The 144179-nt window shown below is 47.5% G+C and overlaps 1 long non-coding RNA gene across 1 annotated transcript; it reads left to right on the forward strand.

Moving 5' to 3' along the window:
- The first annotated feature begins 16079 nt into the window (after positions 1 to 16079).
- On the forward strand, positions 16080 to 120419 carry LOC146058711 (uncharacterized). The gene is made up of 3 exons (XR_014469910.1): positions 16080 to 16250; positions 66429 to 66524; positions 119791 to 120419. It is a non-coding gene; the product is annotated as an uncharacterized LOC146058711 (long non-coding RNA).
- The last annotated feature ends 23760 nt before the right edge of the window (positions 120420 to 144179 follow it).

Here is a 144179-nt window from a genome sequence, read left to right on the forward strand (position 1 = left end):
CTTATGTGGCAAATATGTAATGGGCATTACGGTTTGTTATATAGTATGTAATGGGCATCATGATGTGTGGCACAATGTGTAATGGGCATTATGGTGTGTGGCCTAATGTGTAATTGGCATTACGGCGTGTGGCATTACGTGTAATGGGTATTACGGAGTTTGCTAAAATGTGTAATGGGCATTACCGTGTATGGTCTAAAGTGTAATACCACACCCCTTTTTGTGATGCCACGCCTCCTTTCCATGGGGCCACGCCCCTTTTTGCCGCGCGACTACGCCGCGCAAAGGCCCCACTGCTTTTATGTCTAGTTCTGGGACCACCCATTACCATAATTCTAGATTCGCCTATGCCTATGCGGGGAGGTATTGGGTAATTCAGTACTTGAAAAGGATCTAGGAGTCCAAGTAGACAACAAACTGGGGTGCAGTGCCCAATGTAATATAGCAACAAAAAAGCCCAACAAAATTCTAGCATGTATTTAAAGGGGCATGGAAACTAGGGACTCAAAAGTAACTATGCCACTGTACAAAGCATTGGTTATACCTCACCTCGAATGTGGAGTACAATTCTTGGCCCCACACTATAAAAAGGACATCATAGAATTGGAAAAAATCCAAAGAAGAGCAACAGAGCTAATTAGGGGAATGGAGAATTTAAGCTATGAGGAGAGATTTTGTTAATCTAGAAGAAAAAATGTATTTCCGGTCAGAGCAGTCAAACTTTGGAATTCTCTTCCTGGAGAAGTGGTGTCGGCAGACACAATAAATACGTTCAAAATAAGGTTGGATAAGCATTTATTGGTTAAAAACATCCATGGGTACAACTAAGAAACATAATCTGTCTTTAAAAATATCAGAACATAATGTACAACCAGGGATAGCTATTATAAACCTAGGTTGAACTAGATGGACGCAAGTCTTTATTGAGCCTTATCTACTATGTAACTAAGGGCCTTATTCTAGTTCACTCTTTGAGGCAAATTCCTTCTTAGCTGGACAAAACCATGTGCACTGCAGGGGGCGGATGTAACATGTGCAGAGAGAATTAGATTTGGGTGAGTTATTTTGTTTCTGTGCAGGGACAATACTGGCTGCTTCATATATGCAATATACTGTAGATCTCACTTTGAAGAAAAACCCCACCCATTCTCTCTGCACATGTTACATCTGCTCCACCTGCAGTGCACATGGTTTTGTCCAGCTAAGAAGGATTTTGCCTCTAAGAGTGAACTAGAATAAGACCCTATGTAACTATTTATGATACTCATTTCTCCTATTCTATATACAGCCCTAAATATCTTGGAAGAGAAACGAGAAAAATCACTTAAATAATGTTCTTGAACTCTTGCCATAACTGTTATTGCCTAGTTGTAGTTCATTATGTGGGTATAATGCATGAACTTTTCTCATTGTTTTTACGTAGTTAATAGGCAGGAATGTATGATCTCAATTAAAATAAATAAATAAAATTATTCTCTAAATTGTTATTTTTTTTAACCGACTGGAGAACTTTCCAGAACCACTTGAGATTCCAGTAGATCACATTATTTTCAGCAGTATTGGATTCAATGTGACTTGGACATAGTAGCAATTCTGTGAATTACAGTGCATGGAGGGGGTGGGGGTTATGCTGACCCAGGTCTAACTTGCAATTATGTTAGAAGTTTCTGTGTATTTAATGGGGGGGTGGGGGTGGTGTGGCTGCAGATGTAATGTTGGGAGGGGTGGGTGCTGTGGTGTATGTAATGCGGGGGGGCGCTCACCCGCTGGATCCAGATGCCGGGCGGAGGGGGGCGGAGCTTCTGCAGCTGGGCAGAGGGGGAGCGGGTGCCGCCGCACTTGAAGGCCCATGGGAGGTGCTGTCACGCATGCGCAGCAGCCCTCCCACGGCCATTTTGGATTTGGGCAAAGCGCCCAGTTAGTCCAGGGGGGAGCGCGGCCAGCCCGTTTTTAATGAGTTTTGGGCCGGCCCACCGGGAAATGGCCAGGTTTCCCGGCGGGCTAATCAGCCCCTCTCTTGATCACATCATTGGGCTTGCAGTAGTCAATGACCTTATGCAGGTTTGGATTTCCCACTATATCCTAGCAAAGGGCTTTGAGGGGTTAGTCAGAAACTCTAAGGGAGGAATTAAATAGTTTTGTTTGTGCCAGTGATTACCCATGCCCAAATGCACTTAGTTCAGTTTTGTAAAGCAGCTAAACCCATGCCAAGTGCTGGGCATGTTATTTTTGGGCACCCAAAATCCAGACTTGCATATTACTGCTTGCCACCCCAGGAGTATATGTGTGTGTGTGTTTTATGTAAGAGTGGGGTGAGCTGGGGGATAAAGCTGTTTACATTAAATAAAGGGGGAGCTGGCAGAACATCCATGGTACTTACCTATGTGGCAAGTGATGCAGGCCATGGTATATGGTAGTAATGGACTGGACACTCTTGGACACTTTTTGAAACATTGCCTTTCAGTTAGAATGCATGGTAATGCATAATTGCCTACCCTCCTAGAATGGCTTAGAGTCTACAGAAAATTGGATGCCATCCTGGTTCCCCAGAAAGGTTGTCAAGTTACCTGCATCCCACAAGACCCCCCACATCCTCCTCAGTCACCAACTTGCAGAGTGAGCGAACCAAGGGGAACCCGCTTTGTGGTGGAGCCAAACCTTCTGCCACACAACCATCCAATTGGCCCACATTCCTGTCGGCCATGCCCTCTGAATATGACCAGAAAAGTAAGTAGGGCAGTGATTTTCAACCATTTTATCTTGCGGTACACTAGATAAGATTTTCAAATTGCCAAGGTGCACCATGAGATCCCCACAGGGCAAAACACATTGGCCCCCACGGGAAAAAAAAAAAACCTATTGTCCCCCATATAAATAACAATCACACTGGTCCCCACAGGTAACAAAAAAAAAATACATTGGCCCTTTACATGAAAAGAAGACACCAGTAAATAACTGGTGGTGGCTGTAAACTGGTATGGGAATCTCTAGATCCGGGGCACACTTGAGAACAGCTCAAGGCACACTAGTGTTAAGCTACGCTAAGAGCAGATCCATCTTGTGTTGGTGGTCTAATTTGGGACCACCCATTACCATATTTCTAGATTCGCCTATGCCTGTTAGGTAAAGTAAGGAACCAACATCCTATCTAGATGGTGCTCACCAGTGTATGTTCTCCAACAGAATCTAATATTCAGATGCATACCTCCCAATTGTCCCACTTTTCCTGAGAACGTTCCATTTTTTGGGACATTCCCGCTCCCTGCCCGGGGCTGGCAGTGTCCCGCGGTGGGGGCAGTTGGGAGTCCCCCCTGTCACCCATGAATAGACACATGCGCGCAGCGTCTATTCCTGCAGGCCGAGGGGCGCGGCTAGCAGCTCATAGAGACCGCTAGCTATACCCCTACAGTAGCGAATGGCCATGCAGGAATAGGCCACGCCCCCTTGCTGTTAGGCCACACACCCAAAAGAGACCCTCTTTGTTGAAGTCCAATGTTGGGAGGTATGCAAATGTCTGTGTCTGCTGCACAGGAATCCCGATCACTAACCCAGAAGAGGAGAACATCCAAACAAGTATAGCTGTACCTGTAGTGATCTCTCTGCGGCCCACCTGAAAGCTGGTGAGATATTCGGTGGATTATCTCATTTTTTTTTTCTAGATGGGGAACAATGCATACATTCAGGCCTGCTTGTTGAGCAGCGACTTCGGCCCCATCTCCTGGTGGGGGACTACGCACGGGCATAGCTGTTAATGAGCATGTACAGACCCCCGAAGCGAGCGCCTTCAGCAAAATTTTAAATCCCCCGGGGTGGAGTTAACCTGCTCGCTATGCTCCGAAAAAAATGCAGCCTAGCGAGCAGGTCTGAATTCGGCCCTTAATGCGGACCCCCCCAAAAAATTAAGTTTTTCGGTCTGAAATGTAGACAAATAAAAAGTAATCTAATTGCAGACCAGATTATCTGTAGACCTTCAGTCCACTTGATAACCTGCGGGAGATATTGATGCTTTTGATTTTATAATTTCACAAAGTAAATCAGATTGCGATATGCCATTTGGATGCTCGCAGGAAGCCACAGGACTCGAGAGCTTTGGGGGTGATTTACTATGGTCAAATGGCAAACAGGAAATTACATTAAATGAAAAGATGGTTAGAAGTGAGATGAAGCTAGAATTCTGTGTCCCGGGGGCCTGGCATTCAGTGGCAAAGAGAGTTTAATGTGGGCGACTTCAAAGCAAAATGTAGTCAGTGCTACAAATCTCAGTGTGTGAGTAATTAAAAACTAAAATGCCAATTACACAGGTGCCGCTATCTGCATCCACAGTTGTTTCAGCAGTTGGACCAAAAGTTATTCTAACTTTTAGAAATGGAACCTAATGTACGAGCATGAGGGAAGTCAGTCTCCAAAGTCTCCAAATGCTATTTGTTTCACCCGGATACACTAGGTTGACCCTATGAAGGTCAAAATGGCTAAGGTTGACGGGGACAGAGGTCGACACAAGCATTAAGTCGACATGTGCCAACAGGCAGTATTTCATACCCTACCATCCACTAGGGCAGCGGTGGGGAACCTCCGTCCTGCAGGCCATATACGGCCCCCCGGAGCCGGGCTTTGCAGACCGCCCACCCACCCGTGGGCTGTACAGCGAGTCAAGTACAGGGGGTACAGGGGGGGTCGCCTGCGGTGCTGCAAGGGCTTGCACTGACCCTGCACATACATACTGATGCTTACATTTCTTGAGCCGGTAGGTAGCCCGGGGCTCCAGAGTCCGGGGTCCGAGTCTCCAGGATCCGTAGAAATCCATTTGAGGACCTGTGGAAGAAAATTCTACTCACCAAGGTCCTCCGGCAACGATCACGTCCTCTTCTGTCCGCCGTAGTTCGGGTCTTCAGAAAAAAAAAACCGCAAGTGTCCCGGTACCCTCGCACTGACGGGAGAGACGCTGAAGTTTCATCTTCAGCACCTCTCCTCTGAATGATTCTATTGGCCACCTAGCGGCCAATCAGGAGCCACATTTCTCGGCTCCTGATTGGCCGGGCTCCTCATTGGAAGGGCTTTTCAGGCGCGACTGCAGATAGAGACACTGCCGTTAACTGTGGTCACCTCATAATCCTCCCCTGTCTGTGTTTCTGGGAGATTTTTCATTCTAAAAAAATGAAATTGCACCTTTTTGCATGTTGTTTTGCTTTATGTATATGCTTTTATGCGTGAGGTATATTTGCAAATTATCTTTCCCATTTTTTCTATGGATTTGACCTCTTTTTATTAAGTAGTTCACTATATACTGTCGCTGCACCAGATGTATGGTTCTAATCAGTCAGACAAGTCCTCGGAGTGGTTCTCTGGCGGATTAAGGCAGAGAAATAATTGACGCAATGTAACAATCATTTGACTATTATACTTTTTATTGATGCAAATCTCTTTCCTAATTGTCTGATAATTCCTGATTTAGTCAGGATTGATTAACTAGAATCGTCACATCTAATGTCGCCTACTGTAGGATAGATGGCTATTTAAAGTCATTTAAAGTCACCTTGAAGGTCTCTGCCTAGAACAAACCAACACGTCCCAGTCCTTGGCGGCCTCTCCGTTATATTCAACATCTCAGGAAAAATAAAAAATCGATTAAAATCGAGTTTGTGTTTTAGGGGCTAAAATGCTCATTTACAGACAATATTGATATCTAAATGTTAGTAAATATGGGTCCCTGCAACCCATACATCCAATACAAATCAATGCAAATGTTCCTGTTGTAAATGTACCTCCTCATCTGCAATGGGCCTGATTCAGCCCTCTTCGCTAGACTGCATATGTTTGAATATATAAACGCCACACCTGAATGGGAGAAAAATAATTTGATGGTCGCTCACCGTGGAATGATTTCTCCACTGTTCCCTAAGAAATGTTAGGCTGGACCTATGTTTTCATCACCCCCTATCTGACGAATTTGGGACGGGCACTGACGTCATGTGACTTCAGCTGCCTATCCCAAGTAGACATTGACACGCCTGCATCTGCAGAGGTATATGCCCAGCGGTTTTATGGACACACCCATTAAACGCTGGGTGCTCTCTTCCCGCCTTTCCCTGGAGCAAACAGTCCAGCGGGTGTATAAATCGCCGAAGCCGTGTGCTCCCGGGGTTTGAACATGCGCATGCTACGGGCAGGTCAGAATTGGCCCCAGTGATTATTGGATCAAGAGTGGAGCTGCAGCCAAAATAACCTCTAGGGGTTTTTAGAAGTGAGAGATGTTGATTATAGCAACCAATTACATTGTAGCTATTATACTCTGGAAGGTGCTAAATAAATGATCAGAAGATATGACTGGTTGCCATAGGCAACATCTCTCACTCACACGTAAGTAAATTTCCCCCTTGTATGAAGCAATCGGCTCTGTTTGTCCCAATAGCCAATAACCCACCAGTCACAGTGGTTCCGTTCTACGGTGTCTAGATAAACAGTCAGTAGATCTACTCCAATTAGGTAGATAGGGTCAAAAGGTTGACATAAACAAGATCTACATGCAATAGGTCGGCAGAGTAAAAATGTCGACAGGGTCGGAATGTCGACATAAAATGGGCTAACAGCATGATATATGACTAATGGTGTCTATCACGCTATCCAATTAGAACCCAATTTATTTTTTAACACATGAGATATGGGATAACTTCCCGGACCCATGTGTTGTCTCGGATCCGCAGGCTGCTAATGGGGATCATGCTTCAGGTGATTGAGACATTTGAAGCATAATCCGCACTAAGTACTGAGTTATTGGGGCCTAATTGGATCGCCCCGGGCAAATACACAGCTAATTGGATATCACCCTTACAGGAAATAAGATCTTAAACTAAACGCACAGAGAAATGCCATATTATAAGTACATATCACACTAGACTGGGTAGGGCAGATGACTGGGGCATGGGTAGGGGAACTTCCAGCAGTAAGCGAGAGTTGCGGGTGGGAACGACTTCTGTACTCTGTGTGTCCAGTGTATGGATGAGCAGACAGAGATGCTGAAGAGGTGATGATGCCATGGAAACAATGCATGGATGACATGGAATGGGCTAAGGAAAAACCAGAGAGAAGCGGGCTCTATAAAAGCTTACTAAGTAGAAGGGAACAACAGTTGGTGGTAGAACTGGGAAATATAAATGAATTAGTTTTTATATTTAAGAATAGGGCTTGTATGTTTTAAAAAAAAAAAAGGTACATTTAAAATTTGGGAGGCTGATCAAAAGATTAACTGGTCAAGGGAGTTCCAAAGTCTTGGAGGCAAGCATGAGAGGAAGTGAGTGGGGAGAAGCATTGATCAGAGGAGGAACAGAGATTGCAGGAGGTTGGGTGGACATAGACATGGGCGAAAATGTAGGGAAAAGTAGAGTGATTTAAAGCTTTTAAGGAAGGCTAAGGAGTTTGAACTTGATTCTGATCTGGACAAAGAAAGGGCTGGATTCTAATGATGGGATGGAAGCTGTAGGATTCAGAATTTACCTTAATGTGGGGCATGTAGGAGGGAGCAAATCCGTTGATGTCACTAATTTGTGGGACAGAAGGTAAGATGATGCTATCAACAGCTAGAGAGAGAGAGGGGGGAGAGAGAAAGGGGACCCTGAAGTGGGGAAAATATAACATTTATTTGTGGCTATGTTGAGTTGTGGCAAATGCTTCCGAGATCAGGAAAGAGCCTGGGTATGGACAGATCGCAAAGTGTGGCCAACAAAAAGAATACTATATGTGGGGCCCGCTTTGGTGCAGTGCTGCGAAGTGGACAACATAGTAGCTGACCGGGCCCCTCCAACCAGCCTGTGTGCCAGTAAACTCACTGAACACCTGGTTCTAGGACATTAGTGAGAATATGGAAGGCAGACCATTGGAGGCGCAAGTGAGGACAGAGGGAGAGAGAGAGGTCAGAAGTTGGGAGATAAATTTTTAACATCAGTAGCGTATAGGAAACCTACGGAGCTGATGAGATTTTCAAAGGCAGTGAGGTACCGGGAAAAGAGAGGTCGCTCATTATCTCATGATTTTACTTCCCTTCGATTGAAGGCTAGACTTAAGCCCTGTATACATGCAACGATTTTTCCCGATTTTCGATTTAATTTTGCTTATAAAAGCAAAATCGAATCGAATCCTAAACGAAATCGAATGGTTTTTGTGTCCCTTTCGATCTGCATTCGTTTCGATGTGCGCTCCCATTTTCACAAAATCAAACAGAAAAATCAACTGTGCAGCCAAGGAAATATCGAATTCGATCTAGTAAATCGAATGTGTACAATGTACCATGAATGAATATCGAATTTGATATCGAATTCGATATCTAATGCAAAAGTACAGATCTAATGCCAAATCGAATGGAAAGATCTAATGCCAGATCTAATAAAAAAACTAATCTAACATTGAATCAAAAGCAAATCGATGTGTGTACAGGGCTTTACTTTTACTTCGGCCGGAGAATGGCAGAATTTGGAGTGGGCGCTGATGTCATGTGACATGTCATGTGACGCCCCAAGTACGCCTGCGAGCGAGTCTGAATCGCACCTATTGTGTCCATGTGAAAATGGTGGTGCTGAGCAACTCTGAAACCATTCGTGTCCTGAGTCTGTGACAGAATATTATAAGTCATCTATAAAGTACCTCTGTGCTACAAAAATATTTTTAGGGCTAGAATTTGCTGCTCCACTCATTCCCCCTGCAACCCCGTCATTGGACAGGTCTATTGGACAGCTCCCATACTAAGCTCTATTTCTCTGTCTTTAAAACTCTGAACACTGAGTTATTTATATAGATACCCAATCCGTCTACTGAACAGACACTCAATGCCCTGAGGCTACTGTGAAACTTGAGGACAGGCTGTAAATGCAGCTTGCATACACTCTACCGTCACTGCCCATCAGTGCCCATTTTTTATAGGGCATCATCAAATGCTACAAGATAGCGATGTTCAACGTGAGGTTACCGACTTTTTAATGACCAATAAATAGCACGTCTGTGCAGATGCTCTCAGGTTATAAGACCCGCATTTGTTGTAAACGGAAAATGGATCTAGTATTTTTACTGAAAACATTCCACAACACTTTATTTAATTTCTGTGCATGTTTTTTCGCACCAGGTTCCGTTGCCTAGTTGTGATATATTTTGTAGCTGGGAATTTAGAGCAGCTGCTGCCTAATAACATTTAAGATATCCATATGGTCCATTCTTGCAATAATGCAGACTTCGTAATCACAATAAAACATGACTCAATTATCAGATTGGAAGGAGTGTTGTTTTGACATTCCTATGACTGAGTACATCGCTGAGGATATACAGAAAGAGATGCAATTTATTCTTCAAAAACAATGCCTGTTGCCATTACAGGTGCAGGTGATTACATTATTTTCATTTTGGAATCAAGTGCTATTACAGTCAACCCAGTCCACACAACCCTCTGGAGACTGGCCCCATCCTTACACATGGGCCGCTACCCCTGGTGGGCCCTTTATGCCCCAGTAAACTGAGCATTGTTGATTGATTGCTGCACCTGAGTGAGACATGCTCAGCTCTCACTGATTGAGGCACCTGTGAGAATCCAGTTCTTTGTGCTGCCTATAAAAGACAGACGGCCAGAGTATAGGTCCACTAACCATCTCCAGCATCCCGAGTGCTTTGTCTGACATCCTGTGGTTCCAGTGTATGATTGCAGCTATCCTAATGACCATTCTCCCATTGGCTCCCAGTGTACTGCACCCGTGGTTTCCAGTGTATGATTCCGGCCATTCTCCTGACTATTCTCCTACTTGATCCTCCTGTACCTTGTCCAGTGACTTCCAGTGTATGACTTCGGCTATCCTAGTGACTATTCTGCTGTCGGGTCCTTACGTACTGCATCCTTGATATCTCGTGTATGACCTTGGCTAGTTCTGTGACCATTCTCCTGCCAGCTTCTGGTATACTGCTTACTGTGACGTCCCATGCATGACCCGGCTTGTACCTGACTTTTCCATGTTTGCTCCCATGTACCAGTTCCTGACTTCTAGTGTTGACCCGGCTATGACAACCATGAGATTGCCTGAGTTCACCCTGTCGGACTACCAGCGGTTACCAGCACTATGTGGGGAATCTGGTCAGGGGACCGCGACCGGCGTGTTCATAGCAGCGAAGCCCATATGCCAATTGGAGGGGTCACTGGCGAAAACCTGGTGAAAACCTATGACATAGGTCAAGATCCCGCACCTCTGCATCAGGTCAAGTCAATTCCCTAGCTTGGTATTAGCTATTCTGAATCGGAGATCGTGACACCTTGTAAATGATTGAGTCCGAGTTTGGCTGGCATTCCGCATGGCCACCAAACTCAGGCGTGATTGCATCAGTCCCCAGGTTTCTTTAGGGGCTGTTACAGGGGCATTTTAAGAGAGCAGAGGACCCACGTGTAGTCTCCACTACGGGCTCCCTCCTGTCTGACTGCAAGTAAACTCTGGCATTATGCCAGAGTCTACTGCGCATGCGTAGGTCTCCGGGAACATGGTGCCTGTGCTTTGGGGACATATGCAGTGCGCATGTGCAAACTCGGAAATGGCCGTGGCGGATATTTTTCCAGTGATTTTTGCCACCGCTGGACATCAGAGGGTTAAGTGGCCCTAACCCAGGAAGCAGTGTGATACACAAAATAATGAGCGGTTGGATAGATCATGGTCACCTGCATTACACCAATATATGCCGGAGTGTGGATAAGCTCAGATATCTACATTCAAGGTGGAGCAGAGGAGGTGGTTAGGCGGAGTTATCATAACGTATAGGTGGTGTGTCCATCAGGCTTTGGGGAGTTTTAGGTTTGTCCCCGCCCCCAGTATCCCATTGGACCAGCTACACATTGGTTGTATTGGTCTGGCCTACCAAGTTACTGGATAGCTGCATTGCATGTTTTATGGGTGTGGTATAGGGTTCCGACAGTCGGGATCCTGACAGTCATTAGCCTGACATCGGAATCCCGACTCACTTGTGGGCTCGCTGTGCTCGCCCCATAAGGGAGAATAGAAAACTGAGTTAAGTATCTACACGTAGTTATATTGGAACATTATGAAGCCTTTATGGTGCCGCGGTCACACACAGTTCAGAAAATTGTTGTTTTTAAACATTGTTTCCCTGCTCCAGCATCTATGCAGCATAGCCCGCACAGCCTGCCTGCCTACACAGAGAACCCAACGTCAGCACTCCCAGACAATGAAAGGTGAAAAGAGATAATGCAGCCGTATAGAGAAAAGGCGTATTCCGCATTGCCGTTCTATTGTAGCCACCAGAACATAGGCTCTGCGTTGTTGTTGTTGTAGGAGAACAGTATGGATCATGAAGTCGTCAGTAATTAACCAAGCGTTCCACCGGGTGACTTCCGGGGAGAACCAGAAGTTGCCCGGCACTCAGTCTAAAATCAAATAACTCATATTGAAGAGTATATGGAGTATAATGTTAATCTGAAGAACCGCTATCTATGCAGCGGAACATTAATATTCAATGTGCTAGTGTCAGTGCCGGTGCAAGGCACCGGAGCGCCCCAGGTGAGTCGGGGTGGGGGCGCCTGTCCTGCGGCGCTGTGTATTTAAAGCTGGCGGCGGTGGCAGAGAGGGGTCCCTGCAGTCAACGAGCGCTATCCGCTGGGCTATGCGGAAGCGCTTCTGTTGTGAAAACACTGTCCGCACGGCGCACGCTGATTGGCTGAATCTCAGCCAATCAGCGTGCGGACAGTGTTTTCACAACAGAAACGCTTCCGCATAGCCTGGCGGATAGCTCTCGTTATTTCTTTTTGACTGCAGGGACCCCCGCTGCCTCCGCCGCCAGCTTTAAATACACAGCGCCGCAGGACAGGTACCCCTGCGGCACGGGGGGCAAAATGCCGCCCTCCAGTGGCCGGCGCCCTAGGCAAATGCCTAGATTTGCCTAGTGGTGGCGCCGGCCCTGGCTAGTGTCCAACTCAAGGTTGATCTCATCTATTAGATCTGGGCGTCTGTTTATAAATATAATTTGACTCCCCTCCCCACATTTGGGCTCGGACGTAGTAGTATTAAATTTATTTAATTGTATTAATTTTCTGAGCATACAGTTTTTGACTGCCTGCTGCTTATCTGCTCCAACCCACAGTTATAGTCACAGTAGGGTTATGGGCCCTACACACTAAGCAACATTCAGGCATATTCTGAGCGATTTTACTAAATCACTCTGAAAATGCGTGAAAGCGCATGTTAACAGGGCCGCCACAAGAACTGTTGGGGCCCGGGACTGACCTACAGTCCGGGCCCCCAGCGGCACAGTGCTACAACCCCCGCACGTGTGCAGTACACCCCCTGTGTGTGCGCTCCTCCCCTGCCCCCACCAGTGCCTACCAGCACCCTGCCTCCCCATTACAATTACGTACCTTCACGCGGCATCGCCCTTCGGCTTCTTCAGCCTCCACCGTCGGTCAGGTCTGGAGCGCACACTGCAGCCTGCAGAGTGCCGAGCCCCTCTGTGTCCTAGGCTGGACACTCTGCAGGCTGCATTGTGCGTGCCTGGCTGGCAGTGGGGGGCCGCCGGAGGCAGTGTGTGGGTGCTGGGGGGGGGGGGATTTGGCACCGCTGTGGGTGTATGTGGGTGATGCGTGGCAAGCGCAGCGAGCATGCGAGGGGCGACGTTACGCGTCCTCTGACCTTTTTCATACCCCCACCATCCACGTCGGCGTGGAGTTGATTTTAGATAGTGTGGCGAGCGCACCGAGTCCGAAGTGTGGTGAGCGCACGCGGAATACATGTAAAGTTATGTGCGGCCCCTCGCGGGGCTCGCTGTGCTCGCCACGCTTCGGGCTCGTTGGCTTGCTATGCTTGCCACACTATATAACATCAACTCCACGCCGACGTGGATAGTGGGGGTATGAAAAGGTCGGAGGACGCGTACCGCCGCCCCTCGCAGGCTCGCTATGCTCGCCACACTTCGGGTTGGCGTTGATAGTGGGGGTGGCGTGGGGGGTGCATTTAACATTGTTAGCACCCATTAGGGTGCTAATACAATTTAAAATCATATAAGGGGGCCATTTAACATTGAAAAAACCCATTAGGGTGCTTATACAATTTTAAATCGCATTGCATCGCATCGCATCGCATGCGGGCAGTGGTGTAAGTTCGCCCCAGTTGCCCGGAGGCAAGATAAATATTGGTTTCCCCCCCCCCCCACACACACACCTTATTTAAATATATGTATAAGTGTGTAAGCATTTATGTATGCATGTGTGTAAGTAGTATGTATGTATGTGTGTATGTATGTAAGTATGTATGTGTGTATGCATGTATGTATGTATGTATGTATGTATGTATGCGTGTGTGTATGTTATGTATGTATGTATGTATGGGTGTTATGTTTAAAATAGAGAGTGTGATGTCTATGGTCCTACTAGGAGGGGAAGTCAGCCACACAAGCAAAATGGAAGGCTTTCAATAAATGATTTTAAATTTGCAGGGGAGGAGAGGTACCCCCTTGTGAGCAGGAGCCCGGCGGCAGATGACTCCATTGTTTCCCAGAGTTCTGCCTCTGAATGCGATGCGATACAATGGATACAATGCCATACGACTGAATATCGGGGGCGCCGTGCTAGGAAACAAGTACCATCATTTTTGTGTTATTTATGGATTGGATATCTGGGAAGCAGGATAATCGGTGCAAGGTAATTTCTCCCTTTATTTGTGGACTTTTGAACCTATTCCAGGACAATCCTTTGTTTATCCATCTGTACACCACATACTTAGAGCATAACTCTCAACATTTGGACTGATTCTGTGCATGCGCACGGCACAACCATTAATCCCCCGTGCGAACGCGCAGGGGATTAATGGATTACAATCAGGGCCATTGGCTACCTGGGACTCAAAACAGGAAACACCTGTGATTAGTCTATTGCAATGCTACCAGCTCTTTACCAGGATAGGCTCTTTTTTTGTTACATTCACATAAAAAAATGTGTATTGTGACAATTATGCCGCATAAAGCTAGATAACACCTTTTTTTTCCTGTAATCAGTATTTTGTAATAAGATTTACAATACAGTTTATTTCATTGCGATTTAACTTTATTTGAGCCAATCCGTTAAATTTGATTAAAATTCAAACAAACCATCCGTCGTGTAGCGAGTTCAGCTGGAACAACAATACAACCCAAGTAAAAATGATGTCATTTGTACAATCTGCTACTTTTTTGTAGTAACTATGGAAACGATCAAAATTCTGATGTTTTGCTCATTGTAATTGGAAATCATTACCCTTCGGTTCGTATCAAATAATCCCTTTTAAATAAGTCCGCAAAATAATAAGTGTTCCTGTTTTTTTTTATTTCGTTATAGCCATCATTAACTGTTCATATAACCAATGATTAATCTGGCAAACACAAAAGAAACGAAAAATGTAATTAAGACTGGCAGTTGGACTAAGAGCGGCCCATTATTTCTGTAACAAATTGACCAGGTCATACTGTTTTCATGAATGTAGTGTGTTTAGTGGGTTTCCATTCGCATTAGCGGAGCTTGAGAGATTTTAGTGGAAATAATGCGAACATTAAATTCACAAAACCATTCCCTGGAGCTCCAGTGAACGAGCCCGCTGTGCCAACGCCAAGTCCTGTGCACTTCACTGCTACCTCATTAGTGCCAGCAAATGGCAGCCGATTACTCAGTACGTGCCCTGACCTTTCATGAAACAAGTACCAGTCAGCGGAGAAACGTTTTCATGCATCCAAACCGACAGCGCTTGTTGTTCACTAGTTGTTCATACTGCGAATAGTATTTACCAAACTTTTGGGGCTGATTCAGACCTGCATATATTCGCTGCCTAGAGAGCAGGTAAATCCCACCCCACCAAACGCACGCGCCCTCCCGCCGCGCAAATCCCTATGCGAGCGGATGAGTATGCGTACGGAGAAAAATCTGATGGATAAAAGTAAGTCTATTCTAACTTTTATCCTGGACAGAGGTGGCTTAATTGGGGGCGGGCACTGATGTCATGTGACATCAAATCTCCCACCTCAAGCAAGCATGATACATTTGCATGCACAGGGGAATGCCAAGCATTTGTATGGGTGCTGAGTGGTTCCATGCACCCGCCCTCTCCACCATCCTTCTTGAGCGAACGCCCGGGCTAGTGTGAAACTCACCAAAGGCGTTCGCTCCAGGGAGTTTGCAAATGGGCATATTCCTGCATGCGCAAAATCCAAACATTGGCTGGGGTAGCAAAATTGCCAGGGTTAAGAAACCCCTGGCAATGTGCATGAAACCACGGCAATGAGCTTTTAGTTAAAACAATTATCAATTATATGGGGGTGCCAGAATTTTTTCTTTTGGCAAGAGGGTGCAAAATTTCTAGTTACGCCCCTATACCTTCCCTCCCTAAATGTGCACTCTGAATACCGCACACAGAGAATACCACACACAGTGGCTGGAGTGCTTTATGGTGATGCAGGAGAAGGTACTCATACACTGTTGTGGGTCTTGTAGCCTCCATGGTGATGGACAAATGCCTATCGCAGAGGCCAGGAAATCTCTGTGCAAGGACGGAGCTCCCTGCCTCCCCCCTCTTCTCCTGAATGGGAGCGATGCACCTCAATTTTCACAGACCCCCCCCACGTGGGACCGCATTATGGGGCTAACTCAAGTTGGATCATTAAAATGAGATGTTGCCCAGACTGAAAGAAAAACTCCTCATGCAAATTGCAAATGCTTCACAGATCGCAATCTGTTCACAGATCCATTCGCAAATCCTGGAACATCGAAGAGCTTTGCCGTCTACACAAATGTAAGTAGGTCTGAGGCTGTCACTAATCTGTGACTGAGAATTGGTGAGCCCACCAGGCACTGCATTGGGGGGGGATGCTGTCGGGGCCAGGTAGCGGGGGTCCGGGGACAGGCAGCAGGGTCCGGGGACGGGCGTATCTCCAGCTGGAAGCAAGCTATGCTATTTGCCCCGCGGGAAACAGATTTTGGAAAGACTCGCCGGACGCTGATTGGCTGAATTCTCTCAGCCAATCAGCATCCGGCAAGTCTTTTCAAAATCAGCAGCGCTTCCCGCCGCCAGGCAAATAGCGTAGCTTGCTACAAGTGAAAGCCGCCGCAGCGCTGCCCGTCCCTGGACCCCGCTGCCCGGACCGGAACCCCCGCTGCCCGTCCTCGGACCGGCTGCCCGTCCCTGGACCCCACTGCCCGGACCGGAACCCCCGCTGCCCGTCCTCGGACCCGCTGCCCGTCCCCGGACCCCACTGCACAACAGGTATGTGGGCGCAGGGTTCCCTCAGCCTCCGGCGCCAGGGGCAAAGCAGTCATTTGGTACCCCCCCCCAAGTCAAGGGGGGGGGACCAAATGACTGCCTTGCCCCGGTCGCCGGAAACCCTTAATAATTCCTGGGCACGTCTGTGTTTTTTCAGACACATGCAGAAAATGCCATGTTTCCGCCCCCCAAATGCCCCTGTGCATGGCTGCGAATGGCTTTGCAGCCTTGTGAAGAGGGGGAAATCCACTGACCATCAAATGGACTCCCCCCGCCCCCCCTGCCCCCATGCCAAGCATCTGCGTAAGCAGGGCCGGATTATTAATGGGGCAGATGGAACTGGAGCTCCAGGCCGCCGCATAAAAATAGGCCTATCATCATGACAGGATGATAGACACCAGACAGACTCCCGTTGGCCATAAATCATATCATATTAAAATTGCTTCTCTATTTTCCACACAGCAATTGGCATCGCCTCCACCTCCACTCACTTTAGGCCCTTAATCCAGCCCTGTGCGTAAGTCAATACTTACTCGGCACTGCGATGGCCATGGGGAGATAGAGGCCGCTGCTGACATCAGCGGATCTCCCTTCCAAAGGTCGGGCCCATCTGCGTTTTTGTGCAGCACTTCCAGAAAACGCTGGAGTGCCGCCCGCAGGCGCCAGCCTACTGTCAATCAGCCAGCGTATTGCCTGCGATCACAGGCCGTCGCTGGCTGTAGCTGCACGGAGGGCTCGGGCATGTGCATAATGCACGGCCCAAAAATCGCCAGGGCTGTGAATTTGCGGCCCTGTGATCAGCTCCTAAGGCCCAAAGTCTTCTGAAGAAATAATTTTTGTATTCACACAACAGAAAAACGACGAATAGTGACACTGGAAGGCGACCAGCCAAAAATGTCATACCCTCCAACTGTACCTTTTTGGCAGGTACTGTACTGTTTTTCTTTAATAGCCCGTACTTTTTTTTTGAGTCTCCAACTGCCCACTGTAAATTAAAGGCAATGGGCTGTGGCCACATCCCATTTACCCGGCCACGCCCATTTTCTGAATTTGTGTAAGTTTTTGCTCTTCAGATGTTCAAATGTTCCAAAATCCATTCCGTACGAACGTGAAAAAAAAGTCTCCGCTAGGTGTTAATAAATACAAATGTATATAATGTTTAGTTGTAGTGCACCCATCCATAATACAGTGTCAGCTCATTGCGCTGCATTCAGTCACGTCATTTTTTTGTTAAATATTTTATCTAACGATATAACCCCTATGCTTCCATATTTATAGAGTTTAGGCTAAACTCATCTATTTTTTGAAAGATTAAAACACAGTGTAGGCTACAAACTTTATATCCTAAACTCTCGTCTAATAAAACACCTCTGTATTTATAGCACTGGAGGGAAACTCATTTTCTTCCTGAAAGATAAAAACCGTGTAGGTCACGACCTTGTGATATTTATGCAAATGTCATCGCTGCTAACGGGAACAAAGAAATTTATGCCCCATGTTCACAGCTCCTGTCTCTACCAGCGCTGTGCGCTGTATCAGCAACACCCTGACCGCTTTAGTCAGACAAGTAAAGATACCAATAAATAAATTCAACACAACACAAACAGTTGCATTAGGTAAAAGCAAGATACATTGTTTTGGAATTTACTTATTTTTTATTTTTTTTGCAGAGGGAATGTGGAATAGATTGCTTTTGCCTAAAACAATGACAATTTTTGATAGCGATTATCTAAATACTTTATAGCCCAACATTTCCACAGCGGCTTCGCTGTGGAGCTTTTGAAACTCAAAAACACACAATAAAACAATATGAACTGCATCTTGTAATGTATGGACGGGAACAAGCTGTAGAAAATGTGGTGCCTTGTCATACTTATTAATTATCCATAAATTAGCTTAATTGTTTACAAGGCGGAACCCGCCTTGTAAATATTCTCTGACGGTACTGAGCAGGGTGGAAAGAGTCAAATCTGCAATGTCCTTTCTGCCTTCTCATATATTTTAATGGAAACTTTTATTTCAAAAATGTTACGTGTTTTAACCTTATGTTTTTCTTAAATTACTCATAAAGTGGTGTCAAGTGGTACGAGCCTGAGTAGAACCACTGGGTGTGATCCAGTCCGCATATGCAAACCCCTTGAGCGGGTGCCTGGTGGTGTCAGTAAAACACCTACCCAGAGAACAGTGGGTGGAGTCAGGAACGGGCGGTTACTGATAGCAAGAGGGAGTCCCCTATTGGTCCAGGACGTGAGACACAAGAAAAATTAGCGACCACTTGGCCCAGGCAGTGGGGCGCATCAGATTTTACCATTTTGCTTTCCCAAGCCCAATCAGATTTAGATTTAGCATAAACTATAACTCAGAGAATAACCATAACTCGATTTTCAATTGCATTCATAGATAGTATTTTATTTGCATGCATGGTAAATAATGGCTGCTTCTGCATGTAACCCACAAATACTGGACAGCTTTACCGTACCTCCCAACTGTTCCAGTTTAACAGAACGGTGAGGCTTATTGGGATGCAGTCATTTGGTCTACAGCATGATGGTCGGCAGTCATTAGGTCGACACCATTGGTCGACATGGGAAAATGTGGAAATGGGTTAAGGTCAACATGGGACAAGGTCGACATGGTTCTAGGTCGAAATGTCATTAGTTCGACAGTGTCTAGGTCGACAGTCATAAGATCGACATGGGGTTTTCACTGTTTTTTGAGCCGACATGTGCTGACAGGCGGTATTTCATGCCCTACCATGCACTAGGGCGTGGTGGGAGAATAAAATAGTATAGCGAGGCCCCGCGCGAGTGCAGGGAGCGATGTGAGGGGATGCGGTGCACTTTAAACTGTGTCCATGTCGATGGTGTTGACATTCAGGTAAAAAAACAGTGAAAAACCCCATGTCGACCTTTTGACTGTCGACCTAGACATTATCGAACTAATGACCTGTCGAACTAACGGCCTGTCGAACTAATGACCTTTTGACCTAGAACCATGTCGACCTTTTCCCATGTCGACCTAGACTCATGTCGACCTTTCCCATATCGACCTAATGGTGTTAACCTTATGACTGTCGACCATCATGCTGTAGACCAAATGATCCCAAGCCGGCTTATTGGGAGCTGTTGCTGTGAGCCCACAGCATGTGCTCAAATGAACTCTCAATGGAATCCATACAGGCTATCCCTATGCTGAAAACCCCCAAACAATTCCTTGAGAGATAAACTGGCCAAATAAACAATTTGGTACAAAAAAAAAAGAATGCTCTGGTGAGCTTGGCGGCAACACATAAAGGCCTGGACGTTTATGGAAGACAACATGAATGATTGTAGCATCCTTTCCATGTCCACTAGTGCACCACCAATGTGAACCAGTCTTTTGGACACCTGACTCCAGCCAATCCGCAGCCCTTATAATTAGAGAGCTGGCTGGTTGTCATGATATGTCGCTCTTAGCCAGCATTGTGTTGCTCAAGCCTGTGTTCTAGTGTTCTAACACTCCTTTCTCACCAGTACCAGTCCATTTCTCATTATCACCGATTTCAGTCCGGTTCCCAATCACACCAGTACCAGTCCGGTTCTTAGTGTCACTGTTTTCAGTACGGTTCTCAGCATCTCTAGTTCAAATCTGGTTCTCCGTATCACCAGAACATCTGACGGAATGACGGGAGTCCGTCACAGTGACTCCCACAGACCTCCATCAAGGAGACTCCGCTCAGCGCTGACGACCTTTTTTCTTTTAATTATAACAATAATACATACACTCCCATTACAAAAAAAAAATCACGTTACTAAAAAACCGCACATGTCTAAAATAAATCGTGTTACTAAAAATTGCCAGAAATCGCAAATGATATCTGACTTTGTCTAATAATTCATAGCATATAACATGGGCAAATTTTGGGACAAATCGGTGCAATTGTTTAGCTGTCTAAAAATATCGCACCCTATTACATTTTGCTCCATATCTCAATATGGATTAAGAATAAGATGACCAGAACAGGACATCACCTCTCTGCAATGAGTTTGCAGTATTAGTTCATTGTGATAGAAGTTACAATAATTTAGTTTATATGTGTTATTTCATAGCTAATGAATAATCCTTTTGGGATTTATTATTTAAATTGAATTAATTACACCCACTACATTTAAATAAATGCAAAATGCTACCTGACAATCTTTCCTAAATTGACGGATCATTACTAAAATCATAAATGAATTCATTCCCCAAAAATTAGGTCATTGCTACAAAGTCATCAACTGAGATTTGATTTCTTTAAAGATAATGGAGTGGAAATGTTTTGTTCTATAAAAGATTGTTTGCTTAACCTTTAAATGAGTAAAAGAAAATTCCTATTAAATAGAGGCTTGACACAAATCATGTAAATGAGTGTAAAGGCAACCATACACTATCCTCCTTATTCAGATCTGATCGCAGTGCAAATTTGTTCTCAAAATGGGCAAAACCATGTGCACTGCAGGGGGGGGGGGGCAGATGTAACATGTGCAGAGAGAGTTAGATTTGGTTGGGTTGTGTTGAAACTGAAATATAAATTGCAATGTAACAGTAATGCAACCAGTATTTATCCTGCACAGAAACAAAATAACTCACACAAATCTAACTCTCTCTATACATGTTACATCTGCGAATAAGGGCCTATGTGATTTGGGCCCGATTTTCCCTGATTCTGGCAAATCGGGACTAGAAATCGCGTGGAATCAGCCCCAATCGCATGTGTAAGACATCCGATCCGATGAGCGGGACTGTACGCATCGGACCGGATTCGGAGGTCGGACATGCAGTAAGATAAATTGAACGTGCAGCCGTCATGTCGCACAGCTGGCACAGCCAGGCGACAGCCAGTGTGACCCTATTACTCCTGGACAAATGATAGGGTGCATACACACTGGGGGTTATTTGTTCATTTTGCCGGCCCGCCAGAGTAAAACAGATGGAGCAGTGCCATTCATCCAGATTAGGACGCTCATGCATCTCATTTGCGGTGAACGGCTCTGTGGCTCCATCTGTACAGTACAGTACAATACAAGCTCTGGAAAATAGGCTGTGTAATGTACAGTGGTCAGGTGGAGCACTGAGTCCCCTAAGCAAATCAATTCATAACAATAGCGTACTGCAGTTCCCATAGCTGATGCAGCATACAGTAAGCATAACTGATGGCATGGAATCACTCTTTAAATTGATTTAAGAGCATGGGTTGTGGCTATCACCAGGTATCGTAGGCTACTGGATAAGTGTACTGCTCTCCATGCTTGGAGACACGGGTTCCATTTTTAACATGGGAGTTTTTCTGTTTTTTTTTATTGAAACATTTACGAAACTTATATCTAATATAACTATGCACACACAAAAAAACCTGTTTCCATAAATAACTTTCCTTCCATCTCAAGATCCACAGCATACTGTAGTACTGCTTGAAGACCTGGGTTCAATTTTTTTTTTTACTGGGGGGACTGCTGTACAGTACTGTAAGTCATTCATTGCACTGTTGCATAAGCATTCAGTAACTACTGCATTGTACTACATACTGTATGTTACAATACTGTAGGAACCAGTGTAGTGTAATGAGACACTTACACAAGTGTAACCTATGCCATTGCTAACTCCCTAGTTGTGGGTTCCCATGAAGCCCTGGCTGGCACCCGGTAGCCATTTTGTTAACCCCCTCAAGTCTGTAACCTACAGTATGGATCTACAGTTATCTTTGCTGCTTTCGCACTGCAGCCACCCGTCTCTGCGCAACCTTTCACACACATGCACGTCCCATTCTTGGCGAATGTACTGTATACTCGCTCACTTATCCCCATAGCCTGTTAGAAATAGCGTAATGAGACACACGTCTATGCAATAGTATTTTTGGATAAAAATGTCTATCTAACATAATGAACATTATAGTATTGTACAAGTAGTTCTTGCCCTACAGTGCATTTTAATGGACACTTCACGCACGCTCAATGTGAGTTCTTTCCCTATAGCTTGGCATTCAACACCTAACGCCTGCGCAGTGATGATTGCACTCATCCGGTAATGCCCTAAGCCAAACACCAAGCCATACACCAAATGCCAAACTGCAACTAATTGCGCTGCTGTACAACTAGGTGCGCTGTGGCAAGTTGGAGGGACAAACGCCACAGGCAGGCTAGATGAGAGTGGATACATCTGTAGTGGAACACTCTTTTTCTTCTGTGCATTTTTAATTCACCTCTGAAGGAAACATTTCCCTATTCCTATACTGATGATGAATTAAAGGATATCCCTGGAAATATATCACATCACTGAAATTTGAGCTAATGGTGTGTTTTGCAGAGTTCAAGCATAATGTGACCCAAATGACTGGTGATTAAATTCATATGAGGTGCAGATACATCAGCAAAAGTCATTTGTGAAATGATTTTCAAAATGTATTTAATAACCTGCCTCTGTATTTTCTAAAAAAAGATGCCAAATGTTTGTGTACCCCCTAGGACCTTGTGAAATTGTCAGTGGATATTGCAGTATTGTGCGTTCATTTCAAGAAGTCAAATGAGTATATTAAATGACCGTATGTTAGCTTAGGAAAATAAATTAAAGTTATTTTCATTGTGAAAGCTGTTTTTACAGGGAGGCCAATCCCGGGAATTACATGGGTATGAGCAGGGGCGTAACTATAGCACCGCAGCCCCCGCCACCGCGGGGGGGGGGGGGGGGGGGGGGGGAGGGGGGGAGGGGGGGGGGGGGGGGCGCTGTGCATGTGGGGGCGCCGGGGGCTGCGGTGCTATAGTTAAACCCCACCTCAATCCCCCGCAGACGTACCTATCGTGCTGGTCCCGGCGGCTCCGTTCTTCTGCTGAGGACCACTACAAAATGGCCGCCCCCATATAGCACACTGTTCTCTGAAACTGTCTGCTGTATGGGGGCGGCCATTTTCTGGTGGTCCTCAGCAGAAGAACGGAGCCGCCGGGACCAGCGCGATAGGTAAGGCTGTGGGGGATTGAGGGGGGGTTTGCATGGGCGGCGGGGTAGGGGTGCTCGGCGGGGCGGCGACAGGGGGGGGGGGCGCCCCCCCTAACGGCGGGGGGGCGCCCAAAACGTAGCTACGCCACTGGGTATGAGCAGGGTCAATCAACCCCGTAAATTCCTGGGTCTCAGTCTGAGATCCCCATTTACACCATACAATTCCTGATATGCATTTACACTGATCGGAGGTCTGGAGTTTGGTGTATTTAAAGTGGAAGCTTTGTTTTTTTTGTTCATGACAAACATAATCCCAAAATTTTACCCTCTATTGTGAGTGCCATAATTACAATCTGAATAGTGTGGAGGGTTAGGATCTTGAGATTTGTCTTAAGGAGGCTGTATTAATTGAGGAGAGCATTGGTATCAAGGAGGCTGTCTGAATTGAAGAGAGTGTTGGCCTTGAGGAGCCTTTGGAATGGAGGAGAGTGTTGGTTTAAAGGAGGCTGTTGGAATTGATGAAAATGTTGGCACCGAGGAGCGTGTTGGAATTGAGGAGATTGTTCACCTTGATGAGGCTGCTGGGATTGAGGAGAGTGTTGGCCTCGAGGAGCCTGCTGTAATTGAGGAGATTGTTGACCTTCATGAGGCTGCTGGGATTGAGGAGAGTGTTGGCCTTGAGGAGGCTGTTGTTACTGAGGAGGGTATTGGACATGAGGTAATGGAACGAAGGAGAGTGTGGGCCTATTAGAGGCTGTTGGAACTGAGGAGAGTGTGGGCTTTGAAGACCCTTTTGGAATTAAGAGTGCTGACCTTGAGGAGGGTGTTGGATTCGAGAGTTTGTTGGTCTTGAGGAGCCTGATGTAATTTAATTTTGGGGTTGTGGAGAGTTGAGCTTGAGGGGTATATGCATGTTTGCATGAAAACAAATCTGCCTTAGGAATGGGATATGCCTCTCATGAATTCTCTCTTGCATAGACATCTTGTAAGGCTTGTTCATTTTGGAAGAATTGCATTGCGGCAACCATTTCACTAAGCTTTTCACAGAGGATGTTGGACATGGAGCGCGTATGGATTGTCCAACTGTAGACATTTTCTTTTTTTTTTGGCAGTAACTAGAAAAAGGACAATACATTAGCACACCTGAACATACTGCACTTAAATAAAATAGCAGCAATGTTAGCTGATCTGTGTTTGAGGCCCCCTCACTCCTGAACACTGGGCCAGATATGGATTTCAGGATAGCATTCGTTTCTTACTGTTGGACTGTTACTTCATTGGCATTTACTTTAGTTTTGGGAATCCTCAAAAATTGGATGCAATGAAGATGATGCATCTTGACCTTTTTCTGGAGATTGCATTATAGACACTCCACTCTACCTGGCCTGCACTATTTCTCTTGTTATCATGGACTTCTGTAAATAGCTTTTTTTAGCACTCTGTTGGCAGTGATGTATTTATAATGGGTGAAATGTGCGCGATGCACACAGGTCCCTGAGTTCCAGGAGGGGCCACAGTCCCACGATGAAGGCAATGGTGCTGGCAGAATCACCCAAAAAATGGCAGCCACACCATTTTTCGTAGGCCTATGCATGCGCAATAGCGTCTGAGCCCTCTAGTGCTCAGACTCTATTGCACTGCAGCCGGGGGAGAGGAGTGGTACAAAAGGAGGGGGCTGCATATGGGCCTCCTCCTCTCTTAAAGCACCCCTGTTTGTTAGGTTATTGGAACCCATTGGCTAGCCAAGAGTATCGCTAGGTTGTTAGTTGGCAGCGTTCCATAACAGTGCCGGTCAATTGTTGTTTGATTTCCTCCTCATATTTCACTGCATGGAGTTCGCATACCTCTTTGTCACTCCAGTGATACATGCTCACTCCTGATTTGTCTGCCCACTGATTCTGATGAAGGTGTTGGCCTACTGTTGTTGCTGGCATTTGAGGTGCTCCCCAATCATGTGGTCCATGTCATCTGTAGACACACCAAATAGCCAATGAGAAAGTTCTCTTTAAAACTGTGTTGTGTTTACACTAGAGGCAGGCGTTCCACCTGGAAAAAACTGTGGTACAGAGCAGGGTCATGAACCTGGGACCTGTGTAGTCTCTCTTCACACATAAAACCTGGGTTTTTACTGCATATATGAAAGGAGTATTATCTAGAGTATAATTGACAAGAGGTGTTTTTAGTACAGTCTTCATTTATGTGAGACCACATTCATTGATTCGCTGTCTGTGCAAGTATATTAAATGTGATTAAGCTAGGAATGATCAGGTTCTGTTCCTAGAGACCGAAAGCCCCCCAAACTTACCTGATCCGAGGCCGGCTCAACAAAGGCTCGATCCTGTGCGCCATTTACCGAAAGCAAAACAAAGTCGAATGTCATCATCCCGCTGTCGGATTCTCACGAGACTCTGTCTTGATAAAAGGCCCGGTGATCGGTGCCATCTTCATCCCGGCTGTGGATTTCGGACATCATTTATGTGTCCGTTCTGTCGGCTGCAGTGGAGGGAACTGCTAAGGGGCTATGGGGGACTACTGTGAGGGGCTACTAAGTGGGAACTACTGTGAGGGGCTGCTGTGATGGACTACTTCTGCAGAGCTGCCCAGTGTGCCATGTCAGTTCAAGGTGCTGCCCAGTGTGCCATGTCAGTTCAAGGTGCTGCCCAGTGTGCCACATCAGTTCGGGGTGCTGCCAATTGTGCCATATCAGTTCAGGGTTGCTGCTTAGTGTGCCATATCAGACTAGGGGTGCTGCTCAGTGTACCATATAATTCCATGGGGGTTGCCATGTGTACGATATAATTCCAGGGGTCATGCCATGTGTGCAGTATAATTTCAGGGGTGCTGCCATGTGTGCTTTATAATTCCAGGGGTGCTGTCATGTGTGCTGTATAATTCCAGGGGTGCTGCCGTGTGTGCTGTATAATTCCAGGGGTGTTGCCATGTGAGCCGTAAAAGTTCCGGAGTAGTGTCTTGTGTGCTGTATAATTCCAGGGGTGCTGCCAAGTGTACTGTATAATTACAGGGATGTTGCTAAGTGTGCTGTATTAGTCTAGGAGTGCTACTAAGTGTGCCTTATCAGTCCAGGGGTGCTGCTAGGTGTGCTGTATTAGTCCATTGTTTGTGCTGTATTAGTCCAGGGGTGCTGCTAAGTGTGCCTTATCAGTCCAGGGGTGCTGCTAAGTGTGCTGTATCTGTGGCCAGGCTGGGGTGCCACATATCAGTCCATGGGTGCTGCTAAGTGTGCTGTATCAGTCCAGGGGTGCTGCTAAGTGTGCTGTATTAGTCTAGGGGTGCTGCTAAGTGTGCCGTTATTAGTCCATTGTTTGTGCCGCCCACTTCTGAGGCTGGTGTCAGTTGGTTCAGTATAAACCACTTCTCCCTGTTGCACACAGGTTATCAACGATCACATTGATGTCGGTCAGTCAGTAGAGTTGAGCGATGTATACACTAGACAATTCGCTTCACCGCAAATATCATTATCTCGGATGAACAACCTAGTGCAGGCATGTCCAAACTGTGGCCCTCCAGCTGTTGTGAAACTACAAGTCCCATAATGCCTTGCCACAGTTTTGCTCGTAGGGAATGCTAAAACTATTGCAAGGCATGCTGGGATGTGTAGTTTCACAACAGCTGGAGGGACGTAGTTTGGACCTTCCTGACCTAGTGCATACACGCTAAACAATATTGTTAACAATATCGTCCAATGACATCACCTCCCCCACCTCCCCTTCCAGCTGCCCTTCCAGTTGTTGTCCATATAGGGAACCGAGCTGCATTTTAAAACGACAGCAGATATCAGTAACGTCCTGAGGTCGTGCTGTAACTATATACATATATTGTCGTGCTATCACTGCATGCTGCGATTCAGAGGCAACAGTTCTGCCTCCAACAACTGATGTCTGTTATAGCAGCTGTAAAACCTACGATGCCAACAATAAATCTGTATTTACTCAGGGATATTTCAATCCATTCCCAGAGTCCGTTATATGCATACAGTGTATCTGAATGTCATATACAGAGTATCAGGTAGCAGAGAATCTGACAGATGAACCCTGGGTTCCGTGGGACACTGCAGACCAACTTATCTGTCTTCCAGGTCTGGCGTTTGGTGACCGTGGAATAGAGAACATCATCCGTTATTCTCAGACGTTTCCCTGATTCATTGATCCCTGGCTCATTGTTATCACACTATTACAGGTGCATTCAGGAGGACGGCTTCCTGTGACAAACTGACCGCCTGAGAGAGAGACAAGCAGCACAACTGAAAACGTACTTTATTCTGCCTGAACCCAGTACACACACTTTCCTGTCGGGATACGGTCACTAGGTCTACAAGCATTAGGTCAACCAGTGGCGTAACTATAGCTCCGCAGCCCCCGCGGTGGCGGGGGAAGGGGGGGGCGCAGAGAAATTGGGGGCGCCGCCGGGGGGCTGCGGGGCTATAGTTACCCGCGGTCTGCGTCTCGCCTGGCTCTCTGTCGGGACCTTCCAGACGTCACGGTCCCGGCCGGCTCCTGCTGCAATGAAAACTGACAATTAGAAAATGGCTGCCCCCATACTGCAGACAGTTTTCTGTCTGCAGTATGGGGGCAGCCATTTTCTAAGAGTCCGTTTTCATTGTAGCAGCAGGAGCCGGCCGGGACCGTGACGTCTGGAAGGTCCCGACAGAGAGCCGGGCGAGACGACGCAGACCGCGGGTAAGAAGGGGGGGGGGGGGGGGGGCAGGTTAGGTGGGGGGCGCAGAATAAACGTGCGGCGGGGGGGCGCTGAATAGTTAGTTACGCCCCTGAGGTCAACAATACTAGGTCGACAAAGAAATAAGGATTAAAAAGGGTTGAGTTTACCTGAAGGGTAAAAAAGGGGCAGACTAGATGGGCCAAATGGTTCTTATCTGCCGTCAAATTCTATGTTTCTATGTTTCTATGACATGCATGAAGGTCAACATGGGTTAGGTCGACAGGGTCATTATGTCGACATGGGGAAGGTCAACAGTGAAAAGGTCGACGTGGAGATTTTCACTTTTTTTTAAACCGACATGTGCCGACAGGCGATATTTCATGCCCTACCATCCACTGGGGCATGGCGGGAGAATAAAATAGTGTGCCGAGCATAGCGAGCCATGCAAGGGGACGCGGTGTTACGTTTCAGTGTCCGTGTCGACTGTGTTGAAATTTGGGACAAAAAAGATGAAAAACCCCATGTCGACCTTTTGACTGTCGATCTAATGCTTGTGTCGATCTAATGCTTGTGTTGAACTAATGACCCCGTCCACCTACCCCACGCTGACCTTCATGCATGATGACCTAGGGTATCAACCTAATGCTTGTTGACCTAGCTCATCCTATGATCCATACCCTTCCTGTCCTAGGGGTAAATTTACCAAAGCTTCTAAAAGAGATGTTGCCAATAGCAACCAATCAGATCCTGTCTATCATTTCCTAGGATGCAATAGAGAAATGATAGAATCTGATTGGTTGCTACTGGCAACATCATTTCTTGTAATTTTTTTGAAGCTTTAGTTAATTCACTCCTTAGTATGGAAGTCATATGAATGAGAAAAGGCCCTTCCTGTTCCTACCCTATGGGCCTGATTAAAACCTGGTAGCAAGGCTGCAATTTTTGTAGATGAACAAAATCATGCTGCACTGCAGTTGGGGCAGATGCGACATGTGCAGAGAGTTACATTTGAGGGAAATATTTTCTTGCTGTGCAGGATAAATACTGTGTTTCCCTGGGCGAGCCCCATTCCTGCCGCTGTCCGCCCCCGGGGCCTGCCCCGATGTTTGCGAACAGCTTGGCGACTATGTAAGTCGCCGAAGCCATTCGCAAAGGGGGCTGCACATGCGCTTAAACTTGCTTTATAGCGAGAGAACTAGAATCGCCTCCATATTTCCCAGTACATTATGTTCTGTGTAAGTGCAACAAATGTTTTTGTGTTGTGTCTATTGGAAATGATAACATTGAGTATACATTGAAATAAAATATAGCACACAATGCTCTTATCCAAGCATTGGGTGTCTTAACTGAGGAAGGGGACAGAGTGTAGTTGGGTGTTAGGCGATGTCTTGTTCTAACTTCAAATCTTGCAATAAGTGTTGCATTCTTTTGACATATTGATCTGTTACCAGTTACTGCCCTCTAGTGGTGTGTAATTCAAGTGCCATTGTGGGTTTTTTTTAACAGCCTATTAAAAAAAAAAATAGGGTGTGGAAAGTTAGGACTGTAACAATTTAAAAACAAGCAAAAATAGATTATTCTTTTCTTTCATATTTACTTCTGTGTCCTGTCCCAGGGTTGCCTTATTTCTGTCTGCCCTCCCTGGGAGAGAAGGCCAGTTCAGTGATGCAGGGGTGCGGGGCCAATGACAAGATGAAAAAGGGGAGGGGCTGCCAATGGTATATCATATTGGGGGTGTAGCCAGCGCAATCAGGGCCTCGTGGCCACACCCACACAGTGCAATGTCGGTATTTCAGGCATTGTACAGTGGTGGGCGGGGCTACAATGATTTCACGTCATTTGGTCACACAGACCCACCGTGAGGGGGGGTGGGTGATTCACGGGATGCTATCCGCATTCCAGGAGACGCCTCCCTTTCCGGGAGGGGGACCCAATTTCTGGGAACCTTCCGGCCATTTCTTTATTTATGAACTTGCCTTGTTCTGTAAGTCGTTGTTTTCTTGTTTTTGCCTATTTCTGTAGTACGTTAGGCGCTACATAACCCTTGTGGCACCATATATAATAATAATAATCATAGTCACCCTATCTATTCACTGGGAATAAGTGACACTATAAGGACTGTCTCAGGGGTGTTGATATGTTGCAGTTTATGAATTTTCACCCTAACAACTTTTTAGAACTTAAACACACTCCAGCCATACTTGCCTATGCTCAAGGAATGGACGAGAAACTCCCTAGAATCAGGTGGTATTCCCAACCCTTGCAGGTAATGATGCAAAACCAAATACAACTTCAGCTGGTATCACATATATGACCAAAATCCAGAGGGTCCCGTGGTTGTATCAACTGCTCCCCTATTGCACATACAGGGGAGACAGAATAAAAGGCAGCATAGTGCAGGTCAATACAATAAAATAAGTTTTTAATCTATAAAATGCACTTACAATAAAGTGACTTTGGTAAAAGCATGAACAGTATGAACCAGGCAAACAGCATACAGGGGATGGTAATCGCGTCCTCCTTCAGTCTGGGTCCCTTGTCCCCTGTATGTGCAATAGGGGAGCAGTTGATACAACCATGGGACCGTCTGGAATTTGGTCATATATGTGATACCAGCTGAAGTTGTATTTGGTTTTGTATCATTACCAAACGTCTTGTAACATAGCTATCACTGAGCGCTATTATTGCAGGGTTGCCGACTTTATTATTCTCCTCTCCGGGAGAAGCCCGGAGAGGAGAGTTTCAGCAGCTGCTCAGGGGGCGGGGCTTAAGAGTGCCATCACTAAGCCCCGCCCCCATGATGGTAAAACACCAAATTCACGGATCTCAGTGGAGGGGGTGGGGCTAAAATGACGCGATTGTGCCGTTTGAGCTCCGCCCCCTCCTCTGAGACCCGATGATTGTCGCATTTTAATGCTGCAATCCGGGGGACAGCGGGGGTCCCCCCTGAATCCTGGAGGGTTGCCCACCCTTCCGGGGGGACCGGGAGGGGGTTCTGATTTTCGGGAGACTCCCGGAACTTCCGGGAGGGTCGGCAACCCTGTATTATTGCCTATCTACATCTTGTTGTTCTATCCTGTATTTTGAGTCGTCTCAGGTGTTTCTCCTCTGTTGATTGGCTTATAGCTGCACTGTGTTTTAATTGCGCACCTATCTGGTTCATACCTTCTTTCTCTGGTATTCCCAACCCCCCTAGAAGAGTCTTCTGGGCCATCTGTCATCTGCCTGCACCCCACTGCAGTCACAAACAACTCTCTTGTAGCCAGGGTACGGGGAACAGTAGCATGAATTGTGGTGAATTGTGTCATTATGGCTGGGTCTGCGATAATGCAATTTTTGGACACACCCCAGCTCCGCCCCTACCTAGCATTAACTATCTCATCCATGCTTTCAGTTTACCAAATGGGATTTTTTTTATTGTTTATGTGTTTATGTCTGTTTGTTTCAGTATATCGTTATTAGGCTGCAACACCCTGAGACTGGTGGTTCCAGGACAAAGGATAGATATTTGAGGACAGTGTAGGAGCAGCATGTTTTGGGAGGGTTAGTGGTAGTGGTGTGTAGGAACAATGGCCTTTATTCAGATCTGATCGCAGTATTAATTTGTTTGGAAAATTGGCAAAACCATGTGCACTACAGGTGGGGCAGATGTAACATGTGCAGAGGGAGTTAAATTTGGGGGAGTTAATTTTATTCTGTGCAGGGTAAGTACTGGCTGCATTATTTTTACAATGCAATTTAGATTTCAGTTTCAACACACTCCACCCAAATTTAACTCTCTCTCTGCACATGTTACATCTGCCCCACCTGCAAAGCACATGGTTTTGCCCATTTTCCAAACAAATTTGTACTGCGATCAGATCTGAATAAGGGCCATTGTGTATGGGGAAGTGGTGCAGAGTGAGAGGTATTGTTGTGTAGGAGCAGCGTATGCCGGGAGGTGGTGCAGAGTAAGTGGTAGTGTAGTGTAGGAGCACTGTGTGGAGAGGGGTGCATGGTTCATTGGCTAGGGATAGTATAGTGCAGGGTTGCCAACCCTCCTGGAATGGCCGGGAGGATCCCGAAAATCGGGTCCTCCACCCGGCCCCCCGGAAAGGTGGGCAACCCTCCCAGATTCCGGCTGTCCCCTCCCCCCCTCATGTACCTGGTGGTTGTGGAGGCTTTAAATTGCCGCGGGACTAAATATGCAAATCTGGCATATTTAGCGTCACCCCCTCATTGGAGACCCGCGTATTGCGGTATTTGCATTACTGGAGGCAGGGACTGATGATGTCTCCATCAGGCCCCGCCCCCAGAAGTGATGCTGACAGTCTCCGCTCCAGGGTTCTCCCGGAGAGGAGACTGTAAAAGTCGGCAACCCTGGTATAGTGTAGGAGCAGTATGTGAGGAGGTGGTGCAGGGTGAGGAGTAGTGTAGAGTAGGAACAGTGGGGGTTATTCTGGTGCACTCCTTCTGGTAAATTCCTTCTTAGATGGATAAAACCATGTGCACTGCAGGGGGGCAGATGTAAAATGTGCAGAGAGAATTCAATTTGGGTGAGTTATTTTGTTTCTGTGCAGGGAAAATACTGACTGCTTTTTTTACACTGCAATATAGATCTCAAAACCCCACCCAAATCTAATGCTGGGTACACACCAAAACGATTTTGGCACAATCCCATCAATCTGGATCCAATTCAGACTGATTGGATGCAGATTGGATGCAGATTTGGTCAAAATCGTTTGGTTGGATCTGAATTGGATCCTAATCCGATCCTACCTGCTGCAGGTAGGATCTGTAAAAGATCCATTCATCTGAATACAGAGGGGATCGGATCGTATGCAAATTGTATGCAAATCGTATGTAAATCGTATGCAAATCGTACGATCCGATTTGCATACAATTTGCATCCAATCCAAATCGTTTAGGTGTGTACCCAGCATTACTCTCTCTGCACATTTTACGGTACTCTTTACCTAGCACGGCGCCCATCGCGGTTATCGCGGGCATTGAATGCACTAAAAAATCGGGTGCAACGCGACCGACGCGATGGCCGCGATTTTCCATAGGGACCAATGTTAAATTTCTCAATTGACACGTTTTTTTTTTCAATGCCTCAATTGACACGATTTTTCCATAGGAATCAATGTTAAATGGCCCACAGAGGCCAAATAGCCACCCTGAAGTGTGAAATGGCCCCCACAATTGTAAACGCCACCCCACGATCAACGTGAACCCGAAGCGTGGCGAGCGCTGCGAGCCCGCGAGGGGCGGCGGTACGCGTCCTACGACCTTTTCATACCCCCACTATCCACGTCGGCGTGGAGTTGAGAATAGAATAGTGTGGCGAGCGCAGCGAGCCACCGAGCCCGAAGTGTGGCGAGCGCAGCGAGCCCTGCGAGGGGACGAGGATACCTGTGAAGCCCGCGAAGGGACGCGTTTACCTGTGAAGGTATTCGCATCCGCTCGCCACGCTTCGGGCGCGGTGGCTCGCTGCGCTCGCCACACTATTCTATTCTCAACTCCACGCCGACGTGGATAGTGGGGGTTTTGAAAAGGTCGTAGGACGCGTACCGCCGCCCCTCGCGGGCTCGCTGCGCTCGCCACGCTTCGGGTTGACGTTGGTCGTGGGGTGGCGTTAACAATTGTGGGGGCCATTTCACACTTCAGGGTGCCTATTTGGCCTCTGTGGGCCATTTAACATTGTTTCCTATGGAAAAATCGTGTCAATTGAGGCATTGAACAGTAAAATCGGGTCAATTGAGAAATTTAACATTGTTCCCTATGGGAAATCGCGGGCATCGCGTCGGTCGCGTCGCACCCGATTTTTAGTGCATTCAATGGCCGCGATGCCCGCGATTTTTTTACCTGCGATGCCCACGATCAAAATCATGGGCGCCGTGTTAGGTAAAGAGTACCCATTTTACATCTACCCCCCTGTAGTGCATATGGTTTTGTCCATCTAAGAAGGAATTTGCCAGAAGGAGTGAACCAGAATAACCCCCAGTGTGTGAAGAGGGGTGCATGATAGGGATAGTATAGTGTAGAAGCAGTGTGTGCTTCAGAAGATGTACAAAAGAAGATGTAAAATAATAATAATAATAATAATAATAATAATAAAAATATATGTATTTAATAAATGTAAAAAAATGTCTAGATGAATCTTTATTAATGGTTGTATACAGAACATTTTCACATATACAAAATCTACAAAAATTTGAAAGATAACAATAAATTCCACATTTAATGCATTTTGTATCAAGGCAATAAAGTGGTACAGTAAGTCCGATGGGATGTATACTAACATAACTGACCGCCCCTATTTATCCAAACCCTTTATTCCATTGGGCTACAGAATTTCTCCCGGCTCACTTCCTACTTATCCACCTACTCCTGAGGGGTACACACCCACCCGTCACCTCTTCACTTTCACGTTGCGAAGAGATCCCCCAAGGTTCAATGCTTGCCCACTTTCTATTCTTCCTCTACATAATTCCCTCGACAAGCTTATCAGTTCCGTTGGACTTCGCTGCCCGCTCTATGATGCCCACATTTACCTCTTGTCACTGAAACTCGTCCTCTCCGTGTCACTTCCTGTCTTTCAACCATCTCATCCTTTAACACTTGAAACTCAATATTTAAAAATAATGGGGCTCATTGCTTTCCCCCCAGATTATGAATCAGCCAATCCGGTTGGTTCTGGTCTTTGCAATATTTTCCAAATCAGGTCTTTCCTCACCCTGGAACCAACAAGAGACAGGCCCGCGGGCCTCTCCTGATTCCCGCTACAAGCATGGAATCACTGCTTTGGAAATCAGGAGAGGCCCGCGGACCTGTCCCTTGTTGGTTCCAGGGTGAGGAAAGACCTGATTTGGAAAGACCAAAATTGGTTGGTACTTTATCTCTCTCTCCAAGCGCTGATAAATCTAGCCCTACTTTCTGCTTAGCTGTATCCACACCCGTGTTATAATCTTGAGTTCTTTATGACACACGTTGGTGATGTTCCACTAGACAAGGCTGATCACTGTGCCGCAAGGCGTCTTGATTTCGCATGAGCCGGACAGGAGCAGTATCTTTCCTGCCGTGTTTCCCTATTCCATTTTCTTCATTAGGTGATTGACAGATAAATCAGGTGACCCACTTATCTAATTAGGCAAGCTTCCCCTCTGGCATCTGACTGAACTTCCAATATCTCGGGCACTTATTAGAGACCAGCTAAGTGGCCTCACTGCTGGAACCAAATCACTCAGACAATGTACGGTGACCTTATTCTGCAGAGCTCTCCTCTATCATCCCTGCTTACGCATTCTGTACTTGGTGGATGAGCGCTGAACAAAGCACAGGGGAGCATTCGCTCTACAACTGATTATAAATGAGAAACGTATTGTGTAAAAGCAAAACTGTGGGGGAAATTTAATAGGATGAGAGATTCAGAAAGTGAGAGATTTGGTAAGAAATCTCCATTTTTTTTTAAAGCGGCAATCATTTACACTGCAAAATCAAACTGGTTTTGCAGTGTCAATGATGGGCGCTTTAAAAAACCTGAAGATTTCTTACCGAATCTCTCACTTTATGAAGCTCTCATCCTATGAAATTCCGATAGATTTTATGTAACAAAGTTTACAGCAGAATGTGTGTTATAGCCGTATAATCAATCGTTTACTACTTTACAATGATGCCAGGGGCATTTCAAAGCGGGTGGGGTCCCACATGCAGATGTCCGTACAACCCCCTTAAAGTGTTGCGCTTGCGCAGAAAATGACTAAGACTAAGAGTTTCTGCACGCACGCCATGTTTCCGCCACAATCGCCAGAATTAAGGTGTCTGCACCAGTGGCGGCTCTTACCATTGTAAAGGAATGGGGGCTGCCGCAATGCGGGCCCCCCCCCCTCCACTGCCACTGCCGTCCCCAGAAGTCCGTGCAGGAGCGCACCCCTGTCCCCTGCATGGGGCCAGCGCATGCGCAGTACCTTCATACATACTGCGCATGCCCCCAGAGGCTTGATCGGGTTCCTGGGTTCCGGCGCATGTGCAGTTGGGGGCTGCCGCGCATTTGCGCAGATAGAGGCATTCCAGAGGGAGGGAACACCTCCCAATGGGATGCCTTGAGTGACTGGCAGGTCAGACTTCCAATAGGAAGTCACTGCCAGTCACAGTGAAGCCAGTGCAGTCTCACAGACTGCATCTGGCATCACTTTAGGCAGACACAGTGGCTGGTTTTACCTGGAGGGGGGCTGCAGCCCTGCAGCCCATAGGTAAAAACTGCCACTGGTCTGCACCATATTTCCCGTGATTACTTCAGAAATATGGCACCGGAGTAATAATGTCATCATTTTAAACAAATTGGCAGAGTAGTGCAGAGTAGCATTCGCCCAGGTCTCTGGGAAAATGGTGGTGATATTCCTGGCGGTTCTTCCACTGCCGTTGCGGATGTGGGACTTTGGAGAAGTAAGTATTAAAGAACATGGATGCACGGAGTACTGGTTGGGCCCCTGTTCTCAGTACAGCACAGTCCCCGTTCCCATTACAGACACATCTGCATTCAGGGGTATTCTGACCATTGTTGGTAAGACGAGCTCCTAGCCTCAGGCAGCATTCTATGAAGGACAGGAGATAGGGCCAGATGCACTAAGCTTCAAAAGTGATAAAATGGAGAGTGATAAACAGCCAACCAATCAGCTCCTGACTGACATTTTTCAAACACAGTCAGGTAGGAGCTGATTGGCTGGTTGTTTATAACTCTATATTTTATCACTATTGAACATAATTGTGTACTTTTGAAAACTAGTTTCAGGGAGATTATAGTTGTTAATAGAATGATGCACAGCGCCCCATTGAGGGGGCGTGTCATGCTCCTCCCAAAGGGCGTGTCTAGTTCCATATATGGAGAGATTGTGAAAAGAGATTGTGAACGTGGCACCTAGAAGCATGGGTGTGCACTGCTACATCTGAGAGGAATCTTTTAAAATGACTTAAGGCCCCCTTACACTTGTCAACTTATTGTCTCAACAAGTTGAACCTGATTGACTCGAGATTTATCCTATGTGCAGGAGGTTCAATCTCTTCCAATCTCTTGGTTATAGTCAATGGCACAGGATTGTGGATTGTGTCCTACACATCAGGCACATAAGATTTTGTCAGACGGCACATCAGATCTTGTCAGATAAATTGACTCAAATTGGATGAAATCTCACAAAATCTCACAAGTGTAAGGGGCCCTTTAGATCCAAATGTAGATTAGCCCCAAAGCAGTTAGTAGGAGCTACTGTACTTGGTAAAATGCTAGGAAATTGTGCTGATGATTCAGTGTAAATGTATCTATCTCTCATTCCTTTTTCCCCAAATAATGTAACAGTGTAATGTGGGCTAGGTGACATGAGGGAGATTGCTATTCTAATGAGGGAGAGAGGGAGATTGCTGCTATGTCAGGGAGTCTCCTGCAGAATGCAGGAGGGGAGGTAACTATGATGTAACAGTGTAATGTGGGCTAGGTGACATGAGGGAGATTGCTAGAGTATTGAGGGAGAGAGGATATTGCTGCTATGTCAAGGAGTCTCCTGCAGAATGCAGGAGGGGAGGTAACTATGATATAACAGTGTAATGTGGGCTAGGTGACATGAGGGAGATTTCTAGACTAATGAGGGAGATTGCAGCTACTGTATGTCAAGGAGTCTCCTGCAGAATGCAGGAGGGGAGGTAACTATGATGTAACAGTGTAATGTGGGCTAGGTGACATGAGGGAGATTGCTAGACTAATGAGGGAGAGAGGGAGATTGCTGCTATGTCAGGAAGTCTCCTGCAGAATGCAGGAGGGGAGGTAACTATGATGTAACAGTGTAATGTGGGCTAGGTGAAATGAGGGAGATTGCTAGACTAATGAGGGAGAGAGGGAGATTGCAGCTATGTCAGGGAGTATCCTGCAGAATACAGGAGGGGAGGTAACTATGATGTAACAGTATAATGTGGGCTAGGTGACATGAGGGAGATTGCTATACTAATGAGGGAGAGAGGGAGATTGCTGCTATGTCAGGGAGTCTCCTGCAGAATGCAGGAGGGGAGGTAACTATGATATAACAGTGTAATGTGGGCTAGGTGACATGAGGGAGATTTCTAGACTAATGAGGGAGAGAGGGAGATTGCTGCTACTGTATGTCAAGGAGTCTCCTGCAGAATGCAGGAGGGGAGGTAACTATGATGTAACAGTGTAATGTGTTCTAGGTGACATGAGGGAGATTGCTAGACTAATGAGGGAGATTGCTGCGATTTCAGGGAGTCTCCTGCAGAATGCAGGAGGGCAGGTAACTATGATGTAACAGTGTCATGTGGGCTAGGTGACATGAGGGAGATTGCTAGACTAATGAGGGAGAGAGGGAGATTGCTGCTATGTCAGGGAGTCTCCTGCAGAATGCAGGAGGGGAGGTAACTATGATGTAACAGTGTAATGTGGGCTAGGTGACATGAGGGAGATTGCTAGACTAATGAGGGAGAGAGGGAGATTGCTGCTATTTCAGGGAGTCTCCTTCAGAATGCAGGAGGGGAGGTAACTATGATGTAACAGTGTAATGTGGGCTAGGTGACATGAGGGAGATTGCTAGACTAATGAGGGAGAGAGGAAGATTGCTGCTATGTCAGGGAGTCTCCTGCAGAATGCAGGAGGGGAGACAACTATGATGTAACAGTGTAATGGGGGCTAGGTGACATGAGGGAGATTGCTAGACTAATGAGGGAGAGAGGGAGATTGCTGCTATGACAGGGAGTCTCCTGCAGAATGCAGGAGAGTAGGCAGCTATGCTGTTGAAGCTTAGTGCATCTGGCCCATAGTGTTACACTGAATGCCGCTCTCCAGCCACTTCTGCATGTGAAGAGTGTGAGATGCAGGAGAAATGTATCTGGGCAGTACATATCCTTTATGTAGTTTTTGCTGCTTATTTCGTCTCTCACTTTCTCTTCTTGCTGGAAGACTCTAAAACTGGATACATTAGCCGATGTGTACCCAACTCGCCATTGACAGCGATGGGATTCGGCAATGGAGCCAGCACTGGCGAGTGCATGCATACCTTCCGATGCCGGCAATGATGGACCTTGCTAACGAAGTCTTCTGGATGTTGCTGACAACTCGCAGCAGTTCACATGACATAGAGGATACACACTGGACAATGTGCCCCATATATCTGTCCGACCCGCCAGATCAGCCGACATATTGTCTACATACCTCCGAACTTCTGTGGCATGAAGATCGGGACTATCCCCAGGAGGGGGCGGAGCTACACACCAGACCTTGGGTATAGGACCATGGCTCCTGTTTTTTTTTAATCAATTTTGGTGGCGTGCTCAGCATAGGTGCCAATTCTGTGGGTGCTCGAGGGCCCAAGCACCCACAAAAAATGATGAGCACCCACAGACCTTCTAAGTCCCACTTTCATGACGCATTTACTTGCTGATTGGCGTCCGCAGTACCCGCTCCACCAAACCTGCTGCCTGGGATACGCGAGGCTAGGAGGAGTGTATTGTAAGCTTGCGTAAGCCCCTTATTATTATTATTATTATTATAATTTTATTTATAAGGCGCCACAAGTGTTTCGCAGCGCCGTACAAAAGAACAATACAGGGAGACAAAACTTGGCATAACATTGAATAAATAACAAAAATACAGTACAAATAAAGAGCACCACAGTTCAATACACATTACAGCTTAAATGTAAGTAGTGAGGACCCAATCAACATACAACTAGAGGCTAGATGCCAATGATGGAGATGAGTATGCAGACGAAGATGGTCACTTAGTGTTGGAGTAAAGGAGAGCTGTGAGTGAAATGTGAAGAGAAGAGGGCTTTGACAACAGGAGGGAAGAGGGCCCTACTCGGAGGAGCTTACAATCTAGTAGGAAGGGGAGACAGACAGATTACAAGAGGTGCAAGCCCCTTTCCTGGCACCATTAGTAGCGTCTGCCTGGTACCATCATAACGTTGCTGCTCTGGTGAGTAATGACTGCTGGGCAGAGTGAAGTGTGTGTGCTGCCTAATGTGTGTTGCTTTTGTATACACACTGCCCTTTTTGTGTAGTATGTGTGCTTACAGTGAGCAGTTTTAGTCACTATTATGTGTTGTGTATATAGTGTGCAGTATTAGCTATTGCTTATTGTGTGTCCATTGTGATTCAGGACCGTTCAGGTCAGCATTTTGCAGGGCCACACCCCCTTCCCAAATGACATGCCCCTTTTCATGAGGCCACACCTCCTTGAGCACCGTCCAGCAAAAACATAAATTGGCACCCCTGGTGCCCAGCACTCCCCGAGCAGCTTGGCAGCCCCCGTCTCTCTCTCAGCGATCACCGGTGATCTCTGGCTCCCCCCCCAACTACAGACCAATACAGACCTTTAGGAAAAATGTTTCATTAATATTAGTGCAAACATCGACAGACTTGTTGGTGATTAGTTTTGCGGTTAAACTACATCTTCCACGGATATTGATCATCTGCTTATGTAGGGTACACACCAGGACGATCATGATCGTGAGGAGATCGTGTGACGATTGTTCGATGGTCGCACGATCTGAATGGAGGACACAATCTGCACCCAATCTGCTCACGATCTGCACCCAGCAGAAGGGACCATTGACAAATCCTGACTGCAGCTGGTAGGATCTCCAAAACGACCAGCTTGGAAGGGTATCAGAATGGAATCGGGTCCAAAAAATAGCACATGCCTGCAAGTTGGGGGGAGGGGGGGGGGGGTCGAGTGCATCTTTGAATTTCACAAACTTTATTAAACACTAAAGGAACATCTGTCACTCCTATGTCAATGACCACATCAAGACCAGTACCAATTACCCATTACCCTAGTATGAACTGCAGTCAAAATGACATATAGGTGTAAAAAATTTGCATATGTGTAAATGATAAATAGATACAATTAAAAAAGCATTGAATTGTGGAATGTTACAATTATACAAGTCTCGGGCAATTGTCAAGGGCTTGTTGCAGAAAGATCTAGCTGCTACAGGACAGAAATACTGGGTGAGATTTAATAGAATGAGATATTCAGAAAGTGAGAGACTTGGTGAGAAATCGCCAGGTTTTTTTTTAAAGTGGCAATCATTACACTGCAAAACCAGTAAATGATTGCCGCTTTAAAAAAAACCTGGAGATTTCTTACCAAATCTCTCACTTTCTGAATATCTCATTCTAATAAATCTCATGCTTCTTGTTCTTGAAATTATATCTTATCTTGAAAAGAGAAGCAAAGTAAAAATACTAGAATACATTTGAACGACAGAACCATCTCATTGAATAACTGGACTTTAAATTAAAGCTTTTTGTATGCATTATATATTACACACTTCCAGATATTTAATTTCAAAATGACCTAGAAACACAAGGTGGGTGGGGGTAGGGGTGGGGGGTGATATAATAGGATGAGTGAATCAGAAATTGAGAGATTTGGTAAGAACTCTCCATTTTTTTTTTCAAGCGGCAATCATTTATACTGCAAAATCAAACTGGTTTGGCTGTGTAAATGATTGCTGCTTAAAAAACCCCCTGAAGATTTCATACCAAATCTCTCACTATCTTATTCTCTCACCCTATTACATTTCACCCAAGCTGTTGTTTAGTGACTGTAGGATCTATAGCTGGCCACTAGAGGGCAGCAATGCATTACAATTCCATGTCTGTGCTTCAGAGTGACACACATGAAAGATTGGAAGACTATCCAGATACAATGCTATTAAGGGCTCCTATTGTTTCAGCCTGTTGTTTAGTTACAAAGAAGAGTAACAGATAAATAAAAGAGAGTGAACAGTAACTAGGTTGTTTTCGATCTGCGTTTTATTGGTTGTACATGTTAGTTCTCAATGGAGATGACTTCCTTACTGGCAGAGAGTGGATTTGCAGACGTCTTTATTGCAATGGCACAGTTAAATCCATCATGTCTAGGGGAGGGGTTGGTTGGGAGCTACATCAGAAAAGGGAATGGATAAATCTTCTGTCAAATCATATCACCGATTCATCTCGCATCTTTCACGACGTCTGTTTTGAAAGCTCCGTGGGAGAATGAGGCAATCAAAACCTCAATGTAGCGAAGAAAATGTCTCCCAAATTCCATATCCACTGAGCAGGAAATGCAATGAAACAATAAAAATAAAATATGCTTTTAGAGATCAATTTTATTTAAATTCAGATAAAATGCGCATCCTGTCACCGAAAACGACGACTCTGCGCTTTTCTCTTAATGCATCTTTTTTTTTTTTTGTTCTTTTCCAGGGTTTTGATCTGTATTTAAGTAAATCTGAAGTGCATGTGCAGACTCTGGCATTACTTTCCTTCCTGTCGATAGGAGATGACTTAGGTGAAGCTGAGAAAGCCAATGACCAGACAAAATGATGTTTATTGGAAAAACACTGCTATTTTAGGCTTAATTCGTATATACGTTATGCTCCAAGGATGATTCAGACCATTGGCGGATCCAGGGGTGGGGGCTGCAGGACAGTTCAAATTTCAAATAGGGGAGAAACACCAACTGCCAGTGAGCCGGTTTGGAATGGCAGCTGTTGGCAGTGGGTGTGGCTCCTGAGACTCTCTTCTGCAGTTACCCTAAAGCACCCTCTCCAGTTAATATTGAGCAGGAGGTGTAGAGGGGACACGTGTTGAAATGTAAACCATGTGCAGAAATGTCATACATGTTTTCAGGTCATACCCACTTTTAAGTGAGTCTGCAATCCAAAGAAAAAGATGTTTCAAACCTTCTACATAGATAGGAGAAGTATCACATGGCAACTGTGAAAAGGATCACATACACATGGATTCAAATGAAGTCTTGGGGTGAAATGTAATAGGATGAGAGATTCAGCAAGTAAGAGATTTGGTAAGAAATCTCCAGTTTTTTTTAAAGCGGCAATCATTTACACTGCAAAACCAGTTTGATTTTGTCAGTATAAATGATTGGCGCTTTAAAAAAAAAAATCCTATTACATTTCCCCTTGATCTTTAATTTGTAAAGCAGGTCACAGCATATGAGATCAAGGTACTCTTTACCTAGCACGGCGCCCACGATGTCCATCGCGGTCATCGGGGGTAAAAAATCGCGGCTATCGCATGCACTAAAAAAACGGGTGCGACGCGATGCCCGCGATTTCCCATAGGGATCAATGTTAAAAGTGTGATTGGACGCGATTTTACTGTTCAATGCCTCAATGCCCGCGATTTTTCCATAGGAAACAATGTTAAATGGGCCACAGAGCCCTAATAGTCCCCCTGAAGTCTGAAATGGCCCCCACAATTGTTAACGCCACCCCACGATCAACGTGAACCCGAAGCGTGGCGAGCGGCGGCGGTACGCGTCCTCCGACCTTTTCATACCCCCACTATCCACGTCGGCGTGGAGTTGAGAATAGAATAGTGTGGCGAGCGCAACGAGCCCCGCGAGGGGACGCGGATACCTGTGAAGCCCGCGAAGGGACGCGTTTACCTGTGAAGGTATCCGCTTCCCCTCGCGGGGCACGCTGCGCTCGCCACGCTTCGAGCTCGGTGGCTCGCTGCGCTCGCCACACTATTCTATTCTCAACTCCACGCCGACGTGGATAGTGGGGGTATGAAAAGGTCGGAGGACGCGTACCGCCGCCGCTCGCCACGCTTCGGGTTCACGTTGATCGTGGGGTGGCGTTAACAATTGTGGGGGCCATTTCAGACTTCAGGGGGACTATTTGGGCTCTGTGGCCCATTTAACATTGTTTTCTATGGAAAAATCGCGGGCATTGAGGCATTGAACAGTAAAATCGCGTCCAATCACACTTTTAACATTGTTCCCTATGGGAAATCGCGGGCATCGTGGCCATCGCGTCGCACCCGTTTTTTATTGCATTTGATGGCCGCGATGCCCGCGATGGGCGCCATGCTAGGTAAAGAGTACCGAGATCAATTCCACAGGCAAGCGTAGCTACAGGCAGCATCAGACAGGTAATCACAGCACAGACTCTTGCAAATGCTCCAGTGGCCCCTACCATAGCCCACACCCCGGCCTATCACTTGGACAGCTAATCCACCATCAGGAGCATTTGCACTCTGCCCTGGAAACACTTATACCAGGAGATCACAGGTGCTGCTGATTACACACCTGGCTTCTGCTACTGCTCCATAATCTGGTCTGGATCCGCCACATTACTCTCATGTGGAGAAATGCTGTCTCTGCCACACAACCAATAAGAGTGTATCTATCCTCTGTCTTCTCTTATACATCTGCCTCATAGTGTGCGTAGTCTTTTTCTGAAGTGTCCTTCTGAGCTTCTGCAGGTGCCACACAGGGTGAGTATATTATAGGACTGTATCCATTATAGATATGCCATTTGAATTTCCATATCCCTAGTATGTGTTCTTAAATTAGTTTCCTCTTCAGATTGCTCATCATGAGATTGCGATACTACTGGGCTCACGTACGAGTGGGGCGATAGGTAGGATTTTACTGTATAAAATATGCACGTGTGCACGGAAAATGCTGCTGTAGTGTTCTGCTCAAGTTACGGGAACCCTTAGGGCTATTTCACACGCTCCGGCTCCTGCCGGGCGGCGAAACCCCGCACAGGCCAAGAAGCCATGCCACACGGAGAAGTTTACAATGGAGGGGATGGCCACAACCCAGCAGCCGTCCCTTCCAGTGGTGGGTCTGGCTGCTACCGGACGGCCGGGCCGTGGCCGTCCCGTGTAAATGAACACAATCGTGTCCATTATTAACTACTGTGTGCGGCACGGCTTTTGGCCATGCAGGGTTTCACTGCCCGGCAGGAGCTGGAGCGTGTGAAATAGCCCTTAGGGAGGAGGGCCTGGGGCACTGCCCCTTAATTTGGCTCTGTGCATGCCTGTTACAGCTGCTGAATACATGATGCCAGTTAGGTACAGAAGACCATCAGCAGCAGGAACCTTACAAATATGTAAAGGCAACAAAAAATTGTGATGCATACTCAGGGGCGGATTGGGATCAAAATCCGGCCCGGAAATGGAGGGGGGGGGGGAGGGGGTGCTGATGCTACAGCTCGGGGTGGGGCTGCTGACGCTACAGCCCAGGGGGGGGGATGGGGGGCGCTGCTAACCTGCTAATAACGCTATGGCCAGGGGAACAGGGGAAGGGGGGTCTGCTACCCCGGGAGGTGGGGGTTGCTGCTAACGCAATGGTTTGGGGGGGGGGGGTGCGGACACTACTCACCAGGCACCGCCGCGCGTCCATCGTCTTCCGACAGTAACCAGCGGCCGCAGCTGGTCACAAAGTGCAGCATAGCCCAAAACAAATATGGCTGCCGCATATGTGCATATAATATATGCATATATGCGGCGGACATATTTGTTTTGGGCTATGCTGCCGTTTGTGACCAGGCTGTGACCAGGCTGTGACCGCTTACCTATATAGGGTGACTTCATCGGCAGCCCTGGAACCACGGTAGGCGGCCCAGCCAGAGGGAAATCTGGTCCGTCCCACCGGAAATCCCGGTTTCCCTTTGGGCCAATCCGCCTCTGTGCATACTACAAACTGGAATAATGCTAGTCATCAGAGTCATAGTAATTCACAATGGAATGCAATGGTTCATCGTCATTGTTTACAGAAAATATAAGTTTGTTAGGATGAGTAGGGGGTGTCCAGAACAACAATGAAATACAGGCCTGATTCAGCAAGGTTCACTAAGCAGCAGTTGTTCACTTCTTAGCGAGCCCTGAAGCGCCATGCTGCCACTAACGCCAGTCTGAACAGACTTTTATTTCTGTCAGTGTCCGCTGAAGAAATTGTTGGCCCTGGTGTCATGTGATGTCAGCCTCCTGCCCCATCGGCCCGCCAGCGTTCCCAGGGGAACACCGAACATTTTCACGGGGACACCCATTAAACGTTGGGCGTTCCCCTGCCCGCCCCCCTACCCTGTACAAATGCCTCGGCGACCATGTTGGTCACCAAAGGCATTCGTACAGCGGCCCTGCACATGTGCAAATACTGTATGCGCATGCACAGAGCAGCACCCATACCCTACTTGTAGTAGTAGTGAGAGAGGAAAGGCTTATGGAGTTTGTCATACATTCCTTGGTGTGTAATACTGTGTACTGGGGGTATATGCATAGTACAGGGACAGATTATAACAGTGACAGCATAGCTTTCTGTAGTTGGTTAGTAGCTGCACTTTGGGCGAGATGTATCAAATGGAAAATGCGGTAAAACCGGGGTTTTACCGCACTTTCCAATGTATCAAAAATGATACCGCATTGAAGGGTATCGCCACCTTTGGGTGGCGATACCCTATAGAAGCCTATGGGCTTCTTTTCGCCGCCGCCGACGCAAACCCGCCGCCTCGCCGACCCCCCCTCTGGCTTACCTTCCTGAAGGGTCCTCCTGGACCCCGGAAGGTAAACCCCTCCTCCCCTAGTGAAGCAGCCGGACATCCTTCCGGCTGCAGGGGGAGGAGGAGGCGCCGGGGACAGCATGCTTAGCTGTCCCCGGGGTGAGGGGAGAGCAAGGCGGCAGGGAGGTGACGGAGACCCCCACACACCAGGGTACAGGTATCGTGGGGGGGGGGGCTCCGTCACCGCATCGCAATGCCAGCCGCATATGTTAGTACATATACGCTGGCATCGCGGCGGGGGGGGGGGGGGGGGGGGGCGCAAAGGACGGCAATGTATTTTAATACATCTCGCCCTTTGACTCATCTGGCGCACTACAGTATACTAAGGAGTACTAGGGCAGTGAGGTCACTCTCCATGGCCGTGTCCATACGGGAAATCTGATGAGCACCTGCAGCCTGGCGAGTGAAGGCAGAGCACATGAAGCACTGCAGAAAGGAAGGTTGGCTACACATTTTATTTTAAATGCCAAGTACACATTCGGAAAGGAGTGACCACGCCCCCTTTACCCGCCACCACACCCACTGTACCTGTGGCCACGCCCCCTTTCTAGATGTGTACCGATTTTCGCCCTTCAGATGTTGGAGGGTATGCAGCACCATCGGTCCCCATCGCTAATACACTGGGGACCGATCAGAATTGAGTCACCCCCTACAAGCCGAGAAACTGTCCTGAGTAAATAGGAGCATGACCTATTGTTGGTTGGGGTGAGCTGTTCACCTCTAGCAGGTTGCTAGGCAGCTGGTACAAGATGTAAGTGGTTTGCTAAGCAGCCACAATGCAATATGGCCCTGGCTGGTCTCGGCCTAGGCACCTCTAGGGATTAGCAGAGAAGGGAAATAGCTGTAAAACACATTTGGCACTGCTTTGTCTATTACTATAGGAGATAATGTCACACACCTTTACAATGGCATATAAGTCGCAATGTCTAGAGTCCTCTGTCTTCTTTATCTTTGTAAATACTTATGCTACATTTCATACAGCAGCACTGTTGCACTCTAACAGCGCTGAGATCTCACATAATAATGTGCCAGGAGAACTGAAAAGTTCTAAAACAGCATTCTGAAAGTATACTAACAACCCCCGAGGCTAAATAATCAACTCCAAATCTGTCATGGATGCTGTACCAGGGAGTCAGACAAAAACAGCTGTGAATGAACTGCAAGCAATGGGGAAATGTGATAGATTATATACCTAAAGTGTTCCACCATCTGTTCGCGCATTTTGAATCTAAAATAATTCTGTTACAGAACAGAAACCTGAGACCGAGAGTCTATAGAGCTACATTTGTAAAGTAAAAATAACATCCTTTAGGGCGGGGTTTTTTTTTTATAGATTTCGTTTTTTTTTTTCAAAATTGCCAAGACTTCCTAATATTGGGGGTTATTCAGACCTAGGGATGCCAATCCCGGGGCATTTTTTCAGTCCCAGGATTGAAAAAATGCTCAATCTAGGGATTCCCGGGATCCCGGGATTGGTTGCCCTAATAAAAAAATATGCCCCGGCCACCCCGCATATTTACTTACATGGGCGGGGGATGTGCGTACGGGAGCCGGGCGGTGTGGCCAGCAGCGAGGCGAGCGGTGTGGCTGTGCGGCCTGCGCAGCATGACCTCAGAGCTGCACAGCTGTGGACGGGAGAAGCCGGGCAGCGTCTGAGTGATGTTTTCTGGGAATGTCAGGGAAATCGCAAACATGCCCAGGTGTTTGATGGGAAGTCATGTGACATCAGCTCTGGCCCCGATCTGCCTCTTTGTCTCACACCTGCTGAGTAAGTCCTGGGCTACGCATACATGGCAAACATTGGAAAAATTATTCAAAGGCCCCGAAACCGTGGGTGCTCCGGGGCCCGAGCACCCACGGAAAGTGAGGAGCACCCACGGGACACTGCAACAGGCTCCCAGCAGCGGATATGACGTCAGCAGCGGGGGTCCCTGCGGTGGATGGGAACTAGTAGCGGTAGTAATACCGCTGCTAGGTTCCATATTCCGCAGGGACCCTGCTGCTGACATCATATCCACTGCTGGGACCCCGCTGCTGACGTCATATCTGCTGCTGGGACCCCGCTGCGGCGCCGCTGCTGCCAGGATCCGCGACAGCGAGCAGTGGGTGAGTCCCGGGGGGGGGGGGGGGGGGGCGTGTGTGTCTGTGGGAGCACCACTGCATCTACCATAGGGCTGGTGCACCAGACAGTAATTGAGTGTCTATAAGCGCTGACAGCGGACTTTACCTTGCACAGACATACGGCTGTACACCAGGGAGGGGCTTCATAGTGGCATTGGCATGCAATGAAGGCTGTGACTGCGTCCAACTGAAAATCAGGCCCCTGAAGGAAACCTGACTCGTTTATTTAGTTGGAACCTCAAATGTCAGAATTTCAAAGGTCAGTGTGCTGTTGTTCTGGGATGCTAAACACGCAGCTCCCAACAGAGTGTATTGTATATCTAGAAATAAAGGACTGATACAACAGATTTTTGGGCTCCTAATTCAGTTCCTCTTGTATAGGTTTCACATCTTTGGCCTATACTCAATGGATGCCAATAAAGCAGACTCATGGCTTAGTGATGTCACCAGTGGCTGCTGCCATCCCAGGTAAAATCTGCCACTGTGTGAAGCCAAATGAAGTGTGTGAGACTGCACTGGCTTCACAGTGTCTGGAAGTGACTTCCTATTGGAAGTCCAGCCTGCCAGTCATTCAAGGCCGTCCCATTGGGAGGTGTTCCCTCCATTCAGGATGCCTCTATGGGCTGCTGCATGGGCAGCCCATAAAAACGGGTTCTACGCATGCGCAATACTGAAGACGATACTGAGCATGCACTGGACCTGGGACTGTGAATATGCTACTATGGACTGCTGCCGAAACAGCCCATAGATGCAGGGGACCAGCGCATGCGCGGTACCAAGAAGTTACTGTGCATGCGCCTGTTCCACAATGGGGGTTGGGACCGGCGGCGGAGACCAGTGGGCACTGGTGGTGGGGGCCCGCAGCTGAGGAGGTAAGAACTACCACTGGATGTCACCATCGCATATCATGCACTAGGTGATGGGAATACTTAAACTAGACACTTCTCCACTTCTTCAAAAAGTCTGCTTCCATGGTATGCATTAATGTTGATGTATTATTGTGTTCAAAATGCGAAATGCTGACTATCCAGAAGAGCATTCAAGTCTCCTGCCGCTGCCTGCAATCCACCTAGCACCACCCACTTCCCGAGCATCATTGAGGGCACAGCGGGGGGGCTTCACAATGCTCCCCATTCAGACCTGTTCACACGACTCTGAGTGTTCGGAGACCAGTGAACAGATTAACAGATTAACATCGCCCAACCCATGTGCACCCCTGCTAATGTATTCACAGCTGTGCACATGGGGGGAAATCCATTTGTAATCACTCCCCCATCTAATGGAGTCTCCCTGTATGCAAGCGAGGCATTTTTTCAGTCCCAGGATTGAAAAAATGCTCAATCTAGGGATTCCCGGGATCCCGGGATTGGTTGCCCTAATAAAAAAATATGCCCCGGCCACCCCGCATATTTACTTACATGGGCGGGGGATGTGCGTACGGGAGCCGGGCGGTGTGGCCAGCAGCGAGGCGAGCGGTGTGGCTGTGCGGCCTGCGCACATGACCTCAGAGCTGCACAGCTGTGGACGGGAGAAGCCGGGCAGCGTCTGAGTGATGTTTTCTGGGAATGTCAGGGAAATCGCAAACATGCCCAGGTGTTTGATGGGAAGTCATGTGACATCAGCTCTGGCCCCGATCTGCCTCTTTGTCTCACACCTGCTGAGTAAGTCCTGGGCTACGCATACATGGCAAACATTGGAAAAATTATTCAAAGGCCCCGAAACCGTGGGTGCTCCGGGGCCCGAGCACCCACGGAAAGTGAGGAGCACCCACGGGACACTGCAACAGGCTCCCAGCAGCGGATATGACGTCAGCAGCGGGGGTCCCTGCGGTGGATGGGAACTAGTAGCGGTAGTAATACCGCTGCTAGGTTCCATATTCCGCAGGGACCCTGCTGCTGACATCATATCCACTGCTGGGACCCCGCTGCTGACGTCATATCTGCTGCTGGGACCCCGCTGCGGCGCCGCTGCTGCCAGGATCCGCGACAGCGAGCAGTGGGTGAGTCCCGGGGGGGGGGGGGGGGGCGTGTGTGTCTGTGGGAGCACCACTGCATCTACCATAGGGCTGGTGCACCAGACAGTAATTGAGTGTCTATAAGCGCTGACAGCGGACTTTACCTTGCACAGACATACGGCTGTACACCAGGGAGGGGCTTCATAGTGGCATTGGCATTGGCATGCAATGAAGGCTGTGACTGCGTCCAACTGAAAATCAGGCCCCTGAAGGAAACCTGACTCGTTTATTTAGTTGGAACCTCAAATGTCAGAATTTCAAAGGTCAGTGTGCTGTTGTTCTGGGATGCTAAACACGCAGCTCCCAACAGAGTGTATTGTATATCTAGAAATAAAGGACTGATACAACAGATTTTTGGGCTCCTAATTCAGTTCCTCTTGTATAGGTTTCACATCTTTGGCCTATACTCAATGGATGCCAATAAAGCAGACTCATGGCTTAGTGATGTCACCAGTGGCTGCTGCCATCCCAGGTAAAATCTGCCACTGTGTGAAGCCAAATGAAGTGTGTGAGACTGCACTGGCTTCACAGTGTCTGGAAGTGACTTCCTATTGGAAGTCCAGCCTGCCAGTCATTCAAGGCCGTCCCATTGGGAGGTGTTCCCTCCATTCAGGATGCCTCTATGGGCTGCTGCATGGGCAGCCCATAAAAACGGGTTCTACGCATGCGCAATACTGAAGACGATACTGAGCATGCACTGGACCTGGGACTGTGAATATGCTACTATGGACTGCTGCCGAAACAGCCCATAGATGCAGGGGACCAGCGCATGCGCGGTACCAAGAAGTTACTGTGCATGCGCCTGTTCCACAATGGGGGTTGGGACCGGCGGCGGAGACCAGTGGGCACTGGTGGTGGGGGCCCGCAGCTGAGGAGGTAAGAACTACCACTGGATGTCACCATCGCATATCATGCACTAGGTGATGGGAATACTTAAACTAGACACTTCTCCACTTCTTCAAAAAGTCTGCTTCCATGGTATGCATTAATGTTGATGTATTATTGTGTTCAAAATGCGAAATGCTGACTATCCAGAAGAGCATTCAAGTCTCCTGCCGCTGCCTGCAATCCACCTAGCACCACCCACTTCCCGAGCATCATTGAGGGCACAGCGGGGGGGCTTCACAATGCTCCCCATTCAGACCTGTTCACACGACTCTGAGTGTTCGGAGACCAGTGAACAGATTAACATCGCCCAACCCATGTGCACCCCTGCTAATGTATTCACAGCTGTGCACATGGGGGGAAATCCATTTGTAATCACTCCCCCATCTAATGGAGTCTCCCTGTATGCAAGCGAGGTGAAGGCCAAGGTGAGAAGGAGGAGGCCAGGAAACTCCTGCGTTTTCTGGGGCACTGCCAGAAAATGCTGGGTTACCGCCCCAAATGGTCGTAGGGTGTCAATCACCTTGCGTATGGACAGCGACGGCTAGGCTTCGCTTGCTCCGATCCTACAGATGACTCGCACATACGCACAGCGTACCGCGTGCATGTGTGATTTACCGATAATTGATCAGGCTGCAAAATTGCAGCCGAGTGTGCAGGTCTGAATCAGGCCCAATGCCGTTAATACAACAGGGGTGTGCCGATTATGATGATGTAATGTTGGGACAGCTGCAAAGTTTTTAACAATGGATTATATACTAAACAAGTTTACTCTTAAGCAAATAGGGTGTTCTCCAGACACATCTTGTGTTTTCTTCTTATTATTAGAGTGTCTGTACACACCAATGGATGCCTTACAACTGCAGACAGCCCAGTTACTTAACCAGTAGATTAAAGCACTTAATGATGTACTCACTGTTACGCGCACTGGTAGATGGAGCCGTGAGGGTTGTCATACAGCTCTCCAGTCAGTGAGTGTATGTAGGTAGTGGTGCAGGTACCCTGGAAAAAATTGTGGATCACGAATAAATGCAGGTCTGTCTGGAGCTAAGTGGAATATTACTGTCTTCCCCTACAGCACTCTCACAGTCATGAAAATGTGCGATTTTTAGTCATGAAAATGTGCGAATTTGAGGAAATTTGCGTTTTAGTGTTAAAAAAATGGAAAAAAATGGAGTGAGGTCCCCCCTCCTGAGCATAACCAGCCCCGGGCTCATTGAGCCGGACCTGGTTCCAAAAATACGGGGGACAAAAAGCGTAGGGGTCCCCCGTATTTCTGAAACCAGCCTGGGACTCTTGGACCGGTCATGGTTCCAAAAATTCGGGGGGACAAAAAATCTGGGGGGCGTATTTTGAAACCAGCACCGGGCTCCAACAGCCCGCGGTGTCATGCCACAGCCGGGGGACACTTTTTACATAAGGTCCCCCGGCCGTACCATGAGCACCGTGGCTGGTCAGCCTTAAGGCCCCCATACATTAGGCCGATTTGTCCGAAGGACAAGTTGGACCTAATCTACTGACAACTCCCCTGGGGGGGTCACATACGATTTGGCACTTGATGTGCCAGGTTTTGCATGTGATAAATCGCATGCGATTTATCACATGCAGTCCCCCCGGGGAGCTGCTGTCAGCGGGAGCTGAGCAGGGCATGGGGGCTGCAAGCAGGCAGCGGACGCAGCCTGTAGTACCTGCGGTGGAGGGAGCCAGATGCCGAGCGGGGGACTGCAAGCAGGGAGCCAGGCAGGGGAGGCAGTGGGCGCACTGGTCCAGGCGGTGAACTCCGCGAGGGGACCAGAGAGCAGAGACCGGGTAGCGTAGGGGAAGCCGGGCAGCAGCGGGCGGACATTGAAATGAATTAACAGTCAGTGATTGGCTGAGAGCTCTCTCAGTCAGAGAGCTCTCAGCCAATTACTGGCTGTCCATTCATTTCTATGTGCCCGGCTTCCCCTACGCTACCCGGTCTCTGTCTCTGATCCCCTTGCGGCATTCACCGCCTGGAAGTATCTATTCGCGGCATTCCCCCCGCCCAGTATAGTGCGCCCACTGCCTCTCTAGCCCGGCTCCCTGCTTACAGTCCCCCGCTCGGCTCCCTCCACCGCACGTACTATACGCTGCGTCCCCTGCCCGCCTTGGGCTGCACATAACATTTAACAAATCTTATGTGCAGCCCGTCCGACCTCCCGAATCCGACCCGATGCGCACGGGACCGCGCATCGGGTCGGATGGGATGTCTGCACATGCGATTTGGCCCGATTTCATGTCCCGATTCCTCCGAATCGGGTCAAATCGGGACCAAATCGCATAGTGTATGGCGGCCTTTAGACAGGGTACCTGGGGGAGTGGGGACCCCCCAATAAAGGGGTCCCTCCCCCAGGCTTCACCCACCAGGGCTAAAGCCTGGGGCTGAAACCGGCGTCCATGGGCTTTGGACACCGGCCTGATAGGGTAAATCATTCATACATAACATTGCTTTATACAGGTGACCTACAAGTGCCAGGAGGCCTCCCCTGCATGCTGGGTATTGGTGAACCACAGGTCCCAGCATGCAGGGCATTAATGGGCCCGCTGGGACTTGTAGTCTACTTGCAAAAAGAATGTTAAAATAAACACACACAGAAAAGTACAACTTTATTACACACACACACCTCAATTTTACACCAACGTACTTACCTAACCAGGGTCCAGAGCTGCCCTTCCTCCTCCACAGAAAGCTCACACCACACTGACAACGGGGTGAGCCGGCTACCTCTGTCACAGCTGTCACGGCGCTATAGAGGCTGCTAGTGTGGTTGGCTCGATGCCCTGATTGGCTGAAAGCGTCTCCTTCAGAATGTGCGAATTTGCAGCAAAATGCGCATTTTTTGTCGCTTTTCGTATCTCATTAAATATATATACGATTTTAGACAACCGTGCGATTTCGGACGTTTTTGCTGAAAAAAAATCGCCAAAAAACTGTTTTTGCATCTCATTAAATGTCACCCTGAGTCTTTGCAGTTGCACAATCCACTTTTAACACTGCTAAATCTGAATGAGGCCCAAAGCTTGTACAATTATTTATTACAGCAGTATATGTTTTACATCAATATAAAATAATGTTGCTTATGTCCTAGTCCACATTCACCTGATAAACACAATGGTGGCACATTGTTTTAATGTGTAATTCAAGACTGGTTTTAAAGTATTTTTTTCCCACAGCATTTACTTGATTCAATAATTGTGCAAAGCGAATGCACTTAGATGGGCGTTTAGATAAGGCGGCCTTGCTGGAATATTACGTTATTGCAGGCAGACGATGCTTCAAAGATTCTCTCCCCTGTTACTGTACAACCCGGGCTTAAAACAAAAACATTTCAGACATAAGCTCCAAATATGTAACATTAATCAGGAAACCTCTAGAGGGCAATAATAGAGAATGCAGAAAACACTGTGTAATTTATGTATACTTCTAGATTTACAATGTGTGTATTATTGCTGTAATGTTTGTCAGACTTTGCATCATAGAAGGAGAAATAGTTATGTTAAGTAAACTCATATTTGGCTTTGAAAGCCCATTGTTTCCAGTTGTCTGCAAGTTGTTTTTTATTTATTTTTTTACTTAATTTTGTAAATTAATTTACTGTAGGGGTCAGAATTAGAGAGGCTGGATTGAAAAATGTTCAATCCCGGGATTCACGGATCCCGGGATTGGCTTCCCTAATGAAAAAAAAAAACGCCCTGCCTTTGTCTATATAATAAATTGTAGAGTGTGTGTGTGCGTGTCTGTCGCATTGCGGACTCACCGTGGCACTCAGAGCCGCCAAAATTGGCAACAAGGTACCTCTGGACTTGGTGGTGTGCACCTCAAAGCCGTTTTTGGGAAATTTTATTTAGAAATTGAAAAAACACCAAGGTCATACCCTCCTGCATTCTGCAGGAGACTCCCTGAAATAGCAGCAATCTCCCTCTCTCCCTCATTAGTCTAGCAATCTCCCTCATTTCTCCTAGCCCACATTTTATGGTTACATTTTTGGGGAAAAAAGGAATGAGAGATAGATACATTTACATTGAATCATCAGCACCATATCCCAGCACTTTACCAGGTATAGTAGCTCTTACTAACTGCTTTGGGGCTCATCTACATTTGTATATAAGTCATAATATAAGATTCCTCTCAGATGTAGCAGTACACACCCACGCTTCTAGGTGCCACGTTCACAATCTCTTTTCACAATCTCTCTATATATGGAACTAGACACGCCCTTTGGGTGGAGCATGACACGCCCCCTCAATGGGGCGCTGTGCAAAATTCTACTTCCAACTATAATCTCCCTGAAACTAGTTTTCAAAAGTAGGCAAGTATGACAAGGTTCAATTTGACTTGACTGATGATCTGGAAAAAAGATTGATGATCTGGGAAATAGATGACAAATGAAAGCACCACACCTGGGGCGAAATGTAATAGGGTGTGATTTTTTAGACATGTGCGATTTTTGGTCAAAAACGGCCGAAATCGCACATTTTCCGAAAATCTGCGCTGTCCGAGTGCTACAGAGGCTGAGAGCGTGATTGGCTGAGCTACAGTATGCGTCTCCATGGAGACGCATAGCTCAGTCCTGATTGGCTGAGCTATGCGTCTCCATGGAGACGCATACTGTAGCTCAGCCAATCACGCTCTCAGCCTCTGTAGCACTCGGACAGCGCTACAGAGGCTGTTAGAAGCAACGGAGACAGACGGTTCTCCCCGCTGCCTGTCAGTGCGGGGGGAGCCGGCTGAGAAGCAGCCAGACCAGCGCTGGATCCAGGAATGGTAAGTATGCTGGTGTAAAAGTGAGGTGTGTGTGTGTAATAAACTTGTACTTCTCTGTGTGTGTGTTTTTTATAAACATTCTTTTTACAGGTGGACTACAAGTCCCAGCGGGCCCATTAATGCCCCGCATGCTGGGACTTGTGGTTCTCCAAGTCCCAGCATGCGGGGGAGGTCTGCTGGCACTTGTAGTTCGCCGGTAAAAAGCAATGTAATGATATGTATGATGGATTTAACCCTATCAGGCCGGCGTCCACTGGCCACGGACGCCGGTGACAGCCCCGGGCTTCAGCCCTGGACGGGTGAAGCCTGGGGGGGGGACCCCTTTATTGGGGGGGTCCCCACTCCTCCAGGTACCCCGTCCAAGGCTGACCAGCCACGGTGCTCATGTTTTGGCCGGGGGACCTTGTATAAAAAGTGTCCCCCGGCTGTGGCATGACACCGCGGGCTGTTGGAGCCCGGTGCTGGTTTCAAAATACGGGGGACCCCCAGATTTTTTGTCCCCCGTATTTTTGGAACCAGGACCGGTCCAAGAGTCCGGGGCTGGTTTCAGAAATACGGGGGAACCCTATGCTTTTTGTCCCCCCGTATTTTTGGAACCAGGTCCGGCTCAATGAGCCCGGGGCTGGTTATGCTTAGGAGGGGGGACCCCACGCCGTTTTTTTTTTAAACTTTTTTTTTTGCACAAAATCGCATTTATGAAAATGCGCACATTTTCATGACTGAAAATGCGCACATTTTCATGACTAAAAATCGCCCGAAATCGCGGCAAATCGCATTTTTTGCCGCTAATTCGCATCTCATTACATATGCGAATTCGCGGCAAAAAATGCGATTTTTAAAGGTGCGATTTGGTGCGATTTTTTTTTAGTCTAAAAATCGCACCCTATTACATTTCGCCCCTGATTTCATTCCTGTCATTGGGGGAAATTTACTAAGATGTGTATGCTACTTTACATGGGATGTTGCTATGGCAACCAATCAGAATCTACTTATTTATTTTGCACCCTCTAGAACAGGGGTAGCCAACTTCAGTACTTGAGAGCTACCAACAGTTCACATTTTCCAGCTCACCTCACAGGTACACAGACATACCCTCCAACATGGCCCATTCCATTAGGTACAAAATGCTCGTTTCTGGACTTCCTTACCAGTAGCAGTTGCAGAGGTGGGGCTGCGACACAGTCCAATATTCAAAAAGGGGAGCCACATTTAATGCCACTCCAAACATCACTGTCCTGAACTCACTGACAGTTGATGTGACCCCCCTCTTTGAATTTTGGACTGTGCTGGAGTCCAACCTCTGTAACTGCCACTGGCAGGGAAGTCCAGGAACAGAGCATTTTGTACCTAATGGAATGGGTCATGTTGGAGGGTATGCACAGGTGCACTCATTACTGACTTACACATTTTAAAAGATCCACAGGTGGAGCTAAATACGTCACTTGTGATTCTGTGAGGAGACCTGGGAAACATTAACTGCTGGTAGCTCTTGAGGACTGGATTTGACTACCCCTGCTCTAGAAGATAGTAGACAGGATCTGATTGGTTGCCCTTAGCAACATCAAATGTGAAGTAGAATGCAAACACATTCTAAAGGGCCCTACATATGCAGAGATGTGTGCCAGAGATACATAACGGGAGATTCAGCACAAGAGATTTCACTCTTCTGGCTCATTTCAGACAATGAGCCACATACAGAGAGATTTGTGTCAGAGATTCAAATTGGGAGATTCAGCACGGGAGATCTCAAATCTGTCACGACTGTCACAGCCGCACATGCCATCAAACTGCACTGTGTATATATATATATATATATATATATATATATATATATATATATATATATATATATAATGTGGTATAGGGGTCCCCATCCCCATTCCTAAACATAGGCGTCTAGTGCAAACACACAAACTGTACATATAAACACACACACACACTGTATTATTCTTTATTATTGACTTTTTTATTTGTAAGGTGACAAAGTTTCCGCAGCACCATATAAGTATCTATACAACTACAAGTCCCAGCACATGTACTCTGACAAGCCTGACATTAGCCAGGGAACATGCACATTACTGACATCTGCAGCCACCTCACCCCATATATATGGGGCAACCAGACATTTGCACCAATGTGGGAGAGCATTTCATCACCAGCCCTGCAGACAATTCTGCCTCCATTGATTACTAGAACACAATGGTCCCTGGTATTTACAAGCCAATGCTGGCTGATGTCTGTGATGGGGCAGGGCAGGCTGCTCCTGCCTATCATAGCAGCAGCTTCCCCGCAGACACTGCCAGCTCCCCAAAAACCACCAGGTCCCGCCATTAAGGTACCTGTAATAAGCACCGGCTGAAGTGGGTGCCTGTCACAAATGGCGATAGCAGCGGGTCCAGTCATTAGCGCCGGCTGCCGCGGGTCCCGACTCCCTACATTAATGTCAGTGACAGTGGACCCTGTAATCACCTCGGCAGCAGGGGTGCCTGTCCTGTCATTAGTGCTGTGGCAGCGCCAGCGGAAGTAGTAGGACAGCCTATAGCGGGAGTAATATATGACACTGCTGTGTGCTGGGTGCCCGGGGGTGCGTTGCAGGGAGCTGTGAGAGAAGCCAATACTTACTTGGAGTCGGACTGACGCAGGAATGCTTCCGGGCGGCAGCGGCTTCAGTCGGCGGTGAGTGACAGCGGGGCTTCTTGTTGGCAGCGTCTTCAGTGACGGTCGCTCAGATGGCCCTGCTCATCCCCGCGCCACACATGCGGGAGATGAGCAGGAGCATCTCAGCGACTGCTCTGAATTGACAGACAGGTCCGTTCTGAATCTTGTGCAGATTCAGAACAGCGGGGGCGCGCATGTAAATCGCTGTGTGGGCTATATACACAGCGATTTACATGCATTTTCAGGCATTTTCTGAGCGATTTGTTAAAATCGCTCAGAAAATGCCTGAATATTGTGCTGTGTGTGGGGCCCTTAACATTATGGTGGAGGCTTTCAACAATTGGGAATAATTGGGGATATACATAGACCACACATCACACATACTTACACATTGTACACAAACACACAGTACACCACATATGCACAAACAGAACACTACACACATATATACGTAGTGCAGCTCACACACTAACACATTGGACCAATACACACACAACACAACACACACACATAATACACCACATGCAGTACAACACACACCCCAAAACAGTACAACACACAAAAACACACAGAACACACACACTTAAACATTGCACAAATACACAAACACACAGAACACACACACTTTGCACAGATACTCACAGCACACTACACACACATATATACATAGCGCACCTCACACACTTGCACATTGGACAGATGCACACAACACACACATGAATAACACACCACACACAGTACAACACACACCCACACACCTAGAAAAGTAAAACTTTATTAGACACACCACACAAGCATTCACACATACTTACCCGTGCTTGTTCCCCAAACCGAGCGGCTCTATTACTTTTTCGATTTTCATGTTTTCTATGAGAAAACATCTGGATGCGACTTTGAATGTGCGATTTTTTTTAGGCAGTGAAAATTGTTCCATAATTTGCACGTTACTTTCAGAAAACGTGCGATTTTGGCAGTTTTCTACTGAAAAATCGCACGTGTGCAAAACGCGCACCCTATTCACCTGGGTGGTCATTTTGACCTGATCGCAGGGCTTGGAATTCGCATGCTGGGTGATAATAAATAAATATCACTGGCAATGTCAGGGAAAAAAGCCGGCATGTCCAGTGTTTTCATGGCAGTCTTGTGACGTTAGCTCCGCCCACGAGCAGCCTGTTTCTTCTGCAGCCACCGAGTAAGTCCTGGGCTGCACACAGACAGCGTACACTGGAAAATTCATTTCATTTTTGTATTTGCAGCTAATCGCAGGGCTGCTAAATTTTTAGCGGAAGAGGGCGGGCTTTCACTCTGGTAGGGTGACGACTACCTGTTGGCAGAGCTCTGCAAAGTAGCTTTGATTGTTCTACCGGAGAGGAGACTCCCTGCAGCATTTTCGCCCCAGCCCGGTAAATGCCACATTTAGGGGGAGCCCTAAATGTGGGAGTCTTGCCCACCCTTCCAGGGGGCAGGGAGGGGAGCATAGGTAAGTATGGAATAACCCCCTTGCGTGATTATAGTTGATTTACATCTCAATGTATTCTATGCATTATTCTGTTTTTGCTTTTAGTCTATGTGTATCTAAATATCTTTCTGAATACAGCTCTCTGAATACAATATAAGATAAAATAATGCAAAAGAGTAGCAGATATATAAAACCATTCATCGTTGTACACAATGATTGTCTCTTCCAGGACTGAATGAAGGATGAAGGTCATTGCTTCAGGGATTAATAGATAGTATAGGGAACAAACACACTACAGAGATCGGAAAATATGTCACTTATTACATAGGATCATGCACTTGTCACACAACCACTGTCATCTTCAAAATATTCTACACTGAATTCAAACCTACAGTACAATACAAACATGTTTATTAAGATGACAGGTACTGTATCTGCTGTTGTTATGTCTCTTTTTAGCATCCTCAGAAAAGCATTTTCTGCTGTCAAGTGAATGTTTGAATTACTGGTTCAGAAAATGGGAGGGAAATTTGTGCAGCCACGCCCCCTCCAGTGGGCAGGAGGGCTTGCCCTGCCGCAACCGGTCTTTGTTATGTCCTCTCTTCCCCAATTATCATCTGGTGTACCTGGCATGTATGACCTCAGTTGATGCATGCTCTCTAACACTTTAACACGGGTAAAAAATGGCAGGGGCAGATTTGCCTCGTCGGGAAACCGGGCCTTTTTCTGGTGGGCCGGTCCAGACCTGGCAGCTTTCCCCCCTGGCTGGGCCACAGACGGTGCTCAAACTAAATATGGCCATGGCCTGCCTTGCCTTTGACCGCTTTAAAGATGGCCGTGGGAGGGCCAGATCGTCGCCGTGCACCCGGAACTAAGCACAAATGTTGAGCGGCTGCTGCGTGGCAGTGGGCAGACTCGCCGAAGTGGGGTAAGTGGCATTCCCACCGACCCCCATTACCACCACAAAAATGTATCACGGGCTGGATTTTCTGAAATATGGAGTAAACCTCCACCCTACTAATTAGTGGTAGAATCAGCAGTATTAGGACTTGCAGGGACTGGTGTTTTTTTGCAACACTTGTACCTGCACTGGAGAAATATTGAGTTGCTCCAGTAATATTGTATCTGGCGGTGCGACTCGCAGCAAGCCACATACTTGGGGCGGATGTTCTGACCTCTGCCGCCCATCTCTGCCGGCTACCGCATTCTTACCAATCGATTAGTAACGCAAGGGACAGCTCTTGCATTAAGAGCTGTCCCTTGCGATGCAGAGCCGTCTCTGGACTTCTGGGTGGAGAGAAGCCCCAGGGCTGGATTAACAATGGGCCTGATGGAGCTACAGCTCCAGGCCCATTGGCTTTCCAATGAGCCCAGCCCCACACCGCTAGCCCCCTGGGAGCCGGAGATACCGCCAGGCAAACCTGGAACGATTTCCCCATAGGATAACATGTGAACCGCTAATTCCGACCTCCACCCGGTTCCAACAGCTGCCAGTTCCCCCTCCGGCATCACAGAAGCTCGAGGTTGATCTCAGTCAAACTCAAATCTGGGCCTTCAATCTGATACCTGCTCCTTACGGGTTCATTGTAGGGATGCCAATCCCGGGGCATTTTTTCAATCCCGGGATCCGGGATTGAAAAATGATCCATTTTTGGTGGCATCCCCACCAAAAAAAAACATTTTTAGCATAGGACCCACCCCGGCCGACCCGCACATCTACTTACATTAGGGTGCGGGCGGGCGGCCGGGAGTGGGTTTGGAGGTGCACGGTGCCTCCCGGCAAGTGCACCTCCATAGAAAACAGCAGGCGGGCGGAGGCAGGCGGGCGGCGAAGAAGAGGCGGGCAGGCGGGAGGAGTCAGGCCGGCGTGCTGGCGGGCGGCGGAGAAGAGGCGAGCAGAGTCAGGCCGGCGTGCTGGCGGGCGGCGGAGAAGAGGCGGGTAGGCGGTCACTGGTGACATGTGGCCTGCGCAGCGTGACCTCTACGCAGGTCGCACGCCGGGTCATGTTACGGGAACAGCCGGGCAGCGTCTGAGCGAGTGCTCAGACGCTGCCCCGCATTAGACTGCGCATGCGCAGTCTAATCCCGAAATCCCGGGATTGGATTCTCCAATCCCGGGATTGAAATCCCGGACTTTTTTAGGCCAAATCCCGGGATCCCGCCGATCCCGATCCCGGGATTGGCCACACTAGTTCATTGGTTCTAGAGATATTGCGGGTAAACCAATTTTTTTTCATTTCTGAAATGTAATTTCATGGCTGTTCATGTTGTTTGAGGACAGATTTCTCTGGAACCAAACGGCCCAGTTTCATGGGACCAAAATCATTCGAAGCCTACATGTAAATGGGTCAGTTGGTTTCGAAGATATGGCTGGTTGTTTAAAGGGGGGCAGGGGTGGTTTTCTCTCCCCCTCACACCAGAAAATGCAGGGACTAGGCTGGTGTAAAAGGGGCCAGTCCGGGAATGTCCCTGCATGATCCTGGGACCATATTCCCGGGTAAATCCCTGCATTTTCTGGCGTGAAAGGGGTATTATTTCAAATAGCAGTGCTCTGAATACAGCCGGGCAGCACCCTGCTCTCTGCCCGGCTGTAAATGGCTGTTATTTCTGCCCGGCGGCGGCTGTCCCCCAGTTACCACGAGCATGCATTCCCCCTTGGCAATGAGCATGTAATCCCACATGGCAATGAGCATGGAACCCCTGGCAATGAGCATGGTACCCTGGCAATGAACATGTAGGTAAGAAACACTTATGTAGCTTAAATTTTAATAGGCATTATGGTGTTTGGCATAATATGTAATGGAGATTATGGTGTGTGTCTTAACATGTAATGGGCATTATGGTGTAAATTTTTTATGTGCTCCAATGCCCCTATTTTTTAAGCATATTGTGCATTATTGCTCAATCTGTTTGGTATAGTGCAGGCATGTCCAAACTATGGCCCTCCAGCTGTTGTGAAACTACAAGTCCCATCATGCATTGCCACAGTTTTGCTATTAGGGAATGCTAAAATTATGTCAAGGCATGCTGGGATGTGTAATTTCACAATAGCTGGAGGGCCACTGTTTGGATATGCCTGGTGTAGTGTGTATTTTGGCTCAATCCATGTGGCACAATGTGAATTTTGCCATAATCTGTGTGGCATAACGTGAATTGTGACTCAATCTGTGTGCCATAGTGTGAATTTTGTCTCACTCGGTGTGAATTTTGGCTCGTACATGGTGTGGTAAACTTAGGTGACCACATAAAAGGTGCTGAAATGTTGTCTACCAAGTTTTGGCTTTCAGTATTTTTTTTATGACTGCAGTGCCGCCTCACCCCGCAAGTATCTTAGGACATTGACGTCCTGCGGGTGCACCTTTGAAGGGCACCCGCCAATATATTTCCCTGCATTTTTCTTATGCCAGCCCCCTGCCTATTCCAGGCATATACTGTACAATTAGTTGAAAGCATTTACATAAATACAGACACACCCATGAGCACGCCCCCCCACATTATTAGGAGCTGGCCACAACCCCTATTATTGCACAGAATAGGCCCTTGATCATTCAGCTCCAGGTCCATTTAGACCTTAATCTGGCTCTGAGAAGCCCATAGGCTTCCATAGGGTATCACCAGCTTTTGCTGCGTTGACTCGGTTTAGAGCATCCGAAAATGCAGTAAAAACTCAGATAATGGGATTTTTACCACATTTTCGTATTAGTGCATCAATAGACTATTATGGGGTAAATTTTCTATAGGTTCTAAAAATAAAAAGGTGATGTTGCCTATAGCAACCAATCACATTCTGTCTATACATTTTTTAGACTGCAATAGAGAAATAATAGACATAATTATAGACATAAACCTTTTTTTTACCCTTAAGAGAGGAGATAGAACGATAGTTCTGTCAAGGAAGGTGGTGGCATCTATCGAAAGACTGCTGAGGAGAGATCACGCTATAAAACTAGATTTGGGCCATATATGTATTTGGCACACCTATACAATCATACAAGGGAGTACCTTGCCTTTCTGATGCTTGTTTTGGCATAGTGGTTAGTATTACTGCCACAAAGCACTGAGCTCTTGGGTTTGATTCTCACCTAGGTCCTAACTGTTTGGAGTTTGTATGTTTTCCTTGTGTTTGTGTGAGTTTCCTCTGGGTACTTTGGTTACCCCCACACTCCATTGGACTAGGCAAGAACAATAACCCTAGTGTGCATATGAGGGCACACACCTACCTACATTCAGTGGCATCCCTTACTGGCTTGACATCCATGCATCAACAAAAGAGAGCAAGGCGTTGCAAGTTGGGGGTGTGGCCTCATGGCCCAAACCCTGTTTTTAAGCTGATAGACCGGCCCTTGTGACTATGTAGTGTGCAGTGCTGCACTACAGTGCTACGCTGTGATAGGAGCCTGGTGCTGCATGTAATGTTACAGTGCAGCACCAGTCTCACGTCACTGAGCAGGAGGTGGCACTGTGGTGTCCCCCCTTGACTGGTAACACCCAGGTGCGTCCAGCACTGCTGCCTAGTGACACCGCTGACTTCTCTCCTGAAATATCTGGTTGATGCTGAATATCCCTGGACTCCTGAAAGAGGAGTACAAGGTCCTCCTGCTTCCCATCAGCTTCCTTCTGAAGTGGACAAAGCTGGAAATTTAAAACCACAAATTGTGAGTCCAAGCAGAAGGGGAGGAGCCAATATAATACTAATGAGAAAGGTATCATACTAGCCCCACAACCTCTATGACCAGCAATATACTGCATTTCCTGTGGGAAATAAAAGTTATTAAGTATAGTGTGCGTTCACATGTGGTAGAGAATATCAATTATACGTAAGCCTTACTGGTGCAGGGATTGGTTTGAATGACCAAAATATGTCCTGTAAAGCTCTGTGGGATATGTGTGCGCTATAACTGGTAAAAAATGACAATATAAAATAGATCCTGCTTTACCCATAAATATTTGCATATTGTAAAATGTATCGGATCTCTTAATTGCAGTCATTAGGGGATCAACAAAGGAAAATTATAATAATACTTTGTACACGTTCATCAACCAAATCAGATTTTTAAAAATTATTATTTTGAATTTTTTTTTCTTTCTAAAACCACTTCCTCATTGCTTTTTGGAATATTTCTGGAATATAATTTGTTTATTTTTTTAAAATCCCAACGTGAAAAATGAGTGTTTATTTAATAATAAATAATGATGATTATAATAATAATAATGATAACAATACTACTACTAATGATGATGAGGATGATACTACTACTACTATTACAACTTCAGGTTGAGTATCGCTTATCTGTATATACCAAAACTGAATTTTTCCGAAAACCGTTTTCAGAATATTTAGTTTTTTTTTCCAGGATTCACACTTTTTTTTTTATACTCACCTCATCCCCCAATGTACACGGGATGGCCATCTGAGTCATCGTCAGCAGCATCCCCAGTCCCAGGGATGCATTGCGCTGGTGTGCCGGTGACGTCACTGGCGAACCGGCACACGTGTTCAATGCATCCTTGGGATGAATCGGAAGGTTGTCGTGAACGCCAAGGGACACAGTGGACGTCGGGGGACTGCCAGGGGTCCAGGTGAGTATGTAAAAAAATAATAATTCCAAAATCCAGAATAATCCCTTATCCAAAATGCTTGTGGCCCAGGGGCGTAACTATAGCACCGCAGCCCCCGCCACCGCGGGGGGGCGCTGTGCATGTGGGGGCGCCGGGGGCTGCGGTGCTATAGTTAAACCCCCCCTCAATCCCCCGCAGACTTACCTATCGCGCTGGTCCCGGCAGCTCCGTTCTTCTGCTGAGGACCACCACAAAATGGCCGCCCCCATATAGCACACAGTTCTCTGAAACTGTCTGCTGTATGGGGGCGGCCATTTTCTGGTGGTCCTCAGCAGAAGAACGGAGCCGCCGGGACCAGCGCGATAGGTAAGGCTGTGGGGGATTGAGGGGGGTTTGCATGGGCGGCGGGGTAGGGGTGCTCGGCGGGGCGGCGGAGTAGGGGTGCTCGGCGGGGCGGTGACGGTGGGGGCGGGCGCCCAAAACGTAGCTACGCCACTGTTGTGGCCCTGAGCATTTGATAATAATTGTATTTCTACTGCTATTATTACTACTACTACTAATGATGATGATGACAATAATTAGTGTTAAAATACTCTTACTCAAGCAAGGATGATATTTTTTATTAACATGTCCTAGGGGTTCATACTGCTGTTCTTGAATTCTTCTTGGTACAGCTATGACACCATAATGAAATTCACAGCTGGATTATTCTTATATTTTGTAGGACGAGAAGTGACATGTTCTCCTGGGTGACTCTACAAGTGGGAGGAAGCATGGAAACCTTTAATGAGCTGTGAGCAGGAAATTCGGAGAGGATGCGGTCAGTGTTTAGAATACAAGCGGAGAATCTGCTTTTGCAATTGTTTTATTCAAAAACTGTTAAGAAGAAATATGCAAGACAGGAAAACGGGTTTCAGCTTTCGAGAGAAGTTTCCCATTAGACAAATGTATACCTATAGCGACCCAGGAGCATTCCGGTAATGTTCCAGCACATACTAATCCATATATTGAAGGTAACAAGTGAATCAGTCAGGAAGGAATTAATTGCTTAATGAGACACTACTTTACTGAGGTTCTTTGAGATCGGCTAGATCAATGTAACTTGCTAAGGAAATATATACAATAAACATATACATTTATAGACTTTGAGGAAGATCCATATTAAAATCGAACAACGGTAGTTGGCTTGATTACTGCCTCACCAGATGGGCTGAAATAAACATACAAAATCCTTTCTGCCCTTTGGAATCTTATATCTATTTTTTTTACAGGTACATGGCCACGCCCCCTCCCATTGACCACGCCCCTTTATTTACCGAGATCTTGCGGTGCTGTCAGTGTCCCTGGTTGTGGCAGGATGTGGATAGTCCACTATTAGACTTTAGTCCTGCTTGAAGGCTTCATGTCCCATCCCAAGATGTCCACTAAAATCTTTACTAAGCATGTGTCAGATCTTGGGACTGCGTGAGACTGTATATAGAGCCTGATTCCAACCTGATTGCTGCTGAGCAAATTTACACAGCAGAGATTAGAGATACACTGTGCATGGGTATGGGCTGCATTGCGCGTGCATGGCAAAAACATCCTGCTACTTTTTCATTCGCTAGCCGTTTGGAAGGCAATTGACAGGAAGTAGGCGTCTGGGGGTGGTTACTGTCTGTATAGTGGTAGTGATAAGAAAAACCCTAAGAGTGTCAAGGAAAATGCAGGCAAGCCCAAGTGTTATAGGGGAGACATAGGCATGTGCACGGGGGTGCCGGGTGCCCCCCCCTGCTGTGGGCACCTCCACCTCCAGGCTGCATCCCGCAGGACACCCGCAATTCGTATGGCGATGGCCCCTCCAAAAATGGCCACCGCCATGTAGGAGACAGAAACTAGAGGTACTGTCTTACCTCTACTGTCAAAGGAGTCCAGCGCAGATTCCGGTAGCGCTGGTGCACTGTTTGAAAGGAACCCCCATGGCAACTAGCATGTACCCCCTCTCCACCATGGCGCCGAGCATGTAAGATCCCTTGGCAATGAGCATTTAAGTCCCATTGACAACGAGCATGCAAAACCCCCTTCTCCCTGACAATAAGCATATACTTTCGCCGAGTGTCCCTTGCTACTCCTAGCTTTCGATGACTGGTGCCCAGTAGCAAAATCATTAGATGGTGAGCAGCTTGCGATGGGATTTGGACATTTTCACTCGTCTGCAAACTCTTCTCTAGCCTACACATCCATTTGCAAGGTGGAATTTCGCTATAGCAGGGGGGGCATCTACTTGATCGGTGGCGCTGCTTTATTGCTCAGTAGCGATTAGAGATGTGCGGCGGCCACTTTTTCGGGTTTTGGTTTTGGATCTGGATCTCCCTTCGTGTTTTGGATCTGGATTGGTTTTGGCAAAACCACCCTTGTGGGTTTTGGATCTGGATTTTTATGAAAAAATGCTAAAAATGGCTGAAATAACAGAATTTGGGCCTGTTTTTGCCCCTAAAGTCGACAGGGTCATAAGTTTGATGGGATCACTAGGTCGATATGGGTTAGGTTGACAGTGAAAAGGTTGACATGGTTTTTTCACTGTTTTTTTACCCAAATGTCGACGCTCGCCATGCTTCGGGTTTGGTGCCTCGCTGCGCTTGGCACACTATTTTATTCTCCCACCACGCCCTAGTGAATGGTACGGCATGAAATACCGCCTGTCGGCACCTGTCGGCTCAAAAAACTGTGAAAAACCCCATGTTGACGTTTTGACTTTTGACCTAACCCATGTCGACCTAATGACCCTGTCGACCAAACCCATGTTGACCTAGACTCAAGTCGACCTAAATGCATGTCGACCTAGAGTCTACACACTCTCCTTCAGTGTCTTGGTATCGACAATGTCTAGGTTGACGGTGATTAGGTTGACATCTAAGAATGGTCGCCATACACTAGGTTGACAATGACAGACTGTCGACACAAGCAAAAGGTCAATATAAACATGGTCAACACAGGAACAGTCAGGCATAGAGTGAGACTATAATAGTGTGTAGATCGTATCGAGGCACGGTGCCTGAAATATGGTGAGCACAGTGAGGCACCGGCACATACGGTGTCCATGTCAACATATGTTGACATGGACCCTTATTTTGGTTCACTCGCAAAGGCAAATTCCTTCTCAAATGGACCCATGTGCACTGCAGGGGGGGGGGGGGGGGCAGATCTAAAATGTTACATTTGGGTGAGTTATTTTGTTTCTGTGCAGGGAAAATACTGGCTGCTTTATTTTTACACTGCAATATAGATCTTGCTTTGAAGTAAAACCCCACCCAAATCGAATTCTCTCTGCACATGTTACATCTGCCCCACCTGCAGTGCACATGGTTTTGTCCATTTGAGAAGGAATTTGCCTTTGTGAGTGAACCAGAATAAGGGCCATATTGTAAAGCAATATACTGTATATAAGAATATGTAAATAAATAAATAAACACAAAAACATGAAAAACTTGTGTATAGTAACATGTCCAATGGTGGGTGGTATGCACAAAACAGTTTCAGCGAGTTTCACACTCGCCAGGCCATTCGCTCCAGAGGGGAGTGGGCGGGGGCCAGAGCAGGGGAACGCCCAGCATTTTATGGGCATCACCATGAAAATACCGGGCGAATCGATTCCTGCTTGGGGCGGGTGGCTGATGCCACATGGCAGCAGCGCCTGCCCCCTTTTCGAGGGGATGTGGGGCGGTGCTGACCTGTTCGCTAGGCTGTGAGTATACACAGCCTAGCGAACAGGTCTGAATCAGAGGCGTAGCTACCGTAAGGCAGCCACCGCGGCTGCTTGGGGAAGCAAGCGCCAGCGGGGCGCCCCCGGTGCCCTGGCACTATGGTCAGACCCCTCCGCATGCCGCCGCCACCGCATTCAGTCCGGCACCGCAGATAGCCTCCGGGCTCCGTCTCCTGCAGTAATGAAAAATGACACGACAAAATGGCTGCCCCCTAATAGCAGACAGTTTTTAAGGATGCTAGAGGAGGCATCCCTAAAAAAACTGTCTGCTGTACGGGGGCAGCCATTTTGTTGTGTCATTTTTCATTACTGCAGGAGACGGAGCCCGGAGGCTATCTGCGGTGCCGGACTGAATGCGGGGCCGGCGGCGGCATGCGGAGGGGTAAGGTAATTTTTTGGCGGGGGGGGCGCCACAATATTAGTTACGCCTCTGGTCTGAATCATGCCCCGAGCTGGGCCAGGTCAGAGCTGCTCTAGAGGGGTCTTTGCCACTGACATTCTAAAAGCTGCGACAACAAATAATAAACATCTGCAACGCGATCCCGCCTTCCCAAAATACTCAAACAACCTCAACTGAATATCTCAATAGTTAGCAAACACTAATGTTTATTCCTGCAATAGATAGAAACAGGAAGATTAATCCGCACAGTCTTTTATGCTGTCAGATGACCCTAATAATTATGTTACCCTTAATTCAGGTTTCACTATATAGGGAGGTGCAATCCCAGGAATTAGTATAATTATACAAACAAGAAGAAAAAAGAATTCCTACAAGGGGCACACTTAAACTGACATTTTTTGCTTATTCAGCATTATTGTTTTGTGTTGTAATAGAGTGTCCCAAGAAAATTAATTAAAACTTAGCTTTTATTATTGATTAGTTAAGAACTGCGAAATATATTAAAATTTATGTGAAAAAAGTGCATTAAAGTGAACAAAAAATTAAAATAGAGCTGTCCGTCTATAACGTGTGCTTAATTGTTCTAGTCTAATGACTAATCCACTGTGTGGCAGCACTATAAGGAATTGTGAGTCACAGTTTTGTGTATCACTTTATTATTGTGGGACTTTTCCAAGATTAGTTACAGTATCCTTAAGGTTCTATCAGATAGTTGTTACTGTGTTTATTAGGTTGCAGATATCTTCTGCAACAACCTTCTGGATACAAATAGTTACATTACCCACTGCTGTAATGTGGTAATGAAAATAATTCTAATGGATTCAGTCACTAAAGTGAACCAGGGTTTAGAGGTATTATACCCTTATTATATTAGCTGCTTCCCATGTATTAGCTGGACCAATAGTATTGTGATGTAATAAGTGCTATCTGCTATATTTGATAGTGTGAATATTATTTTTAACAGTACAATGTCAGTATAATACTGTGAATTAATAATAACTATTCATGCATAATCTATCAATAACTATGGCGATGCACTGTTCTCCAATATATCACAATAAGAGGCTGATCCTAATTATATGGGTCAAAATCCACTTATTTTTAGTACTTAATCAATATGCGGGTGGTAAGTGTCTGAACGGCTATAGTGCTATCAGGGCTGACTGTATCCGCCCCTAGATTTCACACATTAAGCCTGTGTTAACAGCACACCTCGCATAATTAGATTCATATCACATAAATGGTCGATTTTGGTTTAGATGTCCACATATATATTCAGCAATATTTATGGGTTATTACAAGGCAACTAATATGAAAATAGTTGCCACAATATAATAATAAGATGTTCGTTATATCCAACAATAAAGCATGGGTATAATTTGCGGCAGGCAGTCTCACACTCCTAGTTAATATATGCTGCGCTATTCATAGGTAATAATGCCTTGGCGGGCCACGTGTTAGATGCCCGACAATAACACACATTAGACAAGTGTCTGTGTGTTGCGCCCAGTGAGGGCGATACACAGTGTAATTTAAGCTAATGCTTAGTGCACGTTATACGGACGGACAGGCTCTAGCAGGTCGGGCCGGTTACATATATCATGTTCACCGCGTCCCCCCTGCAGTTGCCTGACGTACGTTTCGCATTTTGCTTATTCATAGCATGAATAAGCAAAATGCGAAACGTACGTCAGGCAACTGCAGGGGGGACGCGGTGAACATGATATATGTAACCGGCCCGACCTGCTAGAGCCTGTCCGTCCGTATAACGTGCACTAAGCATTAGCTTAAATTACACTGTGTATCGCCCTCACTGGGCGCAACACACAGACACTTGTCTAATGTGTGTTATTGTCGGGCATCTAACACGTGGCCCGCCAAGGCATTATTACCTATGAATAGCGCAGCATATATTAACTAGGAGTGTGAGACTGCCTGCCGCAAATTATACCCATGCTTTATTGTTGGATATAACGAACATCTTATTATTATATTGTGGCAACTATTTTCATATTAGTTGCCTTGTAATAACCCATAAATATTGCTGAATATATATGTGGACATCTAAACCAAAATCGACCATTTATGTGATATGAATCTAATTATGCGAGGTGTGCTGTTAACACAGGCTTAATGTGTGAAATCTAGGGGCGGATACAGTCAGCCCTGATAGCACTATAGCCGTTCAGACACTTACCACCCGCATATTGATTAAGTACTAAAAATAAGTGGATTTTGACCCATATAATTAGGATCAGCCTCTTATTGTGATATATTGGAGAACAGTGCATCGCCATAGTTATTGATAGATTGTGCATGAATAGTTATTATTAATTCACAGTATTATACTGACATTGTACTGTTAAAAATAATATTCACACTATCAAATATAGCAGATAGCACTTATTACATCACAATACTATTGGTCCAGCTAATACATGGGAAGCAGCTAATATAATAAGGGTATAATACCTCTAAACCCTGGTTCACTTTAGTGACTGAATCCATTAGAATTATTTTCATTACCACATTACAGCAGTGGGTAATGTAACTATTTGTATCCAGAAGGTTGTTGCAGAAGATATCTGCAACCTAATAAACACAGTAACAACTATCTGATAGAACCTTAAGGATACTGTAACTAATCTTGGAAAAGTCCCACAATAATAAAGTGATACACAAAACTGTGACTCACAATTCCTTATAGTGCTGCCACACAGTGGATTAGTCATTAGACTAGAACAATTAAGCACACGTTATAGACGGACAGCTCTATTTTAATTTTTTGTTCACTTTAATGCACTTTTTTCACATAAATTTTAATATATTTCGCAGTTCTTAACTAATCAATAATAAAAGCTAAGTTTTAATTAATTTTCTTGGGACACTCTATTACAACACAAAACAATAATGCTGAATAAGCAAAAAATGTCAGTTTAAGTGTGCCCCTTGTAGGAATTCTTTTTTCTTCTTGTTTGCAATAGATAGACGCAGGCTAGTATAAATCATTCTAGATAATATTTTTTGGTTTCTATTAGAAGAAATCATTTTCTTAAAAGCATTTCTACTTTGTTTTGTTTGTTTCCAATTTACTTAATTATATGGCCTCCATGTTTCCTTTCAATTTAGTGGAAACTTTTTTACATCCACAATCTAGAGTCTGTGTTACCAAGTCATTTATTCTGATATTGGTGAAAACAGAAATTGGTCCGATGCGGTCTAAACGCATTCTTCAAGATGTTAGTGCAGTGGTTCCCAAACTGTGGTGGCTCTATCACCCAGCCTGACAGCCGCATAACTTTCTCCAAGTGTCATCTCCGGCATCCTGGTCCCTGGACCTCCGTGCTCCCAGTGCCCCCCGGATGACGACACGCTGGCGCAACGGCTTAGGAGGCCCGGCCATTGCCCAGCTACCCGACGCACGCGGTCCTGGCATCCCGACAGGCGCCGCCGATGCAGTGGTTTTCGAGCAGGACGCAGCCCAGCGCAGGCCCCTGCAGGCCGCGTCATTTCCAGCTTCCTGGTCCCTGGACCACCGTGCTCCCAGCGCCCCCCCGAATCATGACACGCCGGCGCAGCGGCTTAGTAGGCCCGACCATTGCCCAGCAACCAGACGCCCATGCTCCCGGTTACTCGTCTCCTGGTGGTGGCCCCTGTGATGTGATCTGTGGACCTCAAGTTGAGGGGGCTTCTGCCCCTGCAGCTGCCCCAGACCCATCACTGGCCAGTGATGGGGGGGGGGAGATTCATAGGAACCCAGTCATACCTGTATTGGGGTGGGGAGTAGAGATATACTGTATACACACACAGTGGTGCCTCTCTCTGTGTCTCTCTCTCTCCGCTCTCCATATCTCTCTCCCTCTGCTCTCTCTCTCTCCATATCTCTCTCTCCGCTCTCCATATCTCTCCCCCCGCTGTCTCTGCGCTCTCTCTCCTTTTATTTCTCTCTCTCTCCATTTCTCTCTCTCTGGGGTAGATTTATTAAACGTCGATCAGGGGAATATGCGCTATCCCCGTGCGTTATAGCAGGGGATAGCGCTTCCCCTGATCTATCACACCAGCCGAGCGTTTACTCTAACGCCGGCGGTGTGGGGCAGGCGCAGGGGCGATATTTTGCACTGCGCCCCTGCCTCCTGCCAGATTTATGAATGGTCAGCATCGCTGACCGTTCCGCCGCCTGCAGCTGTCGACTTCGCCAGCTGCAGGCGGCGATGCCCTATACCTAACAGCAGGGACAGCTCTGTCCCTGCTGCTGGAGCTGAGCTGCGCTGGGATCTCGCGAGACTAGCGAGATCCTGCGCATGCGCAGTCAGCCGGCCGGGGGGGAAGGAGACGGCGCATCAGTATTAACTGATGCGCTGTCTCCAGGAGGGACATCGCCGGAGGGGGGAGTTAGCGCTCCCCCACTCCGGCGGCAAGATCTTAATAGATCTTGTCGGTGTCCCCTCCTGCTTCGCCTCGCTAATGAGGCGAAGCAGGAACTGTTATAGCGGCACGATAGGCGCCGCTATAATAAATCTACCCCTCTGTCTTTGTTCTCTGTCTCTCTCTACTTTTCTGTCTCTCTCTCTCTCTCTCCCTTTGCTCTAAATTTCTTTCTCTTTGTTCTCCATCTCTCTTTTTTCTGCTCTCCATCCTTCTCACCCCCCATTCTCCAATTATCTCTCTCTCTCCACTCCTCCTCAGTGGAGGCTCCAGAGGGGTGGCTGTAGCACAGTCCAAAATTCAGATAGAGGAGTTACACCAACTGCCACTCCAAATACTGCCTGTAATTCATGGCCGGTGATGTTAGGCAGTGTTTGGAGTGGTAGTTTTTGTAACCCTCCCACCATCCTTTTTGCAAACAAGTTATCTTATAAGTATTTTTTTTTCCTGATCTAAATACTAATCTCATTATTTTAACCCAACTACTTAAAAAATCTTAGAGACCCAAAGGGTGCCTTCAACTAAAAAAGTTTGGGAACCCTTGTGTTAGTGCGCATTTCTCTATGTCTTGAAGTCCTGCAAAACATTTGACATTTCTAACTGACAAGATGTGCGTTCATTCTGAGATCTCTTCTATCTGAGTTGTACTTTTCTAATTTACATTAATAATTCTTTAATCAGTGGAGAATATTCACTGGGGATGATTCAGTTCCATAAATGTTAAGTTTTTTCATTTAATTAATGAGACATTTCTAAAAAAATTTGAAAGTCTACAGAAATTATACCAGACCCCTAATGAATCCTGTGTAAGAGAACTCCCAGTCGATTTGGGAACTTTGGGCAAATTAGTTATAGGAGACATTAAATATGGATCGGTTGGCTAATGCTGTGTGCACATGGTTCGATTCAGGGTAATTTTTATTCGATTTGGACAGTAAAGTCCAGTGTTAGCTGCATTCGATGCAGATTTGATCCCGATGCGTGGCCCCGCGGCATTGGGATCGAAAGCAGAAATAAGCTTGGCAGGCAAGTAAATTTCTTCTTCGATCGGCCAGATCAAAAGCAGTTCCATGCTGCCCAATGCAGCATCCCCCCTCCCTTCCCCTGCACACCTGTCAATATCGAATTACCTGCCGCTAGGTCGGGCCATGTGTACACAGCATAAGACTACAACTTCAAAAAGTGGAGAGTGATAAACAACCAGCCAATCAGCTCCTACTTTTTCAAACCCAGCCTGTCACATGGCTGATCTGAGCTGATTAACTGGCTGTTTATCACTCTCCACTTTTTGAATCTTGATACATATCTCCCTTTAGTGAGCACCAATGGGCCCCAATTACTTAACCAATATCACTTGTGTGAAAATAGGCTAAGGCATTTGACAAACACAGATGGCCATAAACCAGTATTTTGCTGTACAGAAAGAAAGCTTTTATTTACACATTTACATTTGTACCTGGAATACATAAAATGGTACTTGTTTCCTAGCACGGCGCCCGATTTGATTACGTACGCAAACGTACTCAAATCATTATTGTATGGCATGCGATGCAATGAGATGCGATTTTCCTATGTAATTTATTCACTGCGCTCTTTCAGTGAATACATTACAAAAATCGGGTCCGATATAAAATTGGATGCGTTCGCATCCGATATCTGATCCGAGTTTACCTGTTATAATGGCATTTAATGTACTTTACAATTAAATTATATATAATGTCATTTATTTACGCACCCCCCCCCCCACTATCCACGTCATCCCAAGTGTGGCAAGCGCAGTGAGCCCTGCGAGGGCCGGCGGAATGTGTCCGGCTGAACCTTTTTATACCCCCACTATCTATGTCGACGTGGAGTTGGTCTTATATATAGTGTGGCGAGCGGAGCGAGCCACCGAGCCTGAAGCTTGGCGAGCGCACACGTATTATGTTACATGTATTACGCGTCCCTTCGCGGGGCTCGCTGTACTCGCCACGCTTCGGGCTCGGTGGCTCGCTGCGCTCGCCACACTATATAAATTCAGCTCCGTGCCGACGTGGATAGTGGGGATATGAAAAGGTCGGACGGACGCATTCCGCCGCCCCTCACGGGGCTCACTGCGCTAGTCACGCTTTGGGATGACGTGGATAGTGGGGGGGGGGGTACATAAATAAATGACATTATATGTCATTTAATTATATAGAACATTAATTGCCATTATTAGATGTAAAATCGGATCCGATATCTGATCGCATCGCATGCCATACAATAATAAAATAAACAGAATGAAAAAAACCAAACCAAGTATATATATATATATATATATATATATATATATTCTGCAGTTTGTAGAATGATTATAGTATTCTTTCTAAAGTTATCTCAGATTGTTGTGAAATATCTTCTTAAAGGCTGATATTACAAACCATCTTTCCATTGAACTGTAACAGCTGTGGCGGATCTGAAACGGATTGATTTGACCTCAAGAAATGAAATGTTGTATTCTCAATTGATTATGAATGGTGAGTCCGATGTGTCTGCAGAAACAATTAGGGTAACCAATTTCTACCAATTTATGGGAAATATATGGGGTAAATAGTAACTTAAATTAAGTATGAGAGCTGTAAGGTTAAGTGAAAACGCAGGGAAGGAAAAACATGGTCATTAAGCTATTACACATGATTTTGGGATCTCGGGATCATGCTTTGGTCATTATGAATGGACGTGTGTTGTCATGTTTAGATACGTGCAGATGTTCAGCTTAATAATTGGATTCGATATATTTTCTCTGTGAAGTGAATACATTTCACACGACTATAACATAGGAAATTACAAAGATGCTTATTCCAGATCTTCTAGATACAAAGAAAAGTGCAGCTTTCCATCATTTGATTGCTTTTAAGAATTTGCTTATGGAAAAGCCAAAATTGTGACATTTTGTTTCAAATTAAATATTTTGAAATTGTTATTTTTTTAAGAAAAAATATTTTTTGAGAGACTTTTTTTAAAATTAAATTTCTACTGAATTTGTGAATCCAACTCTGAAAACCTGATATTTCTAAATGAATTTTAACATAAAATTTCTGTCCGGGATCTCTTCCCTCAAGAACCATCTTCCTTGAACAAGTTTGATATAATATTTGCTCAAGTTTGATATAATGGGGTATATTCAATTTATGTCGGATCCATTCCGACATTCTTTTGGCGGAAAGGATCAGACATGGGTTATTCAATGAGGATTTAGCTGCTGAATGATGCTCACCTGGCCGGAGCGGGAACCGGTTGAGCGCAGTGGTGGGAGGCATCAGGAGCCGCCCAACAGGCGATAGGAGGTCAGCTCCTCTCACCTGGCCCAGTGGAGGGACATGTGAGTGCGGCAGGAGGTTGTGGGAGGCAGCTGATGGGATAATGGTGCCGGGTACCTTCCTCCCTGCATCAATCAGACATCTTTTCAGGTTCCAGCAGGTCGGAACATTCAGACCTGCCAGAAAAAACAGCTAGCATCATAGGCGTGCACAGCACATTTTATTAGGGGGTGCACCACCTATTGTGCATGTCTAACAACACCCATTGGGTGCGTCTAACACCACCAATCAGACGTGTCTACCATCATCTATTGGCACTCACTACAATATAAAAGTCTCTCAGCCACAACATAATCTCCTGCCTGTTTCAGTCAGTTTTTAATCTTATTACTCACTGTAACAGTTCATGCAAATAAAGTCAAAAACATATATAGAGGACTCAGGTATGCAGTGATATGACAATGGTCTAGTACAAGTAACAATGCAAAACAAACATAATTGAATGATGGCTCTTCTTTTAATAGAATACAGTTCTAAAAAGCAAAAGTCTTTGGTAAAAGGTATTGCTGGTATTGCTAATGGCAGGGAGGTGTTTATAAGGGCGGGCACAGTATTAAGGGGTGCCTGTGCACCCCTAACACTCTATGTGCGCACGCCTATGGCTAGCATTGAATAGGCCTGAACGCCTTCCGACCTATTCTAGTCGAAAACTGCTGTCTTTTCGCCTTTTCTTTCTCTTTGTGTGCGGCACTAAGAAATATCATGCGCCGCCTATTCAATGCTGCCACTACCGACAGCATTGAATGTAGTTTCCGACAAAACAAATTAGACTTTAAAACAAGTCGGATCTATTTTGTGTGAAACGGGCACAGATTGTCAAATTCACATATGTTTTTTGACAATCTGCGGCCGTTTTCACCGATTTGCAGACTTTTTGACACTCGACCATCGGTACATTGAATACCGACTGTGCAGTTCCTGTTGGAAGGAACAAGAAATGGCCCGAATTCCGACTGTTTGGGTGTGCAGTCTATGTCCCTCCCCTATATAGGAAGTCTAGATTGGCAATAAGAAAAAAAAATATTTGAGTTTGTTTTCCTTTCCGTTTCCATTTCCCCATTTTAACATTGTATTCTGGATGAGAATGCTCCTATGAATTCCTTAAGGCCTCTGCACTTCCATGCTCTGCCTTTAGCTATTCTAAGCCCTTTGTCTCATCAGTCATTCCTCTCTAGACGCTACGAACCCCTAGCTCTGTGCCTTTTCTTCCCATAGTGCTACAGGGAGGCATGGCATCCTCCAATTCCTCCCGTTTCTCTGTTTGTGTCTTATTCTGTGTTTCCTTTTTAAGATGAAACTTTGATCATGCTCAGAGTTCAGGCAGCTGCCTCCAGTCTTCGCGTTGCCGTGTTTCCATTAAAATTCATTGGACAACTGCAGAAGTCTAGAATATTAAATAGATGTATGCTTTTTATTTTTATGAGTTAGGTCAATGACATTATAACTCATTATATTTTACAATATTCACTTATAGACTTTCAGAGTCTACATGAAGGAACATTTGTACGTTATTCTGTAACGGAAATATAAAATTAGCTTATGCCCCCTGAGAACAAGATTAAAGGTTAGTATTCATCAGCATTTTTGATGGTAATGTACATAGAGTAATAGGCCTGAAAGAAATGACACTGTGTATGGGAACAGCTGTAATAAGCATAAATATTCCATTTTAAACAGATGCAAAATACTTAGAGAAGCTAAAGAAGTGTAATAAAATTAGAATAAACAGGGTTGGTTATAATGCGTTGCGAGTCCAGCAGCCATGCGGGATGCCGGTTGAATGCTGTGTTTTTTTTTTAAAGGGGCAATCATTTACAAGGCAAAACCATGACTTATCATTGACTGCCCCTTTAAAAAAAACTCACACTTCGGCAGGAATCTCGTACGAATGCCAGACTCGCACCGCAGTGTTAATATGGGATGGGGTAGGTGCTTGAAGAGTCGGTGGTCTTAAAGAAGGGCATCCGGGAAATCGATCGACAGTCAATATGGTCACAATGCATATGGTCAAGGTGGTCAAAAAGTTGATACAACATATGGTCGATGTGAGTTTTTGAAAACTTTTTAAACTATTTTCATATTTTACCATCCACGCGCTCTCCTCAGATTGGGTGGTAAAGTGTACTGAGCGCAGTTAGAGCGCAGTGAACTGTTTGAGGTGACATGGTACACAAATTTGAGGTCCATGTGCTGAAATCTACAAATTGCCACAAAAAAATAATGTCAACCTTTTCATCTGTTGACCTGTTGCGTGTGTCTACCATGTCCATCTCAACCATTTGGGGTCCACCTAGACACTGTTGACTAAAGGCTTTTGACTAGTTTATACCATAGCTTAAAAAAGTCTTAAGAAGTTAACCCTTCTGTCTCTCGTGAATGCAGTTAAGCTCCACTCTAGAAAACATCTGACAATATTCTTTTTTACATAAGCACAAACAATAAACAAAACAAATATAAATGTAGTGGGTGACAGAAAACAGAGTTGACACTAATGACATCGCTAAAAGAAACCGCTCCACCGTTACATTTTTATCCATATATATGTATCCGCTACTTCCTTGTGGCTACAAACAGTCAGGGCTGCCGACAGCTCTCTTGAGCCCGAAACTGTGATGGGGCGTGGCTAACCCAGTGAGGTGTGACCAGGCCTTGTGCATGTAAGTCATCAAGTGCCGCCGATGGCTCTAAATTTCCTTTTATCTTTTTACTATTGTAAGCCTGGGCCTGATTCATTTTGCCCTGCTCTCGCTAATTATGTTGCATACTTTGGGAATGTTCAAGACCATGGCCCTTATTCTGATCGGTGCAGTAATATCCGCGTGCGTTCGTGCCGCCGATGTTTTGTGCAGAGGCGTCTCTGCGCATGAGCGAGCGGGGCTTACGGCCATATCCCGCATGAAATGTGAACACTACGAACAGGGGGTGGAGAGGGGCGTGAAGGGCTATTTGGGCTCATTACCATATGCATACGCCCCGCGTTTCATGGGCGTTCCCATGCAAACGCTGGGCGTACGTATGGTAATGCGGCCGTGACGCACGTGTAGGGGGCGGACATATGACATCGCCGGATGTCAGCTGCCCGCCCAGATCCCTGCTTTTGCACGGAAAATTGTCCGTGTGGTCTGAGGTTGCAGGAGCTGGTGGAGCACTCGGTCCTGCATTCGATGGTCTGCGACCATCGAATGATGGGGGAGGTTCCCTGAGATGGAGGAGGCGTATTCTGTGAAAAATACACGTGCGGTCCTTTCGGCCAGCTTCTTACCGCATACGGACGGAGTTGGCGATCCGTATGGAAGGCAGGGTTTCGCACGCACGGTCCTGGCCGCATAATCGGATCCGGCCGCACCGATCAGAATAAGGGCCCATGTTTGGTACTTTGGGAATATGGGAACGTGCAGTATGAGTCTTGTGTCATCAGATGCAGATTAGCTGCATACGTCTCAAGTGATTGATATATATTGATATATGCATACAAATGCCTTGCATTAATACAGCAAACACATTGCTGTTATGTTTTGACAAAACACAATTGTTCTAGGAATCGGTATTTGTAGGCAGCGGTGTTATAAATGAGTTAAGGCAGCTATTGTGTCAGAGATTTCCGTAGCGCATGATGTCGCTATAGCAACAAGCTTGTATTTCTGATGGAAAAAGCAGACCGGGAGTTTTTTCTTTATTTTGCTGAATGGGTAATACCATTACTTTAAGGCTTTTTTTTTTACAGCATGTTTATTTTTTATTGCATCTGAAAATAAGGGTATATTGTACAATGAAACGCCAACTAGTTTAAGACTTGTCCCGATCCCATCAAACAGCTGAAAATTGCCAATCTGCGTTAACTATAGGAGTGCCATGAAATGAAGTTTCGGGAATGTTTTTTCAATAACAATTCCAAGGAAAATAATACGTTAGCTGAGAAAGGAGTGAACGCACAGAGAGGTGCTTGTGAGGAAAGGCATCTCAGGGGCAAAACAATGAAAAAGAGCTAAAAAAACCTTATAACTATAGATCACAATATTCTGATATAACAGCCCAGACCCATGGCTTATTATCACATGGTTACTTGAAATTTACAAGCAGACCAGTTACCAATGTAATCTAAAAAAAATAAATAAATGAAAAAAATGTTATCCTTAACCCTTTGACTGCCAACATCTCTCTGAGAGATTTGCTAAATATCCACTAAAAATGCCAGTTCACATTTGTTATATAAATTCAAATAAAACTTCTGTGCAAAAAAAAAAAAAAAATTATATTTCCTATATAAGGTGAACATTACAGGTCATTGTGACGAATACAAATGTTTGCCAATGTTCCCACCTATTGTGAAAAATTCACTTGGCGCTCAAAGGGCTAAAGAAAGGCTCTTAGGAGGTCCACATAAATATTCAGTATAGCCTTCATTAATCAAGCTTATAGGGGTTTATATTCTTAAGGCCCCCATACATAGAGCCGACTTGTCCTAAGGACAAGTCGGACCCTATTCTCCTCCGAGCCGCCCGGCAGCTCCCTGGGAGGCTCACATACGATGAGGACTTTGATGTGCCATTTTTTACATGTGATAAATCGCATGCGGTTTATCACATGTAAAAAAAAATATCAGGAAGCTGCAGGGCGGTGAGAAGCAGTGGGGGCGGGCGGCTGGGGAGGAAGCAGTGGGGCAGCAGCGTTACCAGGTCAGTGCTGGGGCGGGTGGCGGTGACCATCAGTCTCACTCTCCACTGTCCGTGTCCAGACTCCAGCACTGTAGCGGGCAGCTGCCCGGCTAATGATTGGCTGAGATAGAGCACTCCCCTCCCTCCCTCCGCGGCCGCTGATTGGCTGAGAGTGCTCTATCTCAGCCAATCAAAAGCCGGAGAGTCATTTGACATATTTTAAAGATCTAATAGCCGCTGCTGCTGCCCACTACAGCGCTGGACACGGACAGTGGAGAGTGAGACTGATGGTCACCGCCGCCCGCCCAGCCAGCACTGATCTGGTAACGCGCTGCTGCCCCACTGCTTCCTCCCCAGCCGCCCGCCCCCACTGCTCCTCACCGCCCCGACTGATCTCACATCGTTTGTCCCGCCGGTCCCACCCCTGGGGCCGGGTCCGATACGCACGGGACCGCAAATCGGACCCGACCCCATGTCACAAATAACCGATTTGGTCCGATTTATCGGGCCGATTGATCGCAATTGGCCAAAATCGGTCCAAATCGGCTTGATGTATGCCCACCTTTAGATTTGTTCCTGTGCAGGGTTAATATTGGCTGCTTAAGCTGTGTACACACGGAGCAATATGATCGCTAGCTATATATTGCTCAATGTCCCTTTTTCATCAGTGACCAGAGATGGTCGCTGATGAAAATGGCACACTGCCGTTAGAAGAGGCAGGAGAAGTCGGAAGACCAGCGACCATTAGGGGGCTGAAAAGGGGAGTGCGCACCCGGCGATTTATCACCGCTGCACACCCCAGTCGCTGGCAATATGATCGTTCAGAGACCATATTGCCAGTAGTAGTAGTAGTAGTAGTAGTAGTAGTAGTAGTAGTAGTAGGTTTATTTATAAGGCGCCACAAAGTGTCCGCAGCGCCGTACATAGCAAACAAAAAAACAAATTACAAGGTAACGTACAGGGCGTGATGATAAAATACAGCATAAATAGGGGTAAAGCTGGTAGAACTAAAATCAGCATCAGTTCAGAAGTAGGTGTCAAAATTGTCGAGGAGACTGAAGATGAAGTGGAGGAAGGGAAGAACACTAAAAGGTCTACATGTACAAGTTTGACATTGACAAAGGTTGACATGCACAAGGTCGACATTGATAAATGCCGACATAATAAAAAAAGGTCGCTGCGGAACTGATCGACACATGCAAAGGTCAACATGAGTTTTTCCCATTTTGTTTTGCATCAACGTCAACACCTCAGCATGTGGACCACCGTATAGTGTTCCCTGTACCCTTGCATGGCTCACCTTGCTAAAATATATAAAAGTCCCAAAATCAGGCCGTGTCAACCATTGCCATGTCAACCATTGCCATGTGGACATTTTGGTTCCCCTCCCCCGTTGCCGGTCCTCTGCTGAAGAGAAGCTGACTGCAGGCTGCTTTTCGGTATTGTGTTCTGGCTGCTGACAACAAGCAAATAAACTTGTGTTCATTTCAGCCTAGTTTCAGGTGCTCTGAGCCTCTGTGATTCCTTCAGGCGTCTGAGGGCTGATTTTGAACTGATTCTAGATACAAAGAATCCCGCTGAGCAGTAACACGCCGCAACTTCCAACCCGTCACAGCTTCCAAGGAAAACTTTTAACACCTCAGCAACTGAACTTTTTTAAATAGCTTGAAGCCAAAGGGATTTCCAGGAAAGCTGATAACAAGTAGATTTACATTATGCTGAGGCATTATTCTGCAGAATAATACTAGTCACTACTAATAGTGTCAGCAATTCCTTGAACCCCAGGAGTTAGTCTCCTCATGCCCACAGTGTCTGTGATAATACTACTTGTACACCAGGGTTGCCGACTTTTACAGTCTCCTCTCCGGGAGAACCCTGGAGAGGAGACTGTCAACATCACCTCTGGGGGCGGGGCCTGATGGAGACATCATCAGTCCCTGCCCCCAGTAATGCAAATAACGCAATATGCGGGTCTCCGATGAGGGGGTGGGGCTAAATAAGTGCAATTTGCATAATTAACCCCGCCCCCTTCCGCCGAAAACCAACAAATCACGGCAATTTAAAGCTTCCGCCACTACCCGGTACATGAGGGGGGAGCAGTGGCAAACGCAGGATTTTCAGAAGGGGGTTTCCAGAGGGGCGGAGCAAAGCACAGAGATGGACACTTAGGTGACCCAGTATATGCCGGGTCAGTTAAAGTATTATAGATAGACCAATATATATACAGGTTGAGTATCCCTTATCCAAAATGCTCGGGACCAGGAGAATTTTGGATAACGGATTATTCCGTATTTCGGAATATTTTCATATTTCAATGATGTATTTTGAAGTATCTTGCATTTATGCTGTATAAACACATAATATACACACAAATATATTTTATTACCACATAATATACACACAAATATATTTTATTTGTTCAAAAAACAAGGTTTCAAAACGTGAAACAAAATGTGTGTACTATCTCCGCACTGAATTTGAATGCCAAGCAATCATTGTCTTGCACATATATAGTGCCAGTTACATATCATGTCCCCAGTGATGCTGTTACAAATGTCCCCAGTGAGTTTTTAGCAAAAAAAATATTTTTTTTTCACTTTCTGGAATGTCTGGTTTTCGGAATAATTCGGATAACGGATATTCGGATACGGGATACTCGACCTGTGTATATATATATATATATATATATATATATAGAGAGAGAGAGAGAGAGAGAGAGAGAGAGAGAGAGAGATCTGTAGTGGATGGCACTCTCGTATCAACTTCAATAAGTCAGGCCGGTGCCCTCCATGATACCTCCACTCGGGGAGTCACTGTATAGGCGTCCACTTAGGCGGCACTCACGGCAATAAAATCAGATAGACAGCAACGTGAATTCCAACGTTTCGAAAAACCTTTAATTTTTTTTTTTTTGATACCCTGATGACGAAAAATTAAAGGTTTTTCGAAACGTTGGAATTCACGTTGCTGTCTATCTGATTTTATTGCCGTGAGTGCCGCCTAAGTGGACGCCTATATATATATATATATATATATATATATATATATATATATAAATATATATATACATACAGGGGCGTCAACAGCAGTGTAGACCCCTGGGCATAGCAATGTATTGGGGCCACTACTGATCCTCCAGCGGTAGGGGTGGGGGAAGCTTTGATGTCCCCCAGGTGGTAGGGGGTATTATATCAACCGCTCAGCATGTAGGGCCTGGATCAGTAATTTCCACTAATTACCCCTTTACTGCACAGATGGTGGGAGATAAGGTGGGAGAAGGGGGCATTGGGATGAATGAAGGCGTCCTGATACATAACTTCCAGGGTGGTAGAGGATGTTTAATATGCAGAGGAGGGGTGTATAGTGGAGTGGGCATATTATTCATAATTTTCTGGTGGGAGGACAGCTTGCTTGACGGCAGATATCTCCAGTTCCCAGAAATAGATTTCTTAGATTTTAATGGAATTAAAAACTAGAGAATCCCACCTACCAAATAGTATTATGGACGAGGGGATCAGAGTTCAGGAGGCAGAGCAATCTGCCCACGAGTATATATAACTACATACCAGGTGTGTGGAGCTGAAGCAGTAACCAGCTGCTGGAAGGCTGATATCTCTGGTTTTGTGAATAGTAGAGACAAGCTACTAGTGTCCCTCAAAGGGGGAGAGTCCCAGCTTTTGGAATATACCCTCAAAAAAACTCTATGTCAGACAGAACCTGAAATATCTGACTGGGAAGAGCAATTAACAGGCTTGGATGGGGACCACTCATTTGAGGTCAGATATCTCCAGTTCCCAAGGGCCGATTTTTAAAATTCTTGTACCCACGGAAAGAGGGGACCCTCAGCTTTCAGCCTAGAGCCATGAGACTCCTGGGGGGGTTTCTGGGTACCCAGAAACCCCCCCTGCGTGCGCTACTGGGGAGGGGGGGGGAGGGGACCGCCGGAATCCGGGAGGGTTGCCCACCTTTCCAGGGGACGGGGAGGGGGACCCGATTTTCGGGATCCTCCCCGCCATTCCGGGAGGGTTGGCAACCCTGTTGTACACACGGGTTCGTATAATCTAACTGGGTTGCCTACTTCGTGGCTGTCCTCCCCGGGACCGGGCAACCAGTTTAGTCTAGCACATGGGGCGGGGCCACTGACAGGGCGGGGTAGGGGCGGCGGATGATGAGTGTGGAGGTGTGGCCAACAGGATTGCCTCCTTGTGGCCACGCCCACTCCATGCAATGCCGGTATTTCAGGCATTGCATAGCGGGGGGTGGGTTAACACAGACGCAAACCGCGTCACTTGCTCCCGGGGGGGTGGGGGGGATTTTGGGGTTGCGGGAGGCTTCCCAGATTCCGGGTGGCTTGTCTACCTTTCCGGGAGGCTGGGAGTTTGACCTGATTTCCGGGACCCTCCCTGCCATTCCGGGAGGGTAGGCAACCCTGATCTAACTGGGTATGGTTCATTGGGTCAACACTAAAATGGTCGACATACACTAAAGGTCAACAAAGTGTATGTCGACACATGAAAAAGGTCGACATGGTAGAAAGGGTTAGAAAATTGACAAAAGCATAAGGTCAACAGTCAAAAAGGTTGACACCGCATCAGTGTACCGCATCCCCTTGCATAGCTCCTGTCGCTCGCCATGCTTCGGGCACACAATTATATTCTTCCTCCACGCCCTAGTGGATGGTAGGGTATGAAATACCGTCTGTCGGAACAGATAAAAAAAAAACATGAAAAACTCACGTGAACCTTTTGACTGTCAATATTCCCAGCCGAACTAAGGCTTGTGTCGACCTTTCGACCCGGTCAACCTTAGCCATGTGGATCTATTTCATGTGTCGACCTATGCCCTGTCGAGCTTTCGTGATCGACCTAATGTATGTCGACTCTATGCCCACTTGGAGAGCGAAGTGAGAACAAGTCGGTTTCAAAGAAAAAGATCATGAAAAACTTGTGGACTTTTTTTTGACATGTTGACATTTTAAATGTCTACATTTTGAATGTGTCGGTATTTTGACTGTCTGCCAATGGGTGTCTGTATTGTCACCGTTGGTATTTTGACTGTTATCCCGCACATTGGGCCTTATTCTAGTTCACTCTTTCTGACAAAATCCTTCTAGATGGACAAAACCATGTGCACTGCAGGGGGGCAGATGTAAAATGTGCAGAGAGAATTAGATTTGGGTGAGTTATTTTGTTTCTGTGCAGGGTAAATACTGACTGCTTTATTTTTACACCAATATAGATCTCACTTTGAAGTAAAACCCCACCCAAATCTAATTCTCTCTGCACATGTTACATCTGCCCCACCTGCAGTGCACATGGTTTTGTCCATCTAAGAAGGATTTTGTCAGAAAGAGTGAACTAGAATAAGGCCCAGTGTTTCATGTGAGGACAATCACAGTCCAGTTACCTAATGTACTGCTGATAAGTCTTCCATGGCTCAGTGCATATAATGTATAATACCCTCCAACATGTGAGGGTCAGAAATCGGTACAACACTTCCCCCCCCCCCCCCCCGGAGAGGGGCATGGCTACGGCAAAGGGGCATGGTCTTTCCTATACTTTCAATACCTGTGTGTGAGTTGAACATAATAATTTACCTGCCCTGCCCCGCTGGTCCTCTCCTGCTGCGCATCGATCATTGTCCCTGACAAACAGCATGCATAAGTTAAGTTCTCCCGTCTATCCCCGAGCAGGAGGAGGCAGGCCCGCCGTGTCCTCCCTTGGTGCACCTTAGGAGTTGTAGTCTTGTTTGTCAGCTCCCCTTCAAGCTCCCTGGGGAATAGCCGGCAGTCAAAAACTACAACTCCCAAGAATCCCCTCCTCGGCTGACACAGAGATGTGCAGGAAGGAGACGACACGCTGCGGCTGAAGCCTGAAGGCTAGAAAACCGGTTCAATCGGTACAGGGGATCTTATCCGGTACAGGCCGTTAGAAAACGGTACTGTACCGGGTAAATCGGTACAGTTGGAGGGTGTGCTGTATGCAAGGGGGTGGAAGTATAGGTACCGCCCATACTAATACTCCACATTATATACTTGACGGGCCTGATTCAGAGGTGATTACTGATCAGTGAATTCACAAATGGTGATTGCTCCATAGTACTGTTCCTGGGATGAATATATGAAGCCCCATCGCCGTTACCATCCGCCTACTTACAAAGGATTCCACCTTAAATGTATATGCCTGAGCTTAGCTCCGTAAGGGAGGGCTAACCTCCGAACCAAGAGGATGCGATCTACAGGCTGCACCACATGCAGGGACTCGGAGAACCACAAATCCCAGCATGCGTGGCATTAAGGGCCCGCTGGTACTTGTAGTTCTACAACATTACCCATAGTTCAAAAGAAACACGGACACACCAGAAAAATAAAACTTTATTTAATTCTACATTCACTCACTCATACTCACCATTGGATTCCACCGAGGGTCCGTCCCCTTCTCCATGTAGAATATAATTGGGGGTGCCTGTTGAAGGAAATAATACTCACCCGCCGCCTCCGGTGAAGATTGGTCTGCTTCTTATCCGGTATGCATCCCCAAGACAAGGGCAAAATGTTTGTTGACATTCTCTGCTCCTCCCCCAAACCAGGGGTTAGTCTCGCCCTCCAGCCAATCAGGAGCAGACTTCGGAAAATCTCCATTTTCAGCAGGCGGGCCCCTTTAATGCCCCGCATGCAGTGGCGCCGGAACGGGGGGGGGCGAGGGGGCAGCTTGCCCCCCCAAAATTACTGAGGCGCTAAAGCAGGGGTGCTTGTCCGGCCCGCCCGTCCAGCTGCATATTTTATTGTTTAACAGCCGCCCGCCTGGCTATATTACTGCAGTAATATAGCTGTGCGGGCGGGCGGCTGATTAATCAGTAATATAGGCGGGCGGTGGGCTGATTAAGCTTGATCCAGCCTCCCGCCCGTCCGCCTATATTACTGATTAATCGCAGCCGCCCGCCGAGCAAGAATCCGATTCCTATTCGCAGCCGTCCGCCCACATGGATGACTGCTGCGGGGAGATGTTGAGAACCAGCGCCCGCCAATCACAGTGGCTGTGGATGTGATGCGTCCACAGTGATTGGCGGGCGTGATGCGGGCCGTAGGGAGGGAGACTGGTCGCGTGGATCAGTGCATGGGCGGGAGCATCCTACAACAGCCGCAGCAGCAGCCATCACGCTGTGCTGCCACAACTAAAACTTAAAGGTAAATGCTGCTCCTCTCACCCTCCCTTCCCCAGTGACTGACAGATCCAGGGGTTGTCATTTACCCCTGGATTCACACCCAAACAGGTTTATGTAATTATGTCTGATTATCATAATCAGACATAATCACATAAATCTGTTTGGGGGTGACACTGCCACTTTTTCCACTTTTTACGAGTAAATGACAACCCCTGGATTAATGTCAGTCCTGGTGTCTCTGGCCACATGTATATGCCGCTGCCCGGTGTATAATGCCCACATGTATATGCCGCTGCCCTGTGTATAATGCCCATGCGTAAATGCCGCTGCCTTGTGTATAATGCCCACGCATATATGCCGCTGCCTTGTGTATAATACCCACGCATATATGCCGCTGCCCTGTGTATAATGCCCACGTGTATATGCCGCTGCCAGTGTGTATAGTGCCCGGGGGTAACATATAGCAATTTAGGGGGCGCCAAAATGAGATTATATCTTGCCCCCCCCCCAACCTAAAAACGTTCCAGTGCCCCTGCCCGCATGTTGGGACTTGTGGTTCTCCAAGTCTTTGCATGCGATGCAGGCTTGCTGGGACTTGTACTTCCACAACATTACACAATAGTTTGTCTCTATTATTAACCATTTCACCATCAGCCCAGTGCCCAGTGCCCTGGGGCACCGGGGACAGCCACGGGCACTCACGCACCCCTAGTTACGGTTCTGCAATCTGCGTACAGACTGAAACATGTTTCATTAAATGCACAAGAACAGTACAAAGAAATGCATTTTGTGGGTAGAGATATCCCGAACACTGCATTACGACCCACTCTACCTGGGCCCCGGGGGCACTATGTACATTCGCAGAGTCCTTTATTTCCAGTATAGGAATCTGCAAATCTATCATTTCTCCGTTTGAATTTGCATTAGATTTGTAAAATAGCCGAGTGTAACAAGCTGAGCAAATATCAATTGGGAATCTACAGAACATTTTCACACAATATTAACAGTGCGGCAGCAATATCGATGCTCTGGAGCTGACAGTTAGATGAATATTATGGGATGTAGAAGTGAGCGTCAGACTACACACAGAATCCACTTAAGTAAAAGCCCCCCCTTCATTTAGACTTACAGTTAGGGCTACTCTCTGCCAGCAGTTTACCAAAGCACAGACAAAAATCAATTTTAATTAGTATTTTTGGCTTTAATGAAAAGTGATTACAGAATTGGCATTTTAGCTAATACTGCTGAGATTTATGGCAGGGTAATGTTAATTAATTTTCTTTTGGATTGCTATGAGCCATGAATAACTGTAGTGCAATGGCAGTTCTGCTGATACTAGCTCTATATCAGCACTTCCTAACAAAGGGAGCGTAATGGGCTGCAGGTAGATCTTATATTACTTCTCATAAACGGAGCATTATCGCCTCTTTCTAAAATATGTGAGAAAGAGCCAACTGCAATTCTTAGCATTCTTATTTGCGGCTATGACAAAATGATGTATTTCTAGTAAAAAAAATGATTACTTTGTCAGTCTGCTAAAGCAGGCATGTCCATACTACGGCCCTCCAGCTGTTGTGAAACTACAAGTTCCATCATGCCTTGCCACAGTTTTGCAATTAGGGAATGCTAAAACTTTGGCAAGGCATGCTGGGATGTGTAGTTTCACAACAGCGGGAGGGCCACAGTTTGGACATGCCTGTGCTAAAGACTGAACAGGAACTGTGACGTTAAATACTACGGGCCTCATTCAGCATCAATTGCAGTTCTGCTACAAATCACAAAACGACAACTGCTTGCTATCGCATGCTGGGGGCCGAACCATAGGAGGCTATAAGGAGAATACATTTGAAGAGCAGCAGTTTCTATTTGTGTCCAGGTTCTATGACCAGGTTGGGCATGCCAGAGAACACACGCATATCTGCGGCTTCCGGCCGAAGACAGGGCGGATGGCTGATGTTATGTGACGTCATCCGCCCGCCCCCCCGGCACACATTGGTATGTCCACATTCCAATGAGATCGCCCAGCGTTTCATGGGCGTCTCCATGGAAACGCTGGGAATTCCTATTGGAATTTAGGTGTGTTGTCACATTACGTTAGCCGCCCTCCCAGTCTTCAGCCGGAATCCAGTCTCCACTGACTTATATTTGCGAGCTCTGGAGAAATCATTCGATGGACGGCGACCATCAAATTATTTTTCCGGCTGTGGGCACATGCGGGGGGCGGGGGGGGGGGGATGTGTCATGGTTGCAAGGGGATTTGACTGCGGTAGTGGTGGTGGTGGTGGTGGGGGGGGGGTGTTACAAGGACTTGGTAAACTGTGAGTTTTGCAGCTTGCCGAGTCAACCAAAATAAACCCCATAATTCCCACAATAGTAGTGCCCCTTACACATAACATCCACAGCAGTAGTGCCACTTATAATGGCCACAGTAGTAGTGCCCCTATACATAACTCCCAGAGTAGCAGTGCCCCTTATACATAATGCTTATAGTAGTGCCCCTTACATATAAAGCCCACATAAGTAGTGTCACATATAATGCCCACAGTATTATTGCCCCTTTCACATCTGTCCACAGTAGTAGTGCCACACATAATGCTCACAGTAGTACCACACATAACGCTCACAGAATTAGTGCCAGACTTAATGCCATAATGCCCAAAGTAGAGGTGCCACACATAATGGTCACAGCAGTAGTACCCCTTACAGATAATGCCCACCGTAGTAGTGCCCCTTATATATAATGCCCACAGTAGTGCCCCCTGCATATATGTCCACAGTAGTAGTGCCACACATAATGCCCACAGTAGTACCACACATAATGCTCACAGAAATAGTGCCATACATAATGCCATAATGCCCTCAGTAGAGGTGCCACACATAATGCTCACAGCAGTAGTGCCCCATACAGATAATGACCAAAGTAGTAGTGTCACACATGATGTCCACTGTAGTAGTGCCCCTTATATATAATGCCCACAGTAGTGCCCCTTGTATATACAGATGGAGCCACTGTATGTCCACAGTAGTAGTGCCACACTGTTAGGCGCCGTGGGAGCGCTTCTGGAAGGACAGAGCGGCATGTACGCTTAGCCGCCTGTCCTTCCGGCTCTGACGTCCGGTTGCCTAGCAACCAGGGATGCCGGAGGACGCAGCGTCGGAGCGTGACGCCCGTCCTCCCTTCTCACGTCTCTCAGCGCCGGAGACGCGGCAGCGCCGTTGCTTAGCAACGGCAGACGCTGCTAGGCAGAGAGGAAAAGCCGCGAAATTCAACAGGCCGCAGGTGTCGGAAAGGACTCGTTAGGACAGGCGGGACTCAGGCCTCCATTCTCATTGGCTCCTAGCCTTCTTATCTAGGAAGCCAGCCCTGCAGTCCTCGCCGGTGATAGCTCCTGTTTGGACCTATCTGTCTGCTGCTCTCCGGTCCGTTTCCCTGCTGTTCCCTGCGGCTCCTTCGTGGTCTCCTCTTCCATTGGTCCCTCCTGTGTCGTGAGTTGCCCCTTTGGGGTAGTTTCATTCACACCTTCTTTATTGTCATTACCTTACTCATTACCTGTGTTCTCTGTCTGCCGATTTGGCAGGTCATTTATGTTGGGAAGGTCCATTGCTTCCCACTCATTCTCTCCCCTTGTCTCCCAGTTTTTCTGGGGTTTTCCAGTCCCTCCTGCTCTTTGTATACTTTGGTATTGTGTCTTATATTTTGTGTGGTTCCCTGGGCGACGGTTGTCGCGGGTTGTGGCGACCAGGTCGCGGGCGCTTAGTTGCGTTAGCCAGGGCCCGGCAAGTTGCCGTTTTGTTAATTTCAGTTAGGCCCCTCAGTCAGCTTTCCTCTTGACCGTACCCTAGGGGGGTCCCCGGCTCCTTGTCCTCTCATAACACCTGGCTGCACCGGAGCTTGGGTGGGCTTAACCTACCCATTCAAACGTGGCGGCTACAGGCGAAGCCTAGTAACACCTGCAGGAGTCGGTCACCCAGCCTGGGGGGTACAACAGAGGTAGTATAGGGTTTGGCCGTGGCTGTCCTAAACAGCAGTCCCGGCGGTGGGGTCACACCCGAAACCTAACATTATCACCGGCCATACAAAAAAAAAAAAAAAAAGATTTTTTTTTTTTCTCTCCCTTCCCCTTTCTTATTCTCCCGTTTTTCTGGACAGATAGCATTTTGGGTGTGTATATCTTTGTTGTCTCTGGTGTGGATCTGTTATTAAGATGAATCCTACTCCTGAGGGTCAGGCTCAGGCATTTGCCAGTCAATTACAAGGTTTAACGCAGATGGTTCAAAATTTATCTCTTAGGATGAAAACCCAGGAGGAGGGTGTACGAGGAAATCCGCCGGTTCTGGTAGAACCCAAAATTAATCTTCCAGACCGGTTTTCGGGTAACCGGAAGGATTTCTTTAATTTTAGAGAAAGTTGTAAGCTTTATTTCAAGCTGCGACCCCGGTCATCCGGCTCTGAATTACAGCAAGTTGGTTTAATGATGTCTTTGCTTCAGGGGGATCCCCAGACTTGGGCTTTTGGGTTAAAGTCTGATAATCCCGCCTTAGCGTCGGTGGATGCTTTCTTTAAATCATTAGGACTTCTATATGATGACCCTGATAGAGAGGCGTCTGCCGAGAGTCATCTGCGCTCTCTCAGGCAGGGCCGGAACCCTGCAGAAGCATATTGCACAGAATTCCGACGGTGGTCGAATGACTGTGGCTGGAATGACCCGGCATTACGTAGCCAATTCAGGCTAGGGCTTTCTGAAGCCATTAAGGATAGCCTTATCCAGTATCCCGTCCCGGGATCCCTTGATAAACTCATGGAGTTATCGATTAAAATTGATCGGCGTCTTAGGGAACGCAGGTCTGAGAGAGGACCCAGTTTGAGGCCTACTTCCCTCGGCTTTGTACCCTCAAAGGACGAAGAAGGACCAATGCAAATTGGTGCTTACCGCATCACCCCAGATGAGAGAGCTCGCCGGATGAATGCCGGTTTATGCATTTATTGCGGGAGCAAAGGGCATTTCCTCCGCGCTTGTCCCAACAAGTTGGGAAACGCCAAAACCAAGTGAATGCAGAGGGGATTCACTTTGGTTCTCTTCTTATTTCCCCTCACAATGCATTATTAGTCCCTACTGAGATTCAGGGTGTAGAGGTGAAGATGTCAGTTACTGCATTTATTGATAGCGGGGCAGCTGGGAATTTTCTAGATATTCAGCTGGCTGAAAGACTGGCCATCCCCCTGCTCCCTCTGAAAAAACCTGTAATAATGCGAGGCCTGGACGGCAGCCCGTTGGTCAACGGAGTGGTCCGCCATCAGACCCCGCCAGTTTCCCTACGTGTGGGCATTTTTCATACAGAAAAAAATTCTTTCTTTCTTATCTCATGCGCCACTGTGCCGATCGTTCTGGGTCACCCCTGGCTCCGGGTTCATAACCCACAGATTGACTGGCAGGCAGGGGAAATAACTCGTTGGAGTAATCATTGCTCCAGTCATTGCCTAGGGCAGCCTATACTCGGGGCAATGGTTTCCGTGGAGGGGATTCCAGCGGCCTACGCTGACTTCCAGGATGTCTTTTCTAAAGGCGAAGCTGAGGTCTTACCCCCTCATCGCACATACGATTGCGCCATTGAGCTAATTCCCAAGGCACAATTTCCCAAAGCCAGACTTTATTCCTTGTCTGGACCTGAGACGCAGTCCATGAATACCTATATTCAAGAAAATTTAGCTAAAGGCTTTATTCGGCCCTCAAAGTCTCCCTTAAGTGCAGGGTTCTTTTTTGTTTCCAAAAAGGATGGCTCCTTAAGACCCTGTATAGATTACAGGGCACTCAACAAGATAACGGTAAAAAACACGTATCCATTACCATTAATATCTGTGTTGTTTGACCAGCTTCGCACCGCTAAGATCTTTTCTAAGATTGACCTGCGCGGTGCCTACAACCTTGTCCGCATAAAAGCAGGAGACGAATGGAAGACTGCCTTTAGTACCCAAACAGGGCACTACGAATATCTCGTAATGCCATTCGGCTTGTCCAACGCACCAGCGGTCTTCCAAGATTTCATCAATGACATCCTTAGAGATTTCTTGGGAGTCTTCGCTGTGGTCTATTTAGACGACATTTTGATCTACTCCAGCTCGTTGGAAGAACAACGCCATCAGGTCAGGTTAATTCTTCAAAGGCTTAGAGAACATTGTCTCTTTGCTAAGCCTGAGAAGTGCGAATTCAAAGTTACTAAGGTATCCTTTTTAGGATACGTGATTTCCTCGGAAGGCTTTTATATGGAACCCAAAAAACTGCAAGCAGTTTTAGATTGGGTCAAGCCCACGACCCTTAAAGCTGTCCAAAGATTTTTAGGGTTTGCAAATTACTATAGGCGGTTTATCCGCTCTTTTTCTGATGTGGTAGCTCCCATAGTGGCGCTCACAAAAAAGGAAGCAGATCCATCCCAGTGGCCTCCCCAGGCAGAAGAGGCATTCCGGGCCTTAAAACAAGCTTTTGTGTCCGCGCCCATTTTAAGACATCCCGATCCCCAACTACCGTTTGTCGTTGAAGTCGACGCTTCTGAGGTAGGGGCAGGGGCAGTCCTGTCTCAACAGGATCCTGAGTCCTTATTTTTTTTTCCTTGCGCCTACATGTCTCGAAAATTCTCTACTGCAGAGATGAACTATGACGTCGGGAACCGGGAATTGTTGGCCATAAAATGGGCATTCGAGGAATGGAGGCATTGGTTGGAAGGGGCCAACCATCAGATTCTGGTTATCACAGACCACAAAAATTTACAATACCTGGAATCAGCAAAGCGTCTGAATGCCCGACAAGCCCGGTGGGCATTATTCTTTACACGTTTTAATTTTATTATCTCTTACCGTCCCGGGTCTAAAAATGTAAGAGCAGACGCATTGTCTCGGAGTTTCTTACCCAAACAAGGGTTGCGGGAATCTCCTCGGCCCATTTTTCCGGCATCAATTATCCATTTTGGCATTACTCAAACCCTCAAGGATCTACTTCTGCAGGTCCAGGGTCAGGCACCTAGACAGATGCCTCTCGGCCATTTATTTGTGCCGCAGTCCTTGAGAAAATGGGTCTTAGAGGAGTTCCATGACAGCCAGATTGCAGGGCATTCCGGCATCAAGAAGACACTTGATCTTCTCTCCCGATGCGTCTGGTGGCCGAGCATGGTTCCAGATACCAAGGAGTACATCCAGTCTTGTCCCGATTGTGCTAGACACAAGATTCCCAGAGTGTCGCCCACAGGACAACTTATCCCCTTGGCAATTCCCTCCAGACCATGGTCACATATTGCCATGGATTTTGTGGTCGACCTACCCCTATCATCAGGTTTTCGAGTAGTATGGGTGATTATTGACAGGTTCAGTAAGATGGCCCACTTTGTTCCTTTGCCCCAGTTGCCATCAGCCAATAAGTTGGCCAAATTGTTTTTAGCTCATGTTTTCAAACTTCATGGTCTTCCAACCGATATAGGCCCTTATTCTACTCGGCTCGGTACGGCCCGCGTGCGGCCGTACCGCCGATGTTTTTGTTCTGCACATGCGCAGAGGTCATTCTGCGCATGTGCAGCCCCCTTCGCCGCAGACGGATTTCGTCCGCCGCAAAGGGGGCGTATAGGGGCGTGAGGGGCTTCAGCCCCTCATTACCCTATGTGTACGCCCCGCGTTTCATGGGCGTTCCCATGCAAACGCGGGGCGTATGCATGGTAATGAGGGCATGACGCCCTCATTACCATGACATGGGGGCGGAAAGCTGACGTCGCCGGATGTCAGCTTTCAGCCCCCTTTCAAGCTCCCACACGGACGATTGTCCGTGTGGTCTGAGCTTGCGGGAGCTGCCGCGGCGTGCGGGCCTGCCTTCGATGGTCGTCGACCATCGAAGGCAGGGGGCAGCTCCCACCATGGTGGAGGCGTAGCCTCCACCATTTTTGTGCGGATCGCCAGCCGTCCGTGTACGGACGGCCGTGGCGATCCGTCGGGTGGGCGGCCCTTGGTTTGTGCGGTCGGAGCCCCGTGTGCGGCTCTGACCGCACCAACCAGAATAAGGGCCATAGTTTCTGATCGAGGTCCGCAGTTTATTGCCCGGTTTTGGAAACTTTTTTGCAATGCATTAAAGATCAAGTTGAGTTTAACTTCCGCTTATCATCCCCAATCCAATGGGCAGACGGAACGCCTTAATCAATCCTTGAAGCAATATCTGCGCCTTTTTGTGTCCAAAGCTCAGAATGACTGGTCGGAGTTCCTCCCCGTTGCCGAGTTCGCATATAACAACTCCTATCACTCGGCTACCCGGACTTCACCTTTCGTAGCCAATTATGGCTTTCACCCTAAAGCCACTGCTCTGGCTCCAGAGGGATCAGTAGTTCGCTCTTCCACTACTGCCCGTTTAAAGGTCATTTGGAGGGAGGTACACGACGCTCTTAAGAGGGCTGCTCTTCAGGAAAAAGTTTTTTCTGACCGGTCAAGACGACCATGCAACTTCAAAGTAGGCGATAAAGTCTGGTTGTCTACTCGGAACATCAGATTGCGACAAGGAACTTCTAAATTTGGTCCAAAATTTATTGGTCCATTCGCCATTGTTAAGAGAGTTAATCCTGTAGCCTTTCGGTTACAAATTCCTAGGGCTTTAAAGATAGCCAATACTTTTCATGCCTCTCTGCTCAAGCCCGTTTTCACGTCTAGGAAATTTCCTCGAAAGGCAAACCTGGGTAAACCACCTGTTAATGTCCATGGACAGTCAGAATTTCTTGTAGAAAAAATCTTGGATTGCAAGGTCTCTCGAGGTTCTTTATGTTTCCTTGTCCATTGGAAAGGATACGGCCCGGAAGAGAGGTCATGGGTTCCCGATAGGGATCTGCACGCCCCACGCCTCAAAGCAAGCTTCTTTCGGGATTTCCCTCAGAAAACAAGGCTTCGGGGTTCTTTAACCCCTCCTCAAGGGGGGGGTACTGTTAGGCGCCGTGGGAGCGCTTCTGGAAGGACAGAGCGGCATGTACGCTTAGCCGCCTGTCCTTCCGGCTCTGACGTCCAGTTGCCTAGCAACCAGGGACGCCGGAGGACGCAGCGTCGGAGCGTGACGCCCGTCCTCCCTTCTCACGTCTCTCAGCGCCGGAGACGCGGCAGCGCCGTTGCTTAGCAACGGCAGACGCTGCTAGGCAGAGAGGAAAAGCCGCGAAATTCAACAGGCCGCAGGTGTCGGAAAGGACTCGTTAGGACAGGCGGGACTCAGGCCTCCATTCTCATTGGCTCCTAGCCTTCTTATCTAGGAAGCCAGCCCTGCAGTCCTCGCCGGTGATAGCTCCTGTTTGGACCTATCTGTCTGCTGCTCTCCGGTCCGTTTCCCTGCTGTTCCCTGCGGCTCCTTCGTGGTCTCCTCTTCCATTGGTCCCTCCTGTGTCGTGAGTTGCCCCTTTGGGGTAGTTTCATTCACACCTTCTTTATTGTCATTACCTTACTCATTACCTGTGTTCTCTGTCTGCCGCATTGGCAGGTCATTTATGTTGGGAAGGTCCATTGCTTCCCACTCATTCTCTCCCCTTGTCTCCCAGTTTTTCTGGGGTTTTCCAGTCCCTCCTGCTCTTTGTATACTTTGGTATTGTGTCTTATATTTTGTGTGGTTCCCTGGGCGACGGTTGTCGCGGGTTGTGGCGACCAGGTCGCGGGCGCTTAGTTGCGTTAGCCAGGGCCCGGCAAGTTGCCGTTTTGTTAATTTCAGTTAGGCCCCTCAGTCAGCTTTCCTCTTGACCCTACCCTAGGGGGGTCCCCGGCTCCTTGTCCTCTCATAACACCTGGCTGCACCGGAGCTTGGGTGGGCTTAACCTACCCATTCAAACGTGGCGGCTACAGGCGAAGCCTAGTAACACCTGCAGGAGTCGGTCACCCAGCCTGGGGGGTACAACAGAGGTAGTATAGGGTTTGGCCGTGGCTGTCCTAAACAGCAGTCCCGGCGGTGGGGTCACACCCGAAACCTAACACACACATTATGCCCAAATGTTTGACAGGCACAGCAGCAGCCGGCAGTGACTGCAGGGTGGCAGAGTGGGGAGAGCACCTCTTTAACCCGGTGCCTACCTACTTTACATACCCTTGCTGAGCAGGTAGTACCTGTTCTGTATGTGCCTATATAACTACATACAACAACTCGAGCACATGCAGCATTCCCAACTATTATAGAATTTCCTACATACATTATATTAAATATACATAAAATAAACAACATGCTATTCGGGATGCAGTGTAAATCCCGGCGGTCAGGATCCCGGCATTCAGAATCCTGACGCTGGAATCCGGATCGCCGAAATCCTGACACTTTCTCCCTCCAGGTGTCGAGAATAAATTAGTGTGCCGAGCGTAGCGAGGCACCGGGCCCGCTGTGTGGTGAGCGCAGCGAGCCCGCTGTGTGGCGAGCGCAGCGAGCCCGCAAGGGGGGGCGATCCACGTCCCCCCTTGTCGGGATTTCGGCGATTGGGATTCCAGCGTCGGGATTCTGAACGCCGGGATCCCGACCGCCGGGATTTAATACTGAATCCTGCTATTCACAGAGGCAGATGTCAATGTACTTATGAGTGCACTTTGCCTTTAACGTTCATGTCTTCGTTTTTCTTATTTGACTGGTACATAAAAAACAGCCGATGTCTGAGAAGAGAAAGCTGAGTTATTAGAATGTAACATATTGCTTAATATCACAGAAGTAAGGACAGTAGAAAAGCAATTCATTAAATGCAGCAGAGAACAGTTACAAACATTAAGTGCCCATGCAGTAATGCTAGCTCTGCAATCTATTTCACTGTTGCATTAGCTTCTCCATTAGAGAATGCTTCATTTCGTACACACATAATCCTTTTATTATTAGAATGGATTGATTGAAATAGACCACAGTTCATGTCTTTATCAAATGCAATTTGTGTGTGGGAGTTAAGTAATATGAAAACTGCGCAAGGATGCTTTTAATAAAAAATGGATCAAGTGATACATGTCAACAAGGGATCCTTTACAAAAATGATATTTACAGTATATTGTAGTGTCTAGAATAGTCCAGTATCTAAGATGAATTTCAATTAAAAAGTGGCATGGCCACACAGCATGGGGAGTGGTCTTGCTGCAAGGGGCGTGGTTGTGCAGGAAAAAGATGACCGTATACTACATACATTCAATGGTGGCGGCCATTCACATACAGTGGAAAATTTAAAAGTGGGGGTATGGAAAAGTGAAGGCAGTAATTATACATGTGCCAGAGACTCTCCAGAAAAGGGAGTGTGGCCACTCAAAAGGAGGGTGTCCTTAAGTGTAGTGTACCACACCATATACCACTTACACACATTATGCACCACATTAGTAGGCTACCTTATACTGTATAGTACTAGTGCCCCTAGTACACATTATGCCACATTATGCCACAAAATTCAAATTATGGCACAAAGTATGAGCCAAAATTCACATCCTTTCACGCGGAATGAACCAAAATTCACATTATGTTCCAAGATTGAGCCATAATTCACATTGTGCAACACGGATTGAGGCAAAATTCACATTATGGGGGACATTTACCAAAATGGATTCGTAGAAAAAAGGTGTATTCGTAGGGAGAAATACACCTTTTTTTTACGAATTTGTATTTTCGGGATTTACCATCCCAAAAATACAACAGTTCGTAGTCCTAAAGATGGAACATTCGTATTTGTATTTACAAATACGAATGTCCTACACCATCGATAGGATACGACAGAAATCACCATTCAAAAGAATGGTGATTCCTGATGTACTAAGCAGCCGGACTGACAATACGGCTGCTAAGTGGTGTGAAACACCCACGCAAATACGACAGGAAAATAGAACACCATTTTCCTGTTCTATTTGCGTTTTAGCCCGCACGGATCAGTCAGATCCGTGCAGGCTTCAGTGTAAAAAAATAGAAAAATTAAATAAATTAAAAAAAAAACGGCGTGGGGTCCCCCCCACAGCCATAACCAGCACCAGGCTGAAGGAGCCGGTGCCGGTTATTTAAAAATCAGGGAACCCGACAAAAAGGGGTTCCCCGATTTTTAACAACCAGACCCAGGCTCCAGGTCCGGGGCTGGTTCCCAAAATACGGGGGACAAAATGACAAGGGGTCCCCCGTATTTCAAGAACCAGTCCCAGGCACAACCAGCCAGCAGGGTAATGTCACAGCCGGGGGGAGACTTTTTATACAAGTCCCCCCGGCCAAAACATTAACCCCCTGACCGGTCAGCCTGGCCAGGGGCCCTGGGGGAGTGGGGACCCCCCCAATGAAGGGGTCCCCCCCCTCCAGGACTTACCTGACCAGGCTGAAGCCTGGTACTGTCCCCGATGCCCCTGGGCGGTGGGCATCGGGCTGATTATGGTGTAAAAAAAAGACTAATCTATTGTTTTTTACTGTGGCACTACAAGTGCCAGCAAGCCTCCCCAGCAAGCTGGGACTTGGAGAACCACAAGTCCCAGCCTGCTGGGCATTATAGGGCCCGCTGGCACTTGTAGTTCCACAGTTAAAAAAAATAGTACACAAAACACACTGACACACTTTTAAAATAAAACTTTAATACATACAAAGCCCACACATACTAATACTTAACTATCTTCTTCCCGTAGGTATCCCTGGTCCTGTGTCGTCTTCTGGTCCTCCTGTGTCGTCTTCTGGTCCATGTCGACGTCTTCTGGATCCATGTCGTCCTCGCTGTCGGCGGTCCGGAGTCCGACGAAATCCATGGAGGAAGCTGTGGAAGGAAACCATACTCACCTGTCCCAGCGCGACGTAGTCCAGGTAAGTGTCTTGGCAAAAAAACAAACCGAACACCCCGAAACCAGCCGGACAGGGAGACGCACGGTACTCTGTGTACATCGTGCGGCTCCGCCTCCCGAATGCCGCTATTGGCCGCCTTGCGGCCTAGTGGCCAATCAGGAGCCGCTAGGCTGCAAGGCGGCCAATAGCGGCATTCGGGAGGCGGAGCCGCACGATGCACACAAACACCGTGCGGCTCCCTGTCCGGCTGGTTTCGGGTGTTCGGTTTGTTTTTTTGCCAAGACACTTACCTGGACTACGTCGCGCTGGGACAGGTGAGTATGGTTTCCTTCCACAGCTTCCTCCATGGATTTCGTCGGACTCCGGACCGCCGACAGCGAGGACGACATGGATCCAGAAGACGTCGACATGGACCAGAAGACGACACAGGAGGACCAGAAGACGACACAGGACCAGGGATACCTATGGGAAGAAGATAGGTAAGTATTAGTATGTGTGGGCTTTGTATGTATTAAAGTTTTATTTTAAAAGTGTGTCAGTGTGTTTTGTGTACTATTTTTTAACTGTGGAACTACAAGTGCCAGCGGGCCCTTTAATGCCCAGCAGGCTGGGACTTGTGGTTCTCCAAGTCCCAGCTTGCTGGGGAGGCTTGCTGGCACTTGTAGTGCCACAGTAAAAAACAATAGATTAGTCTATTTTTTACACCATAATCAGTCCGATGCCCACCGCCCAGGGGCATCGGGGACAGTACCAGGCTTCAGCCTAGTCAGGTAAGTCCTGGAGGGGGGGACCCCTTCATTGGGGGGGTCCCCACTCCCCCAGGGCCCCTGGCCAGGCTGACCGGTCAGGGGGTTAATGTTTTGGCTGGGGGGACTTGTATAAAAAGTCTCCCCCCGGCTGTGACATTACCCTGCTGGCTGGTTGTGCCTGGGGCTGGTTCTTGAAATACGGGGGACCCCTAGTCATTTTGTCCCCCGTATTTTGGGAACCAGCCCCGGACCTGGAGCCTGGGGCTGGTTGTTAAAAATCGGGGAACCCCTATTTGTCGGGTTCCCTGATTTTTAATTACCGGCCCCGGCTCTTTCAGCCTGGTGCTGGTTACAGCTGTGGGGGGACCCCACGCCGGGTTTTTTATTTATTTTTTTATTTTTCTATTTTTTTTACACCTTGCAGCCTGCACGGATCTGACTGATCCGTGCAGACGGCTACAAATAATTCGTATTAGCGGCCGTATATATGGCCAGCTAATACGAATCATTACACCATCGGAGGGTTACAAAGCAGTCGTATCTGACTGCTTTGTAATTTCCCCTCCGGAACACGACTTTGCATACGACTCAAACAGTCGTATGCAGCCGTAGGGGAAATACCAATACGAAAAACTAGGTTTTTCATATTGGTAAATTTCCCCCTATGCCACAAGGAATGAGCAAAAATTCACGTAGTTTATATGAAATGGGGGTGGGGCTTGGTGACATCAGTCTTGCCCCTGCTCCCTGGCCTGCAGCATTTGTTCTCATCTCCGGGCTTCTTCCTGAGAGGCAAAATTAAAAGTCAGTAAACTCAGAAATCCTTAAACAAATTAACATAAACAGAAGACAATGGAGAATGGCGCTGGATTCAGTTTTTGCCCAGGACCAAGTTAATTTCAATAAGGTGTTGAGTTGTTTTGGGGTGGGAGAAGGCAGCCAGTTCCTTGAGGCAGGGGGCGGGGCAGCTGAAGAAAGGGGGGGACTGATGGGAAAGGGGAGGGGACAAAGCTAAGGAGGAATGTAAAGTTTTGGGGTCATGGCCTGCGAGATCCTGTCCTCTGCACAACAGTAAGCGGGGCTACAATGATGCAATTTGCGTCATTTGGTCCCACAAACCTCCATCTGAGGGTGGGGTCACAGGAGACGGGCAGGATTCCAGGAGGCTTGCTACCCTTTCCAGGGAGCCAGGATGGGGACCTGATTACAGGACCCTCCCAGTAGGCAATCCTGTGATAAATAAAGCAAGTAAATTGTTGTGTTTTGGATGTAAGCTACAGTATTGCACTGGCCTTTATAAAGTTCAATTCTGTGTTATAAAATGGGCACAACAAAACAGCTTTCTCCAGAAACATGTCAGTCCATTGTTGCTTTGAAAATCTAGAGCTATTCCATGTGGGAGCTTGCCAAGAAACTGAAGATGTCATACAAAGGAGTCCAGGAAAGGGCAAGATAGATCAACCTGGAGATTAATATAATGCCAGCACTAGGCATGGAATGGGTTAAACATCCCAGGCTGTGTGTGTGACCCTTGGGGAGCATGTGAATCGGGGATCCAATAAGGTGCTTGGGAATGGCAGGGTTAGCTGAATATTGGGTCAGGAAAGGGAGGAGTCTTCCTCTCTTTCCTGCTGAAATTTTGGTGGACGTTTTCCCCTGAGCTCCCACTTGTCCTAATTTAAGCACCTTTCCCTCTGCTAGGCCATGTCCTCACGGTCCCCGCGCCCACGGCGTTCTGCCAGGCTGCCTGCCCGTTTTGCTTCTGAGGATGCCCAGCTGCCCGCCGCCGCGCTTACTGCGCGGTCGCCCGCGGCAACGGCGTCCGCGCCTCCCTCAGGTCGGCGTGTGAGGAGGGCTGTGTCTGCCAGCCCCCGGGCTGCGGGTGCGGCTGCGGCCTCCTCCGGGTCGGCTGGTGGGCGGCGTGGAGCCGCATCGCGGCGCGCGTCCACGGGTGGGAGGGGGCCTAATGCTGCCTCAGCATCCCCGGCCCCGGCCCCTGCTAGGAGTCGGCGGGGGGGGTCCTGGGAGGGGTGAAGCTGCGTGGTCACAGAGGAGTGTGTCTCCTCAGTCTGATAGGGGCCTCATTCAGAGCTCCCAGCCTGCTGCTGGGGCTCGTAGGGCTACGCTTGCGCGCACGCCAGCCAGGGCGCGTGGAGGTGTGTAGGCACGGCGGTATCTGGGGTTAGCGAGGTATTCCCCACCGGGGTCCCCGAAGCCGTATAGGCCCACTTTGCTGGGCACTAGGTCCCGGCTTGCCGCAGGTGACGCTGCGGGTGGGGGACATAGGGGTTCTGGACATGCTCGGGGCAGAAGCTCCGCCCGCGGTGGTCGACATGGTCGAAGGACTGGTCGGGGCCCTGCGGCGGGATCTGCCGACATGGCCTTTGACCCCGAGGCCCTATCTGCTGCTTGGTCCTCGGTTGCTGGGGCTCTGGCTCCCCTGGTGCAGGCAGTGCCTCGGGACGCGGGGGGTGACGGTGCTAGTGGGAGGTCACCGGCTTCGGCCAGTAGGGGTGTCACCCGGGGTTGCTCCCAATTCATGCGGGCCATACAGAATATGGGCGACGCAGTAGCGGTGATGGGGGGGAGGTCTGCCCGTAACCCTGACACCGTCGAACCCACCCCACGGCGGGCCCATAGGTGGGGTCCCTCTCGCCGGGCCTCAGGCCACTCAGCCCCCATCCCGGACGAGTATGATACTGCCATGGAAGAGGATTTCCCTGACACTGACGATGTTGTCGGCGAGGAGGTCGACACGGCTGACGATGCCGACAAGGATGATGATACCTGGGCTGCTCAGCCAGAGTCAGCAGGTGAGGCCTTTGATGAGGAGGGGGCAGGGTCTGATTCTGAGGGGTCATCAGGTAGTTCCCAGGGCACCCGATCTACCTCTTCTTCCTCTTCTTTTGCCGGTGGGTCTGACCACGGCAGCGCGGCTAAGGCCCGCAAGCGGGCCGCTAAGTACGCTAAGAAGGCCGCGGGGCGCTTAGCGCAGGGGACAAAACGAAGGAAGAAGGCGGCCTTATCACGTAGGGAACGCAAGAAGCGTAACCTTCCCGGGGTGGTGCACTGCGACTACACGGCAGTGTTGAGGGGCCTTAGAGAGAGCTGTAGGGTTAAAATTCAAAAGGGGGATTTTGTGGATGTTTTTAGCCTGACGGAGGAGTCCAAGAAGGCGTTCAAAGAGGCCAAGGGTAAAGGGGGATAGGGGCGGAGGCATACCGCTCCTATGATAATTGGCTGGCAGGTTTCTGCGTATTCGCAGCCTGCTACCTGGAGGACAGGCCTGAGGAGCATATGAATGTCATAAGGTACATCCATATGGTCCATGACATGCACCTCAAATATGGTGGCGCTGCTTGGCGTACCTACGATGAGCAGTTCCGACGCAAGCAGGATTGCTTACACATATTGGACATGGGGTGTAAGGATGTGGAGGTGTGGATGAAAGTGGTAAGGGTCCATCTGAGTGCAGTGGAGGGTGTAGTGACAGCTGCTGCCGCGACCCCCACTAATGCACCCAGGGTTCTCCCGGGCACCCCGCAGGTGCAAGTCCTGCGCCTGGGGCCAGGCCTGCTGGGACAGGGCAGGCGAAGAGGAAATGTTATGCTTATAACAACTCCTCTTGCCAGCTGGGACAGAAATGCAGGTTTTAACATGTCTGCATTAATTGTTCCGGGAACCACCCAGCCTCCAGCTGCTTTCGGGGCGGGCGCCCCGGTAGAGGGGCGGGCGCAGGTTCCTCCTCCAAGGCGGGTCCCTCCGGGAACCCTCGATAGGGCTCATACCCCGGTTAGGGTCGAGGCGATGGCCGGCTGGCTTAGCCGATACCCGGATAGGGCGACTGCAGAGTTTTTGTTTCAGGGTTTTAGTCAGGGGTTCCAGTTGCCAGTTCAGGGCGTAGTTAGAGGGGGCTCCTTCAGAAACCTGCAGTCTGCTCGTTCACTCCCTGAAGTGTTAAGGGAAAAAGTGGACAAAGAGTTACAGTTGGGGCGTATGGCCGGCCCCTTTGATCAGCCCCCAGTAGATGGCTTGGTTATCTCCCTGGCAGGAGTCGTGCCCAAGAAGGTCCCTGGCAAATTCTGCCTAATTCAACATCTGTCTTACCCTGCGGGTTTCTCTGTCAATGACGCCATCCCAGAGGCATGTTGTTCAGTGGCCTATCAGTCATTTGACGATGCTCTGGCTATGGTTAGGTCATACGGTACAGGGGCCCTTATGGCTAAGATTGATGTTGAATCCGCGTTCTGGCTGCTTCCATTACACCCCAATGCTTTCAGGTTAATGGGCTTTCGCATAGGAGAGGAGTATTTCATCGACAAATGCTTGCTGATGGGGTGTTCGGTATCCTGTGCCTTTTTTGAGAGGTTCAGTACCTTTTTGCATTGGTGTGTGGAGCAGTCGTCAGGGGAGAGCGGGATTGCTCATTACCTTGACGACTTTCTGTGTGTGGGGCCGGCTGGGTCCACACGCTGTGCGGCCATCTTGGATAGCATCCGTTCTCTTTTCCATCAATTCGGGGTTCCGATTGCGGAGGAGAAAACGGAGGGCCCTGTCACGTGTCTCTACTTTCTTGGGATCCAGATCGACTCCGTGCAGGGGCTTTGCTCGCTTCCGCGGGATAAGGTCATGAAGCTTGGGGAGGCCATAGACGTTTGTCGCAGAGCCAGAAAAGTTCCATTGTGTCAGGCTCAGTCTTTGCTGAATTTCGCTTGTAAAGTTATCCCTATGGGCAGGTTGTTTTGTAGAAAGTTGGAACGTGCCACTGCTGGGGTGGCCAGAGCGCATCACCTAGTCCGCCTGTCGAGCGAGATCAGGTGAGACCTGGAGGTTTGGGCTGCATTCCTTTAGCATTTCAACGGTGTGCGGATCTGGTTGGCCCCGGTAGTGGACAACCTTTAGTTACAGCTGTTCACTGACGCCGCAGGTTCCACTGGCTTTGGTTGTTTTTTAGCGGGTAGCTGGTGTGTTGCTCCTTGGCCCCCTGGTTGGTTTGAGTCAGGCCTGACGCGAGACTTGCTGCTGCTGGAGTTATTCCCCATTATGGTCTCCATGGAGATCTGGGGACCTCGCCTGGCGAACAGGAGTCTGCTTTTCTGGTGTGATAATTTAGGGGCGGTTCACGCCATTAACAACCAGAGGGCCAAATCGCTTGTTGTGTTGCGCGAGTTAAATCACCTGTTTCTCCAATGTTTGCGCTTCAACATATTGTTCAGGGCGCGACACGTGCCCGGGGTCGAGAACGAGGTGGCTGATGTCCTTTCTCGCTTCCAGTGGCAACGCTTTCGGGAACTGGCCCCCGATGTTGACTCTGCGAGGGTTCCCTGCCCCTCTTCTGTTTGGCAGGTGATCGGGCTGGAATTGAGGGGTTAGCCGAGTCCTCCCTGGCGCCTGCTACCCTTAGGACATATCAGCAGGCCTGGACCGAGTGGGAGGAGTTCTCTGGAGGGGCCATGCGTGCAGGTAGGCGGGGGTACAAGCGCTTGTCGTCCTTCCTGTGGCATTTGTACAGCTCTGGCAGGTCCAGGGAAGTGGTATCCCGCTATTTAGCAGGGATTTCCTTTTTCTGTAGGCTTAAGGGCTATCCTGACTACACAAAAAGTTTCTTAGTTACCAGAGCAATGAAGGGCTGGTCCTGTGTTTCCCCAGTCCCCCCGGACGCCCGTCGTCCTATAGATGCTTCCATGCTCCCGGCCCTGATGGATGAGGTGGGTCGCTGCGCTGACTCAGTGTATGAGACCCTCTTATTCCGCCTGGCTTTTTCTTTGGCATTCTATGGGGCTTTCCGAGTATCTGAAATTGTGGCGCCGGCTAAGTCCAGGGAAGCGGTCCTTTTGTTGTCCGATGTGCGATTAGATTCTGGGACACTATGGGTACGGCTTAGGCGGTCCAAAACAGATCAGGCGGTTAGGGGTAGATGGGTATCATTAGTGCCCGTGAGTCCGGAGGGGGTCTGCCCGGTGGATCTTGCCTCGCAGTATGAGTTGGTGCGGCCGCCCCGTGGCTCTTGCATTATGACGAGTCCCCGGTGACTCTTTACCAGTTTCGCTGGATGTTGCGTCGCTGTTTGGCAGGAATGGGTCTCTCCCCTCGGGAGTTCGGTACCCATTCCTTTTGCATTGGGGCGGCCACATCTGCTGCTGTGGCCGGGCGATCTATTGGGGACATTAAGGCTTTAGGGAGGTGGCGCTCTGCTAGCTATAAGAAATATATTAGGCCTCACCTCCTGCCCTGAGCTCGCTGTGCTGTCTTGTTTGGATGCTGAATGATCCTTTGTTACCCCTACCCTTGTCCTTCCTACTCGGGGATTAGCTACGCTCTGCTGTTGGGTCAGCGTCCGGAGTTTTCTCGCTATTTGCCTGACCTGACGGACTGAATTGACCTTTAATTCGGCTATAGTCTTAATTAAGAGTCCCTCAGCTGGTCCAGTCGTTTTTTCTCCGGCCGAGTCTACCTTTCATTCCGCATCCCCATCCACGTATTGTTACCCTCAATTGTTTGTGACTCTTCCCTCTTGTATCCTGGTATGGCTTCAAAGCATGTCTCCAGCACCAATACGTGCCACAATCAGAATCTTACAAATTTTTTCTTTTTTGGCAGATCCTCTAGTCCAATAACATGTCCCTTCATATCAAAACAACCTTACTAATGGCTTCTTTTTTCTTCTCCTTTTTATAGGTGTGGGGTACGATAGGTTAAAGGTGTGGGTAGTGGGTCACTCCTTTATCTATTGGGCTGCTAGGTTGATTGCCTCTGGGGAGGGGCCTGAGTTTCCTTGCTCTCAATCCATTAGGTGGTTGGGTGTTAGGGGAATGACTTGGGGCGCCTTGAAGTCATTCCTTATCGTGAATGTTCGCACGTTCGGTGTGCCCGAAGTCCTGGTGCTTTATCTCGGTGGCAACGACCTTGGGAAAATGTCCCAATTGAGATTGCGGGCCCAGATCTTGAGTGATCTGGAGGCCATTTGTGCAGCCTGGCCACACTGTAGGTTAGTGTGGTCTTTTATTGTGCCTCGTATTTGTTGGAGAGGGGCCAGAGATGCTAAGGAGGTTGACGAGGCCAGACAGAAGCTTAATTCGGCTGTTGCCAGGTGGGTTTTAACGGCCGGCGGTGCTGTTATACCTCATACACGGTTTAGGTTCAAGTGCCGTCACCTGTTTAGGCCTGATGGGGTTCATTTAGTTCCATAGGGGCTGTTTATGTTTCTGGAGGATCTGCTTCTGGTTGTTGCTAGGGTGTCTTAGGCTGGTGGCGGGGCTGTACCCTGGGATCAGGGTTCATGCCTTGGCGGGAAAGAACGACAGGTTAATAGTTTCTTAGCCTTCATTACCCGTTTATGCAACGTATATAGATTGTTTTCAGTGCGCTCGCCTATTCATTGACTTAGGCCTTTCGCTCGATCTCCCGCTCGGGGGCAGCGAGACCACCTGGCTGGGTGGTAGTCAATGTAGTAGGTTGAGTGGATACCACTTGGTAAGGTAGTTTGAGTACGTATGCTGAGTTTGGGGGTGGAGTTTAGTTTAGTAGCCATTCTTTCTTGGCCACCATTTATTTAAATTAGTTTAATCAAATCAAAAACTAGCTTAAATATGTCTCCGAGTCTTTATTTCAGGTTTTATGTTAAGATAAGTTAAGTTAAGGTTTAACATGCTAGAGGAAAAAAACACATAAGATGCTAGGATGTTTAAAGAAAAATCATCAACTTTCTTCCATCTGGACAGCGGGATCAGGGGTCTAGGCTGCGGGGTCCAGGGATCCGGGCGACGAGGTCTGGGCGGTGGGGTCGGGAGTCCGGGCAGAGAGATCCAGGGATCCGGCAGAGGCCAGGCGGCGGGGGTTCAGGGGTCCGGACTGCGGGGATCCGGCAGAGGCGGCTGTGCACTTGTAGCGCTATTTGTTGGGCAGCGGGGCGGGAAGAGCTGCTAGATTTCAAAAGACTGTCTCGACTCTCTCAGCCAATCAGCGTCTGGCCAGTCTTTTCAAAATGCTTTCAAATTCTCCCGCCCCGCTGCCTGGCAAATAGCGCTACAAGTGCTCAGCTGCCGCTACAGGATCCCCGCTGCCCGGACCCCACCACCCGCTGCCCCCTCACACCAGAAAATGATCCAGGGACAATATTCCCAGGTAAGTCCCTGCATTTTCTGTTGTGAAAGTGGTATAAGTGAAGAAAGGGATAAAATGCTACCCAGTCGGCATCTAACTGTCATGTCACAGGCTTTGAAAAGTGACAGTTACATAGGGTGACCAACTCATCCCTTTAATCCGGGACACATATTAATTACACAGGTTCTGTGGCAGTTTAAAACCAGGTGAAATGGAGTCTTGAGGTGTGGCAGTTTAAAACCAGGTGAAAGACAGCCACAGAACCTGTGTAATTAAAATGTGTCCCGGATTAAAGGGATGAGTTGGTCACCCTGCAGTTACAAGTTATTTTTTTTGGTACTTTGGGCCTTATTCAGTCGCAAGCAGTGGCATAATATAAATCCCCCCCCACCCCTGCGAAAACAGTTCCCCCCAAGATGCAGAGAGAGAGAGGGGAAAGGGGAGGTTACAGAGGAGGGGGAGAGGTGGAGGTGAGGGGAAGAAGGGAGGGAGGGGGAAGAATGAGAGGGAAGGCTAGATAAGAGAGTGTAAAAGAAGAGATAAAACATGAGAGAGAGGGGGCTGGCAGAGTGAGAGAGTGCAAGACAGAAAACAAAAAAGACAGAGAGGGGATGTGTGTGTGTGTGTTTGTGTGTTACTGTGCCTCTTCCCCTCCTTCAGTATAAACTACTTGGTACATTCTGTGAAAAGAGTCGGACATTTCCCCAAGGCAGAACCCTGGTGGTCAACAAGAGGTAGGAGGGCAGATATGGTTGTGAATACTACCCACCTACCTCTGCATCTTCATCATGGGAAACAGTGATCTGTAACTCAACACGCCCAGAGTTATGTGCCTGCTCAGCCAGCTACAGAGAATGGGATGTTTGATCCATCCTCCAGCGAGGAAGAGTTGGACAAGTTACTGGAAGAGGAATGGCGGGATGTGCTGGTCGTATCTGATGGAGGAGCTCCTCCTAACTGGCCCCTGCATGCACTTGCTCAGGATCCCGGAGGCAAAGCTGTCCACTCCATCCTAAAAAGATGCACTAGCCCTAACTCATCAGTGACTCATTGGTGGATGGATTCCCATGAAGTTAGGTCCCACTTTGTTCTTGGGCACTTTAATCCCGAAAACCATGGGATTTGAGTCACCAGTCTCGGAGTTCATATCCCAGCCTTTTAAGTGCTTTATTCTGATTAGGGTGGCCAATCCCGGGATTTGGCCCCAAAATGTCCAGGATTTCAATCCTGGGATGGGAGTATCCAATCCCGGGATTTCGGGATTAGAATGCACATGTGCAGTCTAATGCCGGGCAGCGTCTGAGCACCCGCTCAGAACCCGACCCGGCGTGCGGCCTGCACAGCGTGATTTGGTCACACTGCACAGGCCACACCGATGCGCAGGCTTCACCACTGCGCCTCCGCCACCAGAACCCCACACCACCCAACCTCTCCCAGCTGCACATAAGCATCTCTGGCATCACACCGCCCCCTTCTTCTGCTGCCGCCTGCCCATCTCCACCGCTCCCCCAAGTAAGTCAATGTGGAGGACAGAGGGCAGTTTTCTTTTAGGGATTGGCTTCCCTTATTCTCAGTGGCGTAACTAGATACATGTTGACCCCATAGCAAAAGTTTGTAAGGGCCCCTATGTATCACCTAATGCTGAAAAATGTATACAGCACATTATACTTCGACAGGCAAAGTGGGCCCCTCTCAGTTCTTGGCCCCATAGCAGCTACACCCACCTTTAAAGTTAAATATCAGATAAATCTATGTAAACAATTGTATTTGTATTTCCTTGTTACCCAACATAACCTAACAGGGACATGATGATATAATGCAATTGTATTGGCATCTGTAGAATTGTGTCAGAATCGTGCAAGCTGCAATTTGAAACCAGAAACTCCCAGCAGACTTAGTAGCGATGATGTCAGTACATTTTATAAACCATGAATCTTGCATTTGTCAACATCTAAATGAGCTGAATATCTGGCAAGAAATATACACATTTACCGGAACACTATTGTTTTTTTCTACATTATTATAATAAATCACATTATAAGCAAGACAACGAGAGATGAACCATGCTAAGTGGAACAAGTTTAACCATGACTGGTTGCGGCGCTGTCAAGAAATGTCATTAATTGGTCAATGTTTTTAACATGTCATCGTTTAGCAGGATCCTGGGTTGGGAGTTGCCACCTGGATTACTCTGTTTGGGGGCATAACCTTATTGTGGAAGGTGTGGTCTAATTGTGGGAGGCGTGACCACCTGCCACAATTAGGTCACACCCCCAAAATGTTTAGGGGGGTGAAAACACACTTTAAAGTTAAGGGGGGGAGTGTTATTGTTGCCCCCCCTCAGCAGCAGCAGCAGCAGCAGCACACACCTACCTACAGCACGTGCTGTGCTGACAGCAGGCTCAGCATGTGCTCTCATGCTGTCAGTGAGATGCTCATGCTGAGCCTGCTGTCAGCACAGCACATGCTGCCTGGGAGAGACAGAAGGGGAAGGGGGGGGTTTACCAGGGCTCCCACTGGGCCCCTCCAGGAAGCCTGGGCCCGGGTACTTAGTATTCCCTCCCCTTCCCCCCACTCGGCGGCCCTGACTCTGTCATATATTTACATTCAGGTTACATCAAACTACTTACTACTTCCTTATGTGTTGTTTGGTGCTTCATTTTTATTAATGGACAGAGTTATAGCGTTTTATGATACAGCATAAATCTGCTGCAATCAAATTTGTCTACTTTATTCTTTCGAAGAGGTCCAGTTTGTGTTATCTTGGCCAATGTTGTGCAGAGAGGCTAGCAGATTGGAGTGTGTGGGGTGGTGGTGGTGTGTGTGTCTTAGAGTTGCTATGACGATGTGTTTCACTGATATACTACATAGCCAACACGGGGCCTAATTCAGACTTGCTTCCTAGGCAGCGTATATTTGCTAACAAAGACAGATATTGAGCGCTAAAATAACCCTGTGGGTTCCAGCTGCTAACTATGCGGGATAACCAATCCCTAAAGACAAAAAAAAAAAAACAACACTAACAGTAGCGCTGGGAACCGATAAGCTTAAATTTATTAACAATTAATAAATAATACTATATATGTAATCAAAATATACTGTATATAGCCAGCGTATATTTGCTGCCTAGTGAGCAAGTGAATGTTACCCCACCGATTTTTCCTCCTTTTGTGGATAAAAGTTAGTCTACAGATGGAACTGTGCCTGCCTATGCTGCTCCTGGCAATAGAATCGCCATCTGCCACCAACTCACGGAAGGGGGAGCGCACGCATGAGACTCTCGCACGCCCCGTTCCATTGGAGCCCTCCGCCACTCCCTTAAGCCCCAACCGGCTCCCCCCACTCCCTGCCTGTCCTCCTGAAGTGGAGACGGGCAGGGAAACCGCTCCTTGCCACCATACTGTGCCATGCTGGCAGGGACGCGTGTGAGATGCTCTCCAGGTGGAGCGCCTCTCCGCCAGCCTGTGCCAGCTCAGGAAATCTGGCGATTCCCTGAGCTGGCTGAGAGGTGCTCCATCTGTATACTAACTTTTATCCTGGACGGAGATGGCCGAAATGGGGGAGGGCGCATGCCCCAAGCAGTCATTGATACACCTGCATTCGCAGGGGTATGCCCAGTGTTTCTATGGACGTGCCTATTAAACACTGGGCGGCCCCCTATATCCCCCCCCCCCCATTGAGCATATGCCCCGGCGATTGTGAAACTTAAAGAAGATGTTCACCACCCCGGTTTGCACAAGTGCATATTCACGCATGCACTTGTGCAAACCCCCACAACCAGACCTGACCCCCCACAATCAGGTCTAAATCGCCACCACATTTCCACTGGGCAGTACATGGGATGGTCCCATGGAGGCTGGGAGGAGTTCCTGAAAATTCGTGAGTGACCCTGATGTTCTGGGAGTGTAACTAAAGGGCTGATTTATCATAACATTGTAAAACTAATAGCATATGATAACTGGTGCTCCATACAATCAGATCCTATCTGTTGTGTTTTAAAAATGACAGTTGGGAGCAGAGTGGCTGTAGCACCGTTTATAATAGACAACGAGTTTCATACACCATCGATGATCTCCGATAATCACTCCTGGGGTTTTTTCAAAGATCTGCGCATGTGCGTACACTGGCACCAGCACATAAACTGCAGTCTTGCCGTGAACACATTTTAAGTTGCGACGTGGGGGCAGAGATGGACCATTGGGGGAGGGGGGCGGGCCGCGACTGACTGTTTTGTGGGAGCAGTCCGGACAGTGCAGCGGGAGAACCGTGGAGGCCCAATATATACCAGGTGACAGCTGCTAAATTTTTGTGGGCACATTGCAGGGTGGGACCCGGAATTCGATAAAACTGCAACTAACTGAATCAGGTCTTAAATGTGGTTATTGAAATAAACAGATTGTTCTTCTGATAATGCATTAGTAAGTCTCTGCTCTGTAATCTTATATGTTTATATTATATATAGGATTTGGAATCGGATCATCAAGGCACTATGTTAGCAAGCCACCCCCATTTTTTTCAGGGGTGCTTGTGGCTTTAGGCTGCCCAGCTGGCGCTGTAGCACAATGTACATAAAGTAATGGTTCCAACTGGCAGTCACCTTAAGAACTTTACCCCCCACAGTACATAAGGACGGGTGAGAGCTAACAAGCCTGGAATAAATTTGGCTTTAATTTTATTTCTCACCTGTCATCTGCAAGGTGCCTCCCCCCAGTCCTGGTGCCCTAGGCTGCAGCCTAATCATCCTATTGGTTAATCAGGCGCTGCTTAGCAGCCAAAGGATCCCAACATATAAGAGAATGTGAAACCTGAAGATCTCACAGCACTCAATAAACACCAGCATCCCACACAAATAGCCAGTAGTGGGGAAACCTTGTCTCACAGGAGACTTGGTAGATAGTCACAGGGGGGTTTATTTATGAAGAGTCAGGTTGGAAAAAACTAATTTATGCCCAGTTTGCTCAGTAGTGTCAGGTTTTACAACCAGACTCTTTGTGAATACACCGCAGCGGGTGAGCCTGCGCTACTTACTGCCGCCGTTATATTGCACTGTGTGGGGCACAGTTAGAGAGGTAGCTGAGGGAGGAGATAATATGGTGCCGGGGAAATTCAGTGAATTTAGGTACAGTGTGCCCCTGGGAGGATTAACAATCAATGATCTCCAGTTTATCATTGATGGAATAAAAACCATTGACCGGAAATCATTGATTGTTTCACACATATGGTGGATATCCCTACTCTGTGACACAGCAGAACCATCACAGAAGGTGACATGCCTGAGCGGCATGATATGGGGCAGGGGAACCTGACTCTGTGCCATCAGTGGTAGAGAACCATCAAGCCATTGACCACTGGTGACAAACCATCAATGTTTGATGGCCATCCCCAGGGCTTAAAGTGGTCATGCAGAGGTGGGGCAACTCATTTTTCTATGACACTTAATTACCCCCCCCCCCCATTAGGCAGGGACAGAGATGGTGGTAGGGTTTTTGACATCCCCCTGCAAACTAGTATGTGTTTCTGTGAGAATTACTGTGCAGGGCCAATGTGGAGGTTAAAATGTTCCACCTCACCATTAGAGGTGGTGGAACTCAGTTCCACCCCGTTCCCCCTCACTTTAACACCTGGCCATCCCTAAGCAAATTTAGATTTCTCTGCCTACCTAAGCAGTGTGTCCTTCTTGTCCGGAGCACCCCCTATGCACACTTTTTATTTTGATTGTTTGAACACCAACGATCCTGCATTGTAAACTAGTTTTCATTGATACGTCTGACACGGAATAAGAGCTGCTGTTGTCTAATGACGTGTTGGAGCGGTCAGAGTTTTTCTTATTTTGAGAACGTTAGCCAGCAATTGGGAATTGCCGTGGTTACTGGAGTCGGATAGATCTCTGCAAGCTCCACCGATTCCAATTTTATCCTCAAGTCACTTTTCGAGATCCTCTTAATCAGCCGTAGCCCCTGATTGATGTCTGTGTCTTATTCCCGTTGCCCGTGTTGGTGAGCTCTCTGTTCTGCTATTTGTCATCGGGTTCTCAGTGTTTCTGAAACTGACATTCTTGCTTAGCTTGTTATTTTCTTTTTATGTAAGTCCATTTGGCTGGCTGGTATTGATTGAGACTCTAGACTATGAATAATCTACAGACACCTGTGCTATTCAGGGATACCAAGCCCGTGTTCATTGACAATGTCCAGGCTTGATTGTTCTAAAATCCACCCCAAAGGACACAAGCTGCACATCTGTCTGGTCCGGAGTGTTTTTAAAAAAAAAAAAAATCCAGTTTTTCATTCCAACCTGTAAGACAAACACTGAATTTAATCTCTGTGTAGAGTTCATGGAAAATATTCTATAGTGCAGTATACTGTAAGTATAGTTTGTTTATTGCTATATATTTGTTTATAGCAGGGCCGCCACTAGTAATGTTGGGGCCCGGGACTGACCATCAGCCCCCCCTCGCATGCCGGCACCCCCCCAATTACTATTACTTACCAGCGGTGGCGGCGGCGCAGCATCTTCTCCCTCCGGGACTCCGGGCTCGGCGCACTCACTGCACAGTGCAGCCTGCAGAGCACCGAGCCCCTCTGTATCCTAGGCTCGGCGCTCTGCAGGCTGCACTGTGTATTGTGCGTGCCTGGCCTCCGGGTGGGGGGATTTGTGCGGGTGCAGGGGGGAAGGGGGTGCCGTGCCACTGTGGGCAGCTGCCTGGGCCCCTCCAGAGGCCGGGGACCGGGACAGCTGTAACCCTGGCACCCCCCTGTCAGTGGCCCTGGTTTATAGTTCAACTTATTGAAATGAGCGATACATGTCCAGGTTGTCATTAATGAAATGAGCAATGCAGTAGAGGTGTAGCTGGATGACAATGTGTGTTTATGTGTATTTCATATGTGTCTGTAATTTTGGCTTAATGTTACCTGCTGCCCGGCCGAACACTTCCCCGGCACCGAGTCCGAGAACACATCCCCTCGCATGCCTCCACTAGCAGGAGACATTATTCGATAGTTGCCGACCATCGAATGATTTCTCCTGTCAGTCTGAACTGACTTCTATTTACGAGCGCTAGGATGAAGACGGGGCTTTCGGCTGACATCCTGTGATGTCAGCCGCCCGCCCTTTTGCAGGCATCGGCCCGCCCGCACACCCAGGGGAACGTTCATTGTTTTTATGGGCACACCCGTAAAACGCTAGTTATTCCCCTGGTCCAGTCCTGTGCCCGCCCCCCAGCCCTCCCTCCCCACAGCGAATTACACTTGCCAAAGCCGTTCGCTGTCGGAGTTTCACAAACTCCGACCATTGGGTCTGGGTCCGAATGCCACAATATATATTAGATATGATGAGAGTGTAACAAGCTGCATAGTGTGAAAACCAATATTGTAATGATGCCGTGGGTTCTAGCGAGTTATACTTAGTTTTTCCATGCGGAAAATTCAAATATGCGCTGAAATTAGAAAATCCTGCAGCCGCTGGGCTTCCCAATTTGGTTGAGGTAAAGGAAATGAGCCTTGGGTGGTTTCTATAGAAATCACTGCATTTTCCCCCGCTTCCTCAGAGCCAGTCTGATATTTCATAAAATCGTTATTTTTAGAAAAAAAAACAGCCTGACACCTCCTTCTTTTTTCAGCCTGTCGGGATCCGATATAAGTGTGTTAGTGTGTGTGTGTGTAAGTATGTGTATGTGTGTGTCTGAACCCCCCCCCCCCTGTGTGTGTGACCCATACCGCCAGGTGTGTCCAGAGGCAGCAGTAGAAACCTCACAGGAAACAGCAAACTTTTGGCGACTGGAGCACGAGCTCCGCCGGCGCCACCATAGCTATACCTCTGACTACTATTAGCGGTGAAAGTACAGGTTTGGGTCTTTTCTGGGACTCTTGATTATCAGAGCAGCTGTACTGCCTAGTGGGCAATGAGAAATAACCTGGAAAACCATTCCTAAATTGTTGCGAGTAAGAATGTTAAGTTTAGGGGGGATTCAGTATTGAATCCCGGCGGTCGGGATCCCGGCGTTCACAATCCCGACGCCGGAATCCCGACAGCCGAAATGCCGACAAGGGGGGGACGTGGATCGCCCCCCCTTGCGGGCTCGCTGCGCTCGCCACGCAGCGGGCCCAGTGCCTCGCTACGCTCGGCACGCTATTTTATTCTCCCTCCAGGGGTGTCGTGGACACGACAGGAGGGAGAAAGTGTCGGCATTTCGGCGGTCGGGATTCCGGCGTCGGGATTCTGAACACCGGGATCCCGACCGCCGGGATCTTAACTGCATCCCGTTTAGGGGCATTTACCACAATATTAATAAATGGGCCCCCAGGTGAAACCTCCTTTTTCCTTCTTGTATATTTTGAGAGAAATACATCATACAGTACCTAAGCCAAACTTCCAACATTGCCGGGTGGGCTTCTTTTGCATTCCCCCCTGAGCGTGAAAGAACTCATGGGTCCTAAACTGGGAAGTCTTTCTATTGCATAAACGCCGTAATGCTTGCGATGATTGGCGTGATGCATCACATTAAAAATGCAATCCGTCATACATACCGCGTCATACAATCCTACATGAATCAAACACAAAAACGAATCCAACTGCCAAAAATTCTAAAAACATTTAACCTATTTTAGTTTGTTTTATTGTTGTAGGTAAAGTTTTATGCAGAATAGTAAGAACTAGGGGGTCATTCAGGCCTAGGGGGGTCATTCAGGCCTGCTCACTGCTCTGCTAAATTGCAAAGCCCTGCGATCAGGTATAAGCTGCTGACTTTATTTTTATTTTTTAGGAGCTCTCAGGCCTGATTGCCAGGTGCCATCGGTAGTCCTGTAATACATGAAACACCCGCTTGACCTGTCCATAAATAGAAGACCATGGAATGACGTCCTGTTCAGCCTGGATTTATTTCCGCACATTTTATACCTCTTGGACAACGCGATCGAGAAGTTTTAGTGAGTTTAAAACTTTTCGCAGTAACAGTAAATTTGAACTGGAGATCCATCAGGAAATCAATTGGTATTAAGGAATTTGATCAGTTTTATGATCACACTTACTCCACTCTCCCGGGCTTGCTGCGGTTTACAGTAAAGGAACGTTGGCTGCTCATTTTTTTATTTTTAATACATTTTCAAACATTTCTGTGAGTCAGCAAAATATTGTAATTCCTTTAGACCCATCACCCTCCTTCTGCCAGTTACACATTTTCCGCATAAAGTTGGCAAATGAAGGAGGCGATCTATCACGCGGATTTTGTTGGCAGTGAATTACAATTGCTCTAATAAAGCATTTCCTCAGATGTACAGATTCAATATAACTAATTTTTATATTTGGCTTAATTCGTTTTACGGCAGAAAGAGGGTTTTTCTTTCTTTTCTTTTTTTTTTTTGCGGATCTTTGGGAGATGCATTTAAATTTCAAACTGACGTGGTGCAGTGATAGCGTCGCTCACATTTGTTATATAAATTCAAATAAAAAATTTTGTGTAAATAAAGATTATGTTTCCTAAATAAAATTTACAGGTCATTAAGATAAATGAAAATGTTTGATTGGCAATTTGAGACCTATTTTGACAATTTCACTTGGCACTGCATTGTACCAAACTCACTAAACTAAACGTTACTAATCTGGGAGTTATCTAAAGTATGTTCTAGATAAGGTGCTAAATAAATAAGGAGTAGAATCTCATCTTCAATATAACTCCCATCTTAGTAAATTTACCCCGTAGTCTTTATATGAACCAGATCCATGGAAATAACACCATATGCAAATCTTACATACCTTCTCTCTCAGCAGGTGTGGGAGACTCCTGATTTGTTGTGTAATATCCAGCACGTCAGGAAAAGTGGGAGGATCTCCCACATCCTGCACCCTTCCGGTATTTAGATGATAGATCAGCAATGCGTAGGTAGGCACTAGGCAGCAAATAGGTTGATACTATATGGTTGCCATATTTTAGGTTGACAGGTACGAAAGGTCAACAAATGAAAGGTCCAATGTCGACAAGTGCAAAGGATCATCAGGTTCTAAAGGTTAACATGACAATAGTCCACAGTATGTAAAATTATTATTGTTGGTGCTGTAGTTTCATCTGGGGTCCAGTGACACAGAGAGACCTCTGGTTCTATATAACCGCTAGATAACCCAAATTAGAATCAACTAACTAAACTCAGTTTGGAAATATCAAATCTAGGCCTAACTTTTTAATGATTGATCTAAAACAGGTTAAATTGAAATAATAATAATAATAAAAAAAATAACTTTATTTATATCGCACTCTGCCTCCTATACAGGCACTATACAGATAGAATAAATGTAATACAGTACAGGAACAATGAAGTACAGAAAAGCTTTTCATAAACAATACTTAAGGGAATTGCGGAAATGCTTGAGTAAACAGGAATGTCTTTAATCTGATTTTGAAGGATTTTTAGAGTGGGGGTTTCTCGAACTGTGTGGGGTAGTGAGTTAGAGCGGAACCGCATGACCGCAAAAGCTCGACCACCGGATGAATTATGGGTGATTCTAGGTACTGTACTGCTAAAAGTCCTTCATCTACAGATCAAAGTAATCAGGTGGGACAGTATGGAATCAGAAGCTGCTTCAGGTACCTTGGGCCTTGGTCATGTAGGGCTTTGAAACTCAGTAAGTTCATCCTGATGGACAAATGTCTTTATTCAACCTTACTAACTGTTCTATATTACTATGTTCTGTCCAGGGTTGTCTCTTCCATTCGGCCTAATGGGCAGTTACTCAGGGGCCCCAGGACTCTAAGGGTCTGTGGCTGATACCCCACCCCCACTTGACTGCTGTGCCGAAAGCAAGCCCCCCTCCATTGGCAGTTGCAGACGTGAGTGAAATAACCCCTGCAAGCTGGTTAGAAGAACAGCCATCGCCAATAGCAACCCCCTGTTGAAGGGTCTAGTCACTGAAGATAGATCATTTACTGACTAGAGGATGGGAAGTTTCCCCAGTGCATTGCTGTGCCCAGGGGCCAACGCTACTGTTAAGATGGCCCTGCATCCTGGGCCGGTGCAAACCCTGTCTGCGCCCTAGGCAATCCCCCCGACGCACGCCCCCCCACTCCCTCTCTCCCCTCTGGGGTGTTTCAGTGGGCACTATACATGCTCGGGGGGTGGGTGGGGTGCGTATAATACTGCGGCACGGGGGGGGGGTGAGGTGGGGGTGTGGGCGATACTGCGGTGGGCGCCCGTGTCCAGGGGGGGCAGCGCTGATTCACTGGTGGGATCTGGGTGGGGGGAGGGATGCACACTGACTCACCTGCCTCCCCGCTTTCTATGGTACCTCTCTATGGTACCTCTCCTCTGCGCCACAGTAGGCCTAAGGCTGCCTAGTGGTGGTGCCGGCCCTGGCTGCATCTACCGGTCTGGCAATAATTATATACTGTACAGTATATTGATATACAAAATACACATCTAGGTCTTACTGTTGCTGTATGTTTCTTATAGTATTCTAAAAATGTTTTCAAAGTACGCGGAACGCACGTCCCCCCTACCATGCTGAGCGGATGTGTACGCTTACATATCCGCTCACATGCGGCCGCACGTAGGAAAAGTCATTCGATGATCTCTCACTATCGAATGATTCCTCCTCCCTTCTATACTTTTATCCTGCATGGTGATGATGGGCAGGCCAGCGTTCATAGGTGTCTGCCCAGCGTTTCCATGGGCACCACTGTTTTTGTGGGCAAGCCTATAAAACCCTGGGCGGACCCCAGCGTTTGCCCCCACTGCCTGCCCATCATTTAACGAATGCCCAGGAGAGTGTATTACTCGCCAAAGGCGTCCGCTCCGGGGGTTTGCACATGTGCAGGAGCGACCATGCGCAGACCCCCACCATTGGGGATGGGGCCCTATTTGGACCTGTGCGAACAGGTTTGAATTGGCCTCTAGGTGAGCAGGTTAGATGATCATAGGTCAGGGGTGTCCAAACTTTTTGCGAGGAGGGCCAGATTTGGTGAGGTGAAAATGTGTGGGGGCCGACCATTCAGCCTGACATTCTTTGTATCATTAATCACATCAGAATGGTCCCACACCCTGCCCCCATTCACTGTATGTCCCCCAGCGTGCTACCATTCACTGTATGTCCCCCAGCCTGCCCCTTCACTGTATATTCCCCTGCCTGCCCCATTCGCTGTATGCCCTCCACTCTGCCCACTTCACATTATATTCCCCTGCCTGACCATCCTTCTCTCTATGTCCCCAGCCTGCCCCTCCTTCACTGTATGCCCCCCATTCACTGCATGTTCCCCACTTTGCACCCATTCACTCTGTCCCGTAGCTTGCCCCCCCTTCTCTGAATGTCCAGGGGTCGGACACACATTCACCCGAAAGCCGCCAAACACATCTCACTGTGGTGGCCGGCACCTCCTCACTGCTGCAGACAGCAAGGTAAAGGCGCGCTCACCGGGACCCCACCTTTAGTGTCCTGTGCTGTGCATCCTGCAACTGATGCTCCGCCCACTTCTGGCTGGAGGCTGCTGGCCACTTGAGATGATGGCATGGGCCGCAATTGGGCCCCGGGCCGGACTTTGGACATGCCTGTCATAGGTAATCCACCCAAACCGACACAACATAAAATTAGACATTACTCTATGGCATATTGTTCCCTATAATCTGACACTCTCTCCGTGAGCTCCAGGATAACATTTATTGACACATTTATCTCACTTTTGTGCAGCAATCCACACTGCATGTAATTATCCCATGGCTGACACCACACGTTGCTTGTTTACCTGTCTATAAATATCAGGTATGTCGCTATTTCCTGAATATACAATGTTACATCAATCACCCCAGCATCCTCCAGAAACGCTATCACCTTACACAACCAGGGAACGAAGACGAGGCCAAAGGCAATTTATTTTAATCTATGAAGATAAATATCTTTCTAATCAGACATCTGTGGGTGAATCTATATATTTCCCTTCCTTTGATGCCTGAGAAGTACGATAATGTATCTTCCAGTAAGCGCCTTATCGGTACCCTATGCTTGGAAATGCAGATCATTAACATTTTTAATTACAATAATAATTAGATTATTCCTAGTAAGTATCCAATATACATTTTAAAAAAACAACATAAACAGCAGCAGTTATTGAACATGTGAAACAAGTAGATGCAGAACGCACATAGGGCCTTATTCAGATCTCATCGGTACTGCGTGCATTCGCACACAGTACCGATGTTGCGCGTTTGCGCAGGCGGTATCTGTGCATGTGCAGGCGTATGGTGCATGCACCCACAGCGGCCTTTCGTTTCGCCGGGTGCACGCACCCATGGCGGCGTGGGGGGGGGGGCGGAGATGGGCGGGGGGTGCCGGGCTGCCCCATTACCATATGGGAACGCTGGGCGTTCTCATGGTAATGAGGCAGTGACGCGGGTGTGGGGGGCGGGTAGCTGACATCACTGGATGTCAGCTGCCCGCCCATATCCACGCCAGCGTGCACGCAAATGTAAGTGACTGATAAGTCACTTTTATAAGGAAGAGGTCATCTATTAGAATGAACGTAGGTCTACAGTCATTAGGTCGACCCCACTAGGTCGACTGGCAGGAAGGTCGACCTGACTTAAGGTCGACATGGGCCAAGGTCGACATGACTTAAGGTCGAATTTGCATAAAAGTCGACATGATGAAGGTTGACTGGTCATAAGGTCGACATGGGTTTTTCACTGTTTTTTGAGCCGACATGTGCCGACAGGCGGTATTTCATGCCCTACCATCCACTAGGGCGTGGAGGAGGTTATTAAAGCTGTGGCGAGCAAAGCGAGCCACCGTGCCCGAAGCATTGCGAGCAAAGCGAGCGATGCGAGGGTCCGATTGTCATTGCCAACTGTGTCCATGTCGACTGTGTCCACATTCGGGTAAAAAAAACAGTGAAAAATCCATGTCGACCTTATGACCAGTCGACCTTCCTCATGTCGACCTTTATGCAAATTCGACCTAGTGGGGTCGACCTAATGAATGTATTTCTAAGTGTGGTCTGACAGATGTACCGATTCCCTTTTATATGCGTGCACGCTAAACATCATTTGATGGTCGGTGACCATCGAAAGACGTGGGCGGTTACCCGAGCCATGGGAATGGATGTTTATGCAAAACATCCATTCTCAGCTGTTTTTGAGGGGGGGGGCGGTCGTTCGCCAGGTGGGGTTTGGTGGACTCGCAGCCTTGTGAATCAACCAGAATTACCCCCATAGTGCATTCAAATTTATATTTGACATTTAATATGTCTGCAGCCTCTCAGCTGGACAGCGATTACTGACCTGTTGGGGGATATGGCCATTAGGTTGACCCATATTAGGTTGACATACATTGTGTCGACCACTGATGGTCGACATGGCTTAGGTTGAATTATGATGTAGGTTGACATGGTTCAGGTCGACAGGTTTGGATAGTCGACACAAGGATCAGGTCAACAATGGCAAGGTCAACAGTCAAAAGGTCTACAGATGGAGCAGCCGTCAGCCTGACCGATCACCAGATGTCATGTGCTGGCGCAGGCTGGTGGACGGCAGCTCCACCTGACAGGAGGCGCGAGCATCTCACTCGCTCGCGCATCCCCATCAGCACGGCGCCGGGGAGTGGCTTCGCTGCCTGTCTCCGCTTCAGGGAGACGGGCAGGGAGCAGGGACAGGGTGAGGCAGCTTGGGTAGAGCGGGTGGAGGAGCAGAGCTGGGTAGAGGGCTTCTAGAGCACACGCGCCCCCTTCTGTTTGGCGGTTGGCAGGGGGGCGGCGATTGGCGATAGAATTGCCAGGAGCAGCTCAAATGAGAGCTGCTCCATCAGTACATGCATTTTTCCTGGTTTTTCTGAGCCAACATGTGCCGACAGGCGGTATTTAATGCCATACCATCCACTAAGGCGTTGTGGGAGAATAGAATAGTGGCAGCACCATAGTGTGCGCAGTGAGCCATGCGAGGGGATGCGGTACGCTTTGACTGTGTCCATATTGACTATGTCGAAATTCGGGACAAAAAATGTGACTGACGACCTTGCCATTATCGACCTAATACTTGTGTACTGAGCGAGTGCCCAGACGCTGCCCGGCATTAGACTGCGCATGTGCAGTCTAATACCTAATTCAAATTTTGGGGCAAATCCCAGGATCGCGCCGATCCTAGCCTTGGGATTGGCAACCCTAATCATCATCAAAGAAGAGTTATGGGGCCTACACACAGGGCGATTTCAGGGCATGCTCTAAGCAATCTAACTTAATTTAACTAGATCACTTAGAAAATGCCCCTACATCGCGAAATATGTAGGGGCCATAGCAATCGCGATGCGCGGCCCTGCGCGGCGCTATCATGCGGCAATTAAGATCTAGCATGCTGGATAAATCTAGTTAGATCACCGGTCAGTGCCAGTGTTCTCACCGGAGAACACGAGCCATGACAGATCGCTCAGTGCACATCACTGGCACATCGCTGTGCAGCGCTGTGTGCTGAGCAATCTTGCTGAGCGATCTACATTGCTCAGATCGCACAGCAAGATCTCTACGTCTGTGGGTCCCATTTAACTGTGTTCATTTATTTTTAAGATTGAGATCGTAATAACATAATCATGCATAATATGTTTTAACTAAAGTCCAGGGCTATCCTTTCTACATGAATTCTATTTGATTGACATTTCTGGATCATATATCTTCGCCGTCAATGATTTGTTTATATGTGTTACTTATTTGTAATTTTTTGCTTAAGGGTACACAAAAACTGTTAAACAAATGCAACTTTATTTTAGTCGTTGTGTCATTACAGTGTTTGATTTTTGGGAACACCTGCATCTCTGCTGTAGTGTGGGGAGGAAGGAACATTGGGAACGCCCAGAATCGAGAACAAACCTCACCAGTTGACCCTCTGTGTTACAGATATAGCTATGTATATACTGAGTAATAGTGTGATAATATTACAGTGGTGTGCAAGCTCAGTGGTTTGTCAGACCACAATTCAAAATATTCCATGGTTAGTTTTTAGTATAAAATGGCAATTTATGGCAGGTCATGTCAACAAATAGTAGCTTGTCTGAAAAATGCCCCACATTATCTATTTGACCAATCACATTACATTTACACCTCAGTGCGGGTTTCTCCCGAGGGATACTTCTCCTTATCTGCGACAATAAGGGCCCAATTCAGACCTATATACATATGCCCACATGCACGAGCCATCTATATGAAGGGATCTAGCTAAATTGATTGACACCCTACGACCATTTGGGGGCAGTAATGCAGTGATTTCTGGGAGTCTGGATTTACTTGGCGCTGCGAACAGAGGGAAGACCATGGTAAGTGGTTCCGTATGGTTTTCCCATTCACGTGCACGGCTGCGAACGCATTCACAGCCGTGTGCATGGGCAGGATTACACTCGGGTGGGTCAGCGTTTACCTGCTCGCTGGGCTCATAAAACTCAAAGCCCAGTGAGCAGGTCTGAATCGATCCATAAGAATAGAAAATGGGTACTTCCTCATCTTTGCAGTCACCGCTATGCCAGTTACGTTAGCCGCTACTTAACCGCTACATCATTGTCCCCTGGCGGGCTTGCTTCACTCGCCACGCTTTGGGCTCGGTGGCTGGTTCTGATCCGCTTTGCTCACCACAACTTTATTAAAGGTAATACTTGGTGGCGTGGGCACAGGAGGGTGGCGTGGGCACAGGAGGGTGGCGTGGACCCAGGGTGGTGACGTGGACACAGAACGGCCCACCATACACTACGAAAGTTCCGTAGCGTAAGCGGTGGCTGCAAAGATGTGGGAGTACTAGAAAATGTAAGCTTAGAAATAGCGGTACTTGTTTAGTTTCACGGCGACGGTTATATCGGATATATATCAGATGCGATATCGGGCAATACATCGGCCAATCAGATGCGATCCGATGCAATTTTTTACCTGTTCATAACCCCATTATCCACTACGCATGGAGTTGATTTTATATAGTGTGGCGAGCGCAGCGAGGCGAGCGGAGGCGGATTACTGCGCTCGCCACACTATATAAAATCAACTCCATGCATAGTGTATAGTGGGGTTATAAACATGTCAAAAATCGCATTGGATCGCATCGGATCGGCTGATATATCGGCCGATATCGCATCCGATATATCGGCCGCCGTGAAACTAAACAAGTACCGAAATAGCACATTTCTAAGTACAGTATGCACCAAACAATGTGTGCAAATACTGTACAGATGTCTGATAATAGTCTGCAAGATAATTACTAGGATCATTTCAGCTGAATTTAAATACTGACCTAGGTCCAATACAATCAGCAGTCCTAGAAGTAATAAAACAATGCTTCCTGCCTTCATTGCAAAAAACATATTTTCATTTCCAGAGTCAGCAAAATGAGAAGATCCAGGAATACAGATATGCCTCCTCATCAGTATTAACGTTATAAAACCACTTCATTACCAACACAGGCTCCATTCATTTAGTAATTGTGGACTAATTTCTTTGCTGATTTTTCATTAAGAAGCTACAATTTAATAAGCAATATGAAGATATTATGGTAAAAGGATTAAGTCACTACAAGTATAGTAATACTAAATGATACTAGATGCTCTGCAAAGTATATTTATATCAATGAATGTTTGTTAAAGACGTTCAAAGGCAGAACTCTGGGAGGCAATGGAGTTATCTGCCACTGGGCTCCTGCTTCCAAGGGGGCACCTCTCCTCCCCTGCAAGTTTGAATCAGTTACAGTAACTAAAAGCCATCAATATCGCTTCTGTGACTGAGTTCTGAAATGTGTGTGTCCTATCAGTCTCTCTCTCTCTCTCTCTATATATATATATATATGTAGATAGATCATAGTTACCTCCCCTCCTGCATTCTGCAGGAGACTCCCTTAAATAAAAGCAATCTCCCTCTCTCCCTCATTAGTCTAGCAATCTCCCTCATGTCACCTAGCCCACATTACACTGTTACATTTTTTGGGGAAAAAAGGAATGAGAGACAGATACATTTACATTGAATCATCAGCACCATTTCCCAGCACCAAGTATAGTAGCTCTTACTAACTGCTTTTGGGGTCATCCACATTTGGATATAAGTAATTTTAAAAGATTCCTCTCAGATGTAGCAGAACACACCCACGCTTCTAGGTGCCACGTTCACAATCTCTCCATATATGGAACTAGACGGGAGCTGGCGGCTGAGAGCGATGGTTTCGCCAGCCCCTGCCTGAATGAGGGGCCCTACATCTGTATATCTTGCCTCCGGGCAGTCCAGCAATCCCATACAATAGTAGTCTATAAACTGCACAGGATGATCTTCTGATGCCTCTTGTGGAATATAAGTCCTGTTTTCCATTGTCAACCAATGCCTATTGGACTATTATAGCTATAAAGACTACTTACTTTTGAAAACTAGTTTCAGGGAGATTATAGTTGGTAGTAGAATTTTGCACAGAGCCCCATTAATTAGGCATTGATAAGGATTATTCTCTGTTTTGTATTTGTTGGAATATGTGTGTACAACTGGTGAAGGTATGGCAGAGTGATGGTACCCACCAGTTGATGACCTGAGTCTATGAACAGCCTGGGTATGGTCATAGAGTCGACATGGAGTACCGAGGCCTCCCTGAAGTAGATAATATAGAACTCTCTGGCTTCAACAATGTTAACATCTGTTTGTTACTGAGCTGTTTGAGTTTAGATTACAGTTAGAGTTCCGTGGGTTAATGTAAACAGGAAGTGGCCCCCTCTCCTGCAGGCTTGCTAAGACGCGGACAGTCACTTCTCCTGAGCACCATAGACATCAGGTCATATTCCTTGGATAAATAAATAAAACAAGATTATTTATTTACAGGCTCTAAACACGGTCTCTTATCTTCACATCTCATAAAGCATAAAACACTGCAGCATAAATCACCCGCTCACAGCCGTATTCTGCTGTATAATCATCTGTCATCCCAGTCAGCCACAGGATTACATGGTAATAACAAGATCACTTGGCTCAAGAGCTAATATTGCCATTCTCTAATTTGCTCCCGCGCAGCTATTTTTATTTAGTAACTGAGCGTGACATGTAATAGGATGAGATTTGTCTTAAGGTTCCAAAATCTCACTAAATCACCAATTTTTTTTTTTTCCCAAATCGCAAAATGTTATAGAAAGAGGTTTTAGGGGTAGAAATGGAATTCACATGCGATTTATTGCAATTTTTTGCTCACGGAAATGTGCAAATTTTTTGCATTTTTTTTACACATGGTAATGTGCGGTCCGCCGTCCTGAGCCAAACAAGCCCCGGACTCATTGAGCCGGTCATGGTTCCAAAAATATGGGGGACAAAAAGTGTAATAGTCCCCCGTACTTCTGAAACCAGCTCCAAAAGTACGGGGGACAAAATAACTGGGGACCACAGGTGTGGGGGGGGGGCACTTTTTATACAAAAAAAATAAAAATGGGCAAAACCATGTGCACTGGAGGTGGGGCAGATGTAACATGTGCAGAGAGAGTTAGATTTTGGTGGGGTGTGTTCAAACTGATATCTATGTTGTAGTGTAAAAATAATGCAGCCAGTATTTACCCTGCACAGAAACAACATAACTCACCCAAATCTAACTCTCTCTGCACATGTTACATCTGCCCCACCTGCAGTGCACATGGTTTTGCCCATTTTGAGAACAAATTTGTTCTGCGATCAGATCTGAATAAGGGCCAGTGTGTGGGATTGAAGTGTAAAAGGAGCATCTATTAAAGCTCTACATTCCTGGGTGTGTGTGTCGTTATTTACACATTCTTTTTACAGGTGAACTACAAGACCCAGTGGGCATAAAATGCTGGGCGTTCCCCTGCCCGCCCCATCTTGGAACCATGCGCATAATCGCATGCGCAAACCTCGACCATTAGAGACGTGGCCGAATTCAGCCCATAACAAAGGGTTCTGAAGGGGCCCCCTAGTAAAGAACAATATCACCTGCTCTCTTGATCATTTCCTTACCTACTTATTAGTAGGTATGAGCGGATTCGGATCCTAGAGATCCGATGGTCGCCGCCATTTTTCCGAGTCCAAAACGAGGCTAAACGTCATCTTCCTGCTGTCGGATTCTCGCGAGACCTGGGGATATATAGCTCCCGGCGGTCGGCGCCATTTTCAAACAGGCTGGTGATTACAGACAGCACTGAGGTGTCCGTGCTGTCTGCTGAGGGGGAAACCTGCTGGGGGGGGGGGGGGGGGGGAATATTTATGCATAGAGGGGCTGCTAGTGCTACAGAGGGGGCTACATTATTTTAATTAAATAAAAACATTAAAAGCAAAAAAAAAAGTTTTTTTAATTACTGCTGCTAGTGCCCAGTATCAGTCCAGGGGGCTCGCATGTGTGCTGCATCAGTCCAGGGGTGCCCGCATGTGTACTGTATCTGTCCAGGGTTCCCACATGTGTGCTGTATCTGTCCAGGGATGCCCACATGTGTACTGTATCTGTCCAGGGGTGCCCGCATGTGTACTCTATCTGTCCAGGGGTGCCCACATGTGTGCTGTATCAGTCTAGGGTTGCCCACATGTGTGATGTATCCGTCCAGGGGTGCCCACATGTGTGCTGTATTTGTCCAAGGGTGCCCACATGTGGGCTGTATCAGTCCAGGGGTGCCCACATGTGTCCTGTATCAGTCCAGGGGTGCCCGCACGTGTGCTGTATCTGTCCAGGGGTGCCCGCATGTGTCCTGTATCAGTCCAGGGGTGCCCGCATGTGTCCCGTATCAGTCTAGGGGTGCCCCCATGTGTCCCATATCAGTACAGGGGTGCCCACATGTGTGCCATATAATTCTATGGGTGCCCCCATGTGTCCCGTATCAGTCCAAGGGAGCTGCCCTTTTTTTTTTAATGAAAATAAAAATAGGGTTTTTTTTTTTTTTACTGCAAGGGCTGTTAAATGTGCTGTAGTCCAGGGGTGAGCCAAGAGTGCTGTATAATTCATGGGGTGTTGCTAAGTCTGCCGTATAATTCCAGGTGTGCTGCTCTTCTTTTTTAATTAAAAGAATACAATTTTTTCTTTTTACTGCAGGAATATGTCTGCCGTATAATTCCATGCCTGCTGCCATGTGTGCCGTATCAGTCCAGGGGTGCCGCCATCTGTGCCGTATAATTCCATGTGTGCTGTATCAGGTCAGGGGTGCTAACATCTGTGCCATATAATTCCTGGGTTAAGCCAAGTCTGCTGCATAATTCATGGGGTGCTGCCAAGTGTGCCGTATCAGTCCAGGGGTGATGCTAAGTGTGCTGTATCAGTCCAGGGGTGATGATAATTGTGCTGTATCAGTCCAGGGGTGATGCTAAGTGTGCCATATCAGTCCAGGGGTACTATTAAATGTGCCGTATCAGTCCAGTGTTTGTGCCGCCCACTTGTGTTGCTTATCATAGTCATCCAGCTACCTTGGTGCAACCTTTTGGCCTAAAAACAATATTGTGAGTTGTTCAGAATAGACTGGAAATGAGTGGAAATGAATGTTTTTGAGGTTAATATAGCGTAGGAGCAAAAAAAACCCCACAAAATTCTGCGATTTTAGCAGTTTTAATGCTAAAAATCAGAACCCAAAACCCAAAACGTTTAGGGGGTGTTTTGGCAAAACCCATTAGAACCCAAAACCTGAAGGTAATCAAAACCCAAAACCCAAAAGGTGAAAAGTGGCCGGTGCACATCCCTAGTTATTAGGAGCGGTAACAGATTGCATTACCGGATATTTCTATCCTTTTTTCTGGACAAAACCGTGATATATTCTGTTGCAGATGTCTTTGCTCATCAAATCCTGGCAGCAATCATTCTGACAATGCAGTGACCGTGTAGTTATTGATAGCCTCCGCTGTGGGCTTAGGGACGCAGTGCATTCAATTAGAGTTCTAGTAAGGCTGACACAATACTTCAGGATTTTCTTGCTATGCTCACCTTTAGTGGTATTTTGATATCCGTTCCCCTTTGCTGGTACTCCACGGTTAGTGTCAGATCTCAACAAAATAAAGAACACTTTCTATGAAAATATATGGAAACAATTTGTAAAACTCGCATTACGTAGCAACATTTGCCCTCTATTGTAGATAACTGAGAGTGTGTAATTGGCTGGAAGTCAGTATTAGATGCTAGAAGGAATGTGCGCAGTTCCCTTGGCAACAACAAACAAACATTTCTCCGATCTTGCGGGAGATGCAGGTGCCCATAGCAACCAATCAGATTCTAGAGAATTATTTAGATAAATGTTAGCTATAGTCAGGGATGGACTGGGGACCTGGCATGTGGGTGTGTGCGCAGCACTGGGCAAGCAGCCATGGCTTATAGGCCCTACACTCAGGCTGATGAGCGATGTCTATCCGATCCCCTAACGCTTCTCGTTCAGACGTCAGTGATTATGAGTTCCAGGTCTGGCCTATGCGCATGCATGACCTGTGTTTATGCATGTGCATGGCTGCAGGTAACTCACTGTGGAGGTTGGGAGATCCAATTTGATCACTCTTTGCAACAACAGACCATCTCTTAATTGTTTTGACACAATTTGTCTCTCACTCTGATACTGTCTCTTTCTCTGACAGGGTCTCCCACCCAACCACTCTCCCTGACACCATCTCTCTCCTTCTCTCTGACACTGTCTCTCTCTGTGACACACTATATACCTTTCAGTTTCTTTCCCCTTCTCTCTTCCTCTCTTGTTTCCACCTCTCTCTCTCCCCTGGGCACGCTATTTTGCTTTATTTACTCTACATGACACTGTCTCTCTCTTCCTCTAACACTTTCTCTTTCCCTAATACTGCCTCTCCTCCTGACACTGTCCCCTCTCTCTACTTCTTTCTCTTTCTGACACTTTCGTTCCCCTTCTCTCTCTTCCCCCTGACATTGTCTCTCTGTGAGACACTATCTCACAATTTACCCTTTCTTCCCCTCTCTCTATCACCCCTTTCTCCTATCCTTCCCTCTCTAACCCTTACTCATCCTCTCTCTTGGACACTCTCACTCTTGCTTTATTCTCTCTATCTCCCTAACACTGTCTCTCTCCTTGTATTCCCTTGACCCCATGTCTCTCTCTCTGACACTGTCTTTCCCCCAACCCCTCACTCCCTTTCTCTGACATTGTCCCTCTCCCACTCCCATAGTATTTCTCTTTCTGACTCTCTGTCAATTTTTTTTCACTATTCCTGACACTCTCTCTTTTCCTTCCTTCCCCCTGACACCCTCTGTGTCTCTCCCTGATACTCTATCTTGTTCCAAACTTTCTCCTTCCTTCCCTGACACTCTCAAATTTCCGCTCACACCCTCCCCCTCTCTATTATACTCCCCTCTTTACTCTCACAGACTCCCTCTTTCCCCATTGCCCTCTCTCTTCCCTGTCATCCCTTACTCTTTCTCCCTGACACCCACTCTCTCTTTCTCATTCCTCTCTCTTTCTCTCATTCCCTCTTTATCAGTGAAACCCTTTCTCTCCCCAATTCTCTCTCTCTACCTCTTTCATGCTCATCTCTCTTTTTCTCTCTATGGGGCAGATTTATTAAGCTTGGAGAAGAGATAAACTGGAGATAAAGCGGAGTGAAGGTAAAAGGAGATAAAGCACCAGCCAATCAACTCCCAACTGTCTTTTTCAAACACAGCTGATTGGCTGGTGCTTTATCTCCTTTTACCTTTTCTCCACTTTATCTCCAGTTTATCTCTTCTCCAAGCTTAATAAATCTGCCCCTGAGTCCCCTAACATCCTCTCTGTCTCACTCTCCCCACCCTCTTGCTTGCTCCCCTAAGGGACATTGTAATGACAATAGGTGTTGTCCTTTCACTGTTTTGCTATGGGGCCCACAAAGTTCTAGTTGCGCCCCTGGTCGCAAGGTCTGGTATGTAACTGGCACATATCTTAAAATTATTAAAAATATGTTGTGTAGTATTCACCAATTTTATATATCATACATTTTTTTACAGCTCTAAATAAACAGTTTTACTCTTTAGTCCTAATAAAAAAAAAATATATATATTTTGTGGACCCTTATTATTCAGTCCATGAATTGTTCTTCATTTTCCCTACCGACTTGTAAGCTGGAGCCTTCAGATTACATGTGCATGCCTCAATTCAGTCTGGACTCTCATAGCCCCTCCCCTCCCTTATCCTCTACCGTAGCTGCTGGTTGTTAACAATGCGGCAGAAAAACTATTCATTTTAAACCTCGTCTTCAACCGTCAGTTGGGAAGGGAATCAATAACAGCAGTTCTACATCACATTATTATTACTTATCTTAGGATAATACGCCCAGCATCATTTGTAATACAATTATAAAGATTTTTCTATTATAAAATAAACAAGAAGCAAAAAGCGTAATGTATAATTTGAATTGCTTCAAGAGCAGAGACCTAAATGTCACATGTGTGTACATGAGAGGAAGGATGCTCAGCGATTTAAATGCTATAAGGGATAGAATTAAATTGTTTCCTTTTCATGTATTATGTGATTGGCTGCTGGGAACTCTCAGTTTGGTGTTGATGCAGTGGATGCAGGATGATGAGTTATTGAGATAAATAGGATGGCAGCATTCAGAATGGACCGAAGTTAGGATAAACTGCTAAGTAAATTGCGGTGCGGAAGAAGATTGCAGCTGTCAACATATTTAAGACTTATCCTGATATAAACATCTGCCAAGGGACCAAAGCCATTTCTTCTGCTTTTAATGATGCCAGGGAGTTTAATGGAAATGAAGAACTTCTATCATTACAGAGAGATGCATTTTTGTGTACATACAGGGTCTGCCTTGTGTATGGATGAACATCTGTACAGTATATGGTATAAAACATCTAAAAATATGTGTTGACACCATGTGGGTCTATCATTATCATGTCGACCTTTTTGTACAAGTCAAACTCAATCCTTGGAGTGCCATCATTGCTTTGAGCAATCCTCAAAATATCCGCGAAAAATGGCAGCGCCGCTCACAGCGACTGCTGAAACACGGTTCATAGATGTTCATAGAAGTATCACTGGCACTGCGGGCACAGCTAGGTGGGGGGAGTTGACGAGACTCTGGTCAGAGGCGCAGAGTCTAACACCACCGACGGTTTTCACCAGGGACCCACGCAAGGAGGTTTGGACTCCGCTGTGTTCGGTGGTGAGGTCCCAGCCCTCTAACCTGAGTTCTCCACAGCTAACTGGCCAGTCACGGGAGATGGACGTCAACTAGTGGCAGTGAGCTTAGTGCTTGAAACTGAGGAACTTGGAACTTGGTCTGCGCTGGCCTGGAAGGCCGGAGTGATAGCAGTGGCTTGAGAGCTGGCACGGAGTGTTGATGGCCTGGAAGCCGACACTGTACTGTAGACGGCCTGGGAGCCAGAGGGATCTTGATGACCTGGGAGTCAACAGAAGCTTGTTGAAGACCTGGGAGTCAACAGGAGCTTGTTCAGGGGCTGGCTGGCAACTTTCAGCCTGGGGGGCAACACAAGCCAGTGGCCCATCACCATCGCCATTGTTTCACCACCCTATCCCCTCCCCTCTAGTATGCAGCAAGGATTACACAATCCTTCCCCCCCACACACATACACCAGAAATGGGAACAGTGCGTGCCGAAGGCGCATTGCAAAAATGTACACTATAATGCCCACTACACATAATGCCACACACCGTAATGCCCACTACACATAATGCCACACGCCGTAAAGCCTACTACACATAATGCCAATGCCGTAATGCCCATTACACAAAATGCCAATGCCAAGGTCGTAATGCCAACGTCGCAATGCCCATTACACATAATGCCAACATCGCAATGCCATTACACATAATGCCAACGCCGCAATGCCCATTACACATAATGACAACGCCGCAATGCCCATTACACATAATGCCAATGCCGCAATGCCCATTACACAATGCCAATGCCCATTACACATAATGCCAATGCCGCAATGCCCATTACACAATGCCAATGCCCATTACACATAATGCCAATGCCGCAATGCCCATTACACAATGCCAATGTCCATTACACAATGCCAAGGCCGCAATGCCCATTACACAATGCCAATGCCCATTACACAATGCCAAGGCCGCAATGCCCATTACACAATGCCAAGGCCGCAATGCCCATTACACAATGCCAAGGCCGCAATGCCCATTACACAATGGCAACGCAGGAATGCCCATTACACAATGCCAACACTGCAATGCCCAGTACACATAATGCCAATACCATAATGCCCAGTACACATAATGCCAATACCATAATGCCCATTAAATATAATAATGCCTATTACATATTATACTATCTACCTACTGCTTACCTACATGCTCATTATCAGAGTCACAGTCTCTGGTGCCAGGGGTTTCATTTCTGCCATGTGGAGTAATAGTTCTTGCCAGGGGGGAGCCAGGCTACATCCACATAACCAATGGGTCCCATTTAAATAGCGCGCCAGCGCTACCCGAATCTGCACTTCCGGGTAGCGCTGGCAGCGCTGTTCTCTAAGTTCTGACAGACACTAGAGGTATGGCAGTACCTCTAGTGTCTGTCTCCTCTACGGCGGCGGCCATTTTTGGAGAGGCCGTCGCTACTCACAGTTATGCAGCCGGACTCTGAGTTTGCTGAACAGGGAGGCGGCCGGCGGCTGCGGTGGGGACGGCTGCGGCATCGTGTGCAAGAAGCACACAGCCGGCCCAGCCACTAAATAGCCAGACCGGCCTGGGGGGCATGTGGCACCCTGCCCCCCGGCCCAGCCCGCCCCTGAGCTTGTTGATGACCTGGGAGTCGACACAGGAGTTGATGGCCTGGGACCTGACAGGAGCTTGTTGACGACCTGGGAATCAACACGGGAGTTTGTTGACGACCTGGGAATCAACACAGGAGTTTGTTGATGACCTGGGAATCAACACGGGAGTTGACGGCCTGGGAGCCGAAACGGGAGTTGACGCCTGTGTTGACTTGGGAGTCAAAAGGTGGTATGGCCCTTTAAGGGCAACAGCAAACTCTGCTTGAAGATGCTGGAGTGCTCTATCCTCTTTCCTTGGAAGCTGGAGATGGAAGACAGTGAGGAAGGTAACCTGGCAGGTGAAGAGAGCCAGGGAGCTTTAATATCAGCAGCAGAGACAGCAGCAGTTCACACAGAGTTTTGCACAGGGTAACCACAGGGACTCTGGACAGGATCCTGGAGCCTTGGACCGCTGAGGACTGGATACACACAGGAATCTGACAAGTTGTTCAAGGCAGGGAAAATGGGCCAGAGGCCTCAGCTATATCCCCCAGCTGGTCTGTGATTGGCTGCAAGCTGCAGCACCAATTAAGTCCAGGAAGTACCTGTGCACACCTTTGGTCACATGAGTCAGTGCACAGGTCAGAGCAACAAGGTCACAGAGAAATCATTGGACAGCAGAGTCATGTGATTGCAGGTGTCATGGCGGCGCCCATGGGGTGTGGGTCCGGCCCGGGACCAGCGTGGGATGCTGGCAACAGTTCAGGGTAATGACACTCAGATCCTGCCATGGAGAGTACCTGGGGATGGCACAGGACAGGGGCCTGTGCCACAAGACACACCAGCGAGCGGGTAAGGAACGCGGAAGCGTGCGCTGATGCGAACACGCACTGCAGTTTCTGACACATCTTGACCATCAGCACTCTACCTTCGAACATCTATGGCAGTTGGGTCCAGTCAGCATACCTGATGTGATATTTTATGGTGTAGACTGAGACAGGTAAGGCCCAAATCGAAGGCTGGATCTTGAACTAAAACCAAACCTTCCCAGGACGACCTGGAAAGTCTGGAGAGAATTAAAGTTGTTTTTCTGTGTCTTTCTCATACCTGCTCCTCCTATAGGCAGAGATTTTGCCCCACACTTGTATCTGTATTGAGGTTTTAATGTACACTTTACTTGTTGTACCGTGCATACAGTTTACATCGTCCGAGTATTATTTCTTATTTTCCTGTATATGGCTGGCATGGCCTTTCCTTACATAGATTGTCATACTTAGCATTTCCATCTCCAGCAGAATAGACCGTGTCTGCGGGAGTCTTTTTCCGCTCCTAGTACACCGGTAATCATGTCATCTTCCAGTGTGCTGGCTTTTAGATAAAGCATTGGCTTCTCTGTGGGCAGCCTTCTATGTTATGGAATCCTATATCCCCGGAGTTTTATTGTTGACCGCCCGTCTTCGTGTTCAGTGGGGTGAGCATTTTCACTTTCAATTTATTACTATACAATTTTCCCTTCCTCTCAGCTGGCTTGGAGTGTGTTTAATGGGACATGCTGTGACACGGCTTATGCAGTAGGCTTGTCTGGAGATGGACTAGAAATTTAAAGTACCTTTGTAAATGTTATGATATTGCTATGAAATCTTGTATCACGGTAACATATATGTCTATTTACTGTACTTTTTATCTTTTCTACTTTCTCCCAATTCAACCTAGCTGGGAGTTTGTGCCACCAAAAGCAATGGATTTTGTCAGGAATCGCGGTATGCGTCCGCATCTTCGGCGGCGTCCCTTACCATTATGCTGGTGCGTCCTGCGGCAAGACCCACAATCAGTGCTGCTTCTGGCCGCAGGCCATGGTGGGATGTCACCTGTGTTCTCCCAAGGCCTAGTTGGTGTCCCACACCTGTCCCTTGTGGCATGGGCGCCACCATGACACCTGTGGTCAGCTGACAATCACCTCCAACTGTGTTGCCTTCTGACCTTGATCTCTGAACTGTGCACCTGGTCACATGCTCTAGGTGTACATAGGCACTTCCCAGGTTAATTGATGCTGTGACTGGAAGCCAATCACAGGCAAGCGTGGGGAATATAATTCAGACCCCTGGCACTTCCAACTCGCCTTGAACAACTAGGGCCAGATGCACTAAGCTTCAAAAGTGACACAATGAAGAGTGATAAAAAACCAACAAATCAGCTCCTGTCTGACATTTTTCAAACAGGTCGTCGACAGTTACCTCTGGCTCCCAAGCCATCGACTATTCATCTCCGGCTACCAAGCCATCGACTACTTATCTCCGGCTCCCAGGTCGTCAACAATCACCTCCGGCAAACAGGCCATCAACAATTACCTCCAGCTCCCAGGTCATTGACGATTACCTCCGGCTCCGAAGCCATCGACCATCGCCTCTGGCTCCCAGGATGTTGACAATTACCTCCAGCTCCAGGCCATCGGCAATCACCTCCAGCTCCCAGGCCGTCGGTAATCACATACAGCTCCAGGCCATCGACTACTCATCTCCAGCTCCCGGTCAGCATCTACTATCTCCTCCGGCTCCCAGGTCATCAACAATCATCTCCGGCTCCCAGGCAATTGACTACTAACCTCTGGCTCCCAGGCCACCAACTACTTATCCCCGGCTCCCAGACCATTGTCTACCATCATCACCGGCTTCCATGCCAATGACTACTGTCATCCTCAGTTCTCAGACTGATACCTACTGAAATATATATATATATATATATTCTTGTCATTCTCAAGATCTCCCGTATACATTTCCCAATGTGTTCTCTCACCAGTCAGCTAAGTCCAGAGGACCAGGGCAGGGGTGCTTGTTGGGTGCAGATAAGTCCAAAGCTCCTTGCAGGGTTCCCTGGTTAAAATCACCAGTGAGTTAGACTCCACGCCCCCTGTTCCTGGTCTCCGCCAACCCTCTGGTCCAGCTGTTCCCTGTGGTACCAGTGTATGTCTTCACGCTTCATCAAACCACTTAGTTTCCAGTTTCCAGCACACTTCAGTGGCCCATCACGGTCACATCTTGGATCTCAGAATTCTCCGGTGCTGACAGGTGTCACAGATGGAGAAGTTATCGCAGAGCCCAACTGCGGACTTTGTAGTCTGATCTGGATGCTGTCTTTACCATTAGACAGCGCAAGAGCACTTGTTACACTTTTATTATGCATTTCTATATCCGACTGGGAGGGGGCGTGGTTACCGGAGGGCCATGGTCATACCCCTGTGAAAAAATATGGTACTTATACGTTAGTTGGGTGCCCACTATAGTTAGTACCAAAAATATTAGTTTGGGCGGGCAGCGGGCGGTGGGTGGGAGGCATCCCGCATGCACAGAGTGTAAGATACAGAGAAAGAGGACAGGCTGATGCTGCAGTTGTCTCTCTCACCAGCTCTGCACACAGCACTGAGCAGCATGTGCTGAGCTGAGGAGAGAGGCTGTGCTGCAGCAGCAACCTGTCCTCTTTGTGTGACTGCCCCTCCATTAGACCCTGGCCCAGGTAAAAACTGCTCCCCTCTCAGCACCACTGTTCAGACCTGGTCATTGCAGGTTGACGCCGTCCTGCTACACTGTAGTCCAGCCTGGTGATTTGATGTGCACACTGTGCGAATGTAAGTGTGAATGAATTCCTTTGCTAGCAGGCATCACTCACGTGCATTGCGGTGCATACAGATGCACAGGTTATCGATAATCGACACAACTACAAGCCCACTGTCCCCAACCATCCCTGGAAGTGGGGGAGACAGACCCTCTTGATAGCACTGAAGGCCTTGGGCAAAGCGATGAACTGGGGCCCCTAACCATCACTTTGCTGGAACCAAATTAAAAAAATCATAAGAAACTTCCATACAGTAAAATGCTGTCAGCTCTCGGATTGGTGGGTAGCTCCAACCATCCACCAATTAGAATGCTCATAGCTATTCACCGTCTGGCTGCAGGCTGGGAGCCAGTATGCTGCCATGCTGCTCTGATTGTGTGACCACCACCCCTCCCTGCCTGAAGGACCCTAGAAAAGTGGGTACCTGGGCAGCTGCCCGGTGTGCCTATACACTATGTGGTGCGGCCGGTAGGGTGGGCGGTGAAGCCGGGCGGGTGGGCACTGGAGCAGGGAGCTGGGCAGGCGGGTGATGGAGCTGGGTGGGTGTATGGAGACGGGAGGGCAGCGGGCCGAGGACGAGGCGAACTGCACGGCCTGCGCAGCGTATCCTCTGACCTCGTTACGCTGCACAGAGCCTCACTGCTGGGGACAGCGCAAGCGTAGTCTATTCCCAAAATCCCTGTATTGGAAATTCCAATCCCCGGATTAAAATCCTGGTGTTTTCGAGGCCAAATCCTGGTGATCCTGCCGGTCCCGATCACGGAATACCCTAGTGTTCATGTAACATAATATATTGATTATTTGAATTGTTTATATATGATACAGAATGTATTTGCTGTAGCGGTCTTGCCGCTTTAATTGCATGGTGAAAAATAACGGTGACACTGCTGATTACCCACTGATAGAAGTAGGGTCCAAATGTCACTTCTTAAAGAATGTTTCTGAGCTAGAAATTCCCTAATTTGGAGATGACTATCTGGGACGCTCGCGCTTGCTCAGGCCATAAACGCTCTGCGTCCTTGTAGTTGTCAAATAACTCATGACAGTTATCGGATAGAGTTTATATAATGAGCTCCACTCTTACGGAGCCTTATAAACCATAACTCAAGGTGACAACAGTCACCGTACTTGATAGAATTGACCACATTTTCACAGACAAGCCGTATAGTGTATCAGTAGCGACAACTGTGACTCAGATATTGTGAAGATTAAAAGTTAGCAAATAATAGTAATAATTACAGTAAGGAGGATGCAGTCTCTACATCCCAATGGTCAGAATGCCACGTTCATTATACTAATGCCATCCTCTCAGGCCTGCTGTCAGAAGGCCTGTGATAGAAACTCAAAAGGGTCAAGATGGTGACGCCGGAATACCAACAGCCGGTGTCCGAATAGGAGACTATGGGGGTTATTCCATACCCCACCGCTATTTTCGGCGGGTGAAATAGTGGCGGGTGCCTATTCAATGCAGTCTTTCCCAACAGAGTTGAAGCGGCATCTCAGCAGAACGGACCCGACTTTAAAAGCAGTCGGGCCTGTTTTGCCAAGTTTGGCCGTGGATTGTCAAAATCACGGCTGTATCTCGACGATCCACGGACGTTTCTCAAGGCCACGCCCCATTTTCGTCGTTCGGCAGGTGAGACATTGAATCCTGCCTGCCGGATATCGGTTGAGCGGGCCGAGGACGGGTCAGGGTCACGACTGTTGGGACATCCGCATAGTATCTGAATAAGTATTATGTTTCTGGTGAGTTTGCTTTGGCATTGCTGCAGCAAAGTGAGGATGATTTTATCTTATCTCATCCTCATTGCTGCCATGTATCAGTGTAAGTTCCAGGTACTGCTTGGTTGGACTTTCATGTACTACTCTTGGGATGCAGGAATCATGAAGATTCCTACATTGTCGACAATCCTAATGACGGCAGGTGAACTTTACATGTTGGCACAGGGAGTTTCGACATGTGTAATGCCTATTTCTTCAGAATGTAAAGCTCCCTATACAGTAGTCGCCCGTGGGACCCCTGATATTGTTAACGATAAAAGCATCCTGTGAGTGAGTAATATTGTGTATACACGCTGAATTATTTAGTTAATGACCTGCATAAAGGGGGGGCGGTCGTTATCGATGTGCTGGAGCATTCATTATATACGGCACTATGGGGGGCAGTAGGTTTATGCACTGATATGGGTGTTGCCAAGAGGCTGCGAATTGATGTTTTGCCAAAACATCCATTTGCAGCCGCGTGGTCATCCCAGCGTTCGAGGGGGGATGGCGTTTAGTCCACACACCACGCTATGAAATTCGTAGCTTTGCGTGTGGACCAGGATAACCCGCATAGAGTGTATGCACACAAGCAACCCCCCCATAGAGTGTATGTACACCAGCAAACCCCCCCCCCCACATAGAGTGTACGCATGGCCCCGTGCTTCGGCCTAGACACACTATTATACTCTCCCTCCATGCTCTAATGCATCGGTTCTCAAACTGTGGGTCCTGACCCCAAAGTTGGTCCCGATCTTCTCAGCATGGGGTCATGACTCCGTGTTGCGGATCATCAGGCTGATGACTTTTCTAATCTCAGTCAGTGTATTGTCTGTTACTTCAGACTCCTCCCATCACTCTGTGCCTCCACAATGCTGCCATGTATGTGCTGTCTGCTGACTACACTTGTGATGTGATGGGGTATGGTATATTAGACTCCTCCCATCACTCTGTGCCTCCACAATGCTGCCATGTATGTGCTGTCTGCTGACTACACTTGTGATGTGATGGGTTATGGTATATTAGACTCCTCCCATCACTCTGTGCCTCCACAATGCTGCCATGTATGTGCTGTCTGCTGACTACACTTGTGATGTGATGGGTTATGGTATATTAGACTCCTCCCATCACTCTGTGCCTCCACAATGCTGCCATGTAT

Source organism: Crinia signifera, chromosome 2 (assembly GCF_055691185.1).
Source record: "Crinia signifera chromosome 2, ASM5569118v1, whole genome shotgun sequence".
Lineage (NCBI taxonomy): Eukaryota > Metazoa > Chordata > Amphibia > Anura > Myobatrachidae > Crinia > Crinia signifera.